General features: G+C 34.8%; 1 long non-coding RNA gene and 1 pseudogene across 2 annotated transcripts; one reads left to right on the top strand and one right to left on the bottom strand.

Annotated features, from left to right (window-relative positions):
• The first annotated feature begins 506 nt into the window (after positions 1-506).
• LOC138332592 (major facilitator superfamily domain-containing protein 12-like) lies at positions 507-10,929 on the top strand (annotated as a pseudogene).
• A 41,160-nt stretch (positions 10,930-52,089) lies between these two features.
• On the bottom strand, positions 52,090-112,169 carry LOC138332759 (uncharacterized). Of its 2 annotated transcripts, none has more exons than XR_011209866.1 (3): positions 112,055-112,169; positions 62,003-62,088; positions 52,090-52,198 (listed from the first exon to the last, which is right to left on the bottom strand). It is a non-coding gene; the product is annotated as an uncharacterized lncRNA (long non-coding RNA). The 2 variants fall into 2 exon arrangements; XR_011209865.1 differs by lacking the exon at positions 112,055-112,169 and adding an exon at positions 75,213-75,374.
• Positions 112,170-144,179: the final 32,010 nt, after the last annotated feature.

The raw sequence follows: 144,179 nt of genomic DNA, 5'->3' as shown, positions 1-144,179 counted from the left end.
AGCATCCTTGGTTTGAGCTCGTCAGGGCCAGCGGCTTTACTGGGGTTTAGGTTATTTATAAGTTTCAAGATCCCTGCAGGTGTAATCAGGATTGCCTGTTTCGGAAAGGCTACTAGCATATAGATGGCTTATCACTTGCAACATTTTAGAAGTTTCATGAACTAAGCCATTAAAATGGATAGTTTACTAAAGCTGAAATAACAAGATTTAGAATGCAAATCGTCCTCTTCTAATCTTGCATTACTGAACAAATTGAGAGCTATAATAAAAAAATACCATATTCGACCCAATTAGCCCGACCTAAACCAGAAATCTATCTGTCATAATGTCTAAGTCTATTGCAAACCTGTACCGTTTTGGTTTTATACCCGGGCAATTGAAATAAGGTCTCTAAAAGAGGGTACTTATAGGGACATAGGCGCTTATTGGGTTGAATACGGTACTGTATGTCACAGAAATCTAATTTGTTTAGCAGGCAGTGTAAGGGAGATAACTCGAGTAGTCTCTACCAGCTGTCGGTCGTCACATGACTGATCACATGAGTGGGGTGGGAGTATAGTCGTACACAAACAAAAAAGATGGTGGAGTGTGTAGATGTTAGTCCATCAGCATCAGAAGCACGTGGTGACATACGCTTATCAGTACCTCGTGGGCAGCTATCAGGTGACCTGTCAGATGTCTTGGTTGACAGATATACAGAGCTGTAGACACCTGCATAAGTACAGGTATGATCACGTACTCAATGATGCAGGTGATTCCACATCAATAGAATTATTACAGCTGTATTACACTTTGAACTTATGATATTCCGCTATTGGAGGTATGTATTTATTTTTTTATTCTATTTTTTTTTCATTTGGTTACATCATTCTACCTTCAATGTATAAACAATAACGTTAGACCTATTACATGAATCTGTTTATTTTTATCAGTCGATCACCACAACTTCAATTATATAGATTCATTTTATCTTATTGAAGACCCACTACGTTTCAGAAAAAAACTTGTCTTAAAACATTAATAGCACCAGAAGATATATATATCGATGGACTAGATGAGGATACTGTACAACACCTACCAAATGCAAGATTTCTTGTTTAATAATCATTTGTTAACCGTGCAGATTCATTTTGTTGTCAAAATTAAAACCTGTGTTATGAAAATGAACGTTTAATTAATTTATTGTAATTGAATTGTTCAGAAGGTGATGATAAGTGCAGTATTAATATTATAAAGCTAATAACTTTTGTGACTCCACAAAATTATCAATCTTGTTTTACATGCCCATTTTGAAAATTAAAAAGACAATTTTAATTATATATCAATCGAAGGTTACTTAAAGAGGTAGTGTAATGTGGAAGCAAACCTTAAATAAAATCATTGATTAACCATAAAAAATACTATAACACGAAGCAAAAAATTTTCCGGTGCGTCATTTCACATATAAAAGGCGTAAAAGTAATCTCCGTTCAAAAACATACCTTTAGAATTTTCAACTTTAGGGAATTCCCCTTTTTACCGGAAGTGACGTACTGTGAGCAACAGATTACGTCTGTGTTGTGACAACACGATGGCTTCGTGCTCGATGCGTATCCATTTGAAAACATTGTATTATAACTCATCGCCTTTTTATATTTGAATTTATCTTTTTACGTACGTATACAGTTTTTTGTATTCCTAAGCTGAAGTTTTTTTCATGTAACAGTTAAATGTGATAAAAATGGCAAGTTTTCGGCACAAAGGATGACGGTGCATTGTTGCAGCAGGCTGCAGCGGTATCAGGACATCTCGCACTTGGAGACCTCGGTACTTGGGTTTTTTTCACCTCGACATTTTCCCGATATCTCGGAACTTGTCGGTATCTTTGTCGGTATAATGATATAAAGATACATCATTGGCCTAATATTTAATGCCTCAACTATAAATCCTTGTTATATGAAATACTGCAGTAGATTCTACCCCTTTTATAATTTACAGAATACGAACATAAATTGTAAAAATTAAGATTGATTATAATTTTCGACACTTGTTTATACATGTACAAGAATAGTTCTCTTTTCTTTTAAAACTCTAACCAACGACGAAGATCTAAATCTTATGTCATAAACACACGTGTTTCATGGTACAATAATAATGTACATTGTAGTTCAGACTTCCGAATGTGTCAATTTACGATATATTTATACATATAAATATTCATTAACAACCTTAATGCATGTTATCATTTTTCTTTCAAGTCGGTTAATTATAAGCTCTGCAGTTATCTTTCATATCATACAATAATTAGTTTACGGCAAATTAAATCCTTAAAAGTATCTGTCAGTGATTAATGGTAAAAGATACATGGAATGTAAATTATGCTGTCGACAGACTTTTGAAGCGTGTAGTAACTTACAAAATATCGACTTAATCCCGATCTTAAGTACTAGTTAATCGGTAAGAGAATGAAATATGCTTCAATTTCTTGATTTCAGCATTTTTGAAGATGACCTCTGACAAGTGGTATTTTTTTCTCTATCAAAAACAAGAGAAGACGACTTTACACTTAGTATTACAAAAGTTACTTGCTTTACATCATTACCACCATTGAAAAGTTTGAGCTTCTAATTATACTTCAAGATAAAGATATAAAAAAAAAATAATTGCATCCCGAAAAAATCTGTGGCACTATGTCCTATATGCAATGAAGTACTGAATAAGTATGCACCAAATCAAATTAATTTATCATTTGTGTTAATTAGATACATGTATATACATACGCGATTAAACACCAATTATAGTTCAAATGGTGAGTATCGTTTATACTCTGTCGGGCGGTGGAGCATCTTGAATAAATTGGCTGTAATTTATTTTTCTGATATTCACAACTGGAATATTTGCAATATATTGATCATCGTATCGCTATAAGTCTATACAATGTAACAACCTGTCATTTGACACGAACACATGCATTTTTATGTAATAAATCTTGTACCGAAGTACATGTATATGTTGGGTATTTTTTTTTTGCGGGAGGTCGCCGTAGATCTAGAGGTCCCGCCCCCGCCATAGCATTGGCTACAAGCCTCGATGTTCACGTGTCAGTCAATTATAATTACCAACTGATTGACGAGGTGTGTTCCATTGGTTACTGAATCATTTATTTCTGCAACCAAACCGAAGCATATGATATGAAATGTGTCGCTATACAGAAATCTTCAAGTATATGTTGCAAAAAACTTTAATTTACGTTCCGGGACTTGTATTTTGCATAACCAGAATAAAATACCTATCACTGTAAAATCTACTAAATTTGATGTATACGCCGTAAACTCCCTATGAACGGAGTAAATAGTGAACAGCTAACTTTAATTTGATTGCTGTAAAATCTTGCGATATTGGAAATTAAAGCTCAGATATGTCAATGTCTGAGGCACGTTCATGTCTTCTCAGTAACAACTTACAAATGTACCTAGCTTCAGTTAACATTTTATGCAGAGAGAACGTGGTAAACTTTCTCTGTACATATATGTTTGTGGTTTAAAAAAACTGAAAAGTTACGTGTATTTGGCCTATGACATTGTCGAAATCAATTCTTTACGTTTGCAAATTGCAATTAATTGTAAAATCAGATTTCCTGGTATTGTATAATTTTTTTAATATATTTCATGCCTTTTGACATATTTTTAGTTGATTGTCACAGTTTCGTTATTTAACCAAATTTAATTAAATTCCGTATGATCGTAGATAAAAATTTGCAGATTCCATAATAATGGTATGATTTTCCGTGGTCTATTTAATTTATATTTTAATGTTACATGCATTTTTATCGCCAGCGGAACATGATATTGACGTCAATTTTTTGTTAAGCACTAACACAGAATTTATGGAAAATTCGTTGAAAAACGAACGTGAAATTCGACTGAAAATTAGTCAAAATGCATTAAATATCATATATAAGAAAAGTATCAATAATATACTAAAACGAACATTCTTAAAAGTGTGCAATATAGCGATTCCCCCTAATAAAAAGCTATTCCTTCGTTCGCGGTACCGCCAGGTGGTCGCTCTCACTGCCTTGAATGTTGCTCATATGACGTCACAATGCTTCGAAGCCAAACCGGAAGTTGCGTTGATTGTTTTTCAAACAGGTGCAAATGGGCAAATTTCGATCTTAAATATCTCGAAGATTTCTGGATCGATTTTCATAATTATTTTTTTGTTTTTGTTGGATTAAAATTTTCTTTCTGAATAAAGGAAGGAACATTTCCATTACACTACCTCTTTAATATAGATGTAGGTTGTGTAACTGGTACCACTAGCTGCACTTAATAGTGTCCATGTATATTGCACCACAGGGACTTGTAACGTAGGTTGTGAGAAAGTCTGCTGTGTATACATGTGTACTATATACTATATAAAAGGACAAGGGAACCAACGACTCGCTTGGAAGAGGTACACCTGCCTCTACAAAAGTCGCCCGTATTCCGTCAAACATGGATAAATATGTACATATTTAATACCAATATATTCTTAAATAAATTTTCGACATGGAAAACACAACTTCAAACACGAAATAATATATTAACATACCTTTATTTCACTATGAACCCTGGAAAATGCAGTCAGATATCACCGATGTCGTTTTGCCTGTCCAGTAAAATCTAGGTCAAAAGCACTCATATTCCCTTGTAACAAATTTTGTATGCATTAATTTCACTTTCTGGTGATATTTTGCCATCGCAAATACAAATAGGCTATCTCTGATAACTCTTTCATTAATCCAATCCAACAGCTAAGCGAGGAATCACACTTTTTTTATCCAGCACTCGACTCTTGTTCGTATAATCCGCCATATTGTAATTGATGATGGGTACCTTTTTGGTGTACTCGCCCTTACCCGATACTACACTGAAATTCTGTACTCAGACTCTGTATAAATTAAATATCACGGTTTAGGTTCTTAGAAGAACCTTTATTTGAGATGCATATATCATTAATAGAAGAATCTAACTTAAATGGAGACTCTAATGTTGTACTTGACCGTTACCACATTGATATTGTAGCGTTTAGTGTACAGACACCGGCCGGTATATGGTGTTTCCAGTCCGGGTCCGGGTATGGGATACACAATATCCACACAAACGTGTTTAACCTAGATTTCAGTGGACAGGCAAAACGACATCGGTGATATCTGACTGCATTTTCCAGGTTCATAGTGAAATAAAGGTATGTTAATATATTATTTCGTGTTTGAAGTTGTGTTTTCCATGTCGAAAATTTATTTAAGAATATATTGGTATTAAATATGTACATATTTATCAATGTTTGACGGAATACGGGCGACTTTTGTAGAGGCAGGTGTACCTCTTCCAAGCGAGCCGTTGGTTCCCTTGTCCTTTTATATAGTATATAGTACACATGTATACACAGCAGACTTTCTCACAACCTACGTTACAAGTCCCTGTGTATTGCACATTGTGTATGCATGGTTAAAATTACAATATCAGTGACTAGGTCTATGACAATTAAATACAGGTTTGTGACCTCTTCTATAGACATCTGATGCTTGAATACTAGACGATACATGCATGTACAAATGTATAATTGAATAATTTTCCACACTACGAATATACAGGACACTGAATTACAGTCCTAAAACTAAGAAATTAATTTGATAGTTTAAATTCCTCCTGGAGAAACAAAACTCTAGTTTGGGTACCAGATATACATGTATCTATACATATATTTGTTGAATGTACCTGACTATAATGTTTTCTTTTAATGTCTCCGTGTACATGTAAAAATGTAGCTGAATTGATAAAGATAGCATCAGCTAATGTTCTAAGACTACCCAGGTTAAAGCAGTTTGGTCTGCCTGCTGCATACAATAATATCACCTCTTACATCTACAGAACATACAAATATGTAATATTCCAAGCTACAGAGACAACACAGAATGATGAGAATGATGAGAATTGACCGATCGCCAGGTGTAATATAGCCACGCCTCGTGCTCGCAAACGCACGTGTTTCTATTCAATGTCGGAGCAAACATCGTAGCACACACAATACAAAATGCAAAGTCATGTGTGTGATTGACAGCTGGCGATCCGTCAATAGCAATCCTAACAAGTAATTAATTTGGTAATTCCTTCGGTAGACACAAAATTCTGCTTTAAATGTATAGTAAAATCTGCTAATAAACTTGAGTGTACTGCTGAAATATTTAATCTACTCAACTCAGAAACAGAATATATTTTTCTATCCATTCCTTTCAAAGGTTTCATTCTTTATTGATGGGTTAAACTCTATGGAACTATAAAAGGTGATTTATAATTAGTTTAAAGTTTCTTTTGTTATGATCAAGTCTGATGTATGTAAGAGCTAGGAGAGGAGAAAATGTATCGGACAGACTGTGATTTAATTAACCAGTGATTTTTCAGGGTATTTTGGCAAAAAAAAATTTGTAACAAATTGGGAATTTTTAATCGCGAAAAGAGCAGTTTTGGGAAAAAGTTACCCGTTACTGAACATGGTATTATAGGTGATTAGATATTGTAAAACTATAACCTATTTCATTTTATCAAAAGGTGATGACCATCACAACAGTTTCAGAGTAGTTTGGTTTTAGATTAAACAACGAAGGGAGAGATTTTGGGTTTTATTTGTTTTTCAGTGATTTGAGTTTGGAATTTTTCATTGTAATTGGGAAAAAAATAGGGGGGTTTGGCATTGGGAATGGGGTCGTTTACCGACCCCAGTTATATAGGGATAAAAATCACTGTTAACTCATGACCTCGGATTACTGGTCAGGGTAATGCTTGCTCTGCTGAATGAGCTACCTGGGTGTAATTGATCAACTCAATATTAATCCAGACTTGTACATTTGAACAAGATATTATATTAACAACATAAATTATATATATATAGTCCTGCAATACACATACCAATTAAATCAATGATATTAATTTCTGACTTTTTCAGGTTCAACAGATCATCTTCTACAGCAATATTACAAGAACTATAACTAATATGTCACTCTGTATGGGAACGTCACACCTCAAACATATATTTTTGTTTACATAACTGTTGACCATACTCACCCTTGTAAAGCAGGAAGGAGTGAATTAAACAGAAATTAAATATTGACATTAACTTTCATTCACATTTAATTAAAAAAAAAAACAACACCAAGATGTCAGAGTCAGCACCGCTCCTGAAGAAGTCTTCTTCCAGTGCTGTTAAAAACTTACCTCTGTCACAGAGGCTACTGTACAGCATTGGTCATGTACTAAATGACCTCACAGCCTCAATGTGGTTCAGCTACCTCATAATCTACTTCCATCAAGTCAAAGAGTTTAACAACACCCTAGCTGGCTACTTGATGATGATTGGTCAGATCAGTGATGCGTTATTCACACCCTTCATTGGTATCGAGTCTGATCGTACACAAGGGATACTTAAGATTGGGAAGCGCAAAACATGGCATTTAATTGGTACGTATTATTTTTAGAGAGTCTCTGGTAACTGATTTCATGTTTAGTGATTGATGTTACAGATTAATCAACAATCAAATGAATTAAACAATTAACATATAAGATACTCTTGGAAACTCAATTTACATAAGCATATGGTTGCATCTCATTTGAGGAGGTCAAAATTAATACATCAATTTGTGGTTTTAAGGTAATGATTGGTATGCTTCATCACTTGTTTTGGGGGTTGATAACTAGGTTACTATTTTTTTTTATAAAAGTACAAATGTAATGATCTGTGTCTCTCTGCTGTTGCTGTGAAACGATTCATACCATTATGTTTTCACTCTATCTTTTCCAGGTACAATATGTGTGGCCTGCAGCTTTCCTTTTATCTTTAACCAGTGTATTACCTGTGAACATACCAATGATCTGTACCAGTTTATCTACTATGCTCCGTTCGTCGTTATATTCCAGTTTGGCTGGGCATCCACACAAATCTCTCACTTGTCCCTTATACCCGATCTCACCACTAAGGTCGATGAACGAGTCGAATTAAACGGCATGAGGTAAACAGAAAGATCGCTTATCAATATCAATTGTGGCAATTGATTACCCAGTATGTCAAATAAAAAACTCATTAACTCAAATTATAGAATGGAGCATTTGTTGTGAAAGTTTGAAGTTATCCAAGAGTAGTATTGAAGTTTAAATAAGGATCTTAAAATAATGAAATGCTAGTCAATAACCAATTGAAACATAAAAATGGTCTTGTATTTAAGTTTATAATAAAGTTCAACAGTACTTTTGATTTGTTAATTGAAGTAATATTAATAAAGTGCCCACGGTAAATGGAAAAGAAAGGAAGACAATTATATAAATGATTTTATTTCCATTTTTTCCCCTTGATTTAAAAAATTATTTCCCTCATAATCTGTATAAGTATTGATATTGTTACAGATATGCCTTCACAGTACTCTCCAACCTGACTGTGTTCGGGTTATTTGCACTTCTCTTTTACTTAAACACGGGAGACGGTATTGGAAATAGTGACATGCTCTCTCCTGTCGACAACAACAAGTTCAGGGTAAGATTTTCAATTAAAGTAGTAATTACTTAAGTATTCCATCTGTGCATAGTACAGAGGTTTATGGTCAATTTGTTGTTTGTCAAAAAGATGACCTTGACATTTACTCTGTTCCTTATGAAATATGAAATATACCAGGTTATATATATATATATATATATATATATAGTAAACCTAGAAGCAAAATAGAACTAGGGACTGATACACTAGGTCCAAAAGTGCAGGTACATTTTTTTGAAGAAAAAAATGGACTTTTAATTATTATCATTATAAAATACGCAAATTATCATTCATATCAATTTCTGGTTTATTTTTAGGACCTTGTGTTTATTGTGGTCAGTTTAGGAGTTGTAGTCAGCTTCCTGTTCCAAATCGGTGTTAAGGAGGGCGTAAAACCTTTTACTCATGTAGAGGCTGAGGAAGCCATGTCAAAGTCTCTTAAAACATGTTCATCAATGTCATCGTCTGCCACCAGTGCTCAATCAATAGAAATCTCCATGCTGAAAAAATCCCTCATGTCCTGGAAGGATTGGCTCAAGGAGAGGCAATTTTATCAGGTAAATCTACAAACAGTAGCTGCAGCTATTAAATACATTGCTTTGCATATGCTTTCGTACGAATAAAAATTCTGTAAGCTACTGCTTAAGTCATTTAAAACTTATTTTAAGATATTAAAGTGAACAGTCGGGCAATGATGGCTAAAGTCGGTAAAATGGAGTGAATGTATCCAGTATAATTTCTTAAGAAATGGAAAAATAAAATCTCGTCACAATCTGTCTGCGTACAAAGAAATTAATTTAAAGTATGGTAATTCTAAAACGTCCTCCCGGCTCACTATGTCCGTGGTTACATTTCCACATAGCCTCGCTTTCAATGCTTTCAACTTTTCTTTACTTTGATGGTCAGAACTGGGAAACTAAGCAGAACTTGACATCCGTATTAATATGTGAGAACTTTTGAAAGGCCAATGAACGCATTTAGACTGGTTTTCTTTGCCCGACTATTCACTTTAATAATATGATGTTGTGGAGTAAAAACACAAGCGTGAATGGATTAATGAAAAAAAATATGGTCTGGTACAGTAATGGGACTAATTCATGTACCACATGATACCGATAACGCTTGTGCGGGACTAGTATCTCCAGTGGTGATGGAGTCTAACTCTTTGTAATCTACCCGCTGAAATGATGTTATCCCCGCGATAATGTCATTTGACTCATTCCATCACCAATAGAAACAATAGTCCCCACACATCGGGTATCAAGTGGTACGTGAATGAGTCCCATTGCCTTTTAGGGATAGTTTTAGTTTGTTAGTGCATGCATCGATATTAATTGTAAAAAGTAAATGTTACAACATGTATTCATTTAAATGTAAATGGAATCAAAATGAGAATTTAGTCAGATACAAAAAGTTACCTTTTGGGGTAAATGCATGCATGACTGTGTATACTGTAAAAACTATAATCATGCGTAAAGACTGTGTTTATTATTATAATATACCTAAAAACATAAATTACAACAAGAAGGTCATTTTGGTTAAAAAAGTTAAGTACTGTATTAAAGAATTGTATGATAAATACTGAACAATATTGTTTGTAAATCTATTTTGTATTTTTTTTCACAGGTTGCATTGATCTACATGTGTACCAGGTTATTTGTGAATTGTTTCACAGATTTATCTCCCCTTGTATGTCACAGAGACATTACAAATGTCTAAGGTAAAAAAAATAACTTAAAAGTCTTAAAAATAACTTTATTGCTGGGCTTTATGTCAACATCTTTGAACGTTAACTATAAAGATCTCCCTATGCATATGGCTTTCCTTGGGGGGGGGGGACCCAAAAAATTTCACATATGGCAGGGAGTCATTTAAAACATTAGGAGGCTAAGCCAGGTTTCAGACTATACAATGTGTATACCAATTAATATGTTTTGACTTTTTCCACCTTTTCATCAATTTATTGCTTTAGTCTACAAAATGTACATTAATTTTTGTTTGTAATTTTCTCTAAAAGGAAACAAAACTCAGTATATCAGTAGAGAAGACTCTATATGTAAATCATTTAAGAAAAACAAATCTTTTCAAAGTGACATAGAGCATCTTACATGAGTGGCTATGTGATATGAAAATCAAACGAATTCAATAATTTGATATGCCACGAGCCTTTAGGTGAGTGGCATAAGAAATTTCTAATGAGTTTGATAAATTTCATATCACATAGTCACGACTGTAAAATTCGAGATCTATTCATCACATAACTTTTATTAATAAAAATATAAGTAACACTTTGAATTTCTTCTCTATATAAAACAGTTGAAATCTGGCTCAGATGTGGCGTTTCCGTCTACTGAGACAATCAACGACGTCATATATAAATTATGACTCCAAAGCTGACATGTGATGTCATTATAGTGATATTACACATGTGTCATACAATAGCTACGATATGACGTTATGACATGGCTGGATGAGCCAGTTAATGTGATAAAAAGTTCTTTGAATCTTTATTTTTACTGGACTTTACGATGTAGCAGGGCTTGACTGGGACTCAAATTGGTGTCCTTTCTGGTAGAGTATATGTCCAGCCTATTTCTTTGGTCTTATCGAGGTTTGAACCCTGCTTGTCGGGCACTGGCTTTTTACAATTCTCTCCTCTGTATGATCTGCGAAAAAATTGTATATCATCATACAATAGATAAATTAATTTATTTATATTTTTACTATTGCACAGAGTGAATTGTAGTCTATCATGCCCAACTTGGTAGTGTTCGTCAAGCCGCGACTTTTCTACATCCTTTACTCTATGAACTCATATTAACAATAGGCACTTGAGACTACGAAAAAGTAAGCTTTAGAAGTAGATAATGTATTCAGTTTTTATTGTAAAATAGAGATGTGTGTTTTAATATGGTAAAACAATATACTTGACTTGCATTTTAGCAATAATGGCCTGTGAGGATCATTAGAAAATTATGTTCTAATTCCTTTGCTAAACACCTGATCTAAATAACTAAAGGATTATGTTTACTCAACACCAAGAGAGAGGGTGGCTTTGAGGCTGCACCTCTGGCTTCATGCTATTGATAACCAGCCCCAAATGTGAATGTCGGGAGACTTTTTGCATATTAGAAAGTTCATTGCTCGCTGCCATCTGTACTGTTTTACTGTCTATAAACTTTCTCCCCAACTAAACATTGGGTTATACCACACACTGAATCACAACATTGAGTATCTTGTGAAATTTCAGTGTACATTATGATGTCATATCTACATGTGTATAATATTTTATGCTGAATTCTCTTGATTTTCAAGGCACCTATTTTATAGCGTCTGTTATGTGACGAGGTGAGGAGCATGTGCTGAATGGATATACTTACCTAATAAAGAGATCATCAAAGACAGTTCACTTGTTACGGTTTTGAGCAGGCAAAGTGATAATGACTTGGCATCGGGATGGCGTCACCATGCTGGTTACCTACCTTGCCATCGACCTTCACGATAAGATGATTCGGATGGAAGAAAACCGGTGTGCACGCAGTGAGCTGTTCGTCGTACTGGCAGACTTTGATGACTTTACAGACAAACTTTCAAATTAAGGGATTGAACTGTCCGTTCGTTATTCAGCAAAATCACAACTTGAGGAATGCACGTAAGTTTTTATCGGTTAATATTATTTCTGCATATTTCTAAGAAAACTATTCTGAAATCTTGCGTCATTCTTGAACGTTTAATGCCAAATACAATGTCATTAGTAAAATGATCAAAAAGTCCAATTTCTAAATGATGATAAAGGTCAATTTTTTTTTGATTAAGTAGGCTAGATTCATTCAGCCGTCTTTTGAATTATTGCGATTATTCATGTCATCAAGTTCAAGACACATTTCTGTCTTTAAATGTTGCGTGTCCGAGTATACATGACTATGAATCGCCTTATTCTATAGCAGAGGGGGAACATCTGAAATCTTGATATATAGTTGAACTGATTTACACATACTAGAGAACTGCCTGTGCCTTCATCTGTGTAGTGTGGCATAGCAAAGTGCCCTACTTTATCATAAGCATAAGCCCTGCTTTTGAAAAATTAGTACTTAATTTTTGAAGAAGAAAAAACAACCAACTACTTCGATTGAAGCAGCTACAACAACTGTTATAACTATTTCTGTTTTAAATGGCACTGTCTATGCTATAGCTATCCCATATATCATAATGCTGGGCATTGTCTTATATTTACCGGTATGTCATAATGACTCACTCGTGTTCCATACTCTGTATGTCCTAGGTCAGAGACTGGCATCAATAGTATGAATTCTGAAAATCAAAAGGTACTTAAAATTCTATTGAAATTAGAAGTTGCAGTATCGATAATTTGATAATATTGTAGTCAATCGACTTCCTTATTTATATTTATAAAGATTTTAGTGTGATATATTTGCTATTAATTCCAGCTGTAAGTGAGTTATAGCGTTTGAGCAGGTGACCTGGGATATACTAGCTAATGTCAGGTGTTTGATTTCAAATTTGTGTTTACTGCTTAATAATTTAGCTAGAGGTTTGACTATTAGAAATTTGTGTGGTAATTGGTGCTGACCCGTTAAGAAGCTGTCGAGAGGTTGGGTATATGTATTACTGTGAATAATTTGTTTAGTTTAATGTTAATAATTATAGCGGGGGACGAAGCGTGGAGGTATTAGAGGCAGGGTATATTTAGATAGTATGATAAGTCTTGTCATTTAACTGGTTTAAAATTATTTAGACGATGAGGACGCCCATTTGTATTGGCGTGATACTCGTATTCAGTGTGATTATGTAAATAGCGAGAGGGTAGGTATATGGTTAGTGAGATAATTTGTATTACTGTTTTATATTATGCGAGGAGTTGGGTAATATGTATTAGTGTGATTAATTTGTATATTACTGTTAAATTATATATTGCGATGAGGGCAAGGGATAGTATATGTGATTAAGTGTGTTTAATTCATGTATTTAATTGCCTTATTTATTATAGCGAAACTCGGGTATGTGTATTAGTGTCACTAATTTGTTATCTTAACTGTTGGTATTATAGCGATATGGTATGTATAGGTATTAGTGTGATAAGTTAAATTTACTGTTAATAGTATAGCGAGAGGAGTGAGGTATATGTGATTAAGTGTGGGATAATTTTAATCCGTATTTTCATGCTTATTAATTTATATGATCCGACGCATGCTGGTGGTTTATATTGTATTAGTGTGATTAATTTGTTCATATTACTCGTTCAATATCCTCTTAGCTATTAGGCAGTATATGAATTAGTGTGATGAATTTGCATTTACTGTTTAATATTTAGCGACGAACCCGCGATAATTATGTATTAGTTGTAGCTATTTTGGTGTTCTACTGCCTTCCAATTTTATAGCGAGACGAAGCAGTATTGTATTAGTGATAGATAATATGAATATTACTGTTAAAAGTGTTAGCGGTGGGAGGCGTATAAGGTATTCTTGTGTTTAATTTATGGCTCATAGCGATTCTGAGGGATAGACTGGCGGCATTTATGTATCTAGTTGTGGATACAATTGTGTTTACTGTTAATATTGGGTAGCGAAAGGGCGATGGTATATGGGTAGTGGTAATTTCGAGCTACTGTAAACGAGAGTAGCGGCAGCGGCAGGTATATGTCATAGTGTGTTACTTGCTTAACGTTTACTGTTTAAATATTATAGCGAGAACTATGGAAAGAGGACTGGGTTATATGTATTAGTGTGATTTAATATGGATATTTACTGGTTTGATTAATTTTAGCAGCAGCGCAGGAGACCGGGATATAATAGTCATTAGGCTGTGATAATTTGTTATTTTCTTGTTAATATTTTATACGCGACGAGCGGCCGGGCTATATGTTACATCTAGTGTCAGATTATTGTGTAATTTAGCTGTTATTACGAAATATCTGTCAAGAGCAGCGGAGGAATAAGTATTAGTGTGATAATATATCGTACTAAGTGTGATAATTTGTAGTATAATGATTAATTTTATCGACTATAGCGACGACGCCACATAGGGCTATATACTAGCTCTCACGTGTATGATGATTATATAATTTACATGTTAATAATAGTGAACTGGCCGAAGAGTGGAAACAGTAGTGTATATGTAGAATTTAGTGTGATAATTTACTGTTATATTTTTATAGCTGGAGGAGGGGATCGAGGGTATTTGTATTTGAAGTGTCGATAATTTAGACTTGTCTATATATTAAAGTTAGCACAGAGCGTTATCTTAGAAAGCGTAGCGACGCGGGACATTCCTGCGTATTTAGTTTCTAGTGTATGATAATTTGTATTTACTGTTAAAATTATTATATGAGATGTGGGTGGGTAGGGTATATGGATTAGATGTGATTAATTTACTGTTTAATTGTTCTATTAGCGAGTGACAGAGGCATACCGGGTATAGTGTAGTATTTGCTGCACGTTAAATTTGTACTTATTACTGTTAACTATGTTAGCTGAGCGAAATTCCGAGGACAAGGGTTATTTGTATGTAGTGTCGATAATTTTTTTATTTACTGTTAATATTGGGTCATAGAGCAGAGCGCCCGCCGGGTATATGATGATTTAGGGTGATAAATTAATATTTTACTGTTTAAATATTATAGCTAGAGAGGACCAATTAGAAGGGGCGGGTTTCTGTGTGATTAGTGGTGAATGAATTTACTGTTTAATACTTATATCTTTTGCCCGATCACGTGAGGCGTTTAGGCGGGAGAAGAGATAATTGAGTATTATTGCTACTAGCCTTGTGGCGTGGGTATATGTATTATGCTGTGATTATTTGTATATTCTCCTAATAGCTGAAGTGGAGCCGGGCAGGTATATGGTATTAGTAGAGATAATTGTAGTTTACTGTTTATATTTTATAGCAGTGAGTGGTAGCGAGGGTATAGGATATTAGTGTTGGTAATTTGTGTTTTAATCTGTTTATAATATTATTTTGAGGGGATATATGTATGTAGGCGTGATTATTTTGTTTTTAATGTTGAAATTTATAGTGAAGTGGGCGTGTATATGTACTAGTGTGGATGATATTACTAATGACTGGTATAGATTACATCGAGAGAGTGGGTTTATGCCTATTAGTTGTTGCTTAATTTGTATTTAACTGTGTAATATTTAAAGCGAGAGGGCAGGTGGTTGGCGTATATGATATTCAACTTAGGCATTCTGCCTTTGATAATTGTAAATTTATGCTTAATTATCTATAGCAGAGGAGGGACTCTTGGCGATCTATGTACTTGTGTGATGATTTATATATTAATCAAAAAAATGTTAAAATATATATAGCGAGAGGCAGAGGGAATGTTATTAGTGTGATAATATATGTATTAGTGCTGCTAATATTACTGTTATATTTCATTTAGCGGGATTACTGTGATAATCCGAAGGCTGCGGGGTTTTATGTAGCTTGTCGGCATGTAGTTTATAGTTAATGTGATATATTTATCTATACTTGCGAAAAGAAGGGAGGCGGGTTGTCAGCAGGGTATATAGTTATTTGTGTTGAATTAATTTGTACTTTAATCTGTTCAATTATGTTATAAGCGATCCGTCGAGGTCGCGGCGGGGTATATGAGTGTAAATCTATTAGTGCTGAGTAATTTCGTATTTACTGTCTAATATTAGTATGGCGGAACATTGAGCGACGGCGTATAATGTATTAGTGTGAAACATAATTTTGTATTTTACCTGTTTACAGTTTTATATGCGAAGAGGGCTGGATATGTACTAGTGTGATGATTTATATTACTGTTAATATTATAGCGAGATGGGCGGGTATATGTATTAGTGTGATAATTTACTGTTAATATTATAGCGAGAGGGGCGGGTATATGTATTAGTGTGTGATAATTTGTATTTACTGTTAATTATATTATAGCGAGAGGGCGGGTATATGTATTAGTGTGATAATTTGTATTTACTGTTAATATTATAGCGAGAGGGCGGGGAGGGTATATGTATTAGTGTGATGATAATTTACTGTTAATATATAGCTATATGTAATAGTGTGATAATTTGTAATTACTGTTAATATTATAGCGAGAGGGCGGGTATATTAGTGTGATAATTTAGTGCGAGAGGGCGGGTATATTAATGTGATGATTTATATTACTGTTAATATTATAGCGAGAGGGCGGGTATATGTATTAGTGTGATAATTTGTATTTACTGTTAATATTATAGCGAGAGGGCGGGTATATGTATTAGTGTGATAATTTGTATTTACTGTTAATATTATAGCGAGAGGGCGGGTATATGTATTAGTGTGATAATTTGTATTTACTGTTAATATTATAGCGAGAGGGCGGGTATATGTATTAGTGTGATAATTTGTATTTACTGTTAATATTATAGCGAGAGGGGCGGGTATATGTATTAGTGTGATAACTGTTAATATTATAGCGAGAGGGCGGGTATATGTATTACTGTGTGATAATTTGTGTTTACTGTTTTTATATAGCGAGAGGGCGGGTATATGTATTAGTGTGATAATTTGTATTTACTGTTAATAATATAGCGAGAGGGACAGAGTATATGTATTAGGGTATTTGTATGTATTTAGTGTGATAATTTATATGTATTAGTGTGATAATTTGTATTTACTGTTAATATTATAGCGAGAGGGAGGGGTATATGTATTAGTGTGATAATTTGTATTTACTGTTAATATTATAGTTAGAGGGCGGGTATATTATAAGCGTGAGCGGGTATATGTATTAGTGTGATAATTTGTATTTACTGTTAATATTATAGCGAGAGACGGGTGGTATATTACTAGTGTGAAAATTTTTACTGTTAATATTATAGCGAGAGGGCGGGTATATGTATTAGTGTGATAATTTGTATTTACTGTTAATATTATAGCGAGAGGAGGGCGGGTATAATTTGTATGTATTATGTGTGTGATAATTTTGTATTTACTGTTAATATTATAGCGAGAGGGCGGGTATAATGTGATAATTAGTGTGATAATTTGTGTGATTTTTACTGTTAATATTATAGCGAGAGGGCGGGTATATGTATTAGTGTGATAATTTTGTATTTACTGTTAATGTATTATATAATTTGTATTTACTGTTAATATTATAGCGAGAGGGCGGGTATATGGGTATTAGTGTGATTTACTGTTATAGCGCGAGAGGGCGCGGTATATGTATTAGTGTGATAATTTGTATTTACTGTTATATTATAGCGAGAGGACGGGTATATGTATTAGTGTGATAATTTGTATTTACTGTTAATTATTATAGCGAGAGAGAGGGGTACTAGTGTGATATTTACATATATTTACTGTTATATTATAGCGAGAGGGCGTGTATTAGTGTGATAATTTGTAATTTACTGTTAATATTATTTAGTTAATATTTATAGCGAGAGGGCGGGTATATGTATTAGTGTGATAATTTGTATTTACTGTTAATATTATAGCGAGAGGGGCGGGTATATGTATTAGTGTGATAATTTGTATTTACTGTTAATATTATAGCGAGAGGGGCGGGTATATGTATTAGTGTGATAATTTGAATTTACTGTTAATATTATAGCGAGAGGACGGGTATATGTATTAGTGTGATAATTTACTGTTAATATTATAGCGAGAGGGCGGGTATATGTATTAGTGTGATAATTTACTGTTAATTTAAAGCGAGAGAGTCGGTATAGTGATTTGTAATTTACTGTTAATTTATAGTATTTTTACTGTTAATATTATAGCGAGAGGGCGGGTATATGTATTAGTGTGTATTTATGTTAATATTAGCGAGAGGAGGGCGGGTATATGTATTAGTGTGATAATTTATTTACTGTTAATATAGCATAGCGAGAGGGCGGCGGGAGGGTCTATGGTGTATATGTATTAGTGTGATATTATTTGTATTAGTGTGATAATTTACTGTTAATATTATAGCGAGAGGAGGGCGGGTATATGTATTAGTGTGATAATTTATATTTACTGTTAATATTATAGCGAGAGGGCGGGTATATATGTATTAGTGTGATAATTTGTATTTACTGTTAATATTATAGCGAGAGGGCGGGTATATGTATTAGTGTGATAAGTATATTATTAGTGTGATAAATTGTATTTACTGTTAATATTATAGCGAGAGGGCGGGTATATGTATTAGTGTGTATAATTTACTGGTAATATTATTATAGCGAGAGGGCGGGTATATGTATTAGTGTGATAATTTGTATTTTACTGTTAATATTATAGCGAGAGGGGGGTATATGTATTAGTGTGATAATTTGTATTTACTGTTAATATTATAGCGAGAGGGCGGGTATATGTAGATTAGGTATATGTACTAGTATGATAGCGAGGGGCGGGTTAGTGTGATAATTTGTATTTACTGTTAATATTATAGCGAGAGGGTGATAATTTACGGGTATATGTATTAGTGTGATAATTTGTATTTACTGTTAATATTATAGCGAGAGGGCGGGTATATGTATTAGTGTGATAATTTGTATTTACTGTTAATATTATAGCGAGAGGGAGGGTATATGTATTAGTGTGATAATTTGTATTTACTGTTAATATTATAGTGAGAGGGCGGGTATATGTATTAGTGTGATAATTTGTATTTACTGTTAATATTATAGCGAGAGGGCGGGTATATGTATTAGTGTGATAATTTGTATTTACTGTTAATATTATAGCGAGAGGGCGGGTATATGTATTAGTGTGATAATTTACTGTTAATATTATAGCGAGAGGGCGGGTATATGTATTAGTGTGATAATTTGTATTTACTGTTAATATTATAGCGAGAGGACGGGTATATGTATTAGTGTGATAATTTGTATTTACTGTTAATATTATAGCGAGAGGACGGGTATATGTATTAGTGTGATAATTTGTATTTACTGTTAATATTATAGCGAGAGGACGGGTATATGTATTAGTGTGATAATTTGTATTTACTGTTAATATTATAGCGAGAGGGCGGGTATATGTATTAGTGTGATAATTTGTATTTACTGTTAATATTATAGCGAGAGGGCGGGTATATGTATTAGTGTGATAATTTGTATTTACTGTTAATATTATAGCGAGAGGGCGGGTATATGTATTAGTGTGATAATTTGTATTTACTGTTAATATTATAGCGAGAGGGCGGGGGTATATGTATTAGTGTGATATAATTTTTACTGTTAATATTATAGTGAGAGGGCGGGTTTAATGTTTTAATATTATAGCGAGAGGACGCGGGTATATGTATGTTAGTGTGATAATTTGGAGAGACGGGGTGCGGGTATATGTATTAGTGTGATAATTTGTATTTACTGTTAATATTATAGTGATATATGTTTACTGTGATAATATTTATAGCGAGAGGACGGGTATATGTATTAGTGTGATAAATTAATTTGTACTTTAATATTATATAGCGAGAGGGGGTATATGTATTAGTGTGATAATTTACTGGTTAATATTATAGTGAGGAGGGTGGGTATATGTATTAGTGTGATAATTTGTATTTACTGTTAATATTATAGCGAGAGGGCGGGTATATGTATTAGTGTGATAATTTGTATTTACTGTTAATATTATAGCGAGAGGGGATGTACGGGTATATGTATTAGGTATATGTTAATTTATAGTGTGATATATTAATTTACTGTTAATATTATAGCGAGAGGGCGGGTATATGTATATGTGATAATTTACTGTTAATTATTATAGCGAGAGGGGCGGGTATATGTATTAGTGTGATAATTTGTATTTACTGTTAATATTATAGCGAGAGGGCAGGTATATGTATTAGTGTGATAATTTGTATTTACTGTTAATATTATAGCGAGAGGGCGGGTATATGTATTAGTGTGATAATTTACATATTTACTGTTAATATTATAGCGAGAGGGCGGGTATATGTATTAGTGTGATAATTTACTGTTAATATTATAGCGAGAGGGCGGGTATGTATTAGTGTGATAATATGTGATTATTGTTAATATTATAGCGAGACGACGTTAATAGTGTATAGCGAATTATTATAGGAGAAGGACGGGTATATGTATTTTTAGTGTGATATAAAGCGAGAGGGCGGGTTTGTATTACTGTTAATTTATAGCGAAGGAGAGGGATGGGTATATGTATTAGTGTGATTAATTTACTGTTAATATTACGAGTTAATATGTATAGCTGAATATTAAAGCGAGAGGGCGGGTATATGTATTAGTGTGATAATTTGTATTTACTGTTAATATTATAGCGAGAGGGCGGGTATATGTATTAGTGTGATAATTTACTGTTAATATTATAGCGAGAGGGCGGGTATATGTATTAGTGTGATAATTTGTATTTACTGTTAATATTATAGCGAGAGGACGGGTATATGTATTAGTGTGATAATTTATTTACTGTTAATATTATAGCGAGAGGACGGGTATATGTATTAGTGTGATAATTTACTGTTAATATTATAGCGAGAGGGCGGGTATATGTATTAGTGTGATAATTTGTATTTACTGTTAAGATTATAGCGAGAGGGTGGGTATATGTATTAGTGTGATAATTTGAATTTACTGTTAATTTTATAGTGAGAGGGCGGGTATATGTATAAAATATTCTAAAATGAAAAAAAAAATGCATAATGGGTCTAGCATTTTATTTAGAATAGTCTAAATGTGTCTTTAATTCAGCAGTGAATGAATTAAGACAGCGTTGGTGTTTGTCTTGCTTGGCAGATCAAGTTAGCTTTCGCTGTAGCACAGTTAGTGTCCATCAACCACATTTATTCAAATAGAAGACTGTTGACCCATTTTTGAGGTCACAAAGGTCAAATATTTAATTAAAATATTGAAAATACCAGTATCATATTCACCGTAATAGAGGCCCGTCCCCCCCTCACCCCCCCCCTCTCCCTTCCCCCTATAAGCGTCCCTCCCTTTTCTGCAGAAAAGCGGAAGTTGTATAAACGCCCTTGTCCCATGGATTTAGCAATGTTTTTACAACATGTGATGCCTCTTACATTAGCATTGTATCCCATATTACATGATCTTTTACATGTGAATCACGACACAATGGATCTCAAGGGATAAAATGCATATATGCATGTGTACTGTTTTCACATTTAATGTACCATGAGTACAGAATAAATTTTAAAAAGAAAAATTGCTCCCAAATAAGTTCCATTTTTGTTCATTAATTCCCCCCTTTCCCCCACCCACTCCCCAGAAGTTACATTATTTAAATGCCACGGGCGCTAATTACGGCGAATACGGTAGTTATCTTTAGTCTGTAGTAACCACATTTTTAGGATAAGGGTAGCAGTTCAAGCCATGGAACAAAACACTGTATTTCTTTGGAACATTTAAGAAAAGGAGTTGATATACTAATTGGTGTAAGGACTTACTGCTTTCCCGAGTGTACATATTCTACTTAAAAGTACCAGACAGAGATATTTCACTATGGAAACTTATAGACAAACAATTGTTCTTATGGTCTAGTAGTGCCTTTTGCCAAGTATTTTACTACGTTTTCAAGACAGGGTTTGACACAGTTTTTTATTTGTCAACCAACAAATGGATTTAATTGATGAAAATGTTGCATATTTTCGTATACTAGGTTCAGTAATAGCAGCATAATGGAAAACCATATTTTGAGACAATATTTGACATTCGGACGACTCACAATAAAAGGTCATATTAGTTTTTAACACAGGAGCTGCTGCCCTAGGGTGTAACCAGAACTTTAAGGACGGTGCTGACTTTTTCCCTGGTGGTGTTCATTACTCAACCCGTGTTCTCCTTTTACTCTCGCTACCAACCACGATAGGAACATTGAAGAAAGGAAGTAAGTGGGTGTCATCCATATAATTGATGTGTTTCTAAGAATCGTTATGGCATTTAGCACATACCATCTAAAACCAAAGCAGGAATTTAATACTCATGATGAAACTCTTCATAGGAAAAACCGATTGTTCTCTATGGTCTAGTAACACCATTATTGCAATTTTTAGGTTTGAAGTCACAGATTTTTGTAACTTTTTTTACCCACACCTATAGAAACGTCTGCAGGGTTAAAATAAAATTACAGTATTTATCTGGGACAGTTAGGTTAACATAGAGGTCTCACGGAGATTGTGAACTCTATATACCAGCAGCTAAATGAGATTATTTCCACGAAACCTTCATTAAAACAAAATTACAGTATGGTAATCTCGGGACCCGTTAGTAACATAGAGGTCCTACAACTTTCACACAGTTATAATGTAACCAATTGTGACTAACATAGTGATGTCAATATAGGATAAAAAGGGTTAACTTAAAATTTTTATTTTCCAAAACTTAATTCCGTTACATATTGCATAAAAATTGTGAATCAATATCATGGTAAAGAAATTCATGATAAATTGCCACCTCTTAAAAATAATCAACAAAAAACAAATCTTTTGATTGCAAAGATAGAAATTTAAAACTATTCCTGATAATTTTAAGAAATCATACAATTGCAGTATCAAGATATTGGTAAATGCCGATACTTTATTCACTACTTACAGTTGTCACCTGTCCATCCCCTTAGAAACAGTAACGCCTTGAGACAGTGTTGGTAACACATTCTGAAACTATGTTTTGTAATTTTGTCTCATACACTGTACATTAAATCATTCTGCAAGTAGAAGCACCTTTAGATGTGGAGGCACTTCATGTCTGTCTTATAAAAATAGCATCCTCAATTCGTATTCATGAGAAATCACTGAAGTCTGTCCCTTGTATATATGCAGCATGAGGAAAAGATAATGGTATGTTAGATTGCAACAGCCCTCGCATAGCATGTGGGGCATTATCAACAATAATTTTTCATCAACTAATCATGATGATGTCTCCCCATGACTATAACTCGTCCTTTTTTGAGGACTCACTAAGAGTTTCTGCAAAAAGACAATACTTACATAGTATTTATAAAATATTGCCTGTTTAATGGCAAATGGACTATATATAATAAGGTAAGGCATTACGGTAAAAGTTTTGACATCGTACTAACATAAAATGTGTGAACTTCTTACAACTTCTTGCATAGGCCTTATCTATAGCTTTTACATTAGACCTAGACTATAATGCTATCTTTAATTTTTGAAATTGTTCAAGATAGGGTCCATACTTATGAACCTTGAATCCAAGTTTAAATATTGTACTTAAAAAAAGATGTTTGATTAAAAGTAGTTAGCAAATGGTATACTGAGTTTACTCTTCCTATGATCATAAAACCGATAGGTTAGTTTAGGGTCATCCTGAGCCCATAGGGTCATGATGAATCCTATAGATCATCAATGCAACCGTGTCCGTCAATGTGCTGCCGAAGCCGTCCTCCGTCCCGATATTTGTCTTGATAAAGTACTTTTTTCATTCAAACAGACTTCTTTCATCAATAACCAAAAGGCTCCATGTACTTATATTGCCTGTAGGTTGCTGGATTTTGGGGGAAGGGCTACCAAGTTTGTTCAAATGAATGACACTTAGACCTTTCGTGTCAAGGGTCACAGAGGTCAAATAGGCCAAAATCTTAAAACACTTGTGACTTCTTCTCAAAAACCAGAAAATGGAATAGGGTGTACTGATATTGGGCCCTGTAGGATGCTGGGATGAAGGGTGTAACCAAGTACTTCAAAATGAATGACGGTGATCTTCATTCAAGGTACACAAGGGTCAAAGAGGCTAAAATCATTTAAACAACTTCCTTCTTACAATAACTAAGAGGCCTTAGGGACCTGATATTAGGCCTGTATGCCGGTGCTGAAATGAAGGGCTACCAAGTCTGTTCAAATGAAATGACCTTGACCTTGATTCAAGGTCAAATAAAGGTTCAAAAAGGCTAAAATCCCTAAACGACAATCTTCTCAAAACTAAAGGCCCAGGGTACTGATATTGGGCCTGTAGGATGCTGGGATGAAGGGCTAACCCAAGTTTGTTCAAATAAATTACCATGACCTTCATTCAAGGTCACAGGGGTCAAATAGGCTAAAAATACTTATTTAAACAACTTCATGTGAATAACCTAAGAGGCCAGAGACCTGATATTAGGCTTGTAGGATGCCTGGGATTGAAGGGCTACCGAATTTCTGTTCAAATGAATGACCTTGACGTTTTATTCAAGGTCAAAGGTGTCAAAAGGCTAAAGTCAAACTTTAAACAACTTATTATGAACCAATTAAGAGGCCTAGAGACCCTGATATTAGGCCTGTAGGTAGATGGGAATAAGGGCTACCATATGTTTTGTTTCCAAATAAATGATCTTGAACTTCATTCAAGGTCATAGCGGGTCAAATAAGGCTAAAATCCTTTATTTACAGCTTCTTCTCAAAAACTCAAGAATGCCTCAGGTGTACTAGATATTAGGCCTGGTAGGCATGCTGGGATAGAAGGGCTACAAGTTAAATGACCTTGACCTTCATTCAAGGTCAAAGGGTCAAATAGCTAAAATCATTTAAACACTTCTTCTCTCATTGCAGAAGAGCGTAGATATTTGTAAGATTCATATATTGTATGAAGGGTCTACTTTGCCATGAGTATTGTTCAAATAAATGACTTTTTCCTCTATTCAAGGTCACAGGGTCAAAATAGGCTAAAATCCAAACAACTTCTTGTCAAATAACTAAGACGCCTAGAGACCTGACATAGGCCATGTGTAACATGCTGGGAAAAGGGCTTGTACCATTTTTTGTCTCTAATAGAACTGTACCTTGAATCCTTCAAGTAGAAAGGTCCTTCCTAGTTGGGAGTCAAAATAAGGCTAAAAATCTTTTAAAACGACTTCTTCTCAAAAACCAGAAGGCCCAGGGTACTGATATTGTCTGTAGGGGGCGATGGGGGGGGGGGGGGGGGGGGGGGGGGGGGGGGGGGGGGGGGGGGGGGGGGGGGGGGGGGGGGGGGGGGGGGGGGGGGGGGGGGGGGGGTTGGCTATGGGGATGAAGGGAACCAATTTTGTTCAAATAAATGACCTATGACGCATTATTCAAAGGTCAAATGGGTCAAAAGGCAAAAATCCTTTAAACAACTTCTTGTGACTAATTAAGATTGCCTAGATGTGACCTTATACTCTCAGGCCTTTTGAGGACCTGGGATTTTTGAAAAAGGGCTAATACCTTAGTTTATTTTGAAAAATATTGATACTTATTTTATCTTCATTCGAAATATAGTGTCAAATGGCTAAAAATCCTTTTAAACCAGCTTCTTTCTCAAAAACCATAATTGGCAGGGTACTGATATTGGGGCGCTGTGACACTGCTGGTGGATGAAAGGGCTACCAATGTTAAATGACCTTGACTTTCCTAATCAAGGTCACAGGTTGTCAAATAGGCTAAAATCATTTGCTAACGACTTCTTCTCAATAACATTTTGGCCTATGAGCCTACTATATTGGTACCTGTTAGGCTATGCTGTTCATGAAGGGGCTACCAAGGTTTGTTCAAATAGGGTATGACCTTGACCTTCATTCAAGTTCACGAGGGGTCAAATAGGCTAAAATCCTTAAAACAACTTCTTTGAATAACCAAGTTGGCCTAGAACCTGATATTAGGCATGTTTCATGCCTGGGATGAAGGGCTAACCAAGTTTGTTCAAATTAATGACCTTAGATCTTTTTGATTCAAGTCAAAGTTACAAAAAGTGCTAAAATCTTTAAGCGACTTCTTCTTCAAGAACCAAGAACTGGAAGGGGTACTGATATTGGGTCTGTATACCCAATTGACAGGGATGAAGGGCATACGCCAAGTTTGTTCAAATCAAATGACCTTGAGACTTTCCCTTCAAGGTCACCCGTAGGGGGTCAAATAGGCAAAAAATCCTTTAAACAACTTCTTGTGCACATAACTAAGAGGTCTAAGACCTGATATTGGGCATGTAGGATCTGGGATGAAGGGCTACCAGTTTGTTCAAAGTGAATGACCTTGCTCATTAAGTGTCAAAGGTCACGAAAGGCTAACATCTTTAAACGACTTCTTCAAGAACCAGAAGGCCAGAAGGTACTGCCATATTGGGCTGTGACATGCTGGTCATGAAGGGCTACCAAGTTTGTTCAAAATAAGTGACCTTAATTTTACATTCAAGAGACAAAGGGGTCAAAAAGGCTAAAATCTCTAAAACTGACTTCTTCCTCAAGAGAACCAGATAAAATCCTGAGGGTCATCCTCTGATGATTGGGGCCTGAAGGATGCAGGGCTGAAGGGCTACCAAGTTTGTTCAGATAAATGACCTTGAGCTGTCATTCAAGGTCACAGGGTGTCCTCAAGATAGGCTAAAATGATCCTTTAAACAATTCTTACCATACCTAAGAGGTTAGAGACCCAGGATATTAAGCCTGTTCTCGCCCTGTTGAAAAAAGGGCTGACCAAGTTTGTTCAAATGAGTCTTGACCTTGATTTATCCATAGAAGTTTCATAGTGGTCCAAATAGGCCTAAAATCCCTTTAAACGACTGGTTGTAACTTCTACTAATAGTCAATGACCGGTAGTAGGCACATGGTTCATAAAATTCTTGCTACAGCATTAGTGTATAGGGTTACCAGTAGGCATACTGGAGATCAGTTTTTTAATTTGGTTGTCCTGATACAGGAATTTCCTCACACCTCGGACATTAAAATGTCACAATGATACTCGATCATCAGGTTTTTTGAATAAGTTGATCTGTCTGGTACCATTAGTCAAATTGTTGTAAAAATTGGATTTCGCCATTCATGTGACAAGTCCTACGGCAATGTGAACTTCAATCTTGAACCGTAAGTCACACCATGCGTCAGGGCTAGTCATATTATCTTAGAACATATGTGCATTCAGGTGATTTACTATGCATAGTTTTGGTTGTTGTTATTTTTAATTTATGAAACAGTATGTACCGATTGATCATCGTTTTGTCTTCTGATATACAACACTTAAAATAGTTTATATAATTCGGAATGACTGAGAAATCGAAGAAGCGCAGATGTAATGGTTTAATAATACTAATCCGCTTTGGAACCAGGAGGTGAGGCCGATGAAGGGATATTTTGTAAAACATTCGGAAACGCGTATATATAAGAAGGGTATTTGTTATATCTTAGAGGCGCTAGAAAAAAAATCTATATTACCTTTAAGTGATCGAAGATCCCGGGTTTATCCTCAGATCTCCGTCTCTGGCATAAGATTTTGTATACATCCCAACCTCGGCTAAACGCCTCGGTTGGGATAAAGTTATAAAATCTCTAGCCCTCAACCTGAGATAAACCCGATCTTTGATTCACTTAACAGGTTAACAGATTTTTATGTAATCCACAGTTTTTAACTGGTGTGAGATTTTTCTATCATCACCCTATTGGTAAGGCGGCTAGAAACTTATTTTTCTTTCATAAAATGTGTCTTCACAATGTTTTATTATGATTTCGACTCGAAAAAACCCGGGAGATTTTCCATATTCCGGACATCATTATATGGCTTGAATGATATATCTATTATGCATTTAGAAGGTTTTAATGCACACAAAATACGATTCGATAAAACTGTAGATTACCATGCACGAGTTTCCTAATTACTTTAATCGTTAATCAACTTGAACATTTATGAATCGTTACAAGTTTACCGATGCCGGTGAGAAATGTGACAATAGGCCTGTCGACCACTCATACATATTTGATATAAGTACAGATGAAATGAAAGTATCCATTGGATAACAAACTTACCTATTGAAATCTGCCAGTAACGACAGAAGGTAGTCCCTATCCATCATATCGGTGTCTCGTTGTGTTACCATCAAGTCAGAAAATGCGTAAAACACCCTACACGGTCAAAAATTTGTTTAAGATCCTCATGACGTCATAGTTCGTTTTAAATGGCTTCATATATGACTAAAAGACTGCAGAAAAGTTTTTCATCATGAACGGCATACTCCAGACGGTGGGATGGGGGATTAATCCATCCCTTCTCACAAATCATTCAACACTGTAATGTAGAGCATTACAGGTTTTCGCTCTTGCCAATTCATCAAATGGCGACACCACGTGCAACAGGAGCAAGCAACTCGCCATTTCAAGCAATGTTATCCTGGTCATGCATGGTCGAGTCATTTATACGATCATGCTAATTTGGTAGAGATAAGCTATCCCAATAATCTGGGAGACGAATGTCAGGCGGTTTCGACCTTTAGGGTCCAAAAGACGAGCGGGAGGCCATCAGTACCTAGTCTAATATCCTTCCGCGAGACATTACAAGCGCATTATTGGCTCAGAAGCTTTCCCCGATTGCACTATGTGATTGTACCCAATAATACGGCCTTGTCTTATAATTACTACTCAAGCGTGGTGTTGGTGATATATATATAAACTTGTAGCAAAGGAAGTCATGCATAATATATGTCGTTAGAAATACAGCGCTACGAGCTATGGCTACCACGGTTCATTGGCTTGTATTCAGAGGCAATGTTGACGGAGTATGTCTTTATCCACAAGGGACCTACCTATATATAAACATTATTTAGTATGGTACCGTTAGGACGTCACTTTATGGACAGTGTGACGTCATTGATCGTTAGGTATAAATTAATGCACGACATAGTGGTAATGCACCAGTGGATTTTATTTTAAACATGACAACGGAAAATTATTGTTAACATATTATGTCGTTTAAGATAGTCGTTATAGTCGATAGTCTGATAATGTTTCTATAAGCGAAATACAAAAGACTTGACAAATGTTTATGGGAAGCAATTTCATTAAAATAAGAAATCCATGTATATTTGACGTAGAGATGTGATAAAACCCCCTTATGTTTTACATAACGCCAATTCGGTTACTCTGATTTAGGTATATAATCATTTGAAGCAGCAATTCCTTACCCAAATCCAGCTCACCTTTGTTTATCATTGGTGTATATCATCATACACTATTCATACCTTCATTACCATACTACTCAGTTGAAACGATACATGCATAACTAAAAGCCTGGTCACGATATTAAAGCGGTCAGTTCACTTCTCGTGCCCACGTGATGCATAAGTAACTAATCAACACTTAATAACATATCAAAATATCACGCGCGGCGTATTGTTTGTCCAGACACAATTTCTCGCTATATATCGCGTTGCAATCACCTTCAATTGAACTTGAAACATAGCATATTCGAGTAAACCGGACAATTTATCTTTATGGAAATGTTAGTTTAGCCATAATGACGCCCTCCTGGTTCAGTGTATTCGTATGCACTATGCTTCAGTGGAAGCTCTATAAAATGGGCAAGAGTTCCACAATTGCAAAGAGACAAGAATATGCTGCAGCCTCCTAAAATAACCTGAGTGCAAATGACATGACATCATATCCATACGTTAGATAATGTCAATAAATGTTATCTTGTATGTATTTATATTGAATTAAAGGGACAATTCAGTCTAAGAGAACATTAAAATTTGTACATATATCGGAAAAAACCAGTTCTAATGGGAATTAGATCAGTCGATTTTACTGTGATATGCCTGAAAAGCCGATGGTGGTGATATGTGTGTGAAATGTTCAAACTCGCTCGCTGTCGCCATTACACATTGTGGTCGAACTTCTTGTATGCCGAACCCTGTCCCTTGCTCGTAGAGTAATGTAACTTTTGTCTAGAACTGCTCAAATCGCTCTGCCAATAGTGTGTTTAACTTATTAGGTGAATTATCTTGCCTAAAAATCTTTCATCACCTTGTCAGTGGTTATGTAGTTCATTTGTTTAACGTGCGTGACTTTGGCTCGGGTATAGGTACAGCGTCCATATTCTACCTGCTTTATCGTATTGATCAACGATTTGATATTTCAACGATATCAATTAAAATACTTAACAATGTCGTGGAATTTGTCAATGTTTTACATTATGTAGAACAATTCATTTATGCTATATTTTGCTTCTTGGTTATGTAAAAGAATTAGCCTGAATGAATTGTCCCTTTAATGTATTTTAAAATATCTAGCAATCAAGTAATCCACTCATGCAACAAGTCTATTAAAACAAAAGGCATTGCTACGTTTTCTAGTGAACTTATCAAGAAACATGCTCATTCTGACCTCAAGACGACCGCTGAACTCGTCAACAGTTTCATTTTGTAGCTAATTGATCTACGGAAAAGAACCCAAACTATGTTGTCAAAATATAATTATATCCATTACGGCCTAAATGAACTAAAGTGATCTCCTCAGCAAATAAACAAAACAAATGATAAGAAAGCTAGTTATATAGTCGACCCCCATCCAAAGTCCGACTGATGAAGATTCCATTTCAATGTAAGTCACGACAAGCATCAGCAAATAAACTAAGACTTTCTCTGCTTGGCATCAACCTTAATGAAGAGATAATGAACTATCTAGTCAATCTCGGATCACATCCCAACGGGTAAGTTGTCGAGACCTTAATCTCAAGACTGATTCTAACATACTTAATCAAATCGGTAGAAATGAAATCAATACCCATTATAAAATACGCTTGTCTGTCATTATGAATGAAGTTTGATGCATTATTCTTTTATCAGATATAATGATTAACATTTATGCTGTAATGTATTGTCACACATGACAGTGTATTTCTTCTTTCATTACCACTAATTTAATGTTTATAACTTACATTTCCTTACCTTTTTGCATTAAGTTTCACCAGGATGAAAGACAATATCCGAAAAATGGATATGTATATAGTATATACTTTAAAATGACATCATCATCAATTTAGTTAAATCGTAGGGCATATTATCTTAAATCAAAATCGTTGTTTTATTTCTTCAGGGTTGAAGCTACATACATGTAAATAACATATATCAGAAGATAAAATCATTTCATAACTAAAGGCTAATGTCGAACGTACATTTATTTCTTTTGTATATTTAATTACTGGACTGTTACTCAAGGGAATATGAAGATCGATAAACATATTAAAGGTTTTGATGACATATGCCTTAGCTGCATTTGATCACGTATACATGGCTGACATATACGTATATCATCGTTAATTTTTAAGTTGATAAAGCTACATGTAGAATACCACTGATGACAACATCGAAACTTGTACAGCATAATCTCACTTCATATCTTATAAGAAAGTCAACTTAAAATCATGCCTGTGGTGACATCTTCATAAAAGGCATGTGTTTTAGATAAATTATTTTAAGGAAATGAAAATTTTCTTTAGAAATAAAATTGAGTGATTTTGGTATACAATTGGATCATGCTCAAGACAGAGCCAGGCATTAGTGATTGTAAAAGGCGGCTAAATTTGGAATATAATTTTCTCTATTTTTGTTAATATCTTTCTTTTTCCTAACGTCTTATTTATCTTTTCCATTGCCTAGAAACACGATAGTCGTTTGAAAAGAAGTATCAGGTCCTACACTTGTACCTAACATTCAGCATACCAAGAGTGGGACACCCATTATGGCCATGTGACGTAAGCTGTTCGATCGGCAGTATGATTTAGTGACATAACACTTTATCGACTATTATAAAAGACGATACACAGACATACCGCAATCTCTCAAAACCCATGCAGACTCCATATATCGTACAGGGAAGGTCGTCCTGCAATGACTTTAACTGTTAAGAGGATGTTAAGCTAAAATAACCAAGCCACCAACATACTCTATGTATTCTGATCCGTAGCATTTGCATCTATACTCTCTTAACGTATCACTAAGTTTAGACTGCATGTGAACAAAACGTGTTTTCTATCATTAAAGTCCTATCAACAGCCAGAGTCATGTAAGGTTGACCTCCCATATGTGCGATGCGTTGTGTATATGAAGTGTGTGGTGTGCGTTTTGGGAGGCTGCGGCATATGCGTGTTGTGTCTTGTATAGTTCAACAGTTGCCTTTATAGTGCTAGATCACTGACACACGCCACCGAAGACACCAAGCAACACACCCAACCCGGTCACATTATACTGACAACGGGCGAACCAGTCGTCCCACTCCCGGTATGCTAAGCAGGAACAGAAACTACCTCTTTTACAGACCATAGTGTGTCTGGGCCAGAGGACAGAACCCAGAGCTTACCTTACAGGGGAGAGCCGAAACTAAGTGTACAATATAGAATTATTAATTTTTTGAAGAAACGAACAAGAACTTTAGTACACACTCATTTCTTAATTCAGTTGCTTACGAAATGAGTTTACTTAAGGTACGAATTTGATATCCAATCTACTCCAATATTCAATATTAACTTCTGTAATTAGCAACGTGAATAATGAAACTAAAACAAAAAACATTATCTAACTACATAACCGATCAAATGAGTATTATGGTATACACACACCAGTTTTGATATTCTCGAAAGACAATCATATTGCCGTGGTTCTTTGGAGTTGCAATGACATTAGCAGAAGTTGCTATAGGGTTAATACATCGCCTTCGCTTGGATGGAGGAGAAAATGTACGAACGGAAGTATCAACAACCTTTCACCTCTTCTAATGACCGGACACATAGCTGAAGGCCCCCCTCCCCCCCCCCCCCCTAAAAGAAGCATGCCATCTCCTGAACAGAAATAATCTTCATGTTACCTTGGGCTGTCTACACTAGTTAACATGGAACCGCTCCCACTCATTATATCACAAACCGATAATCATTGGTCGGTATTGAAGATCATCATTCGCTCATTCTGTTCACTCATCGCGGTAAATGTGACACAATCCTATCTCTTCAGCAAATTTAGTTTTCATCAAAAATAAAATAGACGAAACGTGTTAGATTAAATTGCAAGAAAATGACACGAAGAGCAAAGCAGTGCCAACTAACCGTAGGGCCTTATACAGTTAAATGAAATATCGTGTATGTACTCGACAATAGTTAATAGTTATGTAAGAAAAGCCTGCAGCAAAACGTCTGGTTCAAACGATTGCCAAATAGCTTCTTGATGAAAAACTAAGAGCGGTTTTATTAGAAATACAATATTACCGTTTCATTATTCAGATGCCAAAGGAAATATTTTGCTTTTGAAGTTTCTTTTTTTATCTGTTCCAACTTGACATAGCCTCGACTTGCTATTATAAGGATCGAAAAAAGGTCTCACGACAAACATATCTAGATCTTTATTAACGACCATACCTAGAGTCAGCAGCGTTACTCTATAACACTGAATGTTCGTGCGACAAGGATGAAGACTTGAAGAATTGTATATTCAGTAACTTGCTGACTATTATTCGAACCTCACTTTGTTTTAATCCTGCTTTTATTCCCTTTCTTGTTCTTTAATTCCTTTTCTGCCTTTCTTTCCTTTCTTTCGTTCGTTCTTTCTTTCTTTCTTTCTTTCTTTCTTTCTTTCTTTCTTATTTCTGCTTTTGTTTTAGTTGTGTTGCTTGTAATTATTTTTCAATAACTGCAGTCTATCACTATCGCATTCATACAAGATGGAGCATGATAATCATAATAGGATCAAGGTTTATCAGGATATTGCATATTCGTGCATTAACTATGATTAATGTTTTGTCATACAGTACACATGCTTCCATTATCGCCGACCTGAGAGGGTAGGGAATATGTTATCCCTTTCTGATTATGGTAACGAGCGATGCTATTGACGCCCTTAATTAAGACCAGTAATGATTACACATCTAGTCCCTCTGGGAGACAGTATCAGTTACAGTGACTGTGGTATGACATTAATGCATTATTTACATCATGTGTTATGTGAGCCGTATACACGTACGTTAACATGTGATCCACAGCTACCAAAGGAATCCAAAGGACGAGAATTGCACTGCAGAAATGTGACTGGTTATCGTAATTCTTTTATCATTCATCTTGGAATCGCTTAAAAATTTACTTACCAAGTACAAAATGGAAGTTATTGTACATATGCCTGCATATATTGAGAATATAATGAATTACAATTTAGGGAGCTGATCATTTTCACCGATTAGCTTGACCAGAATATCGATAGCATATTCATATCTATCGGGCCATGTATTTATACTCGGCATCTGTTAACAGTCAGTAGGTAAAACATCTGAGTATACGCAGCTAACAACTGCCTATGCTCGCCTCAGAAGCCACTTAATTCAGATTATATCCTGCAGTTAATTAAAAGTACATGTATATTGTTTATACTCATTGCTTACTTAAGATAGAAAGATGATACCTTTATAAGTCAAATAGTATGTCGTCAATATAACCTTTCGATCGGATTGATACGAAAATAGATGGATTGTTGTCATTTTCCTTTAAGCAATGTTTGGTGCAAAATAGATAAGATAACGTCATAGGTTCGTCGTGTCCATGTGTAAAATAACATCACAGTACAAGTGTGTCATGATTTAGTTTGACTGCCAAATATGTGTATGGATGAATTATAATGACAATGTACTCAATACTATCTGTGAGAGTTATATGAAAATATACATATAACCATCACTTTTAGAGTTTATGGTGTGTCTCGGCAAGCAAGGGAATGTATGTATTACCAAATGCATTACTCACAGGACGAGCGCTCATTGTCCGTTATAGGAATTCGAAGTGAAAATCATGCACGAATTGAGAATAATGTAACGTTTTATTCAAAACTGAAAATATTAAGCTATGGAAAATTGGTGCAAGAGCTCTTCTGCGAAAGGTTAAAAATATTATTAATTTGCATTTTATTTCTGTTTCGAATGTGGTGTTTTTGAAAAATTCAAAGATTTGATTTTCCTATTTCATTTTCTGTATCAGAATCATAAATTTTGTTTTGGATACGTCGATGTTTTTTCTATCAATAGAAATTCTGTTTGGAGGTCTATAACCGGCATAATACGTTTTATTGCCGCACTTTCCACATATTTCGCACAGTATAATACTCGTATATAGATGGTAGTACACATTTGCTTGTGTTTATCTATGACCAATGACAATCATTATCAGACATCCGTGTCATTGGCCGGTCAGCATCTGTGACGAATATCACTCAAGACAAGTTTCCGGAAGTTATGGGGTTCGTCCTTATGAATAAACAAATATTCTTCAAGATGTGAAAAATACACTGAATATACGCCTCGGGTCTGGTTAATACGTTGTGTATTGTATGCTTCAGATAAGGGTACAAAATGGCTTCAGAGATTTTTAATCAATATTGTATGTGGTGTATGATCATAGTTACATTGTCTTAAACTGAGAAACACGTTACAGGGACTAATTATACAATAGTATACTGGAATCCTTGACACCAAATTACAGTACCCGTATAAAGAGCCTCTACCTTCATATGGCTCAAAGTGTTGGCAAACTGACTTGGGCGTATGCATGTGACATTGCAGCTTGCAAACCAATGCAAACGTTTCCAAGCGTACCCTATTATAAATGGACCGAATACGGTCTCAAACAAAAGCGTCCAAAAAGTCGAAAAGCGAACACAGACGGTGGAATGACTTGTACTCCAAGGTTACTGTAACGGAAGGATCTACAGAAGGACGAAGAGGGTTATCCAGAGGAAACAAAGGAATAGAACCATTTGATTAAAAATGATGGAAGTCAACTGGGTAGACTAGTTAAGAGCTGGGAGTAGCCCAAGGCAAAAATCAAAACACTTCCACTACTCATACACCCACCAAATATTTATCAGTGATAAACCCAAATTGTGTTGTAGAAAATTGAATAATCTCAACAGGGAATACTCACCACTTCATGAAATCTTCATATATTTCTGTGTCTAAATCCATGTCCAGAATCCAGTTATAAGAAGTACTTACAGATGTCCTTTAATCATGAAATCCTCACAGGATACACAACTGATTACGTATCATTATTTAAAGATAATACATCCTTTTCGGTAGTTAATAAACGACTCACGCTGTTGTACACATCGTGGACGTAGTGGGTCGAGTCTGATCATTGATAATGGGGATACTTTACAATTAACATATGAACTGGTATTTTAATGAGCTGTCACGAAATATGAGCCTTTCGCTATCAAAAGTGCTTAAATAAAGAGGTCAATGGAAGAGATAGCCGCCTGATCGTCACGCACAACAACTTTACACTGACCATAGGCGATAACTATTGTCTACACATGTAGAGTTGGCCTATCATCATAACACGTTATCAGTATATTCCCTTTAGACTGACCACTGAGTATCCCTCGAAATTTAGAAATGTCACGGGTGTCGGGTAACAATCAACCAGAGGCGCATATTCCATGTGTTGATATCACTAACTAAAAGTCAAGGCTGACCCAACATGTGCAAACCTAATACTACGGCACGGTGATATGTTAACCAAAAGAAACAGGTATTAAATAGGTATTGGTCACCAGTGTGTTATCACTCTAACTAATCCAACAACACTTTACATAAACTGGGTGGTCAGTCTGACTAAATGTTAGTTCGGCCACTCAAAAACTGACCTCGCAAATAATCTGATAAATACACATGAAATATTTAAACGCAAATCAGTGTGAAACACTTAACCTTATGTCCGCCTTAGTGGCCGGTGGTGTCTAATTGTCATTGTCAAGCCTTTTCCTTTTACAATTGTGGATTATCGAAGCCATCGTGATACATGCAAACCGCCTTGGGACATTTGTTCATAAGGTTTACGATAAATGTCATATAACTATTAAACGAATTCAATAACAATGTCCATTTTCAAGCATTTTTTTTTAAATTTGTTAATCTGACGAAGATCAAGGGATCAGTTGATCCCCTACTCACCCACCGAGTACAAATTCGTTGCATAAATATGTACAATTTGTTGTTACCCAATATATCGCGGTCATATTGAAATCACTATTAATACCCTAAAACGATGCATTAACACCATAAAAACTTTAATCCTTGTAGGACTCGGTTAAAAGTTTAAGTGTTATCCTTCGTATAATCAATTACTAAAGTACAGTATACCCATATATAAGTATAAAAGCACACTTTGTGTTCCATTAGGCCAACACGTACAGCTATCGTCACATAAATCAGGATTCGAATCAAGAACCTATTGATATATCAAATAATTTTTACATTGTTAATGCATCATCATAATTCAATATTTTTATTTCGTGAACATAGTAGTTTATAAATGCATGTAAAGATTACAAAAATAAATAAATTAATAAATAAACAAACAAACTACCATAAACAACCCAGTTATCTTCGCTTACCACTGGCACATTTGAAAATATGCCTATAAACATAGACTAGGTCGTAGTAGAAATAAACGAAAGCATACTTTGAACACGACTTACATCATAAAGACAAGGCCGGCATGCAATAAGATAGAAGTAATCTAATGATCAAACTTCACTAGATGTCCATTAGTATTTCATAGTTTCCTTAGTGATGACAATGGAAGGAGAACGTTATATTCCCTTACCCACCACGAAGGAAAACATCTTGGCACCAACTTCATTTGTGCCATTATATAACTTATTTCGTGTAATAAAAATAAACATAACAGGTAATTACTTTACTCCATATCAACAAAAAAACCACCCAGATGTATTCATCATTAACATCACAAATGTTACATACCTTGGTTCTTCATACGTAAAAAAGTTTAAATGGAACAACAATGGCACAGTTGGGTATCATTAACACTAAAAGTACATGTTCTCCGCCAACAATCTTGTCAGGGAAAATCATCGTCCGGTGTGAAAGCTAATTCATTAAAGGTAAAAAAGGCTTTCCGTAATAATACCCATTTCCAGTGAATACTTTGAATGACGTATCCCTTGCGTCATCACATCGCAAAATACATTAATGAGAATTCACTCGAAGATTAATCCCAATCACCTATTGTCTCTGGGGTATCAAAATGGCGATCACAACCACCAAGGAATCCTGTCTTTAGCCACACAAATCTGATCGGTACTACCGTTAATTTAACAATCGACAGAATGCTAACCACCTTTTTACTTTTACGAGTTGAAGAAAAACAAACTCCATCCAATAACTGATGCCCAGAGGTACTGTATGGTAATGATTGAAGGATTCGGAGATGAAACAGTACGCGATCCAATCTCATCCAAACGTCCCAGCCGACACGAGGTGGATACTTTAACATATCACAAAGGTTCAATCTAGCTACATGACGGTAATCAAATAGTAATCTCACTTTAGAAGTAACATTGTCACAAAGTAATATACATTTAAGTGCACATCTCGCTTTGTGAGGTTAGCATTATACAACCCATTGTAGTACATACCACAGAAAATTCCAAGAGGTTGACAACAGAACAAGTAGCCGACATACACCAAACAGGAGCTCGGAACAGTCCCGTTAACCGACTAAGGACTAACACGCCAACTAACAAAGACATTACATGTTATACAAACAAAGGGAATGGGCTTTGTAGGGGCTCGGGCCTGCAGCTGATTAGTATATTAGGCTGATTAAATCTCTAAAGGAACAGAGACCGAAAACTCGAGTCACTGCGTCCCTTGTTTAGGACTCCTGTTCAAAGACTTTCAATATTGCGTTTTTATATCAATATTATGCAAATACGTGTCTGTGACCAGCATCATGTTAAGAGTCAGTAATTGTACATTATGCAATGGCATTACTCAAAAGCTGCAAAATGTAAGGCATGTTTCGTTCTTATCCATATAATTGGGTAGATTATTACCGTGTTGTTATCACATTAAAAAAATGTGTGGGTGCAAACTGCCGTTAGAAAGTAAGAATGCATGCGTTAAATGACAAGCTTTTTGGTTAAATACACTGATAGTTATATCATATTTGTACCAGCTATCGCAGTCAGGTATGGTGGCTATTCGTTCAACATGTTGCAAAACATACTTAACTTGTGTAGTTATTTGGTTTTTTGTTGTTGATGTGTTATATTTTTTCATCGATTTATTTTTGACCCGTTAAACCATCGATATTGTGTAGCGACCACGTGCGTTCTTTAGTGTTGACAGAAATTTAACACTAGCGATTGGCAGATATTAAAGCAGACCGGACATGTGTTACTGTGGCAGATCACTTATACCACTTCATCAGTTACCAATGCTAGATATATGTACAGATAGGCGGGCGATAATCTGCTCCAGCCGCTTCTTGACTACCTGTTATAATTATCTGTAGAGCAACGTAAATAATGTGATGTCAATAAATACATGTATCCGAAACGAACTTCTGAGTTACTTCTATTTGATCAGCTTCAATTGACTCTGAAAAAACATATGCGTGTTAAACGATGCACATAAATATTGAGATTTCTGTGATGATATTTGGTGCATTTTGATATGTAATAGACACTTACCACTCATAGCACTTCTATAACAAGCCGTAATAAGTATCCTTAAAAAGAGAGGCAGATTTAGAGAAGGTTTATTGAAAACGATAGCAATTGAAAATAGAATTGGCCGGTGTCCTCATCTATGCATAAAATTTTAATGAAAAGATGATTAATTTATTATATTGTTTAATTATATCGTGAAAATATCAGTTTTCGAAGAAGTAGCCAAACTGAACCGGAAATTAGATAATTTTGAAAAAAGATTGAAAATCATATTTTGTTCACCTTTTCAACGCGATGAAATGGTTCTAGGACAAGGTTGTGGAAGTCATAAGTTTGTGTGCCAAGTTGAACGTCCGGTCTCTCTTAGCTAAATATGCAACGGCATATGGAATTACAAAGGACCTGTATATGTATAATTTATAACAAATCATATGAAATGCCGTATGGATTGTCGTTGCTTTTGATTATTAATAATTTCATTTGATTAACCGGAGTTATTTCCCTTACATTGAGAAAATCATAGTGTTCGCTGAACGTCGCAACACATTGTCGTACTAGGCCTAGCCCGCGTGGTAATGTTTATACATGATATAGGCCATGGGCTAGGAGGATCCCACATGCACCCCCCCCCCCCCCAAACCTCCTCTAATAGAATTAACCGATAACATGGGAATCTTTAGAATAGATAAATAGCATGATGTTTGATGTGAACTATAAATACATACAATATAATAATTTATAATCTAAGAATGTGAAGTTAAATTTTTAAATTCTATTAGATCGGACAACATTTCGATATGCAAATACTGAGGACGCCTGACTAATACGCCTGTCCGGAATATAATGTTCAGTCAGTTTACTCATGCGAGTTTCATCACCACGATACTTTGTTAAGGGCACATTTGAACCAAAATGGCGGCAAATGTAGTGCTTGTACACAGGTGGAAAATTACATATTATGACAGAACACTTAAAATCAACTATCAAAACATATTGTATCAAATATAATCGTTAAATATGCACGAAAATTGAATTTAGACACTTCACAAGGAAATGACATGTAAATTATGGCATCAAATGGAGCTGTCTTAGTTCCATTATCGAGCAAGTATTACCGACAATGACCTTTACTCGGAGATTGGTATTCTCTGCCTCTAAGTGTCACCGCCATGACGGAATTTTTCGCGGTCACATGACCAAATCAACGTTTTCTAGCTCCTACCCAATCGGAACACCTCGCCCACTTCTTCGAACATAGGCTAGTTTCGTAGAAAATGACGAGGTGATCCGATTGGCTCCTACCCAGAAATGTCTGCTTCTTAGAGTTTCAAACTACTAAAGGAGACCTTCGGAAACCCAGCGTCTAAACTTGGGTAGACGACGAATAACTAGGGGAAGATAATCTAGTGTTAAACTTTCCCTATGTAAAGTGATATAACTTAATATTAAAATGAGTCAATTGATCTGTTTAACGCCTGCCCAGTTAGTGTTTACAGGAAGTTTGTACGTGGTCTCTGCGTGATAGTACCAACTCGACTCGGTACGTCCAATTAATAAGTCAGATCGCCCCACTCCTGATTGATTACATGATGCGGCTCACGTCCTTTCTCTACTTATACTATAACGACTGATCCTAGAACAGTGTCGTTCCTCAAATTCTGACAGCTATTTTAGACCGGTGTATCTCAACTAGGGGCGGAACACAAGGCCTCCTTATGCTAAGTTTACACTATGTTCCCGGCGGCCACGGCAGCCCCGTTTCAGGCCATCGTGGACAAAACGTGGTGACCGCGAGACAACGTGAGACAACGCAGAAGGACGTGATAGACAAACGTGAGCGGCCGTGATTACCGGGGATGCCGTGCCAGATTTTTAGACTGTCAAAAAATTTGCCACGGCAGTCACGGTACAGATGGTGAACGCCACAGGACGTAATAAAACGGGATTGACGTAACAAAACGTGACAGTGCGTACGAGGCCGTAACAGAACTTCAAGACGGTCCGTGGTGGAACGGGCAGCAAGCACGTTCCTCAGAATCTCACTGTGATTTCAAGTTTTGTGACGTTCTGTTGCGTTTTACGTGATACGGCTTGTTACGTCTTATTACGGTCTTACGTTGCAAGCAAAATATAATATGGGTATCATTGCCTGGCCTGGTACATATTTGCTACTTCATTGAATCATTTGTATTGATAAATAGAAATAGTCATTATCAAACACATTTTAACCCTCAAATTATACCAAAGCTGTTATTGCAAAAGGCAGATTAAATGAGTACAGAAAAAATATTTGCGTAGAAACACTTGGCTATAATGATTATATATTTATACCAAATATGCTTTTAACAAATTTTGTAATTAAAACGTGTTTGAAATGACATTTTTGGCAATAAATATTGTTTCAGTTGCTCCAAAAAGCTCGGCATCAAACTTTCATCCTAGTAAGCCTTGGCGAACCGTGAAAAACGTATTGGAGTTCGTGTAAACGTGTAAAACGTAGCAGACCTCATCAGATCGTAACAGTCCAGGAGAGAACGTAGTGGTATCCTTGATAGACCGCGCTAAAGCCGTAGTGTTCCTTTAACCTCCGGGAATAGCACTTTCCCCTATATCCACGGTCCACCACGTAATCCGTAAAAGACCGTGGCAAAACTTCACAAGACCTAGCTCAACTTGAATACAGTTGCAAAAATAGCCAAAATTCCACGGCGCACCACGTTTCGGGCAAACGTGGCTACCGTGGTCGCCGGGAACATAGTGTAAACCTAGCATTACGGAGGCGAACATGTCATGTAAGCCGGGCTAAGAAGACAACGGAGAAAGAACAATCCCAAATTTAGTCGCCTCTTGTTTGGAAAGCAATTTGTTTATTTCAGTCTCAGGCCCATCGACAACTGAGGTCATTTAGGGCCAAATTAAAAATTATTGACATGTAATAGATCCAAAGGAAAGATACATTTGTATCTAATGATTTATCTAAAAGATCAAGTTAAAACATAGGCGAATATGAATTAAAATAGAGATTGTAAATTTTAATTTGATAAAAAGATTGTTAGGGATGGTTTGGGATGCATTTCATGCTTTAGTACAAGTTTAGTGATCTATATAAGATGACCAGAAGTTTCACTAAAGAGACACAGCACGAACTAACCAATGTCTTGACGTTTTATATATTGGAGGCCATCTGGAAATGACCCTGGCTGGCATTAGTACGTTAAACCTTATAAACCAAACATGCAAAACGGCATCGGACATGTTTTGAAGTGTTGATGTTGGTTAAAGTTTTTTCTTTATGTACTCTGGTTTTACCCCCTTTTTTTAAATCCTGGCACGTCCTTTACTTGATAAAAATTCTAGCTGAGCCAAAATGTGTGTGCTACTTAAAGCTTCAAAATGAGATAAAAACGGTATAAAGCTAGTATATTAATAATACGAAATAAAAGGCCAAAATCAATTCAAAGTAAAATCAAAATTATTTCTATGGAATATATATTCAGCCACCGTAGGGCCTTCTTCAGTCCAAAATTACATAAAGCGTAAAACGTGTGATTGACTACAATTTACATTTGTCAAGATAAGCCACTGAAGAGGAGACAAATTATTTTGGAACAGGGATGTTTTAATGCCTATCGTATTTAATCATTGCGATTACACAACTCACCATACAAGTTGCTCGACATGCTTTTTATATCTACATGGCACCAAGTACGTATTTCCGTGTGCAGTAAAATAAAAACTTGTAGTAAAATGCTCATTACCAAAGTAATAGATCTCTATGTGTCCCTTCGGGGCAACTTATTACAGCGAAGTACCCCCAGGCAATGAATCTTTTACCATAAAAACAAGCCGTATCGGAGGCATTTAAAGGGAGGTAAATCAGCGTAAGGCGATATTTTAATAAAATAAGCGGAGTCATGAAGTTTATGAAGCAAAAGGGGCGGTAAAATCTTCTAGACGTGTAATAAAATGATCGTAGAGTCAGCGACTTGTGTACGCGTCAAGGTATACATAGTTATCTACGTACATTTTACGCTGAAGAACGTAAATGTATTTGTATTGCACAACATGTTACATATGTAAAATAATCCGACATTGAACACTTTTGGTTACTGATTGTATTTTTAAATTTAGCCTGATAGATCATTACAAGGATAACACAAGGCCATTCCTTCCGAGATTAGAAAATACACGCGTGGATAGCATAGAATAACTGGTACTAGATGTAGCGTCATCTATACAAAGAAAGCAATTTCAACAAAAATTAAACAAAATTGGGGGCATTGTACGAAACTGCGGGAGATGGGAATGACATTTAACATCAAATCACTTGTTCATGCAAGATATTGGGTGGCCACTGAAGAAGGACACGTATACTGTGATCAAACGTGTTACTGTAGGCACGGTAGGCACCGCACACTCACACGAATTCATCATAATCATCCAACACTTTGTAAAATTGACAGAGGACGTGACTTCACCACGAAGGATGTCCATGGCAAATACAGCTAATTCAATAATCTTCGTCGGCGGACCTAATGGTACAATGGGTACAGCTAATTCTACATACGATAACGGCAGTGTATTTACGTTATATTCATTTAACATAATATATTATCAAATTCAATGGTATTACTGGTGTCTAAGTGTCGGATGGATAACAGAACGGGCGTAATATCGTAACTTGCTTCATAATATCGTCTCCGTGGACTCGTGTATCTCTATGATCCAAATTAGATAATTGATTTATACGGGTAATTGTGTAACATAAGTAATGCATGCAAACTGATAATATCTTGTACAAGTACGAACTGTCTAGTTCTGATTGAATGATTTGTTTTATCTCTAGCGCTCTAGTAATTACAATGATAACTTTCCATACGCTTTCAGAGTTTTTAGTACAAACTACTGTGGCTTCCCTAAGCTGTAGCCAGGTGAATTATAAATCGCGTTTACTTGTGATACTGGATCGCAAACCTCTCTATACTCCATGTTTCTTGACACATTGTTACCATATGCTGCCTCTCATTTTCACAGGAATCGAACTACCATCTAAGAAATATTTACTTTTTATGCGAGTAAACTCTTAAAATCTTCCTACTTTAAAAAATAACACGCTCAATTCCAGTGAAAATAGATATCAAATTTCAAAATATGTAAGACTCCAAAATTTAGTACTGACCTTATTTGTAAATAAAAGACGAAGTTTCAATATAAATCTCAAGCTCCAATGCAAGTACACGCTGTAATTTGGCTTCGCTTTTAAGTTATTTGACCTCTAATTATTGAATAAATGTACATATATAATTATATAAGATTTATGTCACCCCACACCTTAAATCAACCACACTTACTTGCTATGAAGGTAGGGCAACAATTTTCGAAACAGTTCTCTCAACTCCACATCATCCTCGCGGATATCAATATTGAAATCGAGCTCCCCGATCCATGCCATGATTTATAATTACAGATACAGCCGCACGCCCAGGGTATTATTCTGGCCTGTTCAGTCGACAGCAGGTGGTCAAACAATCAACTGACCGTTAAATGAAATGTGTTGGCCAGAAAGTTTTATCCGGAGGTGGTGATGAGCAAGCTATAAGCAAACATTTACACGTATGAAATATCAGGTCCCTGATTAAACCACTGAGAACTCCAAACACTTTTAACTAGTGCTGGTCAGGCTCTGTAACTCTAGAAAGGCTATCATATACACTGACCACGGGAAACTAACGTATACAACATACGACAAGGCCAAACTATGCTAAACAAATGTAAGTTAGTACTTATATAGTGTGTATCAAGGTCAGTTTTTATGTTTTTGTCGAAAAATCCGACAGATATCACTGAATCTTCAGTATATTCTAGTGATAAAGGGGATAGTTAGACAACCGCTGACCGTGATGGCCAGGTCAAAATGAAGTCAAGCCTTAGATGAACGCCGCCAAATTTGTTGTTGTGTATACACATGTAGCAAGTACATAGTTTACTAAGACACATATGTTTCTACTGTTTGTATTTGCACTTTTCATCTGCAAATTTGACCTAGATTCTCCATGACATCTAAAACACAATGTGTTGTAAAAGCTGCCAAGCTATTTATCAAACAACCGACATTGGTATTTTCGGAAAACACCTATTGTACCTGATAGTTTGTCTGATGTAGGCAATTTTGCTTTTAAATTACCACCTTAATTCTTACCACATCACATTGGACTCGGTACAGCTGAAAACATCTGTATGTTGGAACGTGCATGCAATGATTCGACAGAAATGAGAACAAGTTTGTAAAACAGATTAATAGAATCTTACATGGGCCTGTCAGATGGACAGTGATATCTCAACACGAGTGAATGACTTTGACATGTCAACCCAAGGCTTGCCGAGGGTTGACGGCCCAAACCTTTCACGAGGTTTGAGATATCCCTGTCCACCTGACAGACTCATGTTTGATTCTTTTCCTCCCATTCTTTAACAAAAATTATGAAAATACAGTTATAGATAAACTTCCCCAAAGCGCCGTATTCGGTAGGAACCTCGCAATGCGTCAAAATTGGTGACGTTGTCGACAATAGTCACCGCATGTAATGATGACGTCATTGTCGTGCGCGTGTGAGCTGTATTTTCCCTACCCCGAAAGACAGCTAGAGTTATATTTTTTCCTTAGTAACCGTGGGATAACCCTGTCAAGTATGGGAGAATATATCGTCATTATTTTCAAATATACCTACGCTGGAAATTTCCTAACCGTCGCCTGCCATTGTAAAGTACTTCTTATAACCTAAATGAGTGGTCATGCATGAATACATGTATCATTTTGACACAAGGAAGCGATTTACGATACGATTTGTTATATTCTTTCATTGTAGGTATTGTAACTCTCTAGCAACAGCGATATTCTAGATAATAAGTACGTTCAGAAGATCAACATCGATATATAAAAAGTGCATGTAAGTAAGACCCTAATTTACCGACCACAGTATAATATGAATCCGGAACGTGATACAAGAGTAACACTATTGTCCATCCTTTATGACATTGATATTTATCTGACCGAATAAAAGTTTTTTGTTTCATGTATTTTCTTCGTTTTCAGGATAAGAATTATTAGCGCGAACTATGTGATGCTTCCAAATTGTCCAAGAGGAAATTGATATGATAAATACCGATAGTTATTGAAGCATTTTGTGTTTGCATATTTTGAAAATCGTCTGAAATGCTTCCCTTTTTGCAATTCTAAGATAAATTTGTGTTGCTGGAATTACATTAGACTAGAATTGCGCACTATTGGCGCCGCCCGGAGAGTGATGGAGCTTTGTAAGTGACAAGACGCTCAGCAAACCTGTGAGAAGAGAATGGCTTAGGGGCGAATTCTGTCTGGCGGAGGCCTTGGCTTGCAACTGTCGTATAAAAATGTTGAGAAAATGGACACTTCGACGTTTTACTACAATTTAAAGTGGCGGATGCATCGGATATAGCGCATATGCACGTCAGGTCACTTTTTCTACTGAACATCATTTGCGCTGGTACCTAAAACCTGTGCAAAGGTGTGTATATGGTCGAATTCGTTTTATCAGTATCTGACAGAAGAAAATAGCGAGGAAAATTGATTTATGAAACACATACCATTTCTTATATTGTAATTGTTCTTACAAATAAAATAAAATTGTCCAGCTGATCACGTGACCAACAAACGGACAATTAACCCTCAAGGGTATATTTTATTTATAACAAGCCATCTGTCGTACAATTGTAAATGTGTCTGTCATCACCCAGTAGCAGACGGAATAGCGGCGTGAATACACAAACAAACACCCAGACGATTGTCCTGTAAAATCTAATGGCCTCCCAAAGATTAATTTATCTGTTTTGCATCACACAAATGTTAATGATATTAATATGAATCGGACCGTAACATGACATCATGCGTACAGTAATACCCCCCTATTGCCTATCAGCAAACTCTTCAAACTTATAAAATGTGAAGTGCATACTTTTAAACTGAATTTTAAAATATGAAAGCTACTTGATGTTGTTTTACATTCTTTTTCCAATCGAAATTCACACTTGCTCTTTTACAGATGAGAAATGAAAAGATATTATAACGAAAACAAAGACTTTTAAAAATGCTTAAGTTTACAACACTGCAAACAATTTTGATCACGGTTACACAACGATTTATAACATGCAGCACTTTCAATATTTATTTAACATCAAGACAAAGAGATGACAGTAAATCTAACCAAAGTTATGAAATGAGTGATACCATTTACCAACAGCTGACACTTTTTAGTTTCCTGTCGACTTCACGATGTTAAGATATTCGGAGATGACAATTATCAACAACTTTCTTCGCTTTCAAATAAACCTTCTGTATCATATATGGTCCTATTGACACTATTCCTTTAAAGCTTAGAGCAGTGCTATTTATCTTAAATTAACCCTCGCCTTTCAATATTGTTTTCAGTTTAAAAACAGTTAAGCTGGTTACAGTGTCAATAATTCATTTCTATATGTTACTGACTGGTCACTGGACACGCACTTTTGAAAGAATTTTAAGTTTGGAATATTCTTTCTATCTTTGTAAAGGTAATACATTTATAGACGGTGATATATTTCCTTTTGATCCATCTGATCATAATCTCTACATGTTGTCTATGACAGCTGATTAAGTTAATGGTTTTCGAAGACAAATCACATTTACCACATAAAATATCCCTGTTTCTTGATGCTGAGGTACCTGGTTCATTAGAGTACATTTACTCAGACATGTCTTTCTTTGAATGTAACATCAATCACCCGGGATATTTTGATATTGTTTCTCAGTATTCGTAGGTACTCATATCGTGGCGTCATTGGCGCCAAAGGCTTTCTCTTCAAATTTATCGTTGTCATCTACGCTGCCGACACGAACAGCAATCGTTACTAAAGAGCAATCGAAGGTAGTCTATATCTGATGCTTTGATGTTATTATACGAACATTGAAGACCCAGCAAATAATTGTTATCGAATGATTAAATGACTATGCAAACGAGCTTTAGTGTCTCTGTGGCATGTCATGAGATATGTTTACGATTTTGATATACACGAGACTTCGACTGATGACGGAGTTCGTGGGAGCTGCTCAACGACAGGGACGTAATCGTTGTCATGTATCGCACGATAAGCCGACGTCTACAGACGGGATGACCTAACAGTGACAAGGCTACGCCCTATTTCCAATTAGTTGTTAGCAAGAATCTTTCTTGTCGCACTACCTCGACCTATCCGATCAATATTTTCACGGACTTTTAGGCGTCTAGCCAGTCAATTTGAGTAGTATCACTGTGTCAGACGCGAGTTTAGGTAAGAGTCTCCCGTCAAGTCACGCGATATTTGTCACGTGACAGGTAATCAGCACGTGAGTCTATAGGGACCAATGACAGTGCAAATGTCGTGGAGTTATCTCCTTGACAAAGAAAGAAGAGGAATTTTATTATATTCTGTATTGATATTTCACTCTAATCATCATGACATATAAGATTTAATGATGAGATTTAATAAAAATAATTCACGAGTATGTAACACGTGCTGAAATGAAACAGTGAAGCACGAATATCTCGCAAAGACAAAAACGATAATTAAGAAATAAGGTACTTTAAGAGAAATGATTTGTCGTGTGACACACATTTAATATCCCATGTTATCTTTCTTTTTACACTTAGACGTCATGTTAAATGACAATTTGTATATATGTATAAACTACATGACAAACTAAGTAAGAATATTACACATTAAAAATAATTAGAAATGGTCATTCCCACTTGCAATTCGGACTTAGTACTATTACATTTAGTTTTACATTGTCAGATATGTTTGCCAAACTTAAGTGTTGGGAACTGTATAGATAATATTCGCGTGCAGTTTCTGATTGTAGATTTAATCTTTGATATACTTGCGTGGATATAAATATTTGTTGTAAGCCGATGGAGTAACATGGACTATAACATAAACATAAAACGTCGTTGACTCGTGGTTTCACTGCAATCAAGTATACTACGGACGTTTCTACACACCGGGCATTTTAGGTTATACAATATATAAGCGTTCTTGACCCAAATGGTGTTGATTCATTTAACTGAATTGAATAATCTATATTTTTTAAACATTGAAATATACACGTTTCCAAAAGTGTAAATAGTTATGATATTTACGTTTACAAGAAAAGTTAAGCGTATCTTCATTAAATTAAAAAAAAAATGCCTTCCGTTTCAAAATTACCCCATAATCCCATCAGACAAGGTTTACTTAATTTAAAAAAATAGTGTTTTGTTGTCAAATTGGAGAGGTCTTATGAGCGGAAACACTACTCTGAATAAGCGTCTGTAAGTTACTGACGTTACTCCTTTGTACAGTGATATCAAAACGTCATTCAACATCCAAATAATATTACATCGGCAAAACAAATCTCATTGGCAAGATTCGCTGAATCAATATATATTTTACGAGTAATCATAAAAAATGGAAATTATAAAGACAAAATAGTAGCAGAGTATCAGCACTGTAAACGTTCATACATTTAAGTGTAATCTAGCGATTACAATTGTATCACGTTTTTTTGCTCTATGATACTATCGCCAAAATAACCAGCTTCTGCGTTTACCTCTTAATGTCAATACCGGAGTAAACTCGAAGTCTCCGACAGCAGTCATAGTATACGATTGGCTGCGCCATAACATCATTCTCCAAATGACAAATAAAGTTAACATACATATAACTGATTCACATGGCGCCATGACAATTGTTTTAGGAGACAATTTCTACACCAAAGTCTTTTAAAGAATTCCCCGTATATGTTGGTTTCGTGAATGATTTTCAATCGCAATGAAAATGGTGTGTGAATCCACTTAAAAGTAATACATATAGTAACTGATGAAGCTGAAGGAAAACCAAATATAACACGGCTTGGTTTTACTACAAAACAAGATAATTCAATCGATATACGAGTCTGACCAAACGTTTGGAAGTAGAGGTCAGACACATCCGTGATATGTCAGTGTTAAAAACTTCAAAACAACGTGGACAACAAGTACAACTTTAAATAAACATCAATACGGATGTAAATTTCTCAGACAGAAAGTGAATAGAGTCGGACGTTACATACTGTAATCGTGGAATTATTCGTTTTCATGTATCATTCAAAACATTTTTTCTTACACCTTGAGTGTGTATGTGGACGCAGAAATTTTGTTTGGTTTCTGTTTTTGTTTTTACACAATGTAGAAAGTTAATAGTGAAATAATTCACGCGCGAACACGTAAAAACGGTTTAAAAAAAAAAAAAATACATGTAAATTATTAGACTACGAATTTTAGTGCGAAAGTTATGAAATAGCACACCACGAACAATTTGAAAGCTCACTTAGCGAAATATATACAGGAGTTCAGTCTAGGTAATGAAAATTGGTTGCTAGGAGTGACGTATCAATGCATATATGTTAATTTGTCTTGCAGAGGAGAACATAATTTTCTCAAATATGATATAAACACTTACAAGTACAATCTTATAAAAATGAGACCTTCCGCTCCCACTACGATACTCGACGTTACGCTTCAATAATATTTGTCACTAAAAGTTTCGGTTGTTGATTTCACGAAAGAGACACATTAACATTGAAAAATAATATATACTAAATGGGTACATATACTAAATTGGTAGATGTATATCGGCGACACGGAATGAGCCTTCTAATAATGCCAAAGGTGTCTAACAATTCAGCTGTTAAATTTAAGATTAGTTTGTGAATGTAGCTATTAATTTCAGGGTCAAACAGCGAGGAGTTACGTATGATAAATGTTTATGTTATGGATAACATCATTGGTTGAATATGGAAATATTGCTGTTAACAAGCAAATGACCGTTGGTCATCAACAAGAGTTCATTTTCCGGCCAAATGAGACGTCAGACATATTTATCATATAGGGCAATATAGTCCGGTAAATCAGGGTTAATATCCCATGGTATACACTAGAGAAAAAATAATCATTTCGGGGACGTATTGTGATTACTGTGACAAATTTGGGGATAAATTGTGAATGAAAGTTGAAGGAAATATACAGAAATAATCATATTAGGTTTCATACAAAACACTATAAAAAGGTAGTTTTCTGTATGTTGAAAATTACAATTGAATAATTGTAACGATTCTTAAAAAACAAGAGTTTAATAATTATAATGTTATTTCAAAGTTAAAGTTAAGTAGATGTGAAAATATTTCATATCGGTAAATTACTATATCACAGATATACACTACGCCTTAAATATTAATATAAGTTATATAAGGTAATTTTTTGCCAATCATGGATATTTCTTTATGTTTTAAAATGATTACTCACCAAGAATTCAGTGTAAAAACATTCCCAAAGCACAAAGTTCTGTCCGCTTTCGAATTAACTGTCCCGGCTGGCAATCTAAATGGTTTTCGCCCGACTCAATACCATCTGCTGCAACAACACAAAGATCATTAGTGAAAAAACAATTCAATTAATACTAGGAATTAAACTACAATCAAATTATATGTTATGTGAATTGCAATGCAATCAAAGCCCATTGTTCTATTTCGATTAGTATATGGCGAACACAACGAAGCCTGCTCTTTCTCATTCAATATTTATAACTAGTTATTATTGTCATAAATACACTATAGAGCGTCGCAGAGCCGACCAAATCCTCACTGTCTCTTGAGTACATATATTTTTAGAGGATGAATACAAACTCCATCATCGTGTCAGTATGGATAAGGGAAGTGTCCTTGACAACCAAATCATAAAAAAAACTCGAGCAGCTTACATCGTACAGCTCACATGATGAATGACGATCTATTTCAGCGTAATACAAAACGCATCTATTGCAATAGTTGTAAGAATTGACAACAATGACAGCTGTTTGTTCAGAATAGTATTACACGAAGATGATGTACCCCGTGCAAAGATGGTAAAACTAACCATAGGTAAGATTCGTTATGTACAATGGACATATGTATCGAATTACAGGTAAAATGAATGTTGTTATAGTACATGCAATAGCGTACCTAGTTTGAAATTGATATAACTGAATTCAAGTTCTGTTTATAAGTTAGGAACGTTACATGAATGAAACCATCCACATTTAAGTTTTATGTTGGGTTTTCTCATGAATACACTAAATTGAAGTAATGTTAGGTACTGCAAAACCCTAAATATTGTAGGTTATTTTCTGTCGTGATTTGTCTGTAGAAATATCCATTGTTAGTCAATTGATCAAAATATGACAATGATATGTAAATCAAAATAAAATAGTACAACACTGTTTGTAGTATCGAAGGGTAAGGGAATAGTAGCTGGTAATCAGTGGAAGGCAATGGTTCGCTCGTTTCCAAGTGAGTGATGTGAAAGATACATTAAAATGGGAACATGTTTGGATTTTATAAGATAAAAGGTGAAACAGAACAACAGAATAAAGGTAACGGATTTAACAATTCATTGATTGTATTTGGAATGCAATGCATATATGCATTAATACTTAAAATAACCTCCATATTCGTCATAGAATTTTTTCACGAAGATGAGAAGAAATGTTTGTATTATGCACGAGCATGTTCAGATCATAACATCAAAACCAATATCCATCTAATTAATCACTGACCCCATACAACCACGGAATAATTATCTTTTATGTTGATTAACCTCTTTCAATTATGTTCCAGATAAGATCATATTATCGAAAACGTGAAAATCAGCAAAAGTTCATTGGATAATCATCGATCGTGCAACATTAACAAGTCTCACTTGAAAACTCTTCAGTATACTCACTGACAGATTTATTAATCTTTTAATCAACACATTTTTATATATTTTATGAAGTGTTCGCCTGAGAGTTTATCTTCTGTGAGATTCGTGTTATCATTCCACAGAAAAAATTCACCTCCCTGAACGCTGGGTGCAGCATCATTAAAAGAGTGTGAAAAACCGTTATAATAACACACTTCCATGGGTTCAATAACTTGTAAGTTTTCACACGACCATCAGCATAAATCCTATCAAAAAGACTTTATTGCATTAGCAATAAAGAAGACGCCTCTCACAGCTTGTTACATAACAACTTTGAAACATGTAAGGGTTTCTTATTAATACTGGGTATTAAACGTGCCTTGAGAGGAAACAAGTACTCACTACTCACATTACGATGACAGTGGTAACATTTTTATCTTGTTTAATAGTTTCGGATAATACAAGTTTATTCATATTGGTAAAACCCCGAGGGCAGGGCGTAATACCGACGGCAAGGTGAATTTATTGTACATATACATTTTATATTGCTTACGACGGTGAGTAAATGTCATATATGAAATGTCTCAAATGTCAGCTGCATTTTCAAAATCTTGGTTTTCCTTATAGCTATGGAAATTTTGATAGAACTAACATAATGACCTAGAGATTGGTTGGTTTGCGGATTGTTTTACGTCCCATTAACCGTGTTAGTTAAAAAAGGCCTCTCCTGCATGCAGTGCGTTACGTGTATGGCTGTCTGTATGTTTTGGGATGCTCCTGTATATTTCTTTTACGTCTCTTAGCAATGATGGAAACACATTTGCCAATTTATAGTGCTGTCTCACTGACCCAAACCGCCTGAGACACCGGACAGTACACCCCAACTAGACATGAGATGGTAGGTAACGTCTAGAATGGTATAAACTTGTCATTGTTAATGAATACATTGCTGCTATATCATGAGATAAAGAAGTCAGTTGTTATTGTATTTATTAGCTTTAACGACGAATAAGATGTAACTACAACGGATACTGAAATTTAAGATCTCAGAAGCGTCGTGCGAAGTTCATCTGTTTCGTTATTCAAACGGGTGTCGTCATCACTTTCATTTTGAATCTAATATATCGTGCAGCCATAATGTTCAATGTAATCAGTCAATATCAAATCAATCGACCTTTGCGTGATAAAACATGTTTGTGATGTCGTTATAATGTAATGGTGAGTATTCATATTGTGAACTGTCAATTGAAAGTAAAGAAGATCTAGTATACACAACAAATAAATCATACATAGCTTGTAATATTATAGGAAAATAATTTTCCCTTTCTCACGAATGAAAAATATATCATGTTTTACTGATACAAATTTCAGCTGCATAATATATAAAACCAAGTTTATGCTTTGACAACTGAGAATTCGGGCTATTGCTTACTTCCAAGTTTCAGCTTTTTACGTAAAATGAATTCCATGTAGTAATAAAATACTCTAAGAGAAATGACTTGTTCCCTATACACATGCATATCATAGTGTGCGTTTGAATTATATCAAGAAGCACACAATCGAAGATATGCATCAGATGAAAGCTTCTGCTGTATACCTTAGTAATTACGGGATGCACTTTATACATTATTCTAGTTTTATCGGATAGTTCTGAGCTATGTGTATAATACCCAGTAGTAAATGAAGAGTAATGAAAACAATCATTGTAGGGAGGAATGTTTAGCAATATAGAAAACTGTATCGTGTTATGTTGGAATGCCACAGTCATATCTCGTACACACGTTAACTATTGTGTATATTAGCATCTTCCGGTCGGAGAGGGTAGACCGATTTTACTAGTCTGATATTATGCTTGGGATATACGGGTTTTCACCACAAGACTCCGGCTGTCATTGTCCTTAAAAAGTTATATGTGCCATAATCGGGGAATTTTTTTAACATGCTTGTTTTCTTCGACAAATATGTTTACCAACGGTATCATTCTGTTTTTTATGCCTTATGCATGTTTAGATGGACATTACTACAATTACTAATAACACTGTAAAAATGTGAAATGTAATTGTAGAGAAAAACTTGATTCACAACTTGGCTTCATGTTCTGACCATATATACTCATTTCACTGCACTGTTTATGTCAATATATTGATTTTTTTTTAAACTTTTACTTGTATTTGTAAAATTTAAACTTATGCATTGTAAATATTGTAATGCTCACAATGTTGGTAATGTTTGGTGATGCATTGTAAATATTGTAATGCTCACAATGTTGGTAATGAAAATTACGACACAATTTTCAGGGCATAATACTTAATAAATAGTGTAGGTTTAATTTAAGAGTTGATCAAAATAATACTTTCACATGCTAATTATCGAACGACGATTGTTCCGTTTCTGTTAGTTGAAAAAGTATTCGGTTGATACTTTGTCATTGTTTTAAGTTTTTGATTCATTTTGAATAAATAACATCTATGTTGTCCATTTCAATGTCTCTTCTTCATTGCGTCATTTATTAGTTGAATGAACATTAAATACTTTTAGCTTGGGTAATCGAAAAACAACGATGGTGCTTTGCTGAGCGATAAATCTTCAAATGACTCACTTTACCTAAGCAGGTGTAAGAATATACGGTACTTTTAGTAGATTCTTATTTACACCGGGAACTCGGAATTTTCTCCTCTACGATCAATTGTAAAAAGATTTAAAATCGAAGTTCCATAACCATTACGAATATCTTTCACATAATTGCATTATATATCTAATCCAGCGGAGTAACATTTGGCGCCAGTATTACAGGGGTGTATGTGATACATCTTGTAGCGTTTTTTTGAGAGGAATCAATAGATATAGTGAGTATAGGATTATATATGTGAAAGCTGGTCTTTACACTTAAAAGCGAAGCCTGTTTGATAGCCGGCCGATACCATCCCACCGAATTATGTTTTCTTTGTAACTTTAACACAGTCTGACAGCTAAAGTGCCACTAATAGTCTGATCATCATAATCAGATGGGATAGGAACTTTCACGTTTTGGTTTTTGTTTTCAGTGATACACGAAACTTATGTTGATAGATCACTGAATCATTTTACGAATTCTGCAAAACAACAAAGAAATAGCAAAGGCTTCTTGTGGGGAGTTTTCTCGTGATAACGTTGTAGTAATGTTATTAGACTCGTAGCCGTGTTATGGACGTGCGGTATAAACGTTAAAAGGCCGTATGGGTGTGAAGGATATTTAATTATTTTTCACCAAAAGCACAAACGAGTGTACTGATTTGTTGATCAAGAGTTTATGACTATATAATGCAGCAATGTAAAGACTTCAATCATTGCCCGGATATACAATCATGTAACGTTCTCAGTTTCCTGTGCATTTAATTACATATAGTTAAAATTGAAAACACAGACAGTCCTGCATGCTACGACAATATCCCATCATGCAGTATTTCTGCTGGAAAGCTGTCACCGTTGGGCCCATCAACGAGGACTGGTTTAGCGTAAACGTTTAGAATTCTGTAGTTTTAATCAATACATCGATGTTGCCCGAGTTTGTAAAATATGTTTAAGCATCGGTAGTAATCTGTGAGAAAAGTGTTTTCTGTAGAAAGTTAATGTTTAAAGATCATAACGTGGTGATTTGGTTTACATGGTTTTACGTCATATGACCAGCAAGCGACACACAAAAACCTCCAAATAATCTGGTTAATCTGAAACAAATACACAACACTACACTATTCGTATGCAAAAACCTAGTTTTAAGAATTGGTGGTACTTTTGAATTTCGGTGCGAATTCTCTATCGAGATTAGGAATTAGTACAGAACTTTCCCACACTCTTGTTGTTTTCATGCGATTTTTTGAGCTATTGAGAACGTTAAAAATGGAAGGTTTGGAAAATAGTACAGATACACAGAATGGGTGTTTACTTACAGTTTTTTTTAGTTTATAATATTTCATTTGAAAGATCCACTTTACTTTCACTACCAACGTATTTGTTAGACAAAATGACATGCAAAGTTGTAATTTCCGTGTTTTGAAAAATCAGATATCAACAACTCTGATTTTAATTCAAGTATGGCGAATTAAATGTGGTCTAGAAGCTAAGAATCATAATATGTTTGAATTTATTAATGTGTTTTATCGTTAAAATGTCGTACTTGAATGTTTTATACGATTACTCAAAGCGATTGCATGTATATCACTTGTTGTCAGTATAATGTGAACCCGTGTGGTGTGCTGTTCAGTGTCTTTGGCGCCTTGTATCAGTAAACACTGCCGAATTGGAAACTATCCACTACAAGCGTAGCAACAAACCCACGAGTCACCGCTCTTTCGCTTACGACAGAGATGATGGAGCGGTGACTAATTGGTTACCGACAATGAACTATAACAAGGTTACACTACACTTATATAGTGCAGTTTTCAAAATATGTCATGCATTCACCACATAGAGCACATCATCATCGAAGGAAGAGGGCATCCTAAATTTAATTTAAACAGACCACGACAAGTTCATTTTATCGGCTTACCGTCCTTTTTGTCATCGCTTTCAAAATTATTTAAAATACTTTGTCGCTTTCATAGTTTACCATAAGTCAATTGATTTTAATTTTCTACCTTTACATTCGTTTTCGTTTTAATATATAATGTTACATTTCTTTAAAATTTAACACCATTCCCACAATTCTGCCACAGACGTTTGTACTGGTAAGTCAATCAATAATGCTATGTTTTATGGGAGTTTTGTGAGAAAACATGTTTATTTGGTCTTTAAACTTTTTATAAAAACGAAAAAGATATCAGACATAAATAACCTTTATCATGCGATCAAGTGATTAGCCTTACTGATCAATCGAAGTTAATTTATGATAAATGATTGAAGCAGTACTCGTTGGACATGCAAGCTTCCTGTTATTCATCTCACCCTATCAGTATATTGAACGGTACTGTAATTATAACAATAAGCCTCATCATATAGTTGCTCTCTACAAATATCTCACGACATTAATATTGGGTACAGTCGCTCACTACAAATATCTCACAACATTTATATTGGCCCTGCAGGTAGGGCGTAAGAATTTTACCTTCTGCCCCATTGTATGATCGTAAAAAGCGACTAAATCAAGGATATTATGTTTTATTTCTTCCCGTCTTATTTAACGTCTTCATTGACACCACCTCACTTTTGGCCTATTGTTGAGCGATCGCCTCTATGAGGAAGGCTGTGGGTTCTGTCCCCTGGCCGAGACTCACCATAGTCTTTAAAAGTGGTAGTTTTTACTCCTATTTAGCGCTCAGCATACAGGGAGTAAGACAACTGGTTCGCATGTTGTCAGTATAATGTGAATGGGTTGGACGCCTTGTTTGGTATCTTCGGTGGCATGCTTCAGTAACATAGTACTTTAAAAAGGGCAAGTGTTCCACTTTACAAAAAGACACTACACGAACATACTGCAGTCTCCTAAAACACACATCGCGCACTTCATACACGCTACACACCACATACATGGGAGGTCGTCCTTACATTACCCTGGCTATTAATAGGACGCTATTGTGAATAAACAAACAAACCACAACTACCATCCAATGAATTGTTTAATGGCACAGAAAATATATTCTTTATTACAGATATCGTACTTTAAAATATGATTGATGAAAATATATGATTCACGAACACTAAATCCATGTCTCTGTCTATCCTATTGATATAAAAAATAACGAACAGGTAAATACTAGCAGCCAATCCGTGTTCGTATAAGGTTTTCCATGTGGATTTAATCCTTATGTAAAACAAGTATAATTGTTTTGTTACGCTAGTATATTCAACTACTGGAATGCATTCCTATATTTCTTTAAAAAATTGTAATATTCAGATATCATGTCACGTCACATATCTTAAAGTTTCCGCGCTCTTATCCGGTTTAATGAGTGCTTGATAGTTGGATGAATGCAAATACAAGTCTTCGTTGTGATAGATCAAGATTATCAGAACTTCGAATGGAATCATTTTTGTAAGCCGAGTTGGATATTAAAAGGAAGAAAAAAACAATTTAATGGATTTCCACATTATACCATATATCCTGTTGAGTTTATAACGTAATAAACTGAATACGCAGCGTATTTGAATACACAATAGCTGTCGTGGTATCCCGCTAAACGCGTGAAAGATATTATTTTATCACATAACCCACCAAATTAATTATAGATCCTAGTGAGTGAAATAATTACAAAGATTATAATTATCATTATTGCTTTCTATTTTCTGATTAATTCTAATTTAATTTGGCCTCATTTAGTAATATAACATATACATCATTTATCTGTATACTAAAATAGCCTTTGTCGCTGATAATAACATGTACTACATCGTTTTTATACTAAGTTTGTGTTTCTGATATCAATATGTATAGGACTGCGCGAGGATAGGTATCTTTCAGCGAGATAATAAGTTTTATATGAATTACTAGACATCACTGAAATTGTTTATTTTGTCTTACATAATTATGTAAATATGACAAAAAGATGATGTAGTTAAGTTTGTTAGGTATAAAGTTCTATAACAGGATAGGCTTATTCCAGAACGTACCATGTATAGCAGGCAGAGAGTACATGAGAGAGAAATCAGCCAGAAATGAAGACAGACGAAAATATTACAGCATTAAATCAAACTATAAGTAATACTATAAGAAACAATGTTTTCATTATATGGGATATGGAATCACAGAAATATACATTATTATAAGCTTGTGATCGTGATATTTAAAAGGAATTAAATGAATTGTTCTATAATGGCCTGCATGGTCGATTTAATTTGATTATATCTTTAACTTGCTTAAGGTTTTATTTTCTCTTCTTGTAAGTTTAACACATTTTGCAATAGAATTTAAAAATGTTACATCCTGGTTTCAATAATCTTTTAAGTAACATTTCATCAAACGATTTATGTGGTTTATATGACGAATAAAACATTAGATATTGGCGAATCCACTTTATCGAATGATACTTAAAATAGATTACTTCTCGCTCAAAAAAACAATGCCGTGCTACGAACGAGGAATTTTCGTCTCAGTATGAGTTGTTTAAAATATATACCTAATAGGTGCATACTCGTGCAAACATTTATAATATTTTTATTAAATATATATTTTTACCTGTCGTGTAATGTACACACACTGCCGATACTTTACTTTATTTATCTATGTGTTTATCTTTGCACCATCTCAATATGACCAGATGTATGCAGCGGCAAGGACCGTGCATACAACACAAATGGCGGACTTATCAATGCCGAACATGAATATAATCATTGCGTAAAAATTAGATATTAAGAACACAAATCGTGATTTCATAACTCAAGGATATCTTATTATTTCTCCTTTATTTACGTTACCCCCGTGTTTCATACGCATTTCTTACATACCGGCCCACTCAAGAAAAGGATCTCATTTCAAATTCTTGCACATTGCCATTGCACATTTTATCACTACTATAATGGATCTAATTAAATTATGATTTTGCACAGTTTTTGGACAGTAAGTCGAGGTTTGGCCAAACTCTTATTGCGTTATTACCATGGCTAACTTCAGCGACAGGAAATACTTCACAAAGTCTGCTCATCTGTGTCAAATACCGACTGAATAGGTCACATCCACACAACAATCGTCAGTATAAAGATGAAAGGCTAACGTGAATAATGTTTGCTATAAATAGCCTAAATATACTAATACGTTGAGAGATTTGTATTTGATAAAGTCTGTATGAAGCCTGTTTTAAAGTACAGTTGCCATGACTTTGTAGGTCGCCTGGCCACTTACGATTATAGAACTCTAACGAACCATGTGTATTATACATGATCACTGTACATTAGAGTTATTGAAGCACCTACCTGTGTAAAACAATGAAGCGTTAACAAAGCATATGATGATGTGACACATCAGCTGCCCTAAGAGTAGCACCTTTTGCTTGTGTCCAAATTGTTTGTTAATAATTTTCCGTAAATACATTTAACTCAAACGATTATTAATGAATATGTAATAGTAAAATATATCTTTAACTATACTTATATTTTATTTGACCAATAATGGCGCACCAGGAATCCAATGTAGGGGAACAGAGGAAGTATATAATTTGATTATACGCTCGCACGTATATTTTAATAAGTGATGATATGACAGATTTACTACGTATAAGGTAAAAGTGAGACAGCATGTAAATACACGATAAATTAATTAATAAATGTGTAGATGGATAGCTTAATCAATAATTGGCACGATGTCATTTTTTTAGCAAAATGCTCCTTGCATTTCATCAATATATGCAAAACTTTGTGATGTATAAAGTATTTATACCCGATATACCCGATATATATTACCCGATAATAAAAATCCGTAAAATTGAATTTTCAAACTTTAAGTTCACTTACTGACCTAGCTTTTGAAACAGTTCATATGCCAGTTCGTAAGAGATAGTAGCCAAACTAAAGCGTTAAAATGTGTGGTCTTACCTTGGCATCTGTGTTGTCTGGTAGAGGATCATAAATCTCCAATCACACTCTCAGGGTTCCCACTCGGCCAGGTATCAGGTGCTCGTCTGCAACCAAGCGAATGTGTTAATGTACAACAATTTAGTATCATGAATACATGTATAAGAACATGAATTCCATGTGTACCGAGTTCCCCACAAGACAGAGCAAAATTAATTCACCAATGCCTTCTATCTTAGAACACACATGACGATCAGAGGGTTTCAGTAACTATACGCCCAATTTTGAACCTACTTTGTTCTAAATATAGTCTTTTATGAATTATCTTAAGTAATACCTGCCAAATATTTAAGTTGTCGGGGTCATCGATTTGTGACCTTTCGCTTTCAGCACCAGTAGCTCTATTAGGACACGAAGCTGTGAGCACGTGACCCATTCTAGGGTCAACCTATTGGAGGCAATTAAGCAGAAAGCGTTTCAATTTCGTGTAAACGTTGTTCAGGTCTAGCGGTAGTCAAATAACATGTCACTTGTGTTCTTATAAAGAATTAAAATACATTAAACAGAAAATATTTATAAACTAAATAGAAAATGTCAAAGTTGCCCAGCGGCTAACACAACACAGAACGTTGATGTAATTAATACGAGTGTTACAATCTGAAACCAGAAACAAAATCTGCGGAATTAAGATGCATTTAATGGAACCAATTGATACCTGTATTGGTTTGTTGACGTAGATTGTTATATTTCTGTGATCAAACATGAATAATAAATCGAATGTTTTATGTATAAAACAGGTGCTTGTCATTAATTTCTATTAATGACTTTGCTGCAGCACTAGCAAAGTAGCAATAACATCTCACTTATGGTAAGACCTGTCATCGACACATCTACAGGGAAATTTATGATACTGCGATACAAATGTTGGTTTTCTTATTGTCAGATATGGCGATGTGGTTTTCTTGGTCAACGCTTGTATGTTACATTGTAAACATTACTTTGTATACACTGCCTGACAAATGTCTTACGTCACAAACAATGACAGGTCAGATATATAATCTTTTCCTCAGGTTTTAAACTAAAAATGATACCATCACCCTATCCATCAGCACGGCTTAACAAAGACGTGATTCTTTTTAAGTGAAATTTGATTTTACCACAAATCCGAAGATACTACCTAAAAATAACATCACTTAACAGTCGTATCAAAATGAGATTAATCAAGACATTGTTATGTTTGACATGCACGTATCGGTGGCCAAAAACTAAACTATCGACACTTTAACGACCCTGTAAACAATTTACGAGGTATAGGTAAGGATCGTTACCCCTAAACAATACGTACTGCTGGTTACAACAGAAGTGAAATACCACACCACACAAGTCAGTCTACTGAATAGAGAGCTGTTCAGGCCAGTAACTACCTTTGTGTTGAATTGTCCTAGCGGTTTACATCTGGTCAATACCATCTAAAAACGTAGAAAGTCCTCTAAGTCTTTGTTGACAATTAAGCTATATGTTGGGTGGCGTTGTAAGATATATGTTGATATTAAAAGAAATGAGGAAATTCAATATTAAATATTCTGCTAGTTGTTTCACGGTGGCACGGTAATGGTAACGTCTGACATGCATATTACGTTTCGACATGTCATCTTGAGCGAGGGTCATTTGTAAAGCAGCTCGTTAAGAGGTCAAAGTTTGTCAGACAATACTTTAATTTTAGGAAGTTTTCGTGTCCTTTTTCAAGAACACCCAGTTATTTCAGGTTCCATTTACATATTGTTACGCGTGGGCAACTGATTATATATATGAGGTGGAATGCCCGAATCGACAGCATAAGATACACTTACCAACTCTCCATTAACATTAGATATCTAATGGTGATTTGATAATATCTTTCAATGTATTCAATGTAGCTCAAGAACGTTGACTTAATTGACCGTGAGATATGTACTTTTTCAAGCAATGATGGCGTTTTAATCATATATGGACACATATCTCATACTTGCTACCGGAGTGAAACAGCGGTTTTAAATCAAAAGCTTATCACGAATCATTCAAATAAACAAAAGAAATTATTTCTTAAGTCCGTTTTCCCGAAACAAAAAAGGACGAAACCTTACAGTTCTAAAGTAACTGTAGTCATTTTTAATTTGTCCCACTTTGACTAACAATTGTTTAGAGAAATCATGGCCAGAAGTTGAATTCTTCCGCTTTATACACTTCGAACAAAATATGAATGATTGAATTTACCCGACATCAGTATCGGGTCTATCGTCCCCTACCGAGTACATGTAGTTCAATTGAAAACGTGTAGTGTTCGGAGAATCCCGGGTTCAAAACTCGGTCTTCGCTATGCATTTTGCTACACCTACTGCACTTGTACTTAAAACATATTTTTATTCATTTTCACCGAAATGTTAGAAACAGCGGACATAAAATAAACTTTTAAAACTTTACACAACAATTATAATCAGACAAATGCACGCAAATATTGTACAATCATCTAATCATTCGACATGGAAATAACGATATCTATGAATGTCAATACGTTTTATTCTTTATGATCAATTTAATACTAAAACAAAATTTCACAGCTTGATTGTTTTAGTATTGCAATACTTTTACCATATCCCTTCCGAATTTGACGGAAAAAGCAATTGCCTTAAGGCGTCGACACTATCGTTCGTGAAACTCTAACGCAAAGCGTTGCTGTACTCTAAATGAAGTTTTAAGATCTTCTGGTCATGCTTTCATTGGCACCAACGGTAAAAGAATGTGATTTCCATTCTTTGGCTGGACTAATATTAGATGTCATATCAACAGCAATAATGCGTTACATCATTCCCTTGACGCTATATTAACTGTCACTGCAAGCCTCGATTCCTGAGTATTCTAATTATTTTCCGAGACAAAGATGAATCTTATTTCAAAATGGCTGTTTTAGCATTCGTTACCGAAATTGTAGCATTCACGCTGTCTAATCGCTTTCAGTGTTGACAACTCTAGCACCAAATGTTTATTCTTTCTCTCATGGTGTGATATTTGTGTGTCTTCAAGTTATCACTTTTAGGAAGTAAAAGAACTTTGTCAATTACATGTCAGAATCTACAACATTTCATAATCTCGGAGAATGAGCAATGACAACAAATAACAAAACCGGTTTGTTAAATGAGTTAAATTTTGTACACCCATAATGAATGAGGAAGGAAGTACATGTCTGGTAAATTGCATTTGACTTCAATGATTTAAATTGAATTCTAAAGTGTTTTGGTTTTAACGGACAGCTTTTCTTATTTCAAATAACTATTGAATGAGAGGTAAGGTAAATTAGAAATTAAGATTTCATACAACCGATAAAAACGTATTTTAATATAGCTTGTGTCCTGATGTACATATGTTTCTCAGAATTATAATGAGTTCATATGTACTAAAAAAATAATTCTGCACGATAGCTCAGCCAGCCGTTGTGCAAACTTCATCAGCTACTTGCATATGCTTCTCTGGTACATAGGCGAGTTATATTGTTAATTAATAAAAACTTTTAACTTCGCACGTACTGAAACTGTGCGAATGTCAACCTAACCAGATGTTGTCTTTAGTAAATATTAGGAATTCTTCCACAATTCTATTCCGGTATACCGATTAGTCTATGATGCAGTCTAGAGCTGCTTACCTTGGGTCATCAAGTCTCTTCAAATACACTTTTGTACATGCATAACGTTTAATACCAACATTTATGGCTGTCCAAGCTAAAATGTTAAGGCTTCCATTATTCTATGGCGAGTGATATGTACATTAATCCCATGTGGAGAAGCTGCCAGTGGTTGGCCGGTGGGTTTTTTCCGGGTGCTCAGGCTTTCCTCCTGCGTATAAACCTGGTACGTCCTTTCATGACCCTGGTTGCTAATAAGACGCTTAATAAATGGAACCAAACGAAATATAATACAATAAATAGTTGCGTGGTTCCGTAATTTTTATCATGTTATTAAAAAGGTTTCCGAGAAAAATGGTCAACATTTTATGGTACGGATTGGCCTTGCCAAGATTCACCGACCTTTTGTTCGATGATCTAGCGATGGGCGAACACAAGATGCTTCTCCAACATATCCCTGATGCATTTATTGTCAAAACCTATTTCAGTTTTACTCACTACGGATTTGCTATCAAATGCTATGCATTAGTTTATTTGTCACTGCCGCGCGAGAAAGTCTGAGAAAGGCTAATTTCCCGTCTCTGTTCCATATCATATAGACCTGTAACTGTGAAATAGAGGTCCAAATATACTGTCAAACGCACTGCCAGGGGACACAGAATGTTAAAGCGTCTTACATCACAGAATGTAGATTCCGTAGCTGTATTATATAGAACGAGAAAACACACCATGCACACTGACGTTAGTATATCATTGTACAATAGCTATACAGCACTTTATGGATATGCTTATTATATGTTTAACTAGTACAGTTCTGAGATGTAATCGCTTTGTTTCTACAACGTCTCGGCCAGATTGGCAAACCAACCACAAGCTCTCAATAAGAAGTTAAAGAGAAAGACTCTAATTCTGCATTATCGTCATTCTAGAATATATTACCCGTTATGTCGTAGAAACAAAAATGATATGCCATGATATTAATAATTTGGATGGTACAGGACAGATTTCTCAAACAATCCTAAAATCAGATTTTTATTCGAAATCGCATACTGTCATTGATTTCTAAGAAAAGCTTTTGCCTATTGCATATTCCCAAAGGATTTATTTGCAGTTCATGTAGATTCGATGCTATCTTTCCTTCAAAGACATTTTACGTTCTGGATATAATTTTCAGAATTATGAAATATTCACCGGATTGTGCACTCTCGATATGCATGAAATATTAAGGGTTTGCTGGTCGATTTTGGTACAAAAATAGAAGAACTGAAACCTTTATATATTATGTAGACAACAAATACACCAATTTGTCTCCTATATCCCGTAGAGCTATCACGGATTGCCTGGTATCAGTTTTACTGACACGCTAGATAAAGGTCACGATAACATCGCGTTATTTTTGACACATGCCTAAGACAGTAATGTCCTGTTAGATAGATCAGCAAAGGTCATCCAATACCTGATTCTAATTTGACCTTATACAGGGGAAAATATAAGTTTGATACAAAGTACAGTAATTTCTCAAATGATCTCAAAATATTGTTTTTACGGTGATAGTTAGTATTTTGGTTGATAGGTCGGCACGTGTAGGGACAAAACAGTTAATTCGTCAGTAATTGTTTCGTTACAAAAAGGTAGTCCCAAAATACTGAAAAAGTATGAAAAGAGGAAGAGCTTGTAATTGACACAATTCTGCAATGTAGACTTAAAACCCAAATAATAATGATAATAATAAACAGAAAAAAACGTACAATGGATTATTTTTTTTTCCATTTGGAATTCCAACTCCCAACCATGGATTGCTTACTTACTACACCGATTGGAGTGCTAGTGGTAGAATGTCGGGATACTCGACAGCCGCTGCCCGTAATGATACTGTGAGGAAAGTAAGAAACAATATGTCACAAGCGCAACTCTCCTTCAGACATTTGAGTGAAAAGATAAGCACAACGAAGGTAACGTATCGTGACCAAAACGCAATTCTTGGCGTACTATAGATCGCCTAGATTCATAAAGGATTCGCAAGCTGATATCTGTGCGATTATTTACAACAACTTTAATATTGTCCAGCTGCTCTCTGGGGTATTAAATGTACGTTTATAGCTTTGAATAAGCCTGGCGAAAGAGATTTTCGCTGTGGCACCAGACGACTAGAAGTTTTTTAACGTTTGTAATCCTTCTCAACTTCACATATAGAACACCACGGAATCATTGCCATTCTCTAAGCGATGTCTATTTGTTGGTATAAGTCGGTATAAAGACCAATCCTTGCGTGTCCTAGTGCGATAAAGACAGTTGGTGTCTTCAGTGATTTCACAAATGATTGACTGACATACCTTGATTAGAATCATTTGTTTTACGTAGAACGAAGCACCCACGCAAGGTATTATATTACATTACAATTAAAGAGTTACTGTGACAAAAGAAATACTGTGATAGAGGAGAATGTAACGTGATCAGGACCGTTGTCAATTGCCTTTGATTTGTTTTTCTTATTTTTCTATATCGATGATAAAAAAACAATTTTACGGCAAGTGACCAGTATCCTACAGATCGAATCAGGGAGATACACAAATACATACAAAATATCACACCGGTTATCGTTTTAAACCTGGAGGTAGGGCGTTAGAATTGTAACTGCTGCCCCTAATGCAAAATCGTAAAATGATCTTCTGACTGAACATATTCTTCCTAATGTCACCCTTAACACCTCTTCACTTTTGGCCTTCCGTTGAGCGCTCGCCTATGTGAGGTAGGCTCTTGATTCTTTCCCCTGGCCGAGACACACCAAAGTCTTTAAAAGTGGTAGTTTCCGTCCTTGCTTATCGCTCAGCATGACTTAAATGGGACGAGTGGTTCGCCCGTTGTCAGTATAATGTGACCGTGGGTGTGTTGGGTGGTTCCCTTGGTGACATGCTTCAGTGATATAGCACTATAAAATGGACAACAGTTCCATTATACAAGAAGACACACCACACACACTCCATACACGCAACACACTACATACATGGGAGGCCGTCCTTACATGACCCTGGCTGTTTATATGACGTTAACTAATAAAACAAACAAACAAACAAACACTGGAAAGGTCTTTTTGGAGGCAGTAAAAATTTATTTCTATTAGAAAATATTCTCCCAAATTAAGTCATTGTTTAGAATCATGCAATTAACCAAACTCGTACCGTTATCATGTTATAAATGTTTTAGTTTGAACATGCGTGTAGGTCAGATGGGAAATGAAATACTAGTTTTGATTGAACACTCATAATGTTAATACGTTTCCTTTTACAGCATGTTAACATTTGAGGCCAATAAAACACTTGAACGGTATACGTTGGTTATCAACACTAAGCATATTTATCCGATTACTTACTTAAATAAAATGTTAAAGGTCAAAGACCATCATATATACCGAAACACATTGGATCGTTTAACCATATTTCTTTAAAATGTCAAACTTCATTTTGTATCATTCCAATTTCCTATTTTGATAATTTGGAATACAATCTGATGGATGTTTTGCGTTGATATATGTGATAAAATAGTGATGAGACAAGGTTTTAACAGATTGCATCGAAACGTTGTGTCTATTGGGAGTCTTTCCGTGGTAACGCTTGTGTTTCAATCGACTAAACTGACGCAGAATTCGAATGCTATTTATTTGAAACGTGGAATGTTTCAATTACAGACATTGAGTCGTTAGAGGGTAACAGTTTTCTATTAGTGAGAACAAATTGATTCAACCATCATCAGTGATTATTTTGACAAATATGACAAATCAGTGTTTTTTTTCAACTCATGCCTGATCTACACACGTTCCCTGTATTCCTAATTAATATATTAATCACTGTAAATAACTATAAAATACAGATTTATTAACATGATTTGAATTAATGTTGACATATACAGTGAGATTCGTCATAGTGTAATGACAGACATTTATAATAAATTCGACCACATACTCATTGGAGCATGTATATAAATATGATATTGGTTTTATTGCCTGGCCTAGTAAGCATAAAATGTTCCTGCTGACCCTAAAACGATCGTAAAAGACTAGCAAACTTTGGATATATATTTTTCGCCAATAGACTTCTTCTCACTTGATGTCTCCCTTGAAACCATATCACATTTGGCATCGTGTTGAGCGTTCAACCGAGTGAAGTCTGCTCTAGTTTCTGTCTCTTGTTTGAGGTACAAGTAAGACTAAAAGTATTAATGTATACCCTGCTGAGAGTTCGTTCGGAGTAAATGAAGGATGGCGAATGATTACAATATAATGTGGCTGGGAAAGGTGTGCAGGTCGGAGTGGCAGTATGTTTCAATAGGGCAGCACTACAAAATCAGTATCAGAAAAGTAAACAGATGTCAGATAATTCTAAAATACAAATGGCACACAGTGGATACCCTTCTAAAATGTCCCTTGTTTATTAAATTACGTTTACTCCTGAAAACCTAACCAAATCTAACCCTAGCTTTTGAAACGTGTAAAAGTACATTAATCAAAACCATTATAACACTATTTCTCGATCGTATGCTTGGCCCCAGTTTCACGAGCATTTCCTTAGCTTTAAAGAATGTCTTATTCTACAATTATCCAATGGAACGGATTGCAGATGTTAATGAATAAATGTTTTCCTTAGGAGAAAGGTCTTCTGTATTTCACGGTTTTGTATTTATTGAAGCGTAACTTTTTACGCAAAGACGATCATCTAAAGTATTTCCACATGTGCATATTTTACCAGTTGTGTAAGTGTTTTACTCATATCTCGCTCTCTCGGGTCAACAGAATTGTCACTCACCGCCAGGCCACTTGTATCCCACTATCCTATGTATACGGTCAATAACTCAACACATCTACTGACGCATGTCGGAGACATACTGATCAAGGCGTCACTCCAAGTTTGTGCTGTTCTATTTGTGGAGCTTCCACTGATATTTAAACATCACACCAGGCTGATTAACTCAACGTCGCTGGAACGTTTGAGAAAATTATCCCAATTAAGTACTTGTCTTTGTGTCATTACGTAGACTACAACGGCCCATCCCCGGATGTAAATATTTCAGATACAACACAGGCAGTGATTTAATGCCATCGCAATTAAGTTGAAACATCTTCCCTTCAAACAAAATATGATACAAGTATCATTACAATGATAAAGATCTAATATTTCTATCTGCTTTGTTTACCGTGAGTCTTAAAAAGGTTTCCATATGGCTGTTGTTAGATATTAGCCATATCCGACTGCCGTAAAAGTGTTTTCATCGTTAACGGTAATTCAATTCCTTACAGTTAATGGTCAGGCCCGTACTGACCAGACACCGGTCACTTCCGCTCTGTTATCGAGGTGGTCAGTCCAATTCTATTACGACCAGATTGGTCGGAACACGTCACCTATTAATAAAAACATTATACGCCCGTCACTACTGACAAGTCTAATTAAAATAACCGTCAATTGGCTGGATAAGCGCAGGTCAGAGATCTGGACAGCATCACCCACGGAAGATGAAAGAGTTTCGGGACATTTATCTCTCTCCCTATAAATGTGCCCTGTATAATATATTGAGAGACAATTTGTTCGTTAAACACATTTTGACGGTGATCGAATTGATTGTCCAATTGAGTTTTGTAGATATAGATAAATTGAAGTGTATTTAGATAACTTTGCTTTATCTTTATTCGGACAGTGAACATTGTTTCCTTTTTCGATCAAGAGCACATATGGAACACTCAATTGTTAATTTCGTGTTTAAAATTGTAGAACAAAAGCTTGCAATACTTTGTCTATGGATGTCATGAACATTATATACAATCTTCAAACATTAGGATTGATTATTTAGCTGCGATTGAGAGTATCCAGAATAGTATTATCTAATCGTCGGTTTCCTACGTCTTCAGAGAAGAGATGTGTCTATAAAAGGAAAAAACGTGACTCTGTGGTAAGACAGACGTGATGTTTAAATATCCTTTATATCATACATATTCGGGCTTAAAATTTTCTGTGTAACTAGTGGTGTTTATAATAACCGTATTGAGGACAAAATATTTTCCACAGCCACATTGTATGTCCAATTGCAACCCATGACTATTTAAATATTTGGTGTTATTCTACATGGCCACTGACCATGTATGATTTTCTATTACCAAGCGAATCGTGAAAAGTGTATAAGAACACGTTTAAATGTTTCGTTTACCCATGCATTTTATACAAGATAGCAATACAGTTCTGTTTATTGCTCAGACTGTGGGTTTTATATTATATTATATTCTTTACAATTGAAACGACATGACAACGGTTATTGCCGAATACGCCTAAAACTGGAAACATGAAACACAACCTGGACAGGTATACATCAAACACATTCAGTGTTCTATCGACGTAGAACAAGTTTTCATTTCAGTTCATTAAATAGATTGGTTTCCGAGTGTTATTGCTGGATATGTCGACCATGAATGGAGTTCAAATGGTCCACTATGCGCTTTTGTCGTTCACCACTCTTGTCCGGGTTTAAAACAAACCAAAACAGTAAATTGAAATGTAACCAAATATGGATAATGGCAGCGTTCATACTGGATTAACATTTTTCAAACAGTACACACAGTTGCGCATATTCTGATGAAAACATTGAAACAGAGAGGTCAATATTGCCATGTAAATATAAACGACGAGTCTATAACCGTAAAGCAAATAGTCATTATTCGTATTTGTCTTGAGGCATCCATACAAGATGAGATTTCAGATGGTATAAACTGCCGTTTGGTTTGGTTTGGTGTGGTTTATTGGGTTCAGCTACCTATTGACAGCCATTGCCATTGACGAAAGGCCTTTTTTTACAGTTCTGTGTCAATGCAGTATTCCACCGAAGAAACCGAAATACACCCCACGATGAGGAGCAACTACCACTTTTATAGACTATACTGTTGTGTAATATAGAGATACCATCAACACCCAAAGGGTTGTGCTAAAACGGGATCGATGCTGTGTTATAACATCATCTAACAAATGCTGTAATTTGGAAATTTCGACAATAAGTTTTATATCTAATTAGGTTTACGCCCAAAAATAATCTTAAATGATTAGTTTCATGATTCAAAAGGAAAAGTGATTATTATAAAATCGTGTTTAAAACATTTATGTTTTGCTTTGAAATAAAAACAACCAACACTTTACACGTGCTTTCATTTGAGAATTTCGATGAAAAACGTTTGGAAAATAAATATAAAAGGATGCATATGTTGACATAATGGACGGTAGAGATATTAAGGAATCAGTTATAACTCCTTCGTTGTCTCCATATATGGTAACTAATCACTACTTGAATTGCAAAAGTGCTATTCGCCATATATAACGCGACGTGGTTTTGCTGCTAAGCAAACCATCTTTTATTTTACATATAACCACATGTAATACTGTATGAATGCCTGCATAGTAATCACAATAGTATCCTTCTCCAAAACGCGCGGGTTATATGTCTATAATGTTATGAAATGCCAATGAAAAAGACACGTTTAACAATATGTGTTTGTGGTATCTGAGATTAAATTGTTGTCGTTGTTCAATCCAGACAATTTTAAATATGGTCGTCAGTATAGATCTTACATATTAATGTCGTATCCTCAACTTGGTCATCACATTTCACACAGATACTAGTACCTTGATTCCATTGTGTCAATCACACTCAACATGTTTTACTCTCTGATAGTCATTTTTATTTCCGCCTTGACCAGAGGAGCGAAAACCCCACATCGCGGATTGTTTTCAGTCCCACTTGACAAGCAACTTTAAGAACGTAAACCGATTAATCTTAACATCGGGTTAGCGAATCCATATATGGTACATACAACCTACGGTTATATATTCGTTGAAATACTAAAACCTGACAGAATAAGCACTTTTCGACTGACTGTTCTGTGTATGATTCTATCGGATGCAAAATCAAAATAATATCTTAATTACTTGTTGCCTTATGATAAGTCCAATTAAACAAGTACGTATCCCGCTTATAAGGTATTTTGAATGTGTTACTGAAACGAAAATCGGAAATGATATTGACAAGCATTGAATTAATGTCTAAATTGATGCTGCGGCTGCATTTGCTGCTCAAAATGGAACTTCAGAAACATTAACCCCCTGTTAGGTCTAGCGTCACTAACGTTGTAAAATCCGCGTTAATTTACCTGCTGCATTAGACGATAGACGCATAGCAATGTTAAGATAATGTGTATGTGATTCATTTTCGTCATAGCTACATTCAACGATAATTGCATGACTGATAGAAATCTTCATCCATGTGCTTTTGGACATTTACAAGATTGTAAGAGGGTAAGAAATATATTTTTTTGTATTACAATTCAGGTTATTTTTATTTTTCTGATTATATTTACTTTTCACTTAATTTGTTTCTTCATTTTTCCTAGTTTGCGTAAATTCTTAAATATGATTAGTACAATGAAGTAATAGTGAGATTTGACGATATAAGGACGCCTTCAAATACAACTATCTATTTATCTCATAATTATATATATTAAATAATTCAGTATTCAATAGTCAACAGTATGATTTTTTTTTCATTATCACTTTCATTGATTATTTACACAAAGTAAACAAAGTTTTACACAAAGTACACCATACTTGAATAAACACAGCGCCACACCTCCATACATGACATCAGTGATGTTGTTTACTAGATAGTATCCCGTTGGCTTTTGAAAGCCAACAAGGCTGATATTTTAATACTTTTAACACGTTTTTAATTTGCTGCACATGGTTAAACATTTTCACAAAATATTGTGCTCGCCTTGTAAAGCTCACTATCTCTTGCACCCGATTTTATAGAAAGCGAATATCAACATCAAAGACAATTTCATGATCTGCTAAAAGCAGACAGGCTTCGGGTCTTTTATCACAGAGTAAGGAAAGATACTAGATATGAAGACAACATTTAACACAGTTTTTCATTCACTGCAATTCACTTTCTATATATAAATATTTATGGATATAATGAAATACGAACAAGATTATAAATCTGCTATCAAGATCTTTTAACAAAGGAGGACATCATTTGAATATCACACATAAGGACAGATAAAGTATTTCCGGTGATTTAAGATGGAAGATAGTATATCTTGTGTATCAATACGCAAAATTGGATATTTCTTTTGAAATAAATATATTTTATCCGAACTTGCAGATAGGACAATCACCGATTTAGACAATCAAAACATCTATTTTTGTACAATCATATCAAACTCTCCCAGGGTATGGATCCTTAACAGTATATTGCAAATAATTCTACAGGCGAGGTTGACAAATTGATCGATATTTACAGAATTTTATATCTATATTTAAAAGTCAATAATAAAACTACAAAGCCTTGTAGTTTGTTATCTGAAAACATTTTCCTAACAACACATAGGCATTAAAATTTAACGCATGTAATAAAAGTGAGAAAAAGTTAATTAAGCAACAATGTGTTTACCTTGAATATTTTGTGGCGATCGATAATAAAAAATATTGTTACAAGTTTATATAACATAGAATACAAACCGTCAATGTATTTAAGAAATATAGTACTTACGCTTCACTGAGGTGGCGTAAGAATCAGTTCACAAACATTAGATATCACTACACTTGGCCAATGTTCTTGATGTACATTCCCAATACCCCTGTCCTATCATTCACTATTGACAGTGCATAGCTGTGTGCACCCCACGCGCTCACGAGAGCTTGTGCAGAGACTGTAGTAAGGCAGCCAGTCATACATGTATACCGAGCACTATCGTTGGATTGGATGGGTCCGCATGGATGGCATATCAGCAGAAAGCTATACAGTATTTAACAAGTCACAGGGGCTAAATATCAGGTACATTGGGAAGAGCGTCTGAGACCTATACAAGCTTGATACTATTGTCTTCGTTGCGTGATTTCAATATTTTGTAGCAAAATACACTATGAATCAAAAGGCAATCGACAGTTTTTTCACCTTGGGGAATTAATCTTGTCGACTTATCTTGTATAATCCATAAAAGTGTACGTGTTGATATGCTACTACTACTGTGTGTTGCATAAACAATGCCATACCCCTTTGCTTACAAACATAAATTCTCGATATGGTAGTTAGATATGTATGACAGAACAACACATATTCTTAATAATTCATGCATTGTGGTTATACCTTACTATAGAAATAGTGTGTTCATGTCGCACCTTGATGTCACAGATCATGAAATATAGATGACAATCGGCGAATGTTATATTATGACTTGGTTCAATATATCAACTTAATAAAACATCGAACAATAAGATAATAAAAATAGCAAAATACCTATGCATGTTGATCGTATTCGGTAAAATCTATCTATCGGATCAATAGATCAACTTTATTGGGTGTATTTTATTTTCATTTCGTCACTGATGGTATACACGGACAAATTGACGCTACAAAGTCAATTGCTAATCATAGTACTGTCATAAAGTTTTGTTGATGTTAATACTTTCAACGTAGTCCGAGTCATCCTAAAGTTCTGTTGTCTTTTCCTTGAGCAGGATAGGATAGACTGAAGACTTATAAAAATGACGATGGAAAGGCAAAATTGTGCAGGTCAACTGTGTATGTTTATATGGTAAACCCAATTTAGCGAAAATCTTATATAATATAACGACTCTTTACATCATCATTCGGTTCTGTTCAAAATTACATGCAGTATGCTTCGTCGACAAATTGAGATAGATGAACTTACATGCCTGTATTGTCCTTCGACAAATTGTGATAAATGAACTATCTTTTAGTTCGGTAAATAGAATATTGCCATTATAAACGTTATTTTATTAACCTGCAACAGCACCTTTTTGTCTAAAGACAAATACATTACTTTGCTCGAATATGACAAGCTTGATACTATTGTCTTCGTTGCGTGATTTCAATATTTTGTAGCAAAATACAAATCGACAGTTTTTTCACCTTGGGGAATTAATCTTGTCGACTTATCTTGATATAATCCATAAAAGTGTACGTGTTGATATGCTACTACTACTGTGTGTTGCATAAACAATGCCATACCTCTTTGCTTACAAACATAAATTCTCGATATGGTAGTTAGATTGTATTATTCTTAATAATTCATGCATTGATGGTTATACCTTACTATAGAAATAGTGTGTTCATGTCGCACCTTGATGTCACATATCATGAAATATAGATGACAATCGGCGAATGTTATACTATGACTTGGTTCAATATATCAACTTAATAAAACATCGTAAAATAAGATAATAAAAATAGCAAAATACCTATGCATGTTGATCGTATTCGGTAAAATCTATCTATCGGATCAATAGATCAATTTTATTGGGCGTATTTTATTTTCATTTCGTCACTGATGGTATACACGGACAAATTGACGCTACAAAGTCAATTGCTAATCATAGTACTGTCATAAAGTTTTGTTGATGTTGATACTTTCAACGTAGTCCGAGTCATCCTGAAGTTCTGTTGTCTTTTCCTTGAGCAGGATCGGATAGACTGAAGACTTATAAAAATGACGATGGAAAGGCAAAATTGTGCAGGTCAACTGTGTATGTTTATATGGTAAACCCAATTTAGCGAAAATCTTATATAACATAACGACTCTTTACATCATCATTCGGTTCTGTTCAAAATTACATGCAGTATGCTTCGTCGACAAATTGAGATAGATGAACTTACATGCCTGTATTGTCCTTCGACAAATTGTGATAAATGAACTATCTTTTAGTTCGGTAAATAGAATATTGCCATTATAAACGTTATTTTATTAACCTGCAACAGCACCTTTTTGTCTAAAGACAAATACATTACTTTGCTCGAATATATTTCAAAGCTTGATTTTGTCTCTAACTTACACGGCTTTGGTTTGATTTACTGAACAGTCCTGAACAGACGTATACTGTATTTTCAGCCAGTAATCGTGCTTTATGCTGTTCAACATGGAATTTGTGGGAGTACATTTGTTCGTGGTTTGAAAGCATTTTGCGAGTAGAAATATTCGTGAGTGGCCAATTGATAGTACAGCGATTCCAATAACGCATGTTATAAAATGTAACTTGTATAAACCGGATTTCCACGGACCCATTACACATGATCGGTATTGGTAGGTTTTAAGATTAATTAAGAAGGTAAATTATTTACAATTACATCGAATAACCTAGGGACCTGAATTTGACTTGGTTTGACAAGTTTTACTTTAGCAAATTTCGTTGTTTTATTTTCGTAGTTTAACAGAAACAATAAAAATTGTTCACAACTAATACTCCATTGTCTCCTTGTTATACCTAATGAGTCATTATAATTGTTTTATTGTTTTAAAATTATTCCAGAAAACTACATTTTGTTTTATTTCCATTCAATTATTATATCTAAAGTAACAACTGTCTGAAAGTCTTAAGGTTTTCCCATATAGTGACAATAACGTCTTCCTGGTTCATTTATAGACGACACGTAATTTCGTTAAGATGGGTGTATACAATGCAATTAAATTGCTTACGAAGCTTATAAGTCACAATGTGTAATTTGTTTTAAATAGCATGGAGCCAAACAGACGGATGAGACAACATTGCGACAGATGCACATCGTAAAATCTAAACCGATAGATATATACTCAGGGTTGTAACATTTCATTGAGTATTCCCAGCGCTTCTGTTTCCGAAGCCGAAGTACTGATAGGGGTTTAGTACTATCCGCAAACTGTCACCAATTTCAATCGGTAATGACTACAAAGAAATAAATTAGATTTACATTTCTCATTGGGAAGGTAATGGTCTTGTGTACTTGGATTGATAAGTGCAATATTGAACAAAAGCTGGCATGCTATTTTTATCTGCTAATGTCATTAATAAGAGTGCATGTAGTTGGTTCCATAAACATACATAATTGCGCTTCCTCCAATACATTGTTGAACATGCCTATCAGATAATATCATATTGTTTCTATTTAAAACTTTAAACTATTTTCTAGAAAGGTTTTATTTCGATACAATTATAGCATGTGGATAATTGTATTCATAATTGATTATCAAGTAAGGACGATTTAATGTGATGTCTTATATGAATTCACACATTTTAAAACTCAAACATACGACATTTTGCTAATTTCATTTTATATATTTATAAACGTCTTTTAGCTTTAAGCTATCTTGGTTTGATATCTATACCAGAACTGTCAACAATCTTCATATTTCGCTCTTGGTTATAAGCTTATTGATATTCTATTCTTAAAATATTAAATATATTTAATGACAACACATTATATCATTTTTTTTTATATCTGGATATCCATATAATAATTGTTAATACACCTGATGAACTATTATAATGATGTACGCTGCCTGATACTGTTTACTAGAAATGGTGAAAAATTAATTCATTTTCGTACAATGACATCAAACTATTACCTCGCGTACATCTTCTATGCAATCAAGATTTATAGCTAAATGTTATTATCTGATACATGTACATCTATAAATTCATTTTACTAGAGAAACAAGGTCAATGTCAAACGTTATAAAATTTATTAATTTTCATAGAAATATCATTAGACATAAAGGAAGTAGGAATATTTCAATTTTAGGGTAAATGCATGTATAACAGGCATATACTATACGTTTATCATTTTGTTTTTGACGCTGTAGATATGGATTGAATTTCAATGGACATATGTATTTTTACACATTTACTATGTAAATTGTCTTCGATGAAAATAAAGACATATATAAGACAGACGAGAAAATTATCATTCTAACAATTTGGCATTGTATTTATAGCGATCCAGATACTTAAACACTTAGCTTGTGGTAAAATAGTTAAAAAAACACCATACGGATCCACAGTTAGAAAATGTTCATATATTCAGCAGTTCTAAAAATGGAGAGCAAACAGCAATGGAAGGCTAATTGTACTGTCGTGGGAGTGTTGTAGTTACACTCTTTTGGAAGTAGAAGAATTAAAACCGCCACGTTTGTACTAGAATTTCGTAATGAGGTGATATTCTTGTCAAACTGCAGATAAATGTCAAAATAGGGAGCTTAATGAAACCAGTCTACTGTATATGTCATTGGTATTGGAAGATCTGTAAAAGAAATCTAAACTAGACTACAATTATCTCTGATTCAGACACTGAATTGTCCTGTCATTGGATACAATATTTACTGAAGACATTTTTTTTTTGGTTGAAGGATAACTTCGTTCATTGGTTCAAGAAGTTCACTTATAGATAGACAGCGAATACCGGAGGGAATATGTATGATATATATTTTAGAAGACTATGTAAGCGACAGCGAAAGCCTACGTTACAGATAGACAATTGTACCCTACAGCTAATTCGTCCTTCCATGTCTCATCTGTGATACAAAAGATAAAGTTATTCATAATAAGAGAACACTAGAGCAGACACTAATAAGAAAACATCTCAAAAGAAACATCAATCAGAAAGGCATTTTCTGTATCTTGATTTCGAAGGTACCTTCAGAACATGACCATTGTACCTCACTTCCCGAACGTATCGTAGTGTTCCAAACAGGACTAGATAAACATATAATGGATGCTTCCCCGCAGAGTTGACTTTCTTATACCACAGACTAAGTCAATTGATATATTAATTAAGAATAACAACCCTAGTTCAGTACTTTAACGTCACTATATATATGTTGTGATGTTTGTGAAAGTTGTCTATTTTGTTATTTTCATACTGATATGAGTAAAGATTTGGTAACAGTAAGTGAAGGGAACATTTATTCACTTTAAAAATGTTGGGTTGTAATCAATCGTTTAAACAACTGTATGTAAAAATGTAGTAGATACCATCCATGAAACGACGGATTGCTCTTTTACAACACACGGGAAAGATAAATATAATATTCTCAACATTAACTTTACATCACCAGTTTATAATTGTTAAATAACTGGTACGTGATTTATAATAAGCTACAGTACAGCGTTAGAAAGATGCATTGAAACTGACCGATCTGTTACCATGATTGGTTTATTAAACGGTATGTCTCGTGAGTGGTGTCTTTCTGGAGTCAAAGGAAGTCACTGAGAATACAAATGGCTCTCTAATGCTTATATCGATGAACGTTAATTGAATAGTAACACTCGGTTAGGTCTCAAAGGGAGAACTAGTTAGTGTCTAGTGATGTCACCTACTGGGGTGGTGCAACAGCTTGATAAACGTAAAGAGAAAATAGGCCATGATACAATGTGCTCGTTGTCCTGTTTACGGTCGTTATTTAATATTTTCTAATGTGGCAATGATTAAAACAAAACAAAAATTTTGCAAGAAGAATGCTTAATATGAAATAATCCTTTGTTGAAGACATTTCGTGATAAAACCGGCTACTCACTATCAAGCATATAGAACTCGCATAACCAGGGCGTGTCGCAGAAACGATTTATGAAACATACTACTTCATTGTAGTTTAGATTTATTATATATCTTTAACATATCATGCTTTTACATTGGACTTTTATAGTATCTAGCGGAGGGATAATTTGTCACACACAAGATCAACAAATGTCTTAAATACAAGTTTCCAGGAATCACCGATAGCTGTGATCATACTAGGACATATATGAAGAACACATCTAAACCTTAGAATGGGGCGGATGAACTGGAATGCGGCATACAGAACAGAGAACTTAATTGTAGCTGTACAAAAAACTGTCCCTGTAAAATAGAATTTACCAAGAGATATGATCTAATGTAGTAACATATATGGCTGTTTTAAATCCACAATATCTCTTGTAGACATAATAAAATTGCATAATGCAATGTGTGATGTTATCATAATGTTATTTGCTTACACCATAAAGTACGCTATAAATGTGATCTTTTAATGCACAACACTTTCGTATGCATTTTTTAAGATGTTATCACTGCATACATTGTCAACTGAAATAAGACTGTACATGTAATATAATCTAATGATAATGCCGTTGACATGTATATAACCCGATGCTTATTTTTATTTTTTTTCCTGGTTTAAAAAAATTAATAAATGATTATGATAATCTATCATAGTCGACAGAGATAGCGCATGCACATCGTCTACCAGTGTGTTCCTTAACTTGGATGTTGACAACTATAATTTAAAGTGTGTTGCTCAATTGCGAACAGCTTGATTTACTTCTATTATAGTATCGTGACTTACACTACAAAATGGAAGTTTTATTGTATTTTAAGTGCAAGAATTATTATTGACTCGGCTAGTAAAAATGTATCTTTTGGCGAAATCATGGAAGCAAAAACAATAGGTTGTTAATTCAGGCAGACCCCTTTGAAGTATATTAATAAAGAATCCTAATATGTTATGTTGACATTATTGGGCACATCATTGATTATTATACTTCGAAAGGAATGGAAATGTCCTGGCCCCCAAGATCACCATATTTGTGAATCATTCATATCGTAACTAATTAACATGGTTCACTTCCAAAGATAAAAAATAACCATCCCAGAACCCACATGAAAACAATAGGAAGACAATCATACTAAATGTGTTTATTGGACCGTAACCATTGTTTTATAACCTGTACCGAATTACCGACAATTTAGAAGTCTCGTGGGTAGATAACATTTGGTTTATGAGTCAGCAAATGTACGCTCTTTGTGTTTGTTTTTACTAATTAAATGGATTTCTCAAAACATGTATTTTTAGATGTACATGTATACACATGTATAAAGATATTACAGCTTCATTATTTCGTTCATATAGCTTAAATTGGTATCTGTTGAGATCGTTAAAGGCGCCTGAATTTGGGATCCTATCTTTTCTTCCTACTAGACTTTTTTTCTGATAATGCATTGCGCAAAGTATAAATGTTTTCAGTATTACCAAAGTATCTTTAAACACGAAGACATTAACGCATATTTTCGTTTTAAAATGACGTTAGCTGTGAATATGAGTCCTACCCACCACCCTTACCTCATAGCAGAAGAACCGCGGCGGGTGAGTGGTAAGATGTCTAAACATATAACCACACACTCTCCACCAATGGGTCGTAAGTTAGAATTCAATATTGGGTAGTTACAAGGTACTTACCAGGTGTTTTTTTCCTGGGTAATCTGGCTTTCCTCAACCATCTTAACCTGGCACGTACTTAAATGTCTTTTTTTAAATACGTTAAAATAATCCAACAAAAAAGTTTTAATATAGGAATTTCTATAAGCTCGTTTTCTTAGTATATGTTTGCATTTTGTATATGTGATAGTGTAATGTTATGAATAAACTATTGTTTAAACAGGTAGTTTTTAAGAAGTTATAAGTTCTACGGACACTTCGTTCAAGAAATAAACGAAATGTATCGATCATGTTCGGGAAACTGAAAGTGTATACGCTAATGCACGTTCGGTGTTCTCCTTTTCCCATTTCCCCTGAAAACGTTGAATACACTAACAATTTGTCAGCTTTTGAATAAATTTACATTCTTATCTCGAATGATACATTAGAGTAATAATGATATTTTCTGCCCCAATATCCGACCCAGTTTTTGTAATCACAGAGAGGAAATTCTGTAACTAATGTCAAATTCCCTAATACGTTTAGGTTACATAATTGAAAATACAAGAACTTTTACAGCGTCTAATTTCCATGTAAGGAGAGATTATATATCGCGATATGTGTTATCCTATTACATGTGGGCTTCTCTAATCTAGCAATATCTCCCTCAAAGTACATTTCACACAAAGTGGATTCTCTAACACTTATTATGGAATAGTCAACATTGTTCACGAAGGACGCGATGATCCTATCAAGTAATAGATTTGCAAATTTGGTGTAGTTTCTTGGGATTTCATGGTATGTGTCCTAATAAATCACTCAGATAAAGTTTTATTTAGTTGTAAATATTCGCTGCGGTTTTTAATTCGCTACATTCGCGGATTCATCCAAATAAATAATTATTCAACATATCAGAAAATCCGTGTGAGGGATGTTTTTAAAGGCTATCAATATCATTTGCGAAAATAAGTTACCATGAAAAAGTTCCAAACGGTATATTGCGGAATTTTGTACCCGCGAAATTCAATTACTATTGACAGTACTTGATAATATCATCTATTTGATACATTGTTATTTGAAAAAAATGTCAAAATTGAGTCATACCACTTTTAGAAACCAAATTCAAATTATGCAAAGACAATTATTAATTTAACAAAAGTCGGAAGAGTTGTTTATTGCGCCTTTCCTATTCCTTTTTCATTTCTTTTGTTTATGTAATGTATTCAGGCTACATACATTGAATTATGAATTCAAAAAATTGTAAAGAATGAAAAATAGAGTTAATTGACATTAGATGTAGTACACCAGTACTAGTCAGTACTTATTGCAATTATTCCAGTGAGGAAAAAGACATGAGTTCGTCATCGCTTGCCTCGTCGAGGAAAAAAGAAAAAAAAAACCATGATGGGGTCATTTGTGTTTTGATGTAACGTATAATGAATGTTTCAATCTGTCGTGCTTGTTCTCGTCAGGTAATGACCTTTTCTTGCATATAAGTATCCCAATGGCTAGTTAGAATTGGACAGCAAATGCTTGGTTTAATTACCAAGCTAGCAACCCTTATCTTGCATGTTCCATTCTGATAATGATTCCGTCAAATCGATAACGTACCTTACAAGGCAGCAAACGGCGTTATAGAATGTCTTAAAGAAACCGTGGTCTGCATGTAATCTCACCAGTTTCATCTGGGTCAGATACAAACAACTTCTACTTGTATGAACTAAATGCCGTAGTCCACAGCAAGATTTAATATGTCAGACAGCACATCATTTCATCACACGGGATGACAATAATCTTGTATTTTATAGAAACACAGGGAATGAGAACAGGCCTCGGTCCCGTAGGATTTGACTCGCTCCCGAAACTTAATGACTAATCAACTAGAAGAACTGTGTCGGTATCAGAGATATCGTAAGGATAAATTACAAAATGTCCTCTCTGTATTTGGTCATCAACTAGTGTAAAGAAAAGGATGTTAAGACGATTTAGTGCTATAAAGAGGTTTAAATACGATCCAAACAGTAATGAAATACGTTTTATGTTCAAATACCCATACATTAGATTTATTTAGAATAACCTTACAAGACAGAAATTCCCATATGGCCTTCAATACACAAATGATGGTTTTCTGACTCTCTTAATTTCGTAAGAATGATAAATCTAAGGCTATTATGGTCAAGGGATACAATTTTGGTATCATGGTGGCGATTTCATCACGATGAGTAAAAATATTAACAGTGTTTCCGATAAGGGCATTAACCGACTATTTGAGTCTTTATATTGACCTAGCTATTTTACGATCTCTCATGGCTATCTTTCACTTCATATATTCAACTTCGATAGCCGTACCATCTACAAAAAGATGTCGTAATCTTTGGAGATATAATACCAAGGCCGTTGATATAATCACTTCTTAACCTCTTTAAATGTCATACAACCAACCATTAAAGTGAATACCATAAAGAGCATTAAAGATACTGTACTACAAAGTTTCAGTGCCAGAATTTCAAGTTATAACTACTGCTGAAATTTTACCAGGAAACAAATCATTAACCCACAAGAATAGGGGATAAGGAGTATCGAAAGAGACAGGCGTTTCATAGAAATGGTTCTAATGAAGCAAGGTGAATATACAAAAGTGAATGCGTATTCATTTCTTGGTTTTAATATCTCATGAGGATATCTCTAAAGAAATAAACTACAGCTACTACATTGATATAGTCTGGCATTTTGTTGCATCTCGAAAGCTTTGTATGTCATTAACTTATATCTCCGATTTATAATAATACATACACAGAACATTTATAACCGATGTGAAATGAGTTGTGTGGTATATAAACCATTATATAAATAGTTATAATGTCCGTAATCTAATTTAGGTGTACAAATTTATTTGTGTCTGGTGGTTAAACACATCCAGACATTATCACAACGCATTAAGCTGTAATGCAAATGTCTCTGCCATATATGGAAACTCATAAACAAATATAAGAGGAGATTCGGCAAACTTCATATGGAAATAATGATAACACATAAGAAAAACAACATTACAGACAAATTAATATATCGGTTTCTCCATTAGTAAATATATCTCAAGTAGATCTACCACAAAGACATGTATGTACAGATGTTTGGACACATGCACGTGTAAAACATATCCTCCAATGGACCGACTTGATAATATCACCACGACTAATGGAGCGGGGCTCGGGGAGAGGCGCTGTTTGTTTTGGTCTGTTGTGGTACAATTCGCCTTTACTGGCAACTAGCCATTCGATGTCTTTGATAAACGGTTACATATAACGATTTATTACTGTATAAATGTTAAATTCGCCATTTACGGGGGCTAATTTTCGCGAATCATCTTCATAGTTTTCAAAAGCGTTACGTGAAAAATTGTTCTATATATAGGTACTATCTAACACAACGTCATGGGAATCCACGAAATCAAGAACACCGCGAATAATAGCAACTTTATAATATTTTACAATTAATTGTTATTTTATATACATACATAATCACTATGAATTTGAAAACAATTATATGCACAATGCTTATGTTTTTTCTTACGCAATGAATTAATCATTCGGTAGCCTTTTGTAATGTAATGGCATATCATTATCATTCAATACCAATAATCTCTTTAGATCATAGAAAAGCAAATTAGGTATTCAGAAAATATACATGGGAATAAAGTGTAAACTGTGCTGTCAGAAAGTATATTAATGACTGAAAAGGTCATTACAATTAACTTTTCTATATCTAAACACGCTATCTCATGAGAAAGCAAATGGAAATGACAGATTACGCACGAACAGACAGCATCTTAAAACATGCATATTTCATGTTCCGTGTACACAACAGTAAAACATCGACGTAAGAACATAAGATAAATACTAACAGAGAATTATGTCCATTACAGATCGATAGAGAGCGATACGACCCATTAAGAAAAAAAAGACTTATCGAATTCCCATAAGATGCTGCTCAAATCTTTCGAGATAGCGCAAAGTCTATCTGAAGTTAAAAGATGCTGTAAACGCTCTGTGCCATATACTATCAGCGTTTGATTGTGAACGGAAGGCATGCTTCGTCCGGACCCTATTAATGACACGAGAAACGTATACTGATAGTGCTGCACGGATAATCTACTCCATAATGTGTTTTCCCCGGACCGATAGGGCACTGATGTTACAAATAAGACTTGATTATGCTTTTATTTTTTGTTGCATTGTAAAGCTTCAGATTTCCAATTAATCCCATTCTTATTCAATCTTCGCAGAAATAAAATAGATGTTTTTTTTACAATTAACCAACGTAGATATAGATATATATGTAAATGAAGCTATACATACTTTCTGTCGTGTGAGATTTGTTTACGCGAGGTTTTCAAGGTAATGTCGGGTTAGAGTCTCTTTGAAAATTACCCTCTTCAACAATTATATCTAAAAGGTAGTTCAATTTCATTTTATATTCGTAACACCTATTCCTTACAAATATGTTTTAAAACGAAAAAAAAAATTGTTTACCACTTTGTCCAGGGTGACGTTCCGTGTATATGTAAGAGAAATACATGTCAAGATATAAATTAATTATTTCTACTTACCCAATATCTTAACTACTTGCACCTTTGAAATAATCAGACCCTACACCATGCGCTAAATGGGAATGTGTCTTTATAACTTTTCTTTGTAGCGTTACACACTTTACACAGAATCTTTAATGGATGAAATCTATGAACACCATACTGAATGGTTGAAACATAGTGTGTGGATGTCAACCAGTATAGATCTTAATACTGTGTCTACGACAGTCAATTATTGTAGATGGCTAAACATGAATGACCTTCACTAGCCCAATCAGCCATACATAACGCGTACTAGATGAACTGTTTCAAGGACAAATTGCGTCCTTAGAAATCGGGAAATGAACGATAGTATACTGTAACGCTGACAGTCATCGTCTTCTGTGACGTAAGATCTTATCAAAATGCAGTTTCTTATCAAACTACGAAAATATGATATTCATGTATGACTGTAAGATACGGAAAACCGCATATAAAATATGGAGAGGATGTGTATCAATCATTCTTATTGTGAGAAAAATGTAAAGCAAGTTATATTCGCAGCGTTTTTATGTAGTACACATTGACTGTTTTACCCGCCAAAGTTTTAACAAGAAAATACAAGGTATATGATTTTCAAATGTTAAATTGATAAAAACCTTCAAATAAAGATTAAATGAGACCGATAACATGAACACATTGTATGCAACATTCTCAAGACATGGAAAAGGATCTCTTTCTCTTGCTATCAAACTCTAAGAATAATTGACACATGGAATGGTGTGTGTGTCACCTACAATTGGCTGAAAACCTTCTCTTACATGTACAACATGTTTTTCTTGTTCAAATATATCAATATTAAGGATCGATTATATAATATTAAAATATAAACACAATCTATTAGAATTACTAAGCGTTCTGGAAGTATAGCCGTTCAGCTAGATCGACCACATCTTCAAAGCGAATCTAAGTCAAGCTTGAAACAATTTGCATTCGTATTTTTATATACTCGATGCCACTAAACTCTAAGCGTATGATCGTGCGAACTATCTTACTGAACTGAGTAAATGAGCAGTAACGATTCATAAGGATGTCATCGCAAATGCAATTAAATATGCTATATAATATCGAAACTGTGAAGAAAATGATGGTCGTTAAGAAAACGAATGATTGATATCTACATCCATGGTGTGAAATAACTTAACCGAAATACCATATGAATACATGCATTACTAGTACGCATGTGTATTTTTAACATATTTTATTATGAAATATTTTCGCATGTCAGTAGTAAATACTAATGTGATTTAAAACGCATGCATTTTTTCTACTCAGATTATATAGTAGGTAATGGCAAAGAGAAAGCCTTTATTAATTTAACAGAACCAGTAATAGTTGATACACAAAATAATGTCGGTTTCCCTTAGTTTTATCTGATACCAGGGATTCAATGAGGCTGCAAGCTGTTGTTTCGACAATGTTTTGGCATAACAGTATACATATCTATATACCCTATGGCGTCACCAAGACTCGGCATATCTACCGTTTATTCGAGTAGTGATGACCAATGCCATGAAAGGCCGACAGAATCGGGATTTTAATATCATCCGAATAAATCCAATTCCTGAAAAGAGTGTTATAATACAATTTTACGGCGTCTTCACAGGTCCAAATTGTTATTTTGCCACCCAATTCTAAAAAACCCCAGTTTGGTCGCTTTTGTAATTTGGCTAGATTTTCTCTTAGCTGATACACACAAGTTGGATATTTTGTTTAGTAAATACGTTCCCCACACTACATCAAGTACGGAACAGCATGCTGTTCCATGAGTTTCTGTATATGATCTCGAAATTGTTGTCGGTAACTCGCGCGCGCCGGCGCACGCGCCTCAAATGAAGCGTTACGACTGTAGGGGATTGATGTCCACATCACAGCGTCTGGTAGATACTTAAAGAGCCCGGAATTCCGGCTATGACTTTTATTACTTAAGGTGAGTTGTAGGTTTACAAGGCAGACAATAAAATCTGCCTAAGGTTTTGCAAAATTTGAAGAGGAAGACAAGCGATGGTCTATAAAAGTTTCAGGAATCGTGATTTGCATCAGTCGAAACTTCAGAAATGTAACCGTTACCATTCCCTTCCCGCCAATGATACGCAAAAACGTTTTATTCAAGCGCGTCAGGTATATGAGAAATATTTAGCGTTATATCTGTTTTACTGATTATGAATGACATCCAATTTTTGTGGTGTATACTTTATGGACCATCTGTTGTACACAGTGCGTGTACTTAAAATAAGGTAAATAAATGTCATTCATTTTAAAATAACAACCCTTTATATAATTCACCCTCACAGTGTAGTATTTTATTACGTACATCTTCATACGTAATCAATAATATTCAACTCTCTCTGCTACTAAACATGAAGACATGAGCAATCGGGAAAACTCCGACACAATACGTAAATTTGTTATACATACAAATCCCTTCTACATTACAAACACGTTCAGTTATTTTCATTTATAGCTAATTTATTAATCTTACAATTTCTCGTAAAATTTTATTTCTTTCGAACATTTGTTCCATCTACACATCGGGATGTTCCTGTGTGTAAGTTGAAATATCTGTTTCAACAGAAAACGCAATCCCCTCTATGATATGAAGCTTCAAATCATTTTGTCAGCAGGTAACAATGTTTTTGGTTAGCCGATGGAGCAATGATATGAATTACATATCAGACAAAAATATTGTTTTCACTTTCGTGCTTCCATAGCAACTATTCATAAAACAACGAAAGTTTCTACACCACGATACATTCACATATAACTTCAAAATATTGCGATATAAATCCGTGACTTTTCTTTCTTTGTTTAGTCATCGGTTCCATCTCTGAATATTATTAGTGAGAATATTCACACACTATTTACAGATTATTTGAACAGACTTTTTATCTTATTGGGAATAACACAAATATATGAGTGTAATCTAAATAAACTACGAAGTTTGAATTCCAAATTCGTTTTGGGATTCTTTTTCCCGTGATTTACGTCGTTGTCGCAGCCGTTTTTACGTTATGGGCTGATAAAGTATATTTAAGCCCAAATGGAAATGCTAGATGCAAACAAAAACTGGATTATATTATTTCAATAACATATTATCGTTCAAAAAACAAGACCAAAATTAAAGCTGAAAATTACAATGTAATAAACAGCATAATCAGCAAACTCATACAACAACCATTCATTCTCTCGTGAGCTCCTAGATATGTATCTGAACTGGCTCGAAATAGATATAATCTATAATTAAGTTTGAAATGATGAGTTTTACGTATAGAACGAGAAGTTAAAAGAAAAAAGAAATTTTTCATCTGATAAAGCATTAATTTGTGAAAATATTTTCAAAGGTATAGGGCGTTATAGTTCAATGAGAATGACTTAAACAGGGAGGAAACGTAACTATTTATGGAATATCTACATACATAACAATAAAAATAGAAGTGTTTAAATGCATCGTTAAGTCAACAGCTCCTCCGAATCGTTAGCTGATACAACTACCGATGATAATTGCACATAGTCAATCCGACATTGAAACAGAGAAATGTATACAGATTATTTCTCAAGATATCATTGCCAGTTTTTGGCGCAATAGACGGCAGTTGATGGTGCCGAGTGTTAAGGGTGTAAGATATTCTGTTTTGACACTAGCAAAATTGGCCCAACAGGGTTTAAAGCTCCGGTTTAACATTCAGTGGAAATGCAGTGGGCAACAGGTTTGCAGGTTGGCAGTAATATGTGAACTGTTTGTTTGATTAACGTCCTATTAACAGCCAGGGACATGTAAGGACGGCCTCCCATGTATTGCGGTGTGTAGCGTGTATGAAGTGTGTGGTGCGGGTTTTGGGAGACTGCGGTGTTGTATTTATTTTCTTGTACAGCGGAACTCATGCCCTTTTTATTGTTCTATATCACTAAAGTGTGCCGCCGAAGACACCAAGAAACACACAACTCCCGGTCATATCATACTGACAACGGGCAAACCAGTCGTCCCACTGCCGGTGTGATGAACGCTAAGCGGTAGCAGAAACTACTACCACTTTTATAGACTTTGGTGCGTCTCGGCCGCGGGACATAATCCAGAGCCTCCTCGCTGATATGTTGCTTGATGTCTTCGGTGGCATGCTTCAGTGATATAGCACTATAAAAAGGGCAAATGTTCCACGATACAAGAAGACACTAAACGAACATACCGCAGTGTCCCGGGACACGGAACTCGTTCTTCACACATGCTACACACTGCATACATGGGAGGCCGTCCTTACATGACCCTGGCTGTTAATAGGACGTTAAAATAAAAAAAACAAAAAAACAAAGTGCTCATCTGAAAACCAAAAGTGAGGCAGTGTCAAGCGAGACGTTAGCAAGAATAAAGGACGTTATGAAGAAGATTGACGATAACATCCTAAATTTAGTCGCCTTTTCTGATCATCAGTTACAATTCCAACACCCTACATATGTGAGCGGATGGGGCGTGACATTATATGTCTGTAGTCGAATGCTATATACTATGGAACTATAAAAGGCATACATGGGATGTCGGCATCAAACAATCTGAACCGTTACCCTTTTGGAAGTTAAGGTAAACAGAGAATAGAATCCAGTGTAAGGAACTCCTTATATTAATCATCTATAGTTTCTGTATTTCAGAAATGACATTGGCTCTAGGTCGTTATCATTTGATCAAATGCATTGTGTAACATCCTTCGGGCGAATAGACCAATCAAATGTCCCTTTCTTTGTCGACAAGGGCATAACTCGCAATGTAATTATTTAGATTTGTTTATAGGAAACAAATTAACTACCTATATGCTGCCGATAAAGGGCATTGTTTACACACAATGGATTGATTTTATTAGACATACAAATTAAACATGTATTGTTGTTTCAGATGCATAAATAAAGTTAAACACTTAACTATCTTTTATCTATATCCACATGGACCTGCACATGAAGCTATCCGCCACATACTGTTTTGATAGTAATACAAAGAGAATGAGCAAATGGGCATTATTTTTGCTATTGCTGTGCAGTCCTTTGGTCACTCTGTTTGAAGGAGGGCTCTGTTGATCATCTTAGCAATTCTTGAACCTTATTAGTTGTTTATAGCACGGTTTTAATGTGCAATTGCACTTATTATCAGAACCATAACTGCAACATCAGAATAGGCTGGACCCACATGAAAGACAGCCGAGCATACCATAGTATTTGTTTTCCTTAGACGAGACAATCAAATCAAAATACCACTTGATATAGCTCGTCATTTCTTAGGTCGCGAGTACCTCGTATACCACACTATCCAGTGTTTATAATACGAACGAAGAGCGTAGGGGAACGTAACACACACAGAGTAATGAATTATTAATAGGTACAGTTGCTGTTGCTCAGGACAAAAGAGTCATATTTCAGTTTAAGTCTGAGAACATTTATGGAAGCAATTTTTTATGTTTATAGATTTATGTTACATGTATAAGTAAATAAAGAAGAAACCGTGTGCGTGCTGACGCAACCAATTATAGCGAAAACGTTTCGATAATGGCATGCCTTCTATAATGTAACATTTTTCGGTTAGAAATTATGCATCAATCAACAAAGACGACGTGTAAAAAAAGGGTTAACGCATGATGAAGAACAATTAAAGAAGATTTCGAGAAATGATCTTAAACCGACGAGATTTTTTTTTATCTAATTAATTAAAATTTAGGGGCCGCGGTGGCCGAGTGGTTAAGATGTCCCGACATATTACCACAAGCCCTCCACCTCTGGGATGCGGGTTCGAATCCCATGTGGGGCAGTTGCCAGGTACTGACCGCTGGTCGGTGGTTTTTCTCCGGGTACTCCGGCTTTCCTCCACCAACAAACCTGGCACGTCCTTACATGACCCTGGCTGTTAATAGGACGTAAAAATAAATAAACCAAAACCAAATCTAATTGATATATTTATAAAGTAAAATCCAGTAAAAATATCCAAATTGAAGTCACATGCAGGTATATTCTTTTCTGATGCATTTATAAAAATAATTGAAAATATACAAGACTCATAAAAAATGAATCAATGGCAAATGTTTCTATTGCATATTGAAAAATGGACAAAACTCACAAATAATAATAATAAAAAAAACAGAACCAAGGGCATTTACCGCATTATAGATTTTATTTTTTATTTTTGTGTGTCGTCAGTGGTTTCCCCCCTCCCCCAGCATTTTCATGTTTGAATTAAAATTTAAATGGTTTTATTGCGGATGGAGAGCGTTTTCGCGGCGGTTACTTTTTGTAGTGTCCTATTACCCGTGGAATAAATGCAAATAGATCTCACGCAAAAATGAGTCGGTTAAAAGTACAATGTTTAAAGAACACATGACTTAGGAAGTGGTTTACAGTACAATGTTTCAAGAATACACGACGTAGGAAGTTTCAGCCTTTTATAGCAATGCAAGAGATTGCACGCATCTAAGAACATATGCACAGCAATTTTTGACGAGGTACATTTTCAGTTTGCAATTCTCTCTCTTAATGACGCTTCCACATAACAAAGAAACACACTGAACACGATTCTGACTAATGGAGTAAATGTAAGGTAGGTAAGTGTGAAATATCTATAAGGATACCTTCTGTGTTACTGATTCTTAGAAAATATAGCCAAAACAGCTTAGGGCATTTATACAATATAGAGGTCCAAGGGAAACAGTCACACTCAGTACAGCCTATTGAGTAGTTTGAGACATCTATACCATACAATCTTAACATATATTAGCAGTAGCAACACTTCGTCAATGAATCCCTCATTGTCTATTCATAGAGGTCAATATGCCCAATTCTCACAATCACGATAACTGCTGAGCATGCTAATATAGGTCATGGATGTAGGTCAGAAAAGTGTCAAACTCTACAGCTACTGATGGCAAGACAGCTTAGGGCATCTCCAGATCATCATTTAATTATTGATCTGAGTGTCTATTCTGCTGATGACACTCCCGTTAAACTATCGGTTTGCCTTCAGGTAATTGTACGTAGTTACATAGCCTTCGTCGCTAATGCAGCATGTAAAGCATATGTTATACTTCGTAGAAAGCTAATGGATTTAAAAGTGGTGTAAATAAATCTAAGGATTGCTACATTTCTTTCAAATATTCCCTGTCGATTAAAATTTCTATACAATTGCAAAGGCAGTTTTCTGAAGATTTGTCAATTAAAGAACATGTATAAGAATGGATCTGGTAAATCAAATTAAATGATACAAATGATACCACTGCATGCTTAAGTCACCATTTATAAGATATTACTATCAAAGTGATATATAATAGAGGTTTTTAAAAACAGGTTCTAAGTATGCTATCTTATATTGATATGTAACAAACCAGTTATATATATTTTTTCTTTCACTTGAGGGGGTGTACATATGTATGCAATATCCTGACTGGAATATAACGACATATGTAATGAGATCATAATTATTAATAATTAATCATCAAGTAAAGAAATACAACTATAGATGACATACTACATGGATGACCACAAAAATAAAATAAGTATCAAACGAAATTTACTCACCAACAGTAAAACTTCATGACATATAGATAGCACAATAATCGTAAATAATGCCTGCAATGCAGTATCCCACTGGCAGCGTTCCTGCGGTTGTACAACAATGTAAAGTATGTAAGTGAGACTGTCCTTGTGTATCCTTAGTGAGATATAAAAACGCTGGTGTTAGACGCAACAAGCAAGTGACCTAGTTCCAGGGGACCCGCATACAAGGTTATTAGGTGTCATTTACTGAAACACTTCTGAAAAGTGAAACTGTGTGCAGTCTGTTTACACCATATACTAACACATCGATAAAATCGACTTTTGTAATTTCTGTTCAACATAAAAAGTAGAGAGGCTATATCGCTTTCAATGGTTTTCGTCAGATAGAAAGTGAAGGCGCCCTTACTCTCTAGTGACTAAAAATGTCAACCACAAGGAGGCTTCTTACAAAGATAATCCAGCCAAGCGTATATCCACTACAATTCAATGGTTAAAACTATAATGTCAGAAGAACTACATACTAAACATTTATGAGTGATTATGCTGTCAGTTTGTTGAAATGTTAAAACTAATATTAGCAACAACAATACAAAAGCAGGATCTCTCACTTCACCGAGTTATCTAGATACAATAATTGTTATGGCTGAACTGGTCCTGATTGTACGTAGTGCTTCCTAGCTGTAGTTTGACAGCTTTATAGTTGTTCTAACTGGTTTATATATAACCCGAAACTGTCATGAGTGGAAAGTGATATGTAGGGACGGTAGTTTGCTGTAACTACCCCCATGAAAGTAGTTACTCACGAAGAGCAACAGAAGGCTGCAGGACCACCCACTAGTGCTCAGCAGCTTCCATTTACTTGTTTAATCACGTCTTCAAGGAATTGTGTTCCTCCGCGGGGCAGAAAAATAAACTCCCAAATAATTCCTTTTTTAAAATTTCATTTTATGATAAACATCGAAAGATTTTAATCTTCTTTGAAACATTAAACAATAGTTGATTTTGCATTTTAAAAATTTAATCTTGTTGAAAATAATTGAATCGTTTTCTGCGATCCGACGAAATTGCCTTCTTGGAATTAGCTTTGTAATTATTGTTTTACACTTAATACAGGAAAGTAATTGAAAACTTAATATCCGGAATCATTATGGGAAGTCAAAACAATCGTCATTCGTCACCAAGGAATTGGAATGATAAATACCTTCATAAACGATTTATTGATTTCAAACGTAACAAAGACTAAAATATCTACTTGCTGAATATAGATATATAGATATATATATATATATGGGACACAAACACTACTGATGTAGTGAAATCGAATTAGAATGGAGGAAAAGTAAAACTGGCATTGAATATTGAAAACTTCCGCCAATATGTGCTATTAACATACATTTAGCGATGCTTTATACGCCTGAACATAAATCAGACGAAACCGTGTTGAGCTATCAATTGATGTTTGACTAAGTATTTGTGGCTTAAAACGAGATGATCATCAAGAAAAAAATTCTAGGCGAAACGTGGAAATATTGATAAAACAATTAATACCAAACGAGATTTAAAGGGACAGGAACAGTGGAAAATAGTTCTCCATGATCGGGCTCCTTTTATGACGAGTAATTATGTCATAATAATGGTTATCTCTCTCTCTCTCTCTCTGATATAATTAAGCCAGCCGACACAGGACATTAAATGTAGTTTTCTGAATAAACACACACTGTCTGATGCACGATGATAAACTGGATCAATAAAAACAGGAAGTCTTAAAACCTTACCATACGAGAGAAAGTACCACTATCAAGGAATTTTGAAAATACATATAAGGCATTAAGTTGATTTAGTAGTGTAGAAATTGTTATTAAAAATTATCTTTGTGTCTTAATTATATCCTTGGACGTATATTACTACAAAAGGTTTAACTGAATTCAATGTCGTGATACAAACGCATCAATCATTGAACAAATATCACGTAAATGTATCCTCAACACCTAACTAAACCAATCGTATTATCGTCAGCACTACTAATGGAATAGAATGTCTAAAGATACGAGAACAAACCGAAAGTAAACAAAGTGTCGTTGGTTTTGTTTGCAGCCATTCAGTACGTGAAACGTATGATACTGCATGAAGACACCAGCCGGCGTGATATAGACCTGTTCGTAATACAAATGCACAATTTCCGATCTCTGAATTAACATAACTCGACTGCAAAATACAATTTAGAAGGTGTTACAAATCAATAGGAGATATTAATTGTATTTTTATGTATTTTTATATTTTCATCGTTTGTTTAGCAAGCTTTTCATATTCAGCCTGGTAACTGTTAGCAGATTGACCGAGACTCAAAAGGGAGTTGAGCTTGTACAATAATCTCATAAGATACATGTGTTACCAATATTGTCGAGTATGACAATTTATAGTAATTGTTAGCAGCTAACAGTTAAACTATCACAGTAATAATGTAAATCGTCATATTTTCTAAAATTGTGTTCTGATGGCCATTTACATGTTTATATTAGATAATCCATGGACAGTAAAATATACATTGTTCTATGCAGGTGTTACATATTGATTTCACTATCCCAATTAATACCATTTCTTTCTTAAGAACATGATATCATTGTTAATAGTTATGTTTAATCTAGATAAAAGTTTCATTATAAATGTTTACACAACACCTTCCTTATAATTACTTTTAATGTTCTTTTGATTTGATAAACATTTAATGTCGAGCCAGTTCATTGCATCACAATAGTTTATAACTTTATGCATTGGGGAAAAGTATTTAATATAATTTTTCGTATTCCTTTTCCGATGATTGAATTTGAACGCAACTTATGCGGGAACTCATCTTTAAAATAAGTGCAATAAACTTAAATGTTTATTGACAGATTATAACTAACGTTGTCTTAACGGTTAAAGATAATTCAAACACTCCTCACCATTATGAATTGTGTTTCGAACGGTTACTCTCTTACTTTTTTGGAAGACTGCGGTAAGTTCGTGTTTTGTTGAAACCCCTGGTAGAATGAATGCCAAAACTTCACAATGCAAAGCAAATGTGAACTTTAGAAAACGTCCTTAGATACATTATACGAATCAATTGTTTGATATATGCAGTTAAAATAAACTTTTTTTATCCTTTCGTTATCTTAGTAGTTTCAATATCAAAGGCATGTTATCATATTCAAACTGAATTTAAAAATAAAAATTTAAAAAATTGTATAATTGACATTCGTTAGTGTTGTAATTATTTCGGAGAGTGCATCTTTACTAGTGCGTGTGTGTGGCTGGACGATACGATTTTATAGTGCAGTTGAAATATGTTATTCTATGGATACTGCGTAATTGGCGGTAAAATCACATTATCAACTTAACGAGTTAGTATTCACACGCCTTACAAAATTATCAAATGATAGTCACTGACCTTTGATAGGCGTGAGAACCCATAGATCATCCTGATACAAAATTAAGACAACGACAATTAATCTTTATTTAACACTATGTACAAACTACACCGACCCGCTCCTTTTTCACTAATAATCATAATAATATTTTTATTTTTTATTTTATTGCAATCAGTTTCAACCAGTTTCGGAAAATGTTTCTTTATAATGTCCATTGTGAACATGATGTTTTGAATGCTGTTTTTGTGTTTACTAACTTATGCTATAAAAACTAACAAATGCTCAAATGCTAGTAGAAGTAACTATACAATAATACTAAGTAAAAACTGTTTTTCAGATTTTATGGCTTTTCGTATATCCTGGTCTACTGCCCAAATTGTTACAAACACAGTCTTAGGCATGGCTGGATATAACTTTATATTCCATTTCTGTTGAATGATACAAATCAATTATCATTGAACAGTGTTTCCTTGCCGTACGTAAACGTCTTGTCGTACCATGATATTACTTATAGGTCGACACGTATATCAGATGTATATTTAGATACTTTCTATTTTGCAATTGCGACAAAGAAATCTATACATCACTGGTTGTATATAGTTACGTTATCAGCGTACTAAAAGCATTTGCTAATGTAGAGTCGAGGAATCTAATCATTTAACCAAGAATGATGTCCTCACAAATAGCTTGCTATAGAATTATTCTCCATAGGTGTCTTTGCATTGATTGATTGGTTGATTCGTTCGTTCATTCATATGTATGTGCTATTGCACACGGTATTGTATATGTTATTTATATATGGAAAGGGACTTTATAGTTAAGCCTAGTACGCAATGCCTATTGTCATAATCTCAGATAATAAAATGTCATTCATTCATTCATTCATTAATGTAAGCGATTATTTAAATATTGTTATTGATATTTTTCTTCAGCAAACAATACACAGTTTAAAATACAACCTACACTTAATCCTAAACCTTCGAGTCGGAGAGACCGTAGAGAGGAAGTTGCTCTCTCTCGGCTCCGAACTGGACACACATATTTTACACATCCCTATCTATTGAGAGGGGGGATCCTCCTACATGCAATGCATGTGATTCTCCTCTCACTCTGGAGCATGTTTTATTGCATTGTATTGATTTTAAACACATACGTGATAAGTATTATGTCCCCGATATGTACACTTTGTTCCATGCAGTGAGACATAATCGTATTTTCAACTATCTAAAAGAGATCGGCATTTTTTTACAAAAAACGTTTTCTCATCTTATCTTATATTCATATCAACGCAACACTCGTCGTTTCATCAACATTGTGCATGAGTTTTCTCATGTGTTTTAACCAAAACTATTTTATCTTATGTAACACTTTTTATTAAATCAACATTTACAATTTTGTTTTAGTTTTTACTTGCCTTTTTCTTATCCTGATCTTTAAGATACAGTCCTTGTTTATATCCTAATACTAATGCCTGCCTTTAAGTTGGCCCTTAATGACCATAGTTGTCGATGAGCCAGAAGTGATACAGAAAATAGTCCCGTCCATTCATTAACGCTATGACGTATCAATCTCGACTTTGATGTAGATATAGCAAAATTCTGAGTCGGTATAGGAGATTTCAGAAAAGATGGCGATGACGTCACACAAAGGTACATCCGGGCGCTCAAAGGTACAACTCCTATATCTGTACACATAAACATTGAGGGAACACAGCCGCTTGCGATGTTTGTTTACATTTTATTGTAATAAATAGTACGACAATCCGAGAACTATTGCATTATTTACATTTCGAAAAGTGTAAATAAAAATAGTTTACAATAATTTACAATTTTAAACATATGGTATTCATATATTTTACTCTGTTTATACTCCATTTTCGTCCACCACGAGAAAACACGGTCGCCATTACGTATAAACATTGACAGATATATTGCAAATATCAACTTGAAATTACAAATTAAATTCAAAGTCCCCCAAAATATAATTATAAGCAATTACTGTTTTCGAAGGGTTTCTTGATAAAACACCTTACGATGTGTGATTAGTACAAAATTAAACATTTGCTTTCGTAGATTACCCCAAGCCCACGGCAGCCATTACAGTACAAACGGGAACCCGAATTTCGTCCGTTTTCAGTGTCATAAAATTACGTATTCTGGTTAATATTTTTGTCATCAATTTTGGGATTTAGTTTATAACATACAAATGAGTCAGTTTGTAGGTTTATTATATCATATTTAAAAAGAAACCTTTGAGTATTTAGGATTCCCGAAGCCGTGCGCAATGTATTCTGGTCGGCATTTACTTACAGTACTACGATCTGTAATTTATATCAATTTAAATGAAGTCTACCTATAATATGTATTCAAATTATATAAAATTAATACCATTTCAATTGGAGACTTAACACAGCAGTCCATGGCATAAAAGCGACTGAAAATGAAATATTAAAAAAGGAAATATGCAGCATGAAATCTGAACGATTTCACCATATATTATTTTTCGAGATCGGCAGCCATACGTGTACGTGTAACACAGTAGTTGATACAAGGGCATTCCATTAAAACAACATGTACATATTAAATAACGAAATATATATATCTTAAACAAGTACTTTTTTAGATAAAAGTGTTGGTAATCATTCATATGATTTATTTCCCCAACAATGCTGTGGCCTGCGGTGATCTACCAGCGATGAAGCCATACACGAGCGGCCGTGGTCTGGTCAGGTGGTTCACGTTTTGTTTATATCATATCGTGTTGTGAACAGCTTTTTCATGTTTAACAGAAACATGATACATTGAAATAAATCATTTATTCATAAACACCTTTTTCACAACCTCAATTTATACGTATGAACAAAATCGGGTACGTGTGATGGCCCGGCAGCGCTTCGATAGGTGGCTTCGACACTAAATCTACACTTGTTATATTTAGCAATAAACAAATGAAAATATAAAAATGTTAACATCCGTAACCTGTGAAACAATAAGACACCATTTCAAAATCAGAATTTGCAAGTATGAAAGTGTAAACTTTTGTCAAAGTATCGATTATGAAGCATACTTGAAGCCATACTGTGTTTGTACCTTTGAGGACCCGGATGTAAACTTTCTGTGACGTCACGCCATCTTTTCTGAAATCTCCTATTGTAACTTTTATGAAAATAACTAGATTAATGTTAACATCTTAAATAATGCCGTTTTTTTCAAGTTTTCAAAAATCATTCTAAATAATCAGACAATATAACCTCTAATGATCAAACACCGGTAGAAGTACATCTCACCAACATAGGAATGAGTGGAATACTTCTACTATTCATATGTACGTAATCATTTTACTGGACAAAACAATGCCAAGCAGGTAGGACTAATAAGAACAATCATACATTTCATAGCAGCCGTATTCCGCCGTTTTTGCATATGAAAGAGTTGCCGACCTTCCGAGTAAATATCCATTGTGACGCCAATAGTTTGTGTTCGAAATACGTTCTTTTCTGAAATGTATGACGTTCCAGATGACTTTACATTCAATACCTATACACATTGGCAGATAACTTTAACAGAAAAATAAAGAATATTCAGGACACAACAGATTTTGCTGTAGAAACCTCTATTTTGGATATGATTTAATATCAGACAAATTTTTTATCGAAGATAGGTACACGTACTAAGCATTGTGATAAATAACACACGATTTTCGTTTACTGTAATGTTGGCAACCACAAGGATTTCTTGCGTGCAAAGAACATTTCGTTTCAGAAAAAACTCGCGTTCTGAGACAAAAATATAAGTGTCGCTTAAACGTTCTGTCATTGTATATTGTTGTTATCGCGAGATTACGATACATCTTGAATATAAAGATGACAGTTAACGAATTCCGAACTTTGACAAACGATCTCATAGACCGGAATTCCATATCGTTATTGAACGGTGAGTTGCGTGACTTGAATGACTCAGATAAAAAAAAATATATATATATATATATTGTGGTTGACAACAAAAATTATTGCATCCTTTCACCCGTTCTGCAAAATTCATCAAATGTCGAGTTTAAAGCGTAAGAATATTTAAAACTTCATAAAGCAAAATAAGCATCATAAATTGACGTCCATAGCTTCACGGTTAGTGTGTTCTGCAGACATACGAAAGTAGTGTGTTATTTTTATCATTTGTCAACCACACAGTTATTCGCGTGTTAGATACGCAGATTGCCATTGGAAATGACAGTAAAATGATTGTAAAGACAATTACATAAATATACGTAATTCTTACTTATTAATAACCTTTCGAAGACGTATGATTAAGATTTTGATGTCAGTATATACATCTTTCGAAACAAACTTGACATGACCTGAACATTTCTGTCTCGATCTGTCGATAATGTTGTGACTTGACATCCTGGTATCGAAAGTGTAAAGCAAAATGCATGGCTACCAGCAGGAATAAATCCATGACACTCTGTCAAAATGTCGGAAATGTCTTTAGGCCTAGGTAGACGCTGGTACCCAAGCAGGAATTTGTGAAAAATTACAACATCCATCAACATATGCAATATACATTCTGTTTGAAATTACATTGTAGGCCATTCAAAAAAGCTGACTAGTAATTGAATTTGGTGCTACATTGTAAGGGCGACAGATATACAATACTCTGGATTTAACTACCAACGGAAGTCCGAATGCACCTTTTATAGCAGAGGACATCCATGCGTAAAACTGATAATGTTTATTTACCAATTTGGTCAGTGTTAGTTGATCAATGTGTTAATTGAACTGCGTGAAATTTAAAGAGGTTGGTGTTATCAATTAACATTATCTTAGCATATATGAATTATAGCCATTGTGACATTGATTAATTGCCCTTGGTCTGAGTTTGTTGTGTGTATGACAGAAATGAGTTACTAAGCTAATGCCGTTTATGGACTGCCTCCTATGTTTGCAGTGTGTTGTGAGTGATGAGAGCATTTTAGCTAGAAAGACTGCAGTATATTTCTATTGTAACTCCTTTAATAGTTTAACTTCTGCCCATTTTATAGTGGTTTGCGACATAAGCATTACTGTGTATGTGTGTGGCGGCATTCACTATTCATTCATTTGTTCATCCTTCATATTTCATGCGTTATTATAACCATCTTTCTTTCCAACCATACAGCACTGAAGGCATTTAAGAAGATGCACAATAGAGAACCAATATATCCTATATCATTTTAAACACTATTTTATGAGTTGTCACATATAGACCATTTTCTAAGAAATAGACCAGGGTTGAGAGTATAGTAACCCATTGTGATCAAGAACCCCATGTGAAATATTATGCACATTGTATATCAGGTGTTAATGGTCTAAGCGAGAAAAAGTTTGATAACCACCTGATTTATATTGTAAGTTATGTTTGAAGGATGAAAGTTATGTTTGAGGGATGAAAGTTATGTTTGAAGGATGAAGCGATTCATATAAATCATCTGAAATTAATAAACCCGACCGTCGCTGTTCCTAAGCCCGTGTTGAGAAGGAGAGTGTTGGAATCTAAATGTTGTCTTTAAATATTTAATCAATCAACCACCCAATTGATATTAGGTTATTAGCATGTTTCTATACAGGACGATTAGAGTAGAATTCCACATAACTCAATACATCGGTCTTGGAACCGCATGTTAAAAAAAGACATCTAATTTGAGGAAAACCACAGATCAATCAAAAAAGTAAGGAGTATCGTTTCTTTGAGATAAAATCATTTTACACAATTAGGCAACGATTTAACATATTTAGATCACTTAAATAATGTCAAACGTTTTTGAACTGACATGTCATTTTTCAATAATTTTCTAAATAAATCTAGTAAACCTCAATCTTTATCAGAGATTTTGCAGCAAGTTGACCTACATATTTCAGTTGCAACACATTTTGCGAAGAAGAAATAATCGCCACAGTGGATTTTTATAGACATTTGACATGTTCTCTAAGCAATGCCAGTGTCATTCTGTTCAACGTTCTCATACCAGAGCCGCAGCAAAACGATTTACTAAATTTACCAGAATCCATTTCAACAATGTTCCAAAACAAAATATAGTAGTCATGTGGTCGATAGGCAATAAAACCGATTCTATACAGACTGATTCAGTCCTTCCCGACACATTTCTGCCGCTAATTTTGTAATAGAAATAAAAGTTTTCAAAGCCGTTATCAACCCTAAAGCGTTTTTCACACTTGATTACAACTGAACGAAACAATCTTCTGGAGGAAATTAAAACGGGTCTATCTTCTCAGTGGAGTTACTGTGTGTTCAATGAATTTAACAGTACGATTTACATATAATAATTGAAATAAGGATACAGGTCACTGTGAACAATACGCAATCGATACTATTTTGTCCTCCATGGTAACAAACATGATTAATTCCTATCCCTTTTTGTTAGTCGCGACAGTTTACAGAGAACGTTTGACAAATAGCCAATTGACCGCTCTAGGTTCATGAATCGGAGCCGGTTCTCTCTTCCACTACACAGATAATGTCGAAAACTCACTACAACATGAGACATTAATTACATTTCCATTCTCACTGAATTTACGCTATTTGACCTCTCCGCCAAAACATTTGTTTCAGACATTAAGCTTGAAACACATCACATGTTTTTTTCTTCTTTTAAAATCCTGTTTACAGAAATGACAAACGTTGTGTGTTATAAATGAATAATTGTTAATGGCGATAGAAGTACTGATTTGCGGTGTCTTACTGTTGCGTTCCGAAACGGTAAAATTTGAACTATGATGGGTTTGGTATATCTATGCTAATAGATATTGGCATAAATGTATTATTTTTTTTATTCAATTTTGAATTCGAGCTTCGAAACAAATCGCAAATACATTGAAACTTCAAATCCCTGCGAAATAAAATTAAAAGCACATTACAGTATACTCACGATAATGTGTTGAATAAATCCTTACCCATTACTGTAAAAATGGTGTCAAAAAGGGTTACAAATAGACACAACAAAACACTGACAATTTCGTTAATCATAGTTCACTATATATATGTTTCATTATTGTTTGTCTCTTTTGAATGAGTGAGAAGATGATAAATATGAATTTCAAGAATCCTAAATTTAGCAACAAAGATGGGGAAACCTAAAATACATTCTATATGTCGATTTTTTCGCCTATTCACTCTTATACATGTAAAACAAAATCGATTTTATCATACGTCAAAAATCCATCTTTAATATGGTAACTATACGTCAAAAATCCATCTTTGATATGGTAACGTGTTTTGAATTGCATCAAATGCAAACATGTATTGTTAATGGATATTTTTCATTACATCTGTAGATTAAAGTTACAACAATACTTTAACACTATAGCCCTGAAATAGCAGAATGACAGGGGCCAAACACACTCAATATATGGAATTCGTAAAATTCAGTAAAAATACGTTATGCATTCCTTACCATGTCTTCGAGTACTCGGATCATCAAAATGGTTTAATAACCCGATGTAATTAAAAAAATAGTGACATCAATGTTTGATTAATTTATTTAGATTTAGACGGTAACACGTAAATGCATTATTTAAATACACTTAATCCTTAAAACGGATACGTTATGTTATCACTACATCTAGATCTTCTAACGGTTTATGCACGCCCTAAATCGGGATATATACTAATTAGATTTTGACGGAAGTATTTTGTCTAAATTGATAAGGTTTATCGACTGCAGAATTCTATGATATACGATATTTTGGACCAACAGCTGTTGATGGTAATATCGCAGGAACGTGGACGGATCGTCACGCCGTTTGACAGCCCGTCAAACCTAGTGAAGGTGCGTGCTGAATTCTTCATATATATTCTTTGATATTTCATAAAGTCACTCACAGACTTATAGCCAATATAGTCAATATTAAAATGTTCTGTTCTGACTTATGCCATACCTTCTTATTGTTTTCTATGTATACGCACAGACCCGTTATATTGGATTTATTATTTACTGCATTTTAACGGCAGAATGCAAAATATAATTTAATACAATAAAAGTTGCTGGTTTTTCTTGAGCAATCTCTTTGGTCTGTTTGTTCACAAATTCAAAGCGAAATTAATAAGTTTTCCCTCAATTTATTATGAACATGTCAATAAATGGCACAACAATTTTTTAAAAACTCATATTAGATAGCGTCTGAAGCACATATATAAGCACACTACACAACATATAAGTTAAATGTTCATCTTACTACATTGTATATACTTATGTATATTTTCTATTTCAATTGTGAGAAATGATATGATGGACTCCAAAAGACAAACAAACATAATTTTTACGAGTTTTATAATGATTATATTGTTATTTGATTCAAAACGCACAGGTAATTACATTTGTAGAAAAAGTGGAGTTGGAACAACGTTTTAGTACAAAGAGCATTGTCTGAGAACCGCTCCATACTGTACACTATAGTCTACGATCTCTATCAAACGCCCTTACATACATGTAGCCAAGGTCCAACACTGTCAGGTTTAGGAGGTAGAAGATAGCCATAGTATCTGGATAACAATTACGGACCTGCGTTCAGTACCTGGCAACTACCGCACATGGAATTCGACGAATTCGAGACAAAGAGATGGATGGATTGAAGTAATATGTCAGGACATCTTAATCAATTAAAATACAGATGAACAACATTTATTCGAACTCGTATTACTCGTCGACTCTTAATATTTGGAAGTAGTTTGTTTTTCACTTAATTGTGTTTGTGCGTCCATACAGTAACAATTGTCCAAATAGACTACGTACTTCAAGATGACGACGAAAGTATTGAACATTCTATGACGACTGGTTGCGTGGTGTACTATGGTATCATGTTCATCATCATTTCACATTCCATTCTTCATGTCGAACTGTTCCATGCATTATAAGACGGGAGTACTTAATCTGGGAATCAAGGGATCCAGTCTATTCAAACCCCATCAGAGAAACAGATGTTACACAAAGAAGTTAAAAGAGAATGGGGAGATTGCATAACACTTCCAAAAAATATTAAAAATAGTAATGTTGATACACCAAACTCCTCATTTCTTGATATCTAGAATCTATACAGCGCAACACGTTATGGATAATAGCTATAGTATGAAGCCTCCGATACATATCAGCATATGTTTTAACGAAATACCTCAGAAGAGTATTCATTATTTCAAACTAATTAAATCAAGGAATAGATAAATTATATCAAATCATTTTACGGGTTTGTGTTACTGTGTTTACGTGTAATTGTTTTGGCTAGGAGGGGCTGTCTATTTTTGGCAGCATAAGTTGTTTTCCCGTCTGTTGCTTTCAGGTGTAGCATAATTGGAACATGAGATAACATTGATTATATTCTCTATGATAAGAATACTAAAATAATTCAAAATTTAAGAACAAAGCCTGCTTATTTCTCGTTTATAACAAATCAGATATAAGAAAGCAAAAACGATATTCTGACTCAGCTACCTATTCTGATTAGTTACAACGGCGACAACTCAATGAAGATAGAAAAGAAAGATCATAATGTTTATATCCAACAAAGATGAATTAGTGAATGGGTTTGTCTGCCAGGGAGGCCACACAATGTGTTTAGATATTACACACGTAATATAGTATAGACTACATCTTCAGTGGCATTCGCTTGATAGTTACTACGTATGTACAGTGCTGCGTACCCAAGCGTACATTAAACATTATGAGATTTACTAAATTGTTTTCTAAGAGCAATATAAATGTTATGACCTTGGAGAATTTCCTATAACAATGCCATCCCATTGTTTATCATTCACAATGCAGTCATGATGTTTTATTCTCCACTACACCCTTACGGATACTAATGCTTAAGATCTCGTTTTATGTTATGCTAACGCATCAAAAGTTTGAAGTAGCTTAAAACAGAAAGCCTCATAGGAAAATAAATGCTTGTAATTGATTTCACTTTATCTCACTCTGAACGAGTTTTATTTGAAATCTACATGTCTGACACATTGTATCAATCACCATTGTTTCTAGACAGTCAAATCACACGGTGATACCAAATTATGTCTATTTTACTTTAAATTGTAGATGAGTTCGTAAACCAAATCTTCATGTGTGAAGGGAATCATTCTGAAATGGTGTCCAGACAAGGAAGTGTACAAATAACATATCCTGCTGCCAAGCCGAGAAATGTAAAACAAAACTTTGAAGTAATGAATATCCATTAAACCAACACAGCATTACTAACGATACAAACACATATAAGTTTTTCTTTGTTTTCATGCCAATTTGGGTTTCCGATTGGCCGATTTATTTTCGTCATACCATAATGAAAAAAAATCGAGAATTGCGCGAAATCACGACGTTATCGTAACGTCATAATAGAAATATTGACGTTGCGTATTGATATTTGGACAAGCAAGGAATCTTTTCTTTCCGACGAAATTAAAACGTAGGAATATCAATTCTTAAATATAAAGAACAACTGAAGACTCAACAAAAAGTGTTTTCATAGCCGAGTAGTCATTTCATACGTCATGTGGTGTTGACATTGGCCATTTGGGACCAACAAAATGGTCCAATTAAGCATTCGCCATTATACAGAGGTGGTCACTAAGACAGGTTTTACCCTTATAAACCAAACAATTGTGAGCCACCAACAAGAGGAAAGGTAAAGTCGGGTACAAGTTGAAGCTGAGACGGTGAACGATAAGCGATTTGTCTTAAGCGGTATAAGAATGCGAAATCCATACGATTTTCTGAGGTGTATATTTCATGTTGTCCCTAAAACGAAAATTCTGTGCTGGTAAGCCGTCTATAGTTTCAGCACTTTGGATTCTTATAATATTCCATGAATAGTTTCGTCGTGTGTGTTTTCCCCAAAGCGCATGCTATAGTCGTTAACAGTAGACAAACGAATATTTAAAGTCGAGTCAACACGTTATTGTGTGGAACGCACCTTAATTGTGAGAGAAAAAACAATCTTTCTTAATACAAAGATGTATTTGTTATACATGTTTAACATTATATGTAAGTAACATATTTCAGGATATTGTAAACAATACAATTATTCATAATTTTGCACGGATTTAACTGATTTGTTTTTATAGTTCACCTGAACAATTTTTCTTTACGTCATTAGTTTCTATAAACATTAAACTACAGCAAAAGCGAACGATTGATATTTCACATATATATATAATTATACTTGTGTTATCTCACTGTGAGATATACATCATCCCTTGTCTGTTATAACTATATCGAACTTAAAATGATGACAAGGGGGATATCTTGTTTTCTATGTCAGTTCAGAAATTTATATATAAAAATTCAAAATTAAATGGAAAAAAAAGACATAATGGCCTACGATCTGATCAAATACAAATGTCGTTAATCGCTATTTCTTTATTCAAACAGCAAGTATTTGTTGAAATTGTGATAACTAACATTTGTCCAAAAGGTAAGTCATGTTTTTAGTTAATCAGAAACATGCATTAGGTCATATGACTAATCCATTAGCAAATCGTGTTGTAAGGTAACGATCAGACATGCTTTTAGTTTCGTATTTTAATTAGAATCAGCTGTTCGGTTTGCCGTTTTATTAGCTCTATTTATCAAAATCTGTAACATCAATCAGACTTTATTACAAAAACAAATACAAATGGTGTTGTAAACAAATGTTTCACAAGTTTAAACGACCCAACCCGATACGCTTGAAAACACTGACCAAATTGCCGTAGAGGGATCTAATTGCACGCCTCGCTCAAACACATGCACTCTCATGCTGTTGCTTTAAATCTTATCGGGATGACGCTGCGAGATAGAAAACTTTTGAGAGAAGATGGCAGACTTATCACACACCTGTAGCTTATGTAACAATAACGTTGTTTCGTTCAAATGAATCAAATTAGTACGTTACCATAGTTTAAACGCTATTAAATGTACTTGCATTTAAAGCAAACCTGGGCTCAGGTTTCATTAACATTCATTAACGTACGAAATTTTCTAAATCACGTATTATCCATAGTTAAGCATTAAAGCAAGTTAAGAAACGTTCGCTAATTTGCGTTAAGTAAATGTATACATTTTCAGGTACACGTAAGTAGTGATGATGGCTTGTCATACAATATGACTTATTCACTTTAGATACGGCTGCTTTAGGTTAGGTTAAAAACAATGCATGCTTATCATAGTGTTCAAAATGTAGGGACAAAAACAAAATATTTTCTTTCTGGTTGTAAAATAAAACATGAAGAACTTACATAATAATATTTATGCAATAAAGCTTTCTGCTCGTATTTAGATCAGAAGATCAAGATTTTGTTTCTGGATTTGCGTTATCTTTCTGGTTTTTTTTTGTTGTTTGTTAAATGTACATATGTAATATTTTGATCGTTCCGGTTACAAGTGCCAATACTAAGGGACAAATCTTTCACTAGGACAAACGGATCATATTCCCCGACCAGACGTGTATAGGTATATGCGATAATGAAATAAAAAATACGATTTTTGATGTCATTAGCCATCATCGTAAAAGATGGTGAATACACCAATAACGGATCCATCGACTCTCATCCAACTGCATTAGAATGAAGAAAATTTAATAAAATATCAAATTCAATTTACGGGGGTTTTAAAAGGATGGTGTATATATATAGGTTCGCATTTTTGAAGATAACATTATAATGAGTAACAAGAAACATAAACCACGTCATATTACTGCCGATAATAATTAATCGCTGATTTGTTGAATTGTGGGTTTTTTTAAATTAAAAAAAATTAAAGAGCGAATATTAACCGAAAAAAGAAATGAACAGATTTGGAACAACATTTCCAAATAAACCGAGATATTGATGGTACGCTGTTGGACTAATACTTACAGATTACCACGGTTTACATAATCAGTGACTTTTAGAAGTACGTGTTTATAGGATCGAGTCTAAATGAAATAATCATTACTATATCTCCGCCAAATACATAACTTTTTTTTGCAATTCCTTTGAAGGAATTTTGTTTATTTCAACATGGATGTAATGAATTCAATTTTTGTGTATTGGTGCGTGAGATATTACCCGATATCGGATCATACCACCGCAACAGATCACACAAGGGTTGTCATTGTTCCACACGGATGCTTCAATACTAACGTACGGAGGTCCCATAAATTTAATTGAATTCACTTTTTTCTGCACGGGTATCCATGTCATTAAACACATAAGTAGTGTCAGAATAACCTGAAATGCATATTAATCAAAATATTTATGTCTCTGTGACGAAGGTTATCTTTTAACACGTGAATATCGCGTGATTCAATATTGGGTGTGTGTAAATTTCAAGCCGGTTGCAAAACAGGAAAATACGACAAATGTACCAATAGTAAAAGATTTGAAATGTTTATGTTATAAGATAAAAATACTCTTTAAAGTAAAACGTAACAGCTTCTGTTTTCTTTTTTAATTAAAGATTCATATCTAAAAATTATCTTTGTTTGCCTTTGTAAGAATAATATGAAGTTTGATCCTTTAATTATGTTTAAAACTTACACTAATAGAAACTTCACGTTTATTTCTTTTAGCATGAGCAAAATATGAACATGTATTGCAGTACGGAATTTAACACTTATAACATGCATTGAAAGCTGAAGCTCCGAAACGCTCACATGAAAGTACATTGAAAGTATTTAAATAAAGTAATTGAATTAGCTTACCACTTAAATTTTAGATGTTTAAGATTATCGAATTAGATATAGTTTGTTACATAAAAAATATCATTTTTCGTGGTTTATGTTTTTAACGTAAATTCATTCTCTCTGAAATAGATTGTTAAAATTGAATTAAAGATGACTTACCTCACTAGTTGTACATTTGTGGCACCAGATAGCAGGTCACCAACTCGCCTATATATGTACCACAGCCGGTCGGTATCGGACTAATACACAAGGCTATGGTTTCGCAGTGTGGAGGTCAAGAGAAGAAAACAACAATTGTTTTTGTCGTTCTATTTATATACAACATCTGCAGTCAATCAGAAAATCATATTTACTGCTCGATTAAACACTAAGGTGAATTATGACTTTTAGCTTCGCTAAAAGTGAAAGTGGTTTTTACGATATCAAAAGCAGAAAAGGAAAATGATATATATGGCATGTAATGTTGCGTTGCTGTAGCAGTGTACCCGTTTCCGATGTTATCCTGACTCGAGGGTATTGATTAACGGTCGGGTATCATCAAGGCTCGCTGGTGATGGAAAATAGAGTGGCAGGTACCAGCATCTTACACAAAGCACCACTGAATACCAATAATTGGACACTTTTTTTTACAAAAGATAACATTTTGTATTTTTTATTTCGTTTCGTTTTTGACGTTCGGTGATGAATTCAAAAGTACCTTTAAAGAAGAAATATTGTTAGCTATTGTAAGAGCAGCATTATACGTGTTAGAAGAATGTCGCTAGATTTATGATAAATTGCCACATTCACACACGTCCTTTGAAGTGGCATAGTCTCATAACTATTTCATTGTACCGGTAAATATATTTACAAAACTACAAAAAGTAGACCAGGATTACACAAAGAATAATTGCGTATTATTGAAATTCGATATTGCTTACGAATAATAAAATTAAGTGCATAATTTTTTATGCAATTTTTATTTTGAAATATTACTGTTAAAACAAAAATAACTTTCTGAAACGTGATATATCTGTATCTGATGACTTGCAACTGCTTAAAATTTAAAAGTTCAACTTAGCCTGTTGTTTCACTGTGTTGTCGATAATGTTGTGGATACTACATCGACGTTTTCTTTTGTTTAAAAATATAATCAATAGACGACACATCAAATGTATGATACATTATCCCATCAGGATTTAGCCAAATACAAATAAAATTTGGCTTTGATATTGTTATAGGTAAATGTTCCATGATAGTTTCGAATTAAAACGCTACAGAAATGTCTACTTATGGATGCAAACAACATGTATGCATGATTATCATGAAATAATAAAAAGTACAATGCATTTTTTTCATCAAAGATTTAAAAGCAACGTTATTTGACTAATGCAGGAATTACTCAAACTGAACCGCTCATTCGCATGTTGTATCTGTAATCAAAGTTATTCTTTTAAGAAGTTTATACAGTACGTATTTCATATTGTCTTAAAATCTTTTTGCATATTAGCGTTTGAATTTGGATTCTTCTGCGTTTGATGGCATCCCTAAAAATCTATTATCTCTATCTTCTGTCTTAAGGTTTTGTATTTTCTGTACGAACATTGCTTCTCAAACTTTATAAAAACAATCTATCATGGCATGTGTTATCATTGTACCAATCGTTTTGTCATTATAAGGTGACATACATATCTATCAAACATTACACGAAGTCTTACAGGTTTACGATGATAAATATCATAAGAATGGCTTTATTAATGACAGTGTGGCTTGCGTCCGAATCAATTTCATTTAAGAAAGCGTACGTACTGTGGTATTTTTATTCACGCATATAGTCTATACTCAATTATTTTTTGTATAATCAGTATGCCGTTACATATGTAAGATATGTATTACATAAAAAATGTATGACAGAAGCATCGCTAAGATTAGATATATCAAACATAATTGGATAAGACGCTAACATTATTATCTGTACTGGCCTCCAAGAGGCGTTTAGTTTGTTTGTGTTTTGGTGCATGCATCATCCAACGCATCCATGCTTACAGATGGTACTAATTACACCTGTTAACTATACCATGTTGTAAGGTGATTGATCAAATAATCAGCTTCAGGCGCCTTTCAAGATAAAAATACACACTTACAGCTATTTTATCGGTGTCAAGCACCGAGTTCTAAAACAACTTGTGTGATGTACATGGTAGAACAGTTCCGCGGCATTTCATACAAAATACCATTTTATTAGGTACACATAAATCGTTTTCTTCCGTTTATCGTTTTAAATTTAATTCCAAATGATCCTTAAAATTTTAGGATGGACAGCAAAGCCACTCTGCAAATTCTATTGTTTCCATGTTGGATGACTTCTTTAATAGACATGGTGAAGGGGAAGAAGATTGTCATTTGAATGCTGACAATTGTGGAGGACATATCTTTCGTGGAGAGTTAGTTCCACATATCTTTCGTGGAGAGTTAGTTCCATATATGTATCTTTTATTTGTGTGTACCCATTTATCGTCATCATTTCAAGTTTTCATCAGAAAAACCAGGTATGAATGTTGTAATTTTTGGATTGAATAATAGGCCTAAGCAGTGTCTTGTTATTGTACTTAATATTGTAATTTATTGAATTATTAGTTATAAACAACTTACATATTACAGATTACTTTTGGTGAACTGAACAACACAATCCTATTTCTGCCTCGAGAATGCAAAAGAATGAAAAAAAAATTCTTTAAACATCAAAGAATATTGTATATTTCAAAAGAAATATATATATATATATCTAATTAATCAAGGCAATTAGTGTTATAATCTTTTTAATAAGATGTTATCAAGTACTAGTAATTGACATAATTTCAAATGAAGAAAAAATAGGCTAGCAAGAAACATCTTTTGTATCCAATTTCTAGGTGAGGTTGTTGTGGAGAAAGATGCTGATGGGCCAGAACTAACAGTACGCCTGCTGAAGAGAGGGAAGTCTGTGCCAACTGGTTTGCAAAGTAGACTAGAGCCAGCAGGGACATCTTGGACAAGGGCAAAGTATCTTCACAGAAGCATCCGGTCATACGTTAAAGATCCCCACAAGGATGTTCTGTGTCCTCCTCCTCTTACTGAGGAATGATGATGGACTGTATTACTTTGTGGTGAACAGGGTATCACATGTATTAATGAAATCAAACATTTGAATGTAATGATTTATATGTAACTGCATGGGTATATATATCTTTTTTAATCCTTTAGATGTGTAAGTGGTAAAATGTTGAGTTTATAATTGAAGGGAAGTGTAAAACATGTAGATATATAGATATTCTTTGTCCCATATAAATATAGATAGATATACAGAAGAAGATTTCCTGTACAGGAACTACTAATAGTTCCTCTTCACCGGACTCAAAGTATTAGTTATTAATTATATCATATTCCGGTTATAGAAGCCTTGTAGTTAAATAGGATATCTTGATTTTTTCACTTTTTATCCAGTCTATTTTTAAAACACTTAATGTTAGGAGCCAATACAACTTTTTCAGAAAGACTGTTCCATAGCTTTACTGTTCTCATAGTAAAAGTTTTCCTTTGTAGTAGTATCCTCGATTGCTCTGGAAATATCATTCTTGTGTTCCCTATTCTACTATGTCTTGTTACAACATTATCCCACAATTTTAAAAATGAGCATGTCTCTTCATCATAGATTCCATTTGTTATTTTATATAGCTCAACCATATCCCCTTTTTTCCTTCAGTATGATTGTGTTGGGAGGTTTAGAATTTTGAGTCTATCTGTGTATGGTAAATTATTCAATCCTGGAAGGCTTTTATTTGCTCTTCGCTGTACTGCTTCGAGTCAATATCTATGTCCTTGATCTTGTATGGACCTCAAGCCGAGCTTGCATAGTTTAGTTGTGATCTCACCAAACTTTGTATTCATTAAATTAAAAGTTCTCTTTATATACCGAAAATCTGATTGGCCTTCTTTATCTTTTCACTTACCTGGTATATGATGATCAAAAGTTAGATCGGAGTCAATATATATACACCAATATCTTTTTCTATGTCTGTACGCGCAATGTCGTCACCAAGAAGTTTATAGGATATTGATGCTTCGGCTATGGGACGTTTTTTGCCTATGTGCATGTGTTTATATTTTTCAGAATGTATACAAAGCAGCCATGTATCACTCCTAGTCCCCATGTAATATAACATTGTTTTAAAATTTCATAAGTAAATCCATTTGAGACTAAAAAGTCATCATTTTTTATTTGAATTATCAGATGGCTCTCAAGTTTAGTTCATGTTTGATATTTTAATTATTTTAAATGATCAATGCTTAAGTCATTATTATAAGACTCTTTCATATGTGGATATGAAGGATAGGGATATTCTACCCGAGGGTCACAAAATGTAGTAAAACCCGAGGCTTGCCGAGGGTTTTGCAACATTTTGTGATCCCGAGGGTAGAATATCCCTATCCTTCATATCCACTTATGAAAGAGTATTTTTCTTTCATACCACGACGTTTTACTGCAATTTTACAACTATAATATCCCGCCATTTTGAAATAAATTCGAAGAAATCCACGACTGGAAGTCAATTTCCATACATGAAAAATTACGTGATATTTTCAACACAAATTCCGTTGCTTGCATCTTTTATAGTAAAACCAGTCAATTTTGTGAAAAAAATGTTAAAATTATACCAAGGAAATAGAGATTTTGTTGACGCCGTGACGTCACGAGGCTTTATTGCATGGGTAGCCATGCAATACAGCCTCAGGCGACATGAGTGTATTGCCCTAGACCAGCCAGTATTACACGTGTAGGTATGAAAGAATATGTTATATGTACTAAAATTCAAAACATTTATTATGAATCAATTATTGTAAATACTAAATTTGTGTGAATTATTTTGAATTTTATATGACTGTCAAATTGATTTGCTTGTTTAATCATGAAACTTCCAATATAACATGCAATAAAAAAACTGGCTATCATTTATCTTGTGTTTATCGACCAGAAGTGAGGTGAACAGCAGATTACTGACGTAAAAGTGAAAAAAAATATCATGTATGGAGAGGTATAGTTTCTTTCTCCTTCAAGTGTCCAATTGTTACAAATTGCCAACAGCAGTTTGTCGGATTTTACAATGGTTTCAACCCTTAACTCAACAAAACAAAACCCAGAATCCCTGGACGTATTTCATGAAAAGAGAAAGATACACACAATATCTTAACCAAACCAATTTACGTTTTCTTCATACACATGCAGTGTGCCCACTTGCTAGCCAAAACCAGAGTCTTGTATGACAATTCCTTCCACTAAAATGGGAGGAACGACATGCATGTACATTGTGTATGTATACATGTACATGATGTACATGTATCAACTGTGTATTAATAATTTGCACTTAAGCCACATAAGCAAAAAAGGTGTTCATATAAATGTTCTATGAAAATGTTGACGTCAAAAACAATTTCACGACGTCAGAAACTCAGACGACGTCACCAAAATTATTGACGACGTCATCATGATCTTGAAAGGCTACAATATTCAAAAGACGACTGTGCTGCTAATAATTCAGATAGGAAAGATTTTTTTGCAGCATTTTAATCACCATTACCTGCACTTTCAGAAAAGGTAAAGAAGTGAAAATCAATTTTTTTACCCCTAAGGGCCCTTTTCTCAGCCGCCGGCTCAAATGTTATTGCGGTTCAGTATCCGGTATTAAACAGTTATCGTTCTGAATTAGAAGTTGCTGCGATACCTGTCAAGACCGACCTGGTTTCCATAGCGATGGTTAAGTGAATGACATCGCGAAAACATTAAACCTGTCCTACAAGCGACTGGGGAAAACTGTGCTATCTAAATAAAGAACATACGTCGCTCAGCGACATTGCGCATGAGAACTGGCATTCCGCTCTTTTTTTTCCAATGTAATGTCGTAAGAAAAAAAATGCGTTAGAGACGATTTAAGATTTTTTCCTGGAATACACATGATTTGTTGAAATGAAGCTCAGGATTATAACTTGGTATACACGAACGACTAGTGATTTTTGTATATTACAGGATTTAATGTCTTTTGCTCACTGTTTGATAGGTTTATTGACTGTCTCGTACTCGGAATATGAATTTAACGATGTGCAAGGACTGTTCTTGTGTGAAAGGTCGGTCTTCACAGTAGAGACAATATTTAATGTAGGGGCAATTTGACAGCGACTTCTAGGCATTCCTGCTTACTGTTTAGCACTTCTGGCGTGAGAAGATTACAGTAAATCAACTAATGTTCGCGACGACTTTGTCACGTTTCTGCTCCTGCTTAGCGCTCAGCATAATCCATTAAGGGAATGGAACGACTGGTTCGCCCGCTGTCAGTATAATGTGACCGAGAGGAGTGTGTTGCTTGGAATCTTCGGCGGCATGCTTCAGTGATATAGCACTAAAAAGGACAAAAGTTCCAATATACAAGAATACACAACCAGAATTTACTGCAGTCTCCCAAAACACGCATCATATATTCCATACACGCATCACACCGTATACATAGAAGACTGTCGGTACATGCCCCGCATGACCCTGACTGTTAACAGGACGTAAATATGATAAAACAAACCAAACCATTTTTTTCATTATTTCGCTATCAAGACCTCCTCTGAAACATAATTCGATTTACTTTATCTGAGAACATAAATAAAACATTTCCACAGCGATATATTTTTACTATCGCCTGTGAGGCACGTGAAATTTAATCGCACTTAAAATTGATAGGAATAGGGTTTCTGATTGTCTGTATGTTGCAAGAATGAAATATAACCAATTTAACATTAAGGCACCTTTCACGGGTCTACAAATTACCAAGACAAGTAATTTTTTACACCCCTACTCTTCATGTTTAGTCATGCAATTTTAGGATGACCCGATTTCAATAAATGCCAAATCACACATATGGGCTTCTGGGTCCTATTTCGTGCGTTTGCTGTTTCTAGTAATGGCATGCCGGTTGTGTCTTGAAATCCGATATCGCTGATTACATCCAAAATATACACGGAATACTATTTACCTCGAAGTCTATTGTACATTTGACAAGTTAATTAATACTGTTCATCCTCTTACATAATATCGGGTTTAGTTAACTAAGGAAGCTGTCACGCCGTCCGGCAAAAAACGAGGGTAAACCGGAAGTGCTGTGAACCAGGTTTGTTAAAATAATTACCCTGCCTTTTGTGATGCAACGAACGTATGAATGGAAGTATTACAATTGTTAATTTAAAAAATATCTGACCATGTATCGCTAATGTCAACAGACCATTCCGGATAAATAGTCACCGGTTTTCTAAAGCGTCCTACTGATTAATTCGGAAACTGAGCTTCCGGTGTCTGTTCTGGCTGACTAAGAACTGTATAAGTTTTCGAATTAAATGACGGAATATGGGTATTTTTGCGTTAAAAGGGATTGAAATAATCTGATACGACCAGTCTCGGTTATAAATGTCTTATATTTATGACGTATCACTTTATCAATTACAGTTTACCTGTACCAAGATACTGTTATCGTAAGCGCCAAAGTATTTTGTTATTATTCCCAACCATTCTATCAAAGTATTAGAATGATGCATGTCCAGCCAATTGATCAGCTGCAAAACGATAAATCAAGGAAATGAAAATAACATCAGTTCATTTATATTGTTATTTAACTACCGAGAGGTTCGGTTTTTATTTTGTAAAACAGCATATTGACAGCTGCTGGGGTCGTGACAGATTCAAGAGTTCAAAAAAGTGAAGTATTCTGAAACAAGAGGCCCATGGGCCTTAACGGTCATCTGACTCATTGCGCAAAAAAACTAAGTCACAGTGTAAAGTATTGGTTAACGATTAATATAAACAATACAAGGAACTCCTTAGTTGAATATGTAAGTTTCTGAAATAGGTAAATGTCATTTATTGAACAAACTTGGTAGCCCTTCATCCATATATGGTTGTAACCCATTCACGGATTGATATAAGGAGGAGTCAGATTTTAAAGCCAAATTTCAGCAAAGCTTCCATTTTGGACATCCGCCGTACTATCCCCATGGGTCTTAGTTGGTCCTTTATAAAATATGATTGTCCTCACCTAAAGTCCCCCCTTCTGAATCAATTAAAACCCCTATAGACCAATTTTCCTTGAGATCGGAGACTGAAACCTGAAAACAGGAAGTGGGTCAGCGGCCATCTTGGAATACCAAAATCTTAACGAAAATGTTTGCATGTTGTTCGACATTAATTTAAACCCCTATAGACCAATTTTCATTGAGATCGGAGACCAAAACCTGAAAACAGGAAGTTGGCCAGCTAAAATTTAAAAAAATTGCCCATTTGGGGCCCCACCCCTCAGCCCCTAGGGGTCGGACTAGACTCATTTATATAAAATATGATTGTCCTTCCCCAATGATATTTTACACCAAATATAGATGAAATCCATTCAGGTATGAAGGAGGAGTAGGATTTTAAATCTTAAATTAAGAAAATTTCCCCATTTGGGGCCCCAACTCTCAGCCCCTAGGGGTCGGACCAGGCTCATTTATATAAAATATGATTGTCCTTCCCCAATGATATTTTACACCAAATATAGATGAAATCCATCCAAGGATGAAAGAGGAGTAGGATTTTAAAGCTTAAATTAAGAAAATTTGCCCTTTTGGGGCCCACCCCTCAGCCCCTAGGGGTCGGACCAAACTCATTTATGTACAAGAGATCCCAGAGGGATCTTGGCGCCCACCAAAGAATGATCTATGTCTGAAAAACGAAAGAGGGATCTTTTCTCTGCTTTTCAAACTTTCACTACATATTACTACATATGGAGAAAGATCCTTTGAGTACTCTCTGAGATACATAACATTAACAAACTTCAATTATCAAAATCCATGATGGCTACCTGTCGGCCATCTTTTTGACTATCAGTCCGAAAATGCAATATGCACAACTAAGGTCCTAGTGGAACTTACATATAAAATTTGAGACATATCACTTCAGTACTTTCTGAGAAATAGAGGTAACAAGCTTCAACTACCCAAATTCAAGATGGCAGCCTGTCGGCCATCTTGTTCATCGATCGGTACCAAAATGCAATATGCATAACCAGGGACCTAGGGGAACCTGCACATAAAATTTGAGAAAACTCCCTTCAGTACTTTTTGAGAAATAGCGGTAACAAACATCAATTGTCAAAATCCAAGATGGCGGCCTGTCGGCCATATTGTTGAGCGATCAGTCCCAAAATGCAATATGTACAACTAGGGCCCTAGGGAAACCTACATGTGAAATTTGAGAAGAATCCCTTCAAGACTTTCTGAGAAATAGCGGTTACAAACTTTAACTATTACAAGAGATCCCAGAGGGATCTTGACGCCCACCAAAGAATGATCTAAGTCAGACAATGGAAAGAGGGATCTTTTCTCTGCTTCTCAAACGTTTACTACATATTACAACAAATGAAATTTGAGAAAGATCCTTTCAGTACTTTTTGAGATATATAACAGTAACAATTTTTCAAATATCAAAATCCATGCTGGCTAGCTGTCGGCCATCTTGTTCACCGATCGGTCCGAACATGCAATATGCACAACTAGACCCAAGAGGAACCTGCAGATGAAATTTGAAACAGATCCATTCATTACTTTCTGAGAAATAGCGGTAACAAACTTTAACTATCTAGCGCCTAGCCGCCATCTTGTTCATTGATCAGTACCAAAATGCAGTATGTATAACTAGGGACCTAGGGGAACTTGCACATGAAATTTGAGACAGATCCCTTCAATACTTTCTGAGAAATAGCGGTAATAAACTTTAACTATCAAAATCCAAGATGGCTGCCTGGCGGACATCTTGTTGACCTATCAATCCCAAAATGCAATATGCACAACTAGGGCCCTAGGGAAACCTACATGTGAAATTTGAGAAAGACCCCTTCAGTACTTTCTGAGATATAGCGGTAACAAGAAATGTTAACGGACGGAAGGACGGACGGACGGGCGGACCACGGACGAAAAGCGATTTGTTTGAAATTTGAGAAGAATCTCTTCAGCACTTTCTGCGAAATAGCAGTAACAAACTTTAACTATCAAAATCCAAGATGGCGGCCTGTCGGCCATCTTGTTGACCGATTGGTCCCAAAATGCAATATGCACAACTAGACCCCTTGGGGAACATGCACATGCAATTTGACACAGATCCCTTTAGTACTTTTTGATAAAAAACGGTAACAAACTTTAATTGTCAAAATCCAAGATGGCGGCCTGTCGGCCATCTTGTTGACCGATTGGTCACAAAATACAATATGCACAACTAGACCCCTAGGGGGACCTACATGTGAAATTTGAGAAAGATCCCTTCAGTAAATTCTGAGAAATAGCGGTAACAAACTTTAACTATCAAAATCCAAGATGGCGGCCTGTCGGCCATCTTGTTGACTGATTGGTCCCAAAATACAATATGCACAACTAGACCTCTAGGGGAACCTACACGTGAAATTTAAAAAAAGATTCCTTCAGAACTTTCTTGTGCAATATGCACAACTAGGGCCGTAGTGGAATCTACATATGAAATTTGAGAAAGATCCCTTCAGTACTTTTTGAGAAATAGCTTTTACAAGAATTGTTAACGGACGGCAGGACGGACGACGGACCACGGACAAAAAGCGATTTGAATAGCCCACCATCTGATGATGGTGGGCTAAAAATATGATTGTCCTTCCACTATGATGTTTTACACCAAATATAGCTGAAATCCATTCAAGTATGAAGGAGGAGAAGGATTTTAAAGATAAAATTAAGAAAATTTGCCCTTTCGGGGCCCCATCCCTCAGCCCCTAGGGGTCGGACCAGGCTTATTTATATAAAATATGATATTCCTTCCCCAATAATATTTTACACCAAATATGGATGAAATCCATCCAAGGATGAAAGAGGAGTAGGATTTTAAAGCTAAAATTAAGAAAATTTGCCCTTTTGGGGCCCCACCCCTCAGCCCCTAGGGGTCGGACCATGCTCATTTATATAAAATATGATATTCCTTCCCCAATAATATTTTACACCAAATATGGATGAAATCCATCCAAGGATGAAAGAGGAGTATGATTTTAAAGCTTAAATTAAGAAAATTTGCCCTTTTGGGGCCCAACCCCTCAGCCCCTAGGGGTCGGACCAGGCTCATTTATATAAAATATGATTGTCCTTCCCAATTGATGTTTCACACCAAATATGGATGTAATTCACTCAAGGGTTAAGTAGGCTTTTGTATAAATAGTCTTACGCACGACGCACGGCGCACGGCGGACGGCGGACGGCGCACGACGCACGGCGCACGACGACGGACGAAACACGATGACAATAGGTCATCCTGACCTTCGAATTCGTTCAGATGACCTAAAAACTCATAACCATTGCTTCACGTGAGTTTTGAACTTTCATTAAAAAGATTAAGGGCTAGTGACAATACGCTTGGACATCATATCGTCTAGGTCACAGAACCATGATCATCTATTGGAAATGTCAACAAGAAGTCACATTAGGTGTGGTCTGATAGACATTTTAAGATTGACACCAATTCCAGATGTTCATACAGGCTGAAGTCTATAAATATGACCACTTAAATTGATCAGGAATTAGAAGTATCATCGGGGTCTCATACTTTCCCTACTTAATTAATCTTACTCGTCCTGAAATGAGCATGTCTTTTGATAAGTAATTAAAATACAAATTACTATGTAACCTAACCACTCTACATCTACATCGCTGTCATTGATGCACTGGTTTACAGGTATGTGTGACAGAGGAGATTAGCAGTAAATATGAAATAAGTTCTGGAAAAGGTTAAAATAGAAAATGACAACGATTGTAAATTTTAATATGACATTTGTATCAATTCTTATCTACTTTGTATTTGTTTAGATGCACTTCATAAATGGTATTGCAAAACAGTTATGGTATATTGAACATTACAGGTGACCTATGCAAAGCAATATAATAAGTAGATATTAATAAGAACAAGAGTGGACCTCTCGGCCACTAGAAAATGTCTATAACTGCCTCGCTAAAATATACAATCGAAGACGTTGAGACAGTCTTTCCATCCCCTACATGCAGGGAATCAATTGTCACCTTTGTAGACTAGGGCATATCTCCCCATGGACAGAATAAAGAGCATCCCTCAAAAGGTTGAAGCGAATGTTCTACTCAAGGCAAAGAGTGAGTCTAATACCAGATGACGTAAGTGAACAGAATGGTATTCAAAAAGATTAGAAACAATAAGGACACAAGTTTAAATATTGAACATGTATACCTATCATAAACAGTGGTATATTCCATGGAATTGAAATAATTTAAGAAAATGTTAAATGTTATAAAAAGTATGATAAAAAACCCAAGCAAAAACATATATTTTTATATCATATGAAAGTGTAGCATCTCTTTATATTCTTCGATATTAAATATGGCTCTCATTGCACCGAATAACCACTCCACGCTACCTTAGCCGCCAAGTTACTTGCAGGATATATGAATCACCAGAGATCTTGTTATAATGCGTACAAAACAGGTATCGATACAGTAATTCTATCACTAAAATGCCTATAGATGAAGCGTTTATATATATAACCAGATAAGGCATCCAATGTGATGAAAAAACCCCAATCCAATTAACAAGTCTATACTATAAGCGAATGGTCTACTAAAAACAGAATGTTCTTTAGAATCCCCGAGACATCGTCTTAACATTGACTGTGCCAACAAAGATATGCAGTATTCAGTCAGCCCGTATACTAGTCGCCATTTTGTCTTGGCAGAAAAAAATCCACGTGGCGCCACCATGTGGATAAAATACACCTTGATTGAAACACGATTCATTAGATGCTACTGCCAGAAGCGTTGCCATAATAGAAACACTTTTAAAAATTATCTAATAAGAAAAAAGGAGAAAATAGTCGCCTTTGACAGGAAAACGGTCGTAAAAGTGTAATTGTTCCGTGCATCAAATTGTAACTCAGCAAGGTTATTAAATCACTGAGTTATGGCGCAGTGCATCGAGGGCGTATATTCAAGACGTACAGAGGATAATTCTGCAACATTTATGTCGTAAAACGCAACCTTATGGAATGGGTCATTGTGTATAATGAGATTTTACATAGCAATAACTATCTGTGGTTCTCCTGGTGCAGATATGAATCTATAAATAGACACATATAAACATGTAAGTACAGGTCACTTGTATATATCGTCTTTGTGTAAGTTCGCATTATCTACATATAATTACTGTAAAATGGATGTTAAATGGCGTTCTAATGAAAAAAGCAAACCTCTTTTTAAAACCAAATCATATAGTGTATATTTCGGCTTTTTAAACTACCTAATGGACAATGTGCTTTTGAGTAATATCAACGTAGAATTTAATAAATAGTGAATTAGAGCCCCACGAAGATGTTGCCAAAGGTCATTTGTATCACAAAGGTATTACATACGCAACATAGCATATACATGTGCATAATCTTTTGTTGGTTGTGTAATTCAATGTTGAAATATTCAAAGGCATTTTGATAAGTATTTCTTCATTAATCATCAGACTGAGATACCGTTAACCGGATATTTGATTCGCGAAATAATGTGAAATGTTTGAATGAAATCTTTCTTTAAAATTCATATGTCAAATAATTTAAAATTTTGGTTCGCGAAAATAGCCGGCTATACGGTAATCACGATTTGCACTTGGTTATTTGCGTGTAATGCCACTATCCCGCTTTGAAATCCTAACTATTATCAAGCAACTTAGAACTTTTGTATTGTTATAATTGAAGGCGTCTTTCAAATTTATAAATGACATTAAAACGAAAATTGAGAACAAATCTGAACCTCGCTATACTATTTGAATGTGGTCATCTTCGTAAATAGGACACAATAAGTTGCTTAATGTATTAATCTAAATTCATGGTTCTTGTGTTCTCTTAACTTATCTACTCGGCGACTTGATTTCGTGTTTTTATTACATACCATTATTCAGAACTACTTTTATTGATTTAGAGTTATACGAATTGTATGCACCTAATAATAACACATGTACACGGCTATTAATGTCCACTATTATTTCTTCCTTTGCGAATTTTACGAACTATATTTTACCGTAGACGTTGGTGTCTGGCTGCTCTATATTTCTATTGACTTGTCTGAAATCATGGACCAATCAGACAACAGTTTTCTGAACTTTAATGCCCTAGTACACGCGACCTCTCTATAATATATTTGACCTGGTTTAGCAATGTTAATTTGAAATAACTATTTCGTCTACATTTGGCAGTCTCTGGTTTGCTGGGGTTTTATTAAGATCTACAGGTTTAATACATCAGGCCCAGACCATTGATGTCTGAATGTCACTCTGTTCTTTAATAGCGACATATCGACTGTAAACACTAGTGAAGCCATAGTGGTTCTCTAGAGGTTGTAGAATACAACTTTTTAAAACTTTAACGTAGCTAAACCAGAAATGGTTTAGTCCCCATGTCATCCTTGCAGTGTATTTTTCTTACTCAGGAATCAAAAAGGGTTTTTAATATGTTATTCACCAAGTTACCAACTTTTTGAGAATTACAATACTTCCAATGCCCAGGTTTTAATACACACAGTCAGACCATGAATCCAAATTGTGGTCTACAATTTCATTTCGCATTTTTACAGTATTCCAAGTAATTGTGAAGTGATTCCTTCACGTAATCTTCTATCTAAACATACATAAAGCATAACACCATAAATTTTACAATGCATAACATCTGTGAACTACTAACGTCTATAAGGCATCATATGTTTGTCTGTCCATTTGAATGATTTTCGAAACTTTATTCACCAAACCAGATGGTTTGTAATAGATTACTGAAGAATAACTAACATGTCTGAATGTTTGCCCAGTTACGGCACATATAACTGTGAATGACTCTTAATTTTAATTGGACAAACTACACGTCAGAATTTAAACCTTACGTTTGCTCCAAATTGGTCACATTAGGTTGTGACGTAGAAAATAAGCCTATTTCAGGATATAAACGTAAGGACCTATGGCAAGGCCAGTATTATCTTACTTGTATCAGTCTTAAATATCATTGATGGACCATTTATGACCAACTCAATAATACAACAACTTTATGTTTACGTTTAGCCAAGTAATCTTATACGCCAGATATTTACGTTTCTGACGTAGACTGATCATTGTCGGATATATGCTGAAAACTAGGTGACCACGTATCTATAGTAAACAAGCATTTGCCGGACCGCGATTGACGCAAACCTGATAAGCTAGCTTTACCATAGATTTGTACGAAATGTAATTTATTCAACCTATACAAACGTATGATAGACAAGGACTGACACATTAATTTTAGTCTCATTGATGAATACGTTTGCTTTGTAAAGATATATAACACATATCATGTTACGCTCCAGACACGTGTAATCTACAAGAATAATTATTTTGTCAACGTTGAATAGCATTTCGATGAGTCAATGGTATTTCCCATAGACACAACAGATGCGTTTTCTATAGGTTAGCACCAGGGCAATTATATTTATATCGTTATCAAAGTGACCTGAGTACGATGCGTTCGATTAAGTCATATTTCTTTATATTTGCCTTAATGCACACAAAATAATAACCTTCGTATAGGAAGTGGTTGATATATGTTTTGTCTCTTCTTGTTTTCCTAAAGATACATGTAGGCAATAGATCTTATATGTGATTTTACATAGACTTTTCAAGAAAGGTAGGTGCATCTGAGTAAACAGTAATTCATCACGATTGTTGAAGTTACGGAACAGTTCCGTCTATACTGCTCTCACCAACCGATCAGAGGCAAATTAAATGGACTGCCAGTCAGTTGACAACCTACAAAACGCGAAGACTAGCAAATAAATAACCCCAATACTTTACTTTCATTTATTTGCAGATGGAAGGAGTGGCTGGGTTGGTCGACTAGAATAACGCTCGACTAACACCCAGGGACATTTAAGGTCAGCCTCCCATGAAGGGGGTACACATCTGTAACCCTATTGACAGCCAGTGTCTTTACTTCAATATAAAAATATCTAAAATAATTATTTGCTTCCCGAGAAGCAATCCATGGCACTATGCCCTATATGGAATGAGATACTGATTGCGCAGACAACACAATGAAAACTAATTATTGTATATGTGCAATTTCTTTTAATCAGACGTGTATATAGAGGATTAATCATAAATTATTATCAAAAAGATAAATATCGTTTAAGCTCTGTCGGCTTTGAAGCATCTTTAAGTATGTGTCAAATCTAGGTGTCGGGAAAAAAGTCGGAGTACAATAAGCAAATCACTTACAACTGATCCACGTGTGGTTCGAACTTTAAACTCGAAGATTTACGGAAGATGATATTATTTTAGAACTTTCTAACCGCTAGGTCACATAATCAGGACCATACATTGGAATGATTAACCAGGTGTTCTAATTGAGATGTCACTCATGAAATTAACACCATGTAAACATTTTGAATACTTCACTACTCTGTTTCTCTAGCTATAAAGGATTACAATATATAGTGACATAACTCTAAAGTTATGTCCAATACCTCTCGTATTACAAAACTGCTAAAGAATCACATAAAGAGATGATTACTGTATTTGTCATTGTTTTAAACATATGGAATTACATGATCAGGTGGATACGAAAATTACTAGATCATTACATGGTTACATGTGAAAGAGATGTACAGGCAAATATGACAGATATGGAAATGTATCACACCTAATTGCGGTGTATTTCTGAGTTGAACGAGCATTATAAATCATAAAAAGGAGGATGTTTCTTATTAATTTTTTTATGGAATATAAATGTTAACGTTGATGAACGGATTTTCTATCGATTCAGTGCGTTAATGGAAAATTAATGGATCCTGTATTCATAAAATGGTTTTGCACTTTCCCCCAATTTCCTTTCATATGTTAGGAGATATATGGCAGCTCTAAGATCTACTTTGCCGAGCATGCTCATGAAAGAAAGATAGCCTAGCAAGTATTGGTCTTCTTCCGCCGATAATGAAGTGATTACATTCATGGCTATATAAATTGGTTTTGCACTTAATTCAGAGAAAATTGTATTACAGTAATACCGCACATGCCTGAATGTTATTTATAAATATCAGTATCGGTATATATTGCATGATACGAAACGATTATGTAATATAGTATATTATTATATATTCAGTATATATGCTAGTGGCATAATGCGGATGAATATTAGGTAACAAGTAACTTGTGATACATATTTCTCTTAGACAAAATATATTCCGTATTAGGTCATTAGCAAACTGAGTATATTCCTTACGGTTTTAATGATTTTATCCTTACTATATTGATAAATTCCATTTACAGATAACCATGGAATGGAGCAATAAAGAAAATAAGATCGATTGACAAGATAACAAATATCCGAGATATTCTTGTCAAATGCCTGATGGCATGCACATACACACCATGGTACATGTACATGTAGTTGTGATTCATGAACAAAATATCGTGTGTATGCGTCTTTTGTAAACCTGATGGGGCGTTTGATTTATATTTTTAAAAATAGCAGAAGTTATGCCTCACGATATATTTTGTCCAATACTGCCTTAAAAATAGGAAGTTGTAAAATTATCTGAAAGACGTTTCCAACAAATTAAATACAATTGTAGTTGTTTTTGTAACAATTTGTCCAGGTGGATTGTCCATGCTCTAACTGTTTTTATGGATATCATTGCAAGCATTATAACCTTGTTAAAAGGTTTTAGACGGGTTAAAAAGACCTCTAACATGTTTGAATTTATTTTTTACCATTAGACCACGTGTTGTATGTAATTTAAAACTTAAAGTACGGCAAACTTGTATATAACAACATTTGCTCAGCAATGTCAAAGACGGTGTGTGATTTCAAAACATATCGAGAACGAAAGACGCAAGAACACGTAAAAATTGAAAACGCTATAAGTAAGATTTTGTTTGTACAAAATTGCCTGTTCAAATACGAGTCTTCGAACAAAACCACAAAACAAATAAACTGCAAACTAACCACTTCTAACCTTTCCGTATTGTTATCAATATTAGTCTTTTGCGCTAATTTAAACTTCTTATTTTTTGAATAAATTGTCCCCTAGTGTTTTCTTTCTTACATACTACTTTCTCATTTCTGACGGCATCATTTACATAAGAGTGGATAATGCGTTGATAAATCCAAAAGACACGGCTGGATTTCAATACTGAAATTACTGAAATAAATTGCGGAATGAAACTTTTTTTGCTTATTTCATTTTCAATGAATTTCTGCAATTACCTCCTCATGCGTACATACATACAAGTGCAAAGCAACAATTTTCACATTGCTAACTGTTTACAAACTGATCCTCACGCGGAAAATGTTTAAATCACTAGTGGCTTATCGCTTATATGATCACTAAAATGTTGGTTGAACAATCATGTGGGACATTAAAGCAGAGGATTAAAAACACAATGATACTAAATGAGATTGACTTTCGCATGATTTGATGGTTGACCTATGAGAAGACAATTGCAAGCAAATAATACGACAGACTCTAAGCATCTTAATTTCCCCTTGAAAATTACTTAAAGCCTCTCTATTTATTGACATTTTTTATAATATAAGTCTTCTATAATAAATGGAAGCAGATAAATTTCATTATATTCATACACTAATAATAATTTAAATCAAATTAACCATTCATTCAAGTAAATGCTGATAGGCCATGGGCTAGGAGGGTCCCACATGCACCCCCTCCCAAAAAAACCTCCGAACCAATATTTTTCTGAACCCTTATGACCCACTAATCACAAATCAATATATTAACATTGCATAAATTGGGATGAATTTCAAATTATGACGTCATCAAGATGGCCGCCATCTCGAATCTCACAAAGAATTGAAAAATAGTCATAATTGACATTTTTCAACCGAAGTAGACAAATGAGGTATCACAATGACCACAAAAGAACAACAAATACATATCAGGACCACAACATCCAATATATTTAGTGATTTTTACACAGGAAATGAAAAAATCTTATTTTACGCTCAAAAATGTTTCCCAACAGCAAACCATTATTTCTAATAAGTTTGTTGACCACTTAGCAACACACTTATCAATAAGTTTAAGTAACAACAAAAAAAAACAACAAAAACCAATGTTAACATCGTATAAGTTCCGGTTATGACGTCATCAAGACGGCCACAATCTCGAATTTCACTGAAAATGAAAAATAGTCATAACATTGACATTTTTCAACTGAAATTGACAAATGAGGTATCAAAATGACCACAATAGAACAACAAATACAAGTCAAGACAAAATAATCTAATATATGTAGTTATTTGAACGCGGGAAATGAAAAAATACGATTTTAAATTCAAAAATAGTAATTTTTCAGCATTTTTTCATATTTGGCTTGACGCAGCAAAATTGTTTCCCAACAACAAATTAGTATTCTTTTAAAACAACAACAACAACAACAATAAAAATATATAGAAATGCAAAAGAGAATAGCTGTTATACCATCATTTGGTTTACAAAACATTATCGGATGCGGCATATGATTGCTATTTTTTCCAAACCGCCGACACTACAGTTTCCTGGTGTTTTGGAATTTCCTGAATATAATATTGGCTATTGACGATTTATATCTGAACAAATTTGAATTTAAAGTTGGCTGAATATCTAAGTGGGACTTCAAAACAATCCATTTTCATGTTCGAATTAGTAGCCTCTCAAAATGAATTATTACAGCAAAACGCCAACTAATAGCTATAAGGTAACAAATTAAAATTCCGTAAATACCATGACACTTTTCCAAACGTGTTGTGTCTTTTAGAATGAGCACATCCATTGTTTATTTCCTGTGTATAACGTAAGAAAATATATATGATGGTTACTACAGTGTCACATATTTCTTTCACTAGTTCATTATGATAATCATTTTCGTTGTGCTTGCTTTCTCGTCAGAGTGTCGTCTTCGACCTCGGTGACCTGATGTGACATTACATTACCGGGTTACCACCGTGGTTCCAACTTGTCAACCGTCCATGGTCAGAGTTAACATCAGAAACATCGGATTCAGGGGTGTGGGAGCTCTTCCTGTTTCCAACCCAGTTTCACCTAGATTCACATATCGCATATGATGTTCCAGACTTCCCCGGCATGATGGAAAAGACACCCACATTCTGCTGAGGGTTGAGTTGGTTCTGCACTGTAGAGAACTTTTAACTGGAGAGTCTTCAACGATCTCTTTACGCATACAGTGGGAAAAGTCAGACCGATGAAAAGGATTTAACATTTATGGCCTCATTAATGACCTCGATGATATCACCTGTACCATTTATGGTTGCACGAGGGTTCACAAGATTGATGAATAGTACTTCATACGAATTATGGAGCTATGAGCTAAGGAGAACCAATTCCACCATTGGAAGAATGTGGATCTAGTGTAATTTCCATTATGCCGGAGAAGTCTGAGACAGCATATATATACGTACGATATGTTAGAATCTGAAAGAGATCCCACATCCCTGAACTTGTTGTTCCTGATATGAACTCTGGTCATGGATGGGTCATAACAGATGACAGGCTAGAACAACACTGGTAATGTAGTATCACATCAGCTCATCGACATCGAAGACGATGCTCTGACTTTCGACGAATTGGATACTGATATCTCGATTACTCTAATTCGGACTGCATGTACCAGCTACCAGATATGCCGAGTCTCTTCAGTGGATAGTGCAGTGAGGCGAGAAAGCACGCACAATGATAATGGTTATCATTGAGAACCAGTGAAAGACATATGTGACATTGTAGTAACCATCTGACATTTGCTTATGCTATGCATAGGAAATAAACAATGAATCTGCTCATTTTCAAAGACACAAACGTTTTCGAAACTGTTAATAATATTAACGGAAAAACAGGCTTAGCTTAGGTTACATTTGTTACCCTATCAGTAGGTGCTGTGCTGTAATAATTATTTTTGAGAGGCTGTATATATACAAAATTGAGGGTATAACAATAATTCTTTTTTGCATTTCTATATATTTTTGTTGTTGTTTTTACTGATTTACAGGAGTTTAAATAATTGATTACGAGTGATAATTTGTTGTTGGGAAATCCGAATGAATTGCGGCTTCACTCTGTCGTCTGTTCACAATAATAACAATGACATGAAGGCACTTGTAATTATATCATCCGCTCAACTTATCACCGGCGGGATAATATAAAACCATCATAAAGCGTTTTGGTGGTAAGCAAAAAGAGATAAACGGAAAGTTCCGGAACTAATTTGAAAAAAACCCCGATATATTAATTTAATTAAACTATATATATTATAAAAAGTTTAAAAAAGAAATATCAAAAACAAAGATTTGAGGTGTTTAGATCTCAAATGCGTTACATATTTATATGGGACAACATTAGATAAAACTAAATTGAATTTAGTTTGGTTTATTACGTGTAACGTCCTACTAACACCTAGGGTCAGATGCATGCAATGTTGAAAACGACAATCTTGAATTACTTTTTTCCAAACAGGTGACATACGTTTGGAACAGTCTCGCCTTCTACCCTTGTTTCAATTTCAATATCAAACACAAATGTACGTTAATTGCACTGCAACATGATTAGTATGACATGTATTTATAGTAATCATACCGCATTAGTGTCTTTTATGGTTTGTATATTGTTTAATTTGGCTAGAGCTTAAATAGAAGGGTCATCCCACTCGAAACAACAGAAGCCATACACGAAGCCACAAAACCGGAAATAAATACAGTACTTATACATACACTTTATTTCACCAGAATATGCTGTCATTTTTCTATCGACTTGTGTATTCATGGATGGTACAAGTATATATTTTAGTGCAGACGTTCTTAAAACCAACTTATATTCGCATGATATGTTGATTACGCGAAAATCGCAAAATATATTGGCGTGTAAATGTTAAAGCATAGGAAAAATACATACCAACATAAATCAGTTGGCCGTAAAAGTGTCGTTAGAAATGAATCTGCATCTATCTTTGTTCATAGTATACTAAATTACCAACCGGTTGTCTGTTATAAGAGGAATCGTTGTTATACATACACTTTTTGTTGATAAGTTCATAAGCCAGCCTACATAATTATGCAAAATGATATTGTTTATAGCTGACAAGGGAATTAGACGACGTAAACAAACTGATTCTTTAATCCTAGAAATGACATCTGGATTATTCTTGTCACCGGCGCGTCAAACTAAATTGTGATTTAGCCTAGACTAGTTCGCCGTGTCACTGTAACCTGTAAATAGTGAAACCTAACACACTTCACTCTAAAATGATGAGTTCAATGTGTTCTCTTCCAAAAGTAGGTCGCTTTTTCACCTAAGACTTCTGTACACTTGGATACTATTATAATAGGTAAATAACGTATCCCTATGGGATTATTATTTTTGTTTATAGGAATTTTGAAAGTTACCGTGGATATAATTACTCCATAACGGTGGACATGGTTCCAGTTTTATGTTCAGTATAAAGAAAGTGGGCGATGAGCTTACTGGTCATTTGTAGTGAGCGATGAGCTTACTTGTTATTTGTAGTGGGCTATGAGCTTGTTATTTGAAGTGGGCTATGAGCTTACTTGTTATTTGAAGTGGGTTATGAGCTTACTTGTTATTTGTAGTGGGCGATGAGCTTAATTGTTATTTGAAGTGGGCGATGAGATTACTTGTTAGTTGTAGTGGGCGATGAGCTTACTTGTTGTTTGAAGTCGGCGATGAGCTTACTTGTGCTTTGAAGAGTGCGATACATGTCTAAATGGTAGACCACACGCAACGACCATACCTTTGCATTTCCATTTTGTGAAAAGACAGAAGTTGTCCCTCAATGACCTAAACTACAAATAGAAAGACAAAAAAATAAACTCAAGGTGTGTAAGTTTTAGGCAAAAGACTGTCTCGTTTATATCCTTGGCAAATAATGGATATGGAAATCAAGGTAAAACAATGTCCAGACTTTTATAAAAAAAAACAAGTTTAAATGCAACAAGCATCAAAATATAAAAAGAAAATCACATAACGCGGCAGTACGGTGTATGCAAATATGATTCTAAAGTATAAAACGCTATGTAAAGGTAATGTTCACGTAGTGTAGCCATGGTGTTAGGATTCATCCAGGTTTGTTGCTTGATTTGGTCAACTAGGTGTAACGTCTTACCGTATCACAAGTTATGGTCATTTAAGGATGACCTCCCATGCATGTAATGTGGTACTGTGTGTAAAATTTCTATGTTCTTGGAGGCTGTGGTATATTCATGATATTCTGGTAACCTTGCATTCATAAAACATTTCACAGCATTACATTTGATATAAGATATGAAGGGTTTATTTCTCTTCTCTAACGATGAAGACTAGCCTAAAACAAGTGTTTCTGGAATGTCAACACTGTTGAAGCTGACTTTTCCTTGCGATATCGATGTAAAAGATATTTATGAAAGAGGTGTCGGAGAATAATGCAATTCACATAGCGCTCGTGTTATACACATACCCAAAGTATTAAACACGGGCCGTCAATAATGACAAAATCTGTTGAGTTGTCTTCCTTAAAGGACATAAAACGTTGCTGATTTTTAATTAATTCCCGTTGTTTCTTCACAACTTTAGCTGAAACACAAATCCAACACCGTCAACAGGAGCTGTCATGCTCTCCGAATAATTTGGCAATTGTTTATTAAAAAGTGACACTTTCTTGGCAGGTCGAAGCGATATATTGCGCACTTTTAACTCATGTATAAAATTGTCGGTAGGATTGAAAGCGGCCTTTACTTTTACGCGTTATTCGTATCATCAAGTTTCGTTTTCTGAACATTTATATCATTTCATGCTGTTGACTTTCATTAGAGAATGTTTCACTGTTTTATGCCTTAATAAAAATAAAGCTATATGCTTTATGGCCGAATCACAGATAAAAATGACCCTATAGTTGATAATGCGATTAAACTCCCCTTTCGCCTTTTTATGGCTTCGGGATGATACTAATACTGATGAAACCTAATATGCCTTTATGGAGGATGTTATAAGTACAACCAAATAGGCTAGGTATTTATAAAGGCAGAAGACGGATAAAACACGCGACCAGTTTACCTGATTTCAAAATATAAAGGAAATGCGCTTTTAAAAACCTGCTTATTGCACCAAACTTAGTTTGAGCTTCATTAAAGACACCACAGAACTAAATGATTTCGCTATATACGATATATTAACGTTTGCCACTGTCCAGGTTAAATGGAGTTTTCAAGTCTGGTCACCTGTCACTAATTTTGAAGAATGGCATCTCGCATACCTGTGAATACCATCTTGCTAATCTTTTATGTGGGTGGTTCCATCTTATGTTGAATTCCGCACCAAAAATTGACCAAAATATTCATGAAATTCCAATATTGATTACCTCCCCCTGTCAGACATACACTTGACAGAATTTTAAAATTTCTTTACATATTTTACATCTACATATATTGCTCAACCCACACATTCAACATATGAAACTGATGCGCTCTGAATACCCAATCAGCAGGCTCCGAAACATTCACCTCTCTATGAAATCTTGTGCCCAAAAGGGGATTTCCAGGAATCTATTTTTGGTTTGATTCAGTGGTCCCTATAAAGCGACCACCATCTATTTAATATCTTTTGGTGGAATAATATAATCGCATTGCTCATTTCGTGCCATTTTGATTTGGATCGTCAGCGACCTTGACACTTTTCGGAGCTCCAAAGTTTAGCAATCGTTCCTTTTTGTTTTTTACACTTACCTGCATTGGTGAGAGCAGAGGAGCTCCGAAAAGTGTCAAGGTCGCTGGCGACCCAAATCAAAATGGCACGAAATGAGCAAAGCACGTCACCGATTAAAGTAGTATACCTTGTAGAGAAAAAGAGACGTGTGAACACTGGTATGGATGAAAAGATTGAACCTTTATGAAGATATCGGTGTTATAAATACGTAGATAGGTGACGATTAAGTATGAAAATACCGAGTTACAAAAATATACGATTTTATATACGGTATAAGATTTCTGGCAAGCGATCGATGAATCCCTTGTGTTATTTTATATGTATTTCTGGCTATTTTTTCATATAGAAACTATATACATGGCCCTGTGGGCGAACGCTCAACTAAAGGCCAAAAGTGAGGCGATGCCAAGGGAGGCATTAGGAAAGATAAAGTCAGTTAGGAAGAATTGAAAAGATAAGATCCTAAATTTAGTCGCCTTTTACAATCACGCAATAGGGACAGCAGGTACAATTCTAATACCCTATCTGCAGGGCCAATTATGACGAAGTTATGGTTTTAAATAATCTTTCTGGCAAATAGGTTGCTGTGAAATGATATGGATTTAATTTATTTAATTACATTTATGACTACTGCGTTAATTCCATGACGAGTATGCATCATATAGGCCTAAAGTTATTTTTCTCTCAACACATCATTATAATGACTATCAATTGTTATGCGGGCATTTCAACAGTATCAATTATCCCACAAATGTAATTAAACAAGGAATACTATAAAGAAAAGCATACGGACAAATAATAGTTATTTAATAACGAACATGAAAACTTTTACTATTACACATTTTTTTTTATTATGCTTGCTAAGTTCAGTATATCTTATTTTACAGTTTGTTTAATCATCAAAACCTTTTTCAGACTTATCTGTTATTGTAGCAATAGAGCTTTAGCTAGTGTCCTTTGTAACTTTAAAAATAAAAATAAAATTACGAGTGAAAATTAATTCCATATGCAATAACCCCGAGTTGTGTTATCTGTTTCTACCACAATAAAATCATCTACAAGAAGACTAGATTATGATAAAGAATATTTGCCGACATATGCAAGTAAGGTGCAGTAAAACATGTGTCTTCAAAAGCATATAGGCACTTATCAAAAATGTATTGGTAACCAACTGTTTTAATATTATGAACAACTATTTCATTCTTACTTACTGAATGTCTTTTTTAATCTGTATTTGTATACATCAAGGTCGATACTTGAACATTTAACTAATTGTTTTCGAATTCCATATGGGCATCTTCCTGTTATTATTATTCCGTTGAATTGTCAGAGCTCTTAATGTGTTAACCCAGGAATAGGTGCGTTAATAACTAAGAGATAATTATGAATTTTAAGAAGATAGTTTATGTTGCGAATAGGAAAACATGGATTAGTCCGACACCATCACACATCTGTTTTTAAAGTTTTTTTTTCTACCATGAACGATCGGCATACAACAACATAACGTCATTCGATTATTGATGATGTTAACAATTAGTCATGTGACAATAAAAAAGTAGTTTGGGTCAAAGGTTAAAATTTCGGAAAATCAAATATCATATAAAGTTTTACATTTCACTAGTCACTAGTGGAATATCAGTATACAATGACATGAGAGTGGAATAACACGACGTATTGTTGTAGAACCATGATTAACTAAATGCTCAGTAGAAGAGTCATTGGTATACATGTGCGACGCTTACGTCTCCTGTATCAAACTCGGTCAACATAAGGGAAAGGTACCCCTGAAAACACCTCAGTGATTAAAGCAAAGTTTAAACCATGATTATTTTAAACCATGATTACTAGTGGTGCTATTAAGTAATTAGTCATTCTTCAAATCCACGCGGTTTGATGCACATGATGTAAGTCGGCTAATGGCGTGCACACTATTGAGCAGCAGTATATTGCTCAGTTAATGAACATAACCGTGACTGCACCGGAAGTGCTTGCAATGTTAGAAAGGCGCTTTGACATCACTTTAAAGTGTTTTACTGACTCAGCAACATCCATTAGGGTGTCTACTAGTGCACGCAACAAACTATAAAGAACTGTGCATTTTGTTAATGAATTTTTTTAATGAAGAACACATTTATGATGTAAAGCTTCGGAAAGACTGAAAACTGAACAGACCAAATCGTTAATTGTTTTTAAAATAGAGAGGCAGATAAAGTTATTATTAGATAATTGAATGTGTTTCATTCTAGAATAAAGACATTTCTATATCCAAGCATATATATTGTTTCTGTAAACACTGTTTGATGTTATACCTTCAATAGTCATGAATTTTCAAATTAAAAGTATCAATTAGATGAAAACTAATCTATTTAATGGTAAAGGCGTAATTTGGTCTGAGATCATTGTTGTCATGAATAAAACAGAAACGATAATATTTGTAAACAACTTTGCATTGTTGCTAACTTAATCTATTCTATACGTTGTGGATTGTTCTGTAACTCCAATATTATTCTTTTAATTGGTTTATTGTATATTTTGCTAATCCTGTATGTGATGATGTTTCTACTTATACGCTGTTATTTTATTTTGTGGAATTTTTTTTCTTGTCAAGGTGGATGTTTATCATGGGTGGGTCTTCATTCTGGAGAACTTCAACGGGGCTAGAAACCAACTTCAGGCCTCCTTTCATTCGGCACCCATGTAAGTGAATTGATGGGAGGAAATTAATAGATCATAATGGTGAGATTTAAAGACTAAACACATACTGATTATGACAGGGTAAGACTTTAGTTGGGGCTCCTATTTGACTTATAGCAAGAGAGCTGATGATATAATGCTGGATAAACAAAAGAAAAACTCAAAATACCTTCATTAATGAAGCATTTTCACCTGTAAATAAGTCGATGAGTAATTCAATTTGTCTCCGAGATGTGTTATCAAGACAAGCCGTCGTTATAGGATAGTATCAGATCAAGTCCGCACTGGATTTATTGGCCCTGTTATGTCCTAAGTTCTCATCAGTGGGTCATTAAGGTAGGGAAAGGTATTAATTTGTCACCATAAATACGACTAGAAGAGATTAATTTGTTATGAATACACAATAGTCTTGTACAAACGATAATGGTACGAAAATTGTATTCACACGACCAGTTCTCTAGTTGCACACAAACTGGGGCACAATTTTCCGGAACGGTAAAGAAAAAAGCGGAACGAAAAAATAGTCATAAAGATAAACCCTGATAGTGATCCCTTATGTGAACTGTTGCATGGGTTCCCGGGGTCGTTATGATGATAACGGCCGGACAGGGGGTTAGATTGTGAGACTATTCCGATTAGCGAGCCCTATACATTACATGTTATTGTAAGATGTATATGTGGTCTTATTTATTTACGATTAACCGTAACCGATTTTTTTACGGATATGTAATCTGATGATGACACATTTAATAAGCTATTCCGATAACCTCGTTCTCTATATACACTCTATGTCGTAAACATCTCCCGTCTATGATGTTTAATCTTGATTAAACGACATTGAATTCCAATTTTTGGCAAATTCATATTTCACAACCGGTTACACAATGTATATCAATATCACTTATCACACTTCAAATAAATACCAATGCCAAAATGGTATACATGTGTTTAAAAATCAGTCTTCAAAGAATTCCATAGGAAAAAAGTGCATAGAAGAAATATTTTTCATTTTTAAAGAATGACACTTAATTAACACAACAATGCGGATATTAATAAAGCTTTAGAGTGAAAAAAACACTTTGAAAATTGTTTTTACATCAAAACAAAATACGGTTTGTTGTTCAAACGCAAGTAGATTTAATAACATGCGATATCGATATTGCAAACAATGTTGTTTTTGACTGATACATATTGGTTTATAGGTGTTTGAGAAGCCTGAAAATAGCACTATAAAATGAAGAATTTAATTGTTTGAACTCTTAGTCATTCTGCGATTTATCACCCTTATGTCTTTTGAATGTATGGATAAATTGTCTTAATGTTTAAAAAGTCTTCCAGTCTTTAGTTTTCCAAAAGACAATATAACATATCGTTAAATAGACTAAATATATACCTACTGTAGAAATGTTGGACAAAAACACATGTTACTCATCACTAGAAAAGTAAACAGTCGTAAAGCGTACATATAAGTTGACATAAAACGGGCCAATACTGGCCGTTAAAACAGTTTTGGAACAGATCTGTAACGTTACACGTTATGGCGATACAACGCAGCAGGTGCCAACTGTTTGTTTACCTCCCTAGCATAGCCTATACAGACCGGCAATATAGTGGATATGTTGAATACAGACGATAATACGACTAATTTGACATTACACGGAAGCGATCATAAATCTTCATGTTTTTACTAATTTGCAGTAATTTCTCTTTGAAATGGGTTAACATTTATAATTCATGGATGCATACTAGAACGAAAACTTTCAAAATAGTTTGAACATGTTGATCAACAGCCATGGTCATTTCAGGATCATTATACTGACAATGGACAAACCAGTCGTCCCTATTCCTTCATGCTGATTAGACTTTTATTGACTAGTTTTTTTCTTAGCCAGGAGATAGTTCCTAATCCTTTCTAACACATAGAAAGAAGAGAAAAAATAAGATACATGTTTTAATCGCCTTTTACGATCACACAATGGACCAGCAGGTACCATTGTAAGGTACATGTATGGGAGCATGGCTATTTTATTTAACTTTGAGTGTTTTATCATGTCTAGAACATCATATACAAATTCACGAAAGGCCCTTAACCGATGGCATCCTTTACATCAATATCATCTATTGGAAAGCATTTCAGTTCTTTAAGTGAATATATTTCTTCTTCAGTAGAGACCAACCAAAATAATTATCCATAGACGACAGTGTAAGAATATATTATTCTATAACACTGCCGAATCAAATCCGTTTGGTTCTCATATAACACTACAAAGAAAAAAAGATGGGGTCATTCAATTCAATCCCTCATCAGTATATCCATTTAAAAATAAGGTGTATTCTGCATTGAAAGTCCTGAAAAGTCTGATGTTTTTAACCTATTCTGTTATCAAAATACACATATTTTGAACCTCAATTTCAATCAGGATTTTCAAATTGTTTTCTATGATGATTACCTTCTATATATATTTACTTTTTAAATTGATAATCAACCAGCCTTCTAGCAGCCGGACCAAAATGAATTCGAGGCTCAATCTTCTACACACATCAGCCATTTCGAAGGTCTAGTTTTCATTTGTTGATCACTGTAAGACTTTCTTATGAAGGTTAATGCTTTGCAGATTCCTTTCGTTCAAGAAAGTTCCTGATACTAGAGTTAGATTCAGCTATATATTAGCGTACTTTGTAACAGAAAATAATTTCTTCTTTCCGATTTGAAATTCCCTAAGATTGACTTACTTCAGCCTGTGTCATCACTTTGTTTATCACACGTCCGTTAGATAAACTTGCAGAATAGCCTTATTTGAATAGTTTTTCTAACACAAAAGTTCAAATATAGACCAACGCCTAGGAATATCAGATATTGCATGTTCGGATTAATGGGACATAGTTTATTAATTGCGTTGGTAGTTTGTCGTAATGCTTTTAGTAAAAGATGATAAACGCGTAGGGTTTCAATACCAAGATAATACCGGTTAATTTACATAAAACTATGTCTTGTAATGGAAAGAGAGGGTTTACCGTTTAAAACACTGACATTTTCATTTGACGCAGTCAATACACCTTTTCAGACGTATTTTAAACATAATGATGGCCTTTAAATGAATTCGCCAGTGTATTGTTTTTAATACAGTCTTTGTTACAGCTGAGATGTTGACAATAAAAACTGTATTGCTCGACTGGCGATACTTCCCTCGGTCCATTTTTGTGAGAGTTGTCACTTTAATTGATGCCTTGGGAGACTTGTCAGAAACAGATCGGTACCAGTTCAATGTTGGTGCCAGGGTGTAGTATCAGCCTTTGTAATAAGTTCCTAACTGGGTTACATTGTAATCCAGATCATGAACAGAGTGAATGCGTAATCAAAAACTGACAAACCTTGAGCACATTACACAATTCCATTCTCTCAAGGTTGGCGAGGTTCAGCAATCTAAGCTTGCCTACATGTACGACACTTCTAAAAACAAATCTAAATCAGGTGCAATGTCAATCAGATATGAAAAAGAAATCCCAGTCGGAATGGGTAGACTAATATTGGGAATATAGCCGGAAAATCAACTGTATGAAATTATGGTCGTGAAAACAGTGTCCTTATTTGTGCTTATCAAAAACCGTATCTTCTCAATTCCATGCTTTCAGGAAATAACGCAATTTGACCATCGACAGACTAATCTAAAGCAAGGAAGTATAAACGAATTCAATAACACCTAGTGTTTCGCTAGCTGGAAATTTTATCTAGTCGCTCCCTGTCTGTGTGTGGTGGTCATAGTAAGCTGATGCTTGTTCACATTGCTTAGACTTAGACGATTATAATTTGAGTTGTCAAAAGTTCTTCACAGAAACCAGAATATCTCGAATTATTATTTTTATTTTTCATTTTGAAAAAATAAAATGATATCTTATTTTGAAATACCATCATCCCCATACGTTATATTACTAAATAGTGATTTTAGCTTCAGCACTTTTCCTAATGTAATACAACGAAACGTCGTTTTTCGGTAATGGTCATATGAATAAGTCCATTTTTAATACAGCTAATGATAAAGTGCCGTTGTAATTATTTTGTTATTTCCGGTTCTATTTAAAACTCATATCTTATTGTTTGATAAGAAATGAGCTATACAAAATTAAGAACTTGCAATCCTGCTATGATCAAATAACACCTCAGTCTTCTGCAATGTGCATCACTATAATGCATTCTACAACTGCATATCACTAAAATTACAGTTATCATCATGGTTTATCCAGCTATTCAGCCGTCCGGCATGCGATTAATCAACTAGTAACGTGACCATACCCCATTTGATACACGACCCCTTTTGGTACAAAATTCGGGTTTTCCCTCTAAAACCCTAGTTACTGTGTTTTGTTATTTATAATATTGTGATATGAAAAAAAGTATAAAATGACAATTTAAGCTCAAATTTGACTTCGATCGTCTAGATTATATTCGTATACACCTACATCGAAATTGGCGAAAGGGCCGTAAATTTTAGCAGTGGGTGCCGTAGAGCCAATCGACGGCTATTTTATGCTACATTGTAATCCGTTATCATTTAAAGTAAACGCATTAAATGAATCACTATATCCATAACGATACCTCTTTTATTAGCGCAGATACACCACTTTTCTGAGTATAACACCGCAATTCAAACATCCCGCTTCGCCATTTTTGTTTTTACTACCAATGCGCATGCCTCAACGTTGATGACTAAAACGATCTACCAGGCCATGGCCAGGTGCTCGGTTGGGGGTTTAATGATCCGGATTTAAG

Source organism: Argopecten irradians, chromosome 10 (genome assembly GCF_041381155.1).
Source record: "Argopecten irradians isolate NY chromosome 10, Ai_NY, whole genome shotgun sequence".
In the NCBI taxonomy this organism is placed as follows: Eukaryota; Metazoa; Mollusca; class Bivalvia; order Pectinida; family Pectinidae; genus Argopecten; species Argopecten irradians.
This window is presented reverse-complemented; position numbering and strand designations above follow the sequence as displayed.